At 39.8% G+C, this 144,179-nt stretch overlaps 1 protein-coding gene across 9 annotated transcripts; it reads left to right on the forward strand.

The window, feature by feature from the left end:
* Nucleotides 1-2,757: 2,757 nt before the first annotated feature.
* TSC22D1 (TSC22 domain family member 1) lies at nt 2,758-112,928 on the forward strand. 9 transcript variants are annotated; one of them, XR_006723445.2, is made up of 3 exons: nt 2,758-6,192; nt 29,523-29,692; nt 30,548-33,637. XR_006723445.2 is itself a non-coding variant. In XM_010951378.3 (3 exons), exons 1-3 carry the CDS (start codon nt 3,302-3,304, stop codon nt 111,790-111,792), a joined length of 3,201 nt encoding a protein of 1,066 aa, XP_010949680.2. In that variant the 5' UTR covers nt 2,758-3,301; the 3' UTR covers nt 111,793-112,928. The 9 variants fall into 9 exon arrangements, 7 of the variants coding, with proteins under 7 accessions (XP_010949680.2, XP_045369978.2, XP_045369977.2 ...); XR_006723444.2 differs by having other exon boundaries at nt 30,595-33,637; XM_010951378.3 differs by lacking the exons at nt 29,523-29,692; nt 30,548-33,637 and adding exons at nt 110,314-110,365; nt 111,535-112,928.
* The last annotated feature ends 31,251 nt before the right edge of the window (nt 112,929-144,179 follow it).

Genomic DNA, 144,179 nt, shown 5'->3' on the forward strand with positions numbered 1-144,179 from the left:
TTTTGCCCTTCTACATTCCATTGCAGTTTCAATTCGTTAGGACAGTTTCCATTTTCCATTCAAAAACTGTTGAAAAAGCATGCCAGAGTTGCATTTCAACAATGAATGGCGGCCATGAACCAGGCATTATCACTTGCAACAAAAGCCCTTGAGGTATTAAGAAATGATTATTTTTGTAAAATACACAAATGGCCATGGTTATGTTAAAAACCGATCATTCACATATTAATTCACGAATGTCATAAAACAAGTCTGATCTTTTCAAATGTATTTGATTTTTATTGCCATATCACTTTCAATATTTCTGAGCACCTACTCTGTACCTATCACAGAGCTCCATATTAAAAACAATGTCCTGCCTCTTAGCTTTAGTAAGGGAGACTACAGAAAAAACAATATATCATAGTTCTGATACAGGCTATACAGGGATGTTGAGGGTGCGTTTCTATTCAGTGATAGAATGGTGACATTCTCAACCTTTTGGAGGATGGAATGAGGGGAAAGTTTAGAGAAACCTAGAAGTAACATGTTGAATTGACAACTAGGTACCTATCAAAACATTGCTATTTATGTTTTAACAAGCTCCTGAAATACGATTGTAGATCTGTAATTCTGTGAGATTTACTGAATCAGAGGTCTAACTATAAACGTTTAGATCCTCAACAACTTAGTCTGAAAAAACAAACATTCCTCTCTAGGGTCTTCTATATTACTTTGCTTTTTAATTCCTGGCGAGAAGTACATTCTCACTTAATAGTAAAAAATGCTTGGAGCTAGAATGTTTTGACGTGTAATGCCAGGGAAGCTACTTCCAATAAACTGCCTTCAATCAAACCTAACATTGCTTCTGTAGAACTAAGCTCAGACCCCCCACCCCCACCTTTTTTTAAAAACTGTAATTGCAGATGGTTCTTTTCCTTTTCTAACCCTAACAGGTAGTCTTCGTTTATCAATGCACTCTGGTTGCCACCATGGCTGAGCCACTTTGTCTTTTGAGTCAAACTCATGGGGGCTACGGTCTGGACAAGTAAACCAAAAGATATCCCTGCTGGGGAAAAGTTCCACCTGTTGAGGTCGGTTATTTATTGGGCCAGGCTACAGCTTCCCTCCAGGTAAGAATGGATTGCAAGCGCTCCCACTCTAGAGGCGAGCTTAGGCAGTTAACTGCAAACAGCTGCAACATCTGCCCGGCTGGCTCGCCCCTGCCCGTGGAAGGGCGAGGGGACCGCATGGCAGCGGCAAGTGCACTGCGTAAAAGGGGGCGCCTATCATGAGGAGCCACCGGCCTTCCGCGGACCCCGCAGCTCCCGGCGATGGGGCATCCTCCGAGGGGGCGCGGGGTGCGCGGCTGCGCGGGCAGGGGGCGAGCCCAGGTGCGGCGAGGGGGAGGAGAGCTCCGCCACGCGCCGAAGAAGAAAGCCTGACTCATGTCGTGGCGGCGGCGACGGACTCCAGGGAACTGAAACTCGTGATGCTGTTGCTGCGGAGAAAAGCCTCATTACCCATTCCGCAGGCGGGTGGAACACCACCCAGGGCGCGTACACCCGAGACCCGGGGCTCCAGCGGCCTCCGCGGGTCCCTCCCCGCCGCGCCCCCTCCCCTGCCGCGTGACCCCGCGCGCGCTCACGCGCGCGCCCTAGCCGCGCGTGAGAAAAGAGCGGACACACCTAACCTGCGCGCGCCCCGCACCCTGCCCCACCCCCATCAGGCAGATTCTGGCCGACCCGGATTCGCTCCCCCGGCCGAAATTCCCCACCCCCACCCCCACCACGGCCGTCGGCGCCTCCAACAGCCTTCGGCAATTTCCGCCGGGAGACCCGGCGCTCGGCGAGGCCCGAACACCCGCCGCCTCCTTCTCCGCCCGAGCCGGCTTTATGTCTGCGGCGCCGGAGCGCATGCGCAGACGCCATCTTCCCTCCTTCTCCCCGGCCTGCCCCTCCCCCCGTCACCGCCGCCGCCACCGCCTCCTCTCGCCGGCGGTCGCCCCTCCTCCTCCTGCGCTCGGGCGCTGGTCCCTCCTCTCCCGATGCCGCGAGAGACCGGGGGATACGGTGGAGCCGGAGAAGAGCACTAGTAACAACCACCACAGCCCCCTCCCCGCCCGCCGTCCTCCCTCGGCACCCACCCACTCACCCGCCCCGTTTGCCGACACCGACCAACCCCACCTCTCGTTCCTTTGAACGGCGTCGGCTGCAGTCGCTGCACCAGCCCGTCTGGCCACCAACGCCGCCGAGAAAGAAGTCGCCGCCGCCGCCTGCGGGCCCCCTCCCGCCCGGGCCGCGGGAGCAGCGGGGTGAGGACTAGCGGGCTGCGGAGGAAGAGGACGAGAGCCGCTCTCACCGTCGGCGCTAGCGCACGTCCCGCCGCCCTCCGGGGAGGCTCGGGCGCCGGCCCCTTCCTCCCCGAGGACGTGTGCCGAGCCGAGGCGCCTGCCCGGAGGGAGGAAAATGCTCGGGCTCCATGGCTGCCAGTGATGGAGCGGTCCCTGGGCTCCCGCTGCCACCGCCGCCGCCGCGCCCCGGCCGTGTTCCGCGAGGACCCGGCGTCTCTGCGCGCCCGCCCGCGCCTCGTTGCTGGGCTCACCGTACCGGGCGCCCCGCCGCCGCCCCGCTCCAAGCCTCGCCGCGCCGGCCTCAGCCGCGGCCAGCGTTTCCTCACGGAGCAGACGCCGCGAGCCCAGGGGGTTTGAAAGGGTCCGCGGGGCGTGGGGGGAGGGCCGAGCGGGGCCGGCGGGGCCGGGAGGGGAGGTTTGAGCGACACTGAGCTCGGGGCTTGCCGGCGGCGGCGGGTGGCGAGGGGAAGGCGACACTCGCTCGGCGCTGCCTTCGTGCAGAGCGACCGGGAGGGTTTTGCAGCGGCGGCGGCCGCCGCCGCGGCGGGAAGAGGGGTGGAGGTGGCTTCGGAGTCGTCGGGAGAAGGTGGGCATTTCTCGGCTTTCCCACCCCCTCCTCTTGCCTCCCCCTCCCCTGCTGTCCTCCCTCCCTCCCTCCCGCCCCGCACCCCACGTGAAGCGGAATATAAAGGGGGGTGTGAAGCTAGAGGGGGAAAGTGAATGGCGAAGGACTGAAGGGGTCCCCCCTTCGGGTCCCCGGCTGCCCCGTTCACCCTCGTTCATCCTCCCTTCCTGAAGCTCGCCCTCGAAGGCAGGAGCGGCCAGCGCTTGCGGCTGAGGAGGAGGACAAGGAGGAATTGCGCCGGGCGGAGCGTCAGGTCCCGTTTTCCTCCTCGGCGTCTTGAATACAAAGATTACCGTGCAGAAGGAAATTGCACTTGCCTCCTCCGCCCCCCGGTACCCAACACAATGCACCAGCCGCCCGAGTCCACAGCCGCCGCGGCCGCGGCCGCTGCAGACATTAGTGCTAGGAAGATGGCGCACCCGGCAATGTTCCCTCGAAGGGGCAGTGGTAGTGGCAGCGCCTCTGCTCTCAGTGCAGCAGGTACCGGCGTTGCTAGTAGTGCCCCATCTTCCGAGGATTTTCCGCCGCCGCCGTCGCTCCTCCAGCCACCACCTCCCGCAGCATCTTCTCTGTCGGGACCACAGCCTCCGCCTCCACAAAGCCTGAACCTCCTTTCGCAGGCTCAGCTGCAGGCACAGCCTCTTGCGCCAGGCGGAACTCAGATGAAAAAGAAAAGTGGCTTCCAGATAACCAGCGTGACCCCCGCTCAGATCTCCGCCAGCATCAGCTCTAACAACAGCATCGCAGAGGACACCGAGAGCTATGATGATCTGGATGAATCTCACACGGAAGATCTGTCTTCTTCCGAGATCCTTGATGTGTCACTTTCCAGGGCGACTGACTTAGGGGAGCCCGAACGCAGCTCCTCAGAAGAGACTCTCAATAACTTCCAGGAAGCAGAGACACCTGGGGCAGTCTCTCCCAACCAGCCCCATCTTCCTCAGCCTCATCTGCCTCACCTTCCACAAGCGAATGTTGTGATCAATGGAAATGCTCATCCACACCACCTCCATCACCACCATCACATTCATCATGGGCACCACCTCCACCATGGGCACCACCATCCATCCCATGCCGCTGTGGCCAGTACATCCATTCCTGGAGGGCCACCTTCAAGCCCAGTATCCAGAAAACTCTCTACAACTGGAAGCTCTGACAGTGTTCAGCCAGCTGCACCAACTTCTGCTGTATCATCGGGTGGCACACCTGCATCTGTAATGACTAATATCCGTGCTCCGAGTACCGCCGGCAGTATAGGTATAAGTTCTGTCACTGGCACTAATACGATGAATAATGCTAACATTACTGCTGTGGGTAGTTTTAGTCCTAATGTGACAAGCAGCATGCTTGGTAGTGCTAATATAAGTGCAAGCAGTATCCCCAGTGCTGCTAGTGTGAGCGTTGGGCCTGGAGTGAGCAGCGGTGTTAATGTGAATGTCTTGAGTGGCATGGGCAATGGTACTATTTCTTCCACCGCTGTCGTTACCAGTGCACCCAGTGCAGCTGCAGGGATGACTGTGGGATCAGTTCCAAGTCAGCAGCCACAACCAACAGTTAACACGTCAAGGTTCAGAGTTGTGAAGTTAGATTCTAGTTCTGAGCCCTTTAAAAAAGGTAGATGGACTTGCACTGAGTTTTATGAAAAAGAAAATGCTGTACCTGCTGCTGAAGGTGTGGTGATAAATAAAGTGGTGGAAACTGTAAAACACAACCCGACAGAAGTGACTTCCGAGAGGGAGAGCACTAGTGGTAGTTCAGTGAGCAGTAGTGTCAGCACACTGAGTCACTACACGGAGAGTGTGGGAAGTGGAGAGATGGGAGCCCCTGCTGTGGTGGTGCAGCAGCAGCAGCCACCAGCTCTGCAAGGTGTGGCCCTTCCGCAGATGGACTTCAGTGGCCCTGGTCCACAGAGCATCTCAGCAGTCAGTGTACCACAGAGTATTTCTCAGTCGCAGATCTCGCAAGTACAGTTACAGTCTCAAGAACTGAGCTATAAGCAAAAGCAAGGTCTGCAACCAGTACCTCTGCAAGCTGCTGTCAATGCTGCAACTGGTATCCAGCCATCACCTGTCAGCGCGGTTGGTGTAACTTCAGCTTTAGGTCAGCCGCCTTCCATTTCCAGTTTGGCTCAGCCCCAGCTGCCGTATTCTCAGCCGGCCCCTCCAGTGCAGGCTCCCCTTCCAGGCACACCACCCCAACAGTTACAGTATGGACAACAGCAGCCGACCGTGTCGACACAGATGGCCCCAAGCCATGGTACATTGGTGACTCCGAAAGTGACCTCAGAGTATGTACAGCAGCCACCGATTCTTCAAACAGCCGTGTCCTCTGGACAGCCCCCTTCTGCCGGAGCGGGAGCAGGAGCAGCGGTGATTCCTATGGCCCAGCCACAGAGTATCCAGCTGCCGGTGCCGCCCGCAGCAGTCCAAGCACAGCCTGCAGGGCCGTCTGGCCAACCTGTTGGTCAGGCTCAGACCTCAGTATCTGCTGTACCTCCTGGCAGTCAAATTGCAAATATTAGTCAACAAACAAACATACCCACAGCAGTGCCGCAGCCCTCTCCCCAGGTCACACCTTCAGTTATTCCGCAAGGTGCTCCTCCATCTTCACAGATAGTTCCACCTGCTCAAACTGCGATTCTTCATCAGGGAGTTCAAACTAGTGCTTCAAGCCTTCCTCAGCAATTGGTCATTGCACCCCAAAGTACCCTGTTAACTGTGCCTCCCCAGCCGCAGGGAGCAGAGCCAGTTGCTCAAGGAGTTATTCCTCAGCAGTTGCCTGCAATTAGTCCTTTGCCCTCTGCTAGTAGTATTTCTGTTACAAATCAGGTTACTTCAGCTGGTCCTTCTGGAATGCCTTCTGCCCCAACAAACTTGGTTCCATCACAGAGTATAGCACAAGCCCCTGCCACTCAAAATGGTAATTTGGTTCAAAGTGTTAGTCAACCTCCTTTGATAGTATCTAATATAAATTTGCCTTTGGCACAGCAGATACCACTAAGTTCCACTCAGTTCTCTGCACAATCGTTAGCTCAGGCAATTGGAAGCCAAATTGAAGATGCCAGGCGCCCAGCGGAACCGTCCGTAGTTGGCTTACCTCAGACCGTCAGTGGTGACAGTGGGGGCATGTCAGCAGTTTCAGATGGGAGTAGCAGCAGCCTAGCAGCCTCTGCTTCTCTTTTCCCGTTGAAGGTGCTACCTCTGACGACACCCCTGGTGGATGGCGAGGATGAGAGGTAAGATCATGCCATGTTTCTGCAGACAGTAAACAGAGTTAATCTGTTCAGTAGCTATGTACATGCACAAGATTAGTCTAAAGCATTATATATATTTATGTACGTGAAAATGCATTTTTCTGGTAAGTTTTCTAGAGCAGGAGTGTTATGGAATGGTTTCAGACTGGATAGGAAGTGGTATAAATACGTAAACAGTATTGGACAGAAGAGTTTTTGAGCGCTAAGAATAGGTTTGGGAGCACCAAGTGGTCTTGTTACCATAAAATGGTTTTTAGAATTTATTACTTATGAACAGAAGCTTAATTTTTGCTAACCCATAGAGTAGTTAATCTATTCTCTTGAATTACTAAAATCAACAATCATCTCTTTGTTGGGGGGTAGATTGTGATTCCCACATTTGTTTCTCCTTCACTGGACTGGACAATCCTTTTCAGTTCCACTGTGTTTGAGCTTAGGCTGTGAAAGATAATGTTACCTGCTTTTCCTAGTCAGATATTATAGGAAAGATGACCTAAGCTGGGTTATACAGGTTGCCCTTAGACTGTAATTGACCAGTTTTTGTGTACGTATTTAATGGTCGTTTTATTTGAAAAGTAAAGGAATGGAATCTTAAAGAGTGTTTTGTTGGGGAGGAGGGCATACACTGTCAAAATAACCAGATTTATCTTTGATAGTATGCTGTACATTTTCCCTTTTGCATAGTAGATCAAGGTGGTAGCCATTTTAAAGAGTAAAGAAAAAGTCTTGGAGGGTTGGATTTATAGGACATGAAACTGACTTTGTTCTCCTGCTAATTTACTCCACCTGTTCCCTCTTCCCTTACTGAAAAAATGCATAAAGCCTAGAATACATTATTAAGCCAGTGTTTTCTTAGTTGGATTGGAAATGTGGTCATCACACTTACTGGATCAAATCACGTCTTTGAAGCTGGTTAGCTAGAAAAGTTGTGAAATCTCTCAAGATACTACATGGCTTTAAACTAAGTTGATTTTTAAAGGAATGTTTTTTTCACAAATTTGACAGTCTGTGACTAAACTTGGTCAAAATAATATGGGAGTTATGATAAAGGCTATTCATTTTCACTATGGAATTTTGAATAGTCTTGAAAGATATTTAATTAGTATTAGTTAGAGATTTTTGTGATTGAACTTTTATCACGCTAATTGGAACATTTACATTCTAAATATTTATCTGTGGTTTTCACTTTGGAAAAATTGAGCATATTTGAAAAGAATTGCAGTTTTAGAAAAACAAAGACCAAATGTTTCAGTGAGGTTTTCATGATTTTTTTTTTAATTTTTTAGTTACTTAAAAGATACAAAGTAAAAGCATGGTTAATTGAAATAATTTAAAATCTTGTCTTTAAGGATTTTTATTATTTTTCTAATAGTCAGTTAAAATCTTGTTACTAGCCAAATGTATTTTGCATCATGTGTCCAAAACTGTGTTAAAAGACCTTTTCTAGGAGGTGGTTTCCTTAATACTCCTATTATAATTATTAAGCCTTTAAATTTATGAGTTTATGCTAATACCTGTCATTTTAAACAATTATTTACCCCAAATATTAATGTTTTCTAAATCTAAAAGTTGTGATCTGAGTAAATCCTCTATAAAAACAGGTACATTATGTTGGTTGCCAAATTTAGAGAAATAAAAGATGGATCAGATACACAAATGAAAACCACATATTTTGAATTCAAACCGGCCATGGTTTTTGCTAATTACCATTTGTGGTCTCCTGGCATGACTCTCTCTCTCTTTTTTTTTTTTTTCCCTCCTGGTGGTAGGGCATGATAGAGCTTTCCACAACTTACTGTTCCAGACGATTAAAGTCAGATGTTGCTACTTACAACTAGGTTCTTAACTGTAGAGATAGTCCCAATTTAAAGTAATAGTATAAAATTAATTTTTCCATATAGTAACTGAGATGATTAATTAGGGGCAGATTACCTAGAAATGTTTGAAATTAAAGGGACAAAAAGAGATCTTGAGCTACTGAGAAATATGATTAAATATTGTTGTAAAGTAATTTGAGTTGACTTTACCTGTTTTGAATTAACTATGTATCTAAGCCTTTGTCAACATCAAAGTTAAGTCATTAGAACCAGGAAAAAGTTTTTTCAGAGGTATCCTTTAAATTCTGAAAAATCAAAATGATTCAAATTGTCTGTAAAGGTCAGATAGGATAAATTTGTGTATTTATTGTGTTTTACTGCAGATTATTTCTTGTATCACTGTAGTTAGAAAGAAATGTTCATTTAACTTTGTTCTTGGAAGGGAAATTTGAGAATATGAGAGAAAAAAGTGATAATGATTAAAAACTTTTTTTTAACTTTTCTTTCCCATGTTAGTTTCTGTGTCACTTACATCTTCTGGGCTTGGGCACCTGTTGGTCTCTTATGGGAGAAAGAACATTATAGTTTCAATATTATGACTTAGAAAACATGTTAATGGTAGAACTTTGGGTGGTAGGACACATGAAAATTGGTTATTCTTAATCATCTGGTGGAATAATATTCTCACACTTAAAATTTTAAAGCGTTTATTACACATGTGGAAAATGCTTTCAGATGAGATCAGACGCGTTCAGGGTGGTATGGCCGTAGACTGGAAAATGCTTTCAGTTGACTATAAAGATTAGGAACATGGATCAGGCATTAAGATTTATTTTTAAAAAGTCATTCTCATTGAAAAAGGTCTTGATGTCTTATTTTAGCCTTTAATGTGAACTTATTTTTACAACTCAAGGAAGATGTAGGTATTTCACACTGGATAATGCTTTCAATGTCTTGTGACTTTTAATATAGTCTCTTCTGTGAAATTGATCAAACTTCTATTCGTCCTTCAGATGTTCCCTCTGACACGTTCTCTTCACCAGGGAATGTTGTCTCCTTAGCGCTTTTTAGTGTTCCTCTATCCATGGCACTGCACACATTCAGTGATAATTATGTTTACCCGTTTTCCCCATAAGACTATGAGTTCCTCAAGGGCAAGAGCTACATATTTTTTAACAGATCTTTCTCTGCTTTTTCTATCATGATTTAAAATTTATATAGTCTCTCGCCTTAAGAACAGCAGTTCAAGATGCAGGATCACATCATTTAATGCAACACATTGAAAAGAAATGAATAAAAAGACTTACTTTTTGAACGTCTATTACCTTATCATTCCTTGAGGTAAATTGATATCAATCTTCTAAATACAGTGCCTGTTATAGTGGACCCTCAAATATTTATTAAAGAGGAATGAGAGTTTTCTTATCAAATAGGAGTAATACTCATTTTACCTACTTCTTAGAATGGTAGCATCAGATTGAATACTTCAATTGTAAAATACTAAATGATAAGTTGTAAGTTTTGTTTAGGTTGTACCTGTAAAGAGCCAAATCGTTTACATGGTTATCAGAACAAGCAAAATTTCCTGCCCTCTTCATTTTCATTTTCTTTTTCCCAGCAGCAATCACTTTCTCCTCTTTTAGATGATGATTGTAATATTTACCTCCTAGTCTTTAAATAACTTCTTGTATTGCTCCTGAATGTGCAGCATAGCCAGGTAGTTAACAGCATCGACTCTGGAATTAGACTACTTAGGTCTGATCCATCCTGTATTATTTACTAGTCTTTTTGGGTTGCTTAACCTCTCTGTGTCTCAGTTTGCTCATTTTAAAAAGTGAGGATAATGGTACCTACCTCATAGGGTTGTTAAAAGAATTAAGTGAATTTGGAAAACCCTGAGAACTATGTCTAACTCACATGCCCTATTTAAATATGTGTTAAATAAAACACTCCTTGCTTTTGTTTTTGGCTTTATTGACTTCCTGGATAGAAAATGAAGATTTACTTTGTCATCACCTACTCAGCTTGTTCCCCCATCCTCCTGATCCCACTTCCTCTTAATAGTTATGATTGCATCACCACTGATTATTCAGTGTTCTTGTAAAATACAATTACTTGTCCCTTCCTGTACAGTGTCCTGCACTCGCCGCCCTCCTCCCACCCCAGGTATCTAGTGTATATTGTATACTTGTATATATACTTCTGTATACTGTTTAGCATATAGAAATGTTAGTGGGTAACCCCCCCAAGTTTTCATCTGTTATCATAGTCTGTTTCCTCCAAGTTGCCTTTCTCCCCATTTTTGTATGTTTTGGGCTTTACCTTTTGTGATAGCGCCTTTCCTCAGGCTTCTGGCAATCCTTGGTCTTCTGCTTGTACCTAGCTGTAGGAGACTAAAGAGCTGATAAGAAGTTCTTAATGTGACTTATTGACTGTTAGCTTTACCATAGGATGATCTGGCTGGAATTCCTTGTCCCCCACCCCCTATGCCTTGTTTAGTTTTTTTCTGCAATAATCACTAATTCAACTTTATATCAGGTATCTCCTGAGATATTTGGACATAACAGGTATGGTTATCAATTTTATCTTCTTGAGGAAGTCTCTCATATTTCTCCGACCTCCATTCTGGACTGATTGTCCTCTAGACTTGGTATGCAGCTAGTAATGTTGTGGGATTCCTTGCACTGTCTCCTGTGGTTGGATCTCCATTTTCCAGTGACCTATGGCATGTTCATTCTTGGTTCACGCGATGTTTTAAAATGGCTTTAGCTTACTGTGACACTTGTTTGATTCTTTGGTTAGGTGTAGAATATTGGATTGGAAATTGTATCATTTTATAATTTTGTTCCATTGCTTTCTAGCTTCCATATTGTTTTTGAGAAGTCTGAAGCCATTCTGATTCCTTATGTATTACATGTGACCTATGTCTATGTGTTTTGCTTTTCATTTACCCTTATTTATTCTTCCTTTCCTTCCCATTTGTCATTCTTTAAATCTCTGAAAACTTTTAAGATTGTATTTTTAGTATTCTAAAATTTCACAATGATGGGTCCTTGTGTGGGTTTCTTTTCATCCAGGGTGCTGAGTACTTGGTGTGCCCCTTCAGTTTGGAAACATCTTTTAATTCTAGGGCTTTTCCTTGAATGAGGTTGTTGATTATTTCTTTCCAATTTCTTTTTTTTCTTTCTCAAACTCCTATATTGGGATAATGGACTTTCTTGACCAGTCTTCTAATTTTCCTCACATTTCCCCCCCTATTTTCCATCTCTTTTTCTTTTTGCTCTACTTCTGTTGAATTTTCATCAATTATCATATACTTAATTTCCAAGAGCTTTTGTTTTGTCTCTGGTCCTTTTAAATAGTAATAATATCCTTTTCTAATGATAACAGTACTTTCTCTTAGCTGTCTGAGTACATGTTCGATTTTTTTTTTAAGGTTTCTTCCCCCTGTGTGATCTGTGTCCTCCAGTTTTTGCTTTCTTAGTTTTTATTTGTTTGGTCTTTATCTTTCATGTTGCAGCCTTTCCCTAGATGGCAGTTATGCGAGAGAGTAGGGGAATAAATGCTGATTAGAACCTCTCATCGTTTTGTTAGCTTCAACTTTATGGTAACGTGGCTGGGCATCCTCATGTGTTCTTCCCTCAGTCGGCCTGTGTTCAGTATGTTCTGCGTAGTGCTGTGCCTCTTCCTCAGTCCTGGGATCTTGTGTTTTATATTCACCAGACAATATAGTTTCAGTTTTTTGTTGGGATTGGGGAGGGGCAGTTGGGATCCGTGGGGCTGGTTGCTTCTTAAACAGACTTTTAAACAATCTTCCTTATTTTAGCATTCTCTCTCCCCCACATCCCACTTCAGATATATGTGGTACTGCCAATTCCTGAGTCTTTTGGGGATTTTACAGTTTAAATTGGTTTTGTTCTTGGCTTTCCCCGCTGTTTGCTAAGGATTTGATTTCCTAGTGTTTGCTAAGTCATTTGTCACTCAACCATCTGCTTTCTAGCTTCCAAATTTTTGTTGCTATTGTCTTTTCAACTGTTCTCTCAATTTTTTGTGGGTTTATGTCTTTATATCTTAAAAACCTATTCTGTCATTTTAGTGGAGTTTTTAGGAAAGTGTAAAATAGATGTGTGTTTAACATTACAGACCTATTTCAGTTGTAGAATACTGTACTGTTAAATGTAAAGAATCATGCTAATTTTGACAATTCATGTCCAAGAGCTAATCTATAATTAGCAGATAAATTTTAAGAGTGGAATTACTTGGCTTATATCCAGCAGAAATAAGAATGGTGTATAACTCAGTATTTTAGTTCACAGAAGTGATTAAAAATGTTAGGATTAGATTCAGTTAATATTCATCAGCACATTTAACCACTCAACATCCTTGCGTATTAAGTTTTTTTTCTCATTTACTTGTGAATAAACTGAAACTTAGTTTATTAGGCCAAATGAGTTGTGTAAGGTTACATACATAATAGTAAAGCAGAGCTAGGATTAAAAGCCATTTTAACAACTAAAAATCTAGTGCCGTTTCTACTACTTAAAAAGCTAACAAGAGGTAAGACTGATGCCTATAAGTAATATTAATTAGAGTGGCTGAAAACTTGAAAAAAGGCAGGCTTCGTTGATTTGTATATTAGTACAAATGATAGAATTGTTATAGGACATACTGACATTTACCTCTGAGCCCCTGTTGAGAAAAAAGTGTGTGAAGTCATCACAGTGGTATATGTGGAATGCAGTAGACAGTCGAATTAATTTTAACATTTTTTTCAAATTGTATGAAAATGATCTTTTTGGGAAAACCACTTTAATTTTCGAATAATTTAAATTCAGGCTTTGTAACATTCACCTCAGAATTGCAAAACATTTTAGGTTTTATTTCTTTGTTTAGAAAGTTTTAATTTTAAAACATGAAACTGTCCAAAGCATGACCCGTTCTGGTGCGGCAGTGTCAAAACCCTGGTGGTAGGTTACTGTTGCATCACTGTGTTGTCAGGGTTGAATATGTCATGGTAGTAAGAATATGCTTTAATGGCTCATTAAAAGAAATTACATGAAGGAAAAAATGATAAAGGATGTTTACATTATTTTAAAAGAACTATTTATAATGAATTTTGGATTCCGAGTTGACTTTTCTTCTAGTCTCACATATGTTCAGACGTCCCCCTCTCTCCCACCCTCCATTTCTTCCTGACCAGGTAGCTTGACTTGAAAATCTTACTGGACCTTTCAGCCTCATTAGGCCTGGCTGACCTTTGTTTTCCTTCCTTGAAACACTCACTCTCTTGTGCTTTCAGTGATACCCTGTGTGGTTTCTTCCCACCTTTCTAGCCACTCCTTTTCAGTCTCCTTCAGATTCACCTCCTCTGTCAGACTCTTAGTGTTGGAGTTTCTTTGGATTTGAGTCCTCTTCCCAACTACTACCTTTTCCCTAGGTAGTCGGCTGTTCTTTGGCTTTAAATACACTCCGTGCTATCAACTCCTGAATACCTATCACTGGCCCACGCTTCTCTTCTTTAGACTGACCTGCCTTCATATTAGCTCTGCTTGCGTTCTCATAGGCCTCTCAGTCTCCACAAATCAGAGCTTAAACTCTTAATCTCTTAACCTCACATTTCTTTCTCCTTTAGTCATCCTCATTTTAATAAATGCCACTTCTTCTCTAGTTCTTCACTTTAGAAACCTGAGTCGTTCTCCATAGCTCCCTTTTCCTCACCCTCTACATCTGACCATTATATTCAAAGTATATCTTGAATTTATCTTTTCTTTCCTCCTCTCTGTTGCCACAATTCTAGTCTAAGATAACATATTCAACTCTTAAAGTACTGCAGTAGCTTCCTCTCCAACTTCTGCTGACATCCTTGCCTTTCTCTGATTTTGTATCTTGTAGTTGAATGATTTTCTTAAAATAGAAATCTGTTCAGGTCATTTACTTGCCCAAAACCCCTTAAAGCCTTCCTGTTTCTTTTTAAGGAACTTACGTTTTGCTTTTGCTTACTCCTGGTCTCATATGCTGCTTTCCCCCTCACTTTCTGTGTCCCTGCTGTCTTCTTTCAGTTCTTCACTTCCATCCTGTCTTACTCTCTCCTCCAGGCTGTGGCATGTGCTGTTCCTTTAAAAGCCTGAACATTTCCTGTGTCACCTTCCTTCCATTCCTCCTTCAAGCCTCTCTGTCACTTTTTAAGAGACCTTCGTTAATACTGTTTAGGATCACCTTGTTCTTTTATAGTGCTTATTACGGTTTGTAGTTAGTTGTGTGTGTGTGTGTGTGTGTGTGTGTGTGCACGCGCGCACACGTGAGAGATAATCTGTTTAATGATTTTAAGCTTCATGAACAAGAGATGTTTGGTATGCTACTGTATATTCAAAGTATATCTCAGTGCCTAACAGATAGTAGGTACTCAGTAAAAATCTGCTTAATGAATAAGTGAAGAAAAAATAATGGCATAAGGACAACTTTTTTTTAAAAAACACTATCATGACATATTTGAAAGGTAAAAAGTTCTTTATAGGTCATGGGCTATCACTATTTTCACCTTAATAGAGATTCTTGAGAATTAATTACTTTTTGCTATGTTTATGAGCAAAACGAATAAACAAGAAATCCGTTTATTTCTAAATTAGAATGTCAGTGTTCTTTACCTCCCTTTGACTGGTTCAGCTCTTTAGCATATAATGATTCTCAAATATCTAAGTATTACCTTGGAAGTCCTTTGGTGCAGTGTCAGCTGTTTAAAATATAAACATTTAATTTGTAAAATGACACTTGTTTGTATTAAGAGTTTTCTTTATTAGACAGTTTAGTAAACATTGAGTTAATTACTTGTTTAAAATCCCTAACTGATCTATTTTACTTATGGTATTGTAGTTACATGTTATTAAACTAGTAAGTTATGGATTATATAAAGGGAAAAGAACAATGAGAAAGGTTTGGCAGTGATTAGAATTAGTAATAAATTTAATTGAGTATATATGAGTATTAAATGGGAGTAAGAAAGTATTAAGAGGTGAGACCTTTACTTTTAAGGTTGAGGTGATTAAAAACAAGGGAAAACAGAATCTGATATGGTAGTTGATGATCATCAGAGGCTAGTTCTGAGAATCCTTAAAGGTTTTCATATCCTTTTTGTGGACATACCAGTGTTAAACCTGGCTGCCTGGCTTAAACCCATATTTGTGTTGACTGAGAAGATTTACTGTGGCTTGATTTTATTAAGGATAAACTTTAGACCATGGTGAATAGTACTGCCTTTTCTTATCCACAGAGCCATAAAGAGAACTCTGAGCTTCGGGTGGATAGGACAGATGAGGTAGCATCTTACTTTTCCAGGCATCCCAGATTATCTTTGTAGTATCAGTTCACTACTTAGGTCGGAACTTCTGATACCCTGTGCACATTCCTCAGTATTCTTTTTTTGAGTGAATTGTAGATGGATGGATTGATTATAAAGTTGCTCATTGTTGATGAGACTTCATTCTCTCCCAGCTCACCTAATTATCTAATTTCTATGGTTATTAGGCTTTCTTAGTGTATATTCACATGGTAACAAACAGCATATTGACTATTTAGGAACATATAAATGTTCAATAGGAATAAAACCTAATATTAAATTTTTGCTGTCATATAGCTATGATATATTTCTAGTGGTGATAGTAATAAAAACCTTATTCTTGTATGATTTTGGGGGGAGTTTTAACATAAGTTTGAAATAGATTATATCCTCTTGAGTCATAGCAGTCTTAAAGTTGATAGGATCCTTTAGTTCAGTTTTCACAGAGGAACAAACTGAGTCTTGGGTTCATTTATTCAGTCAGTAATTAAATATTGACTTCCTACCATTTGTTATATATTGTTTTTATCTTGTTCATGGACAGACTATACAATGTAGTAGCAATAGTAGTAGGAATAGTTGTAGTAGTAGTTGAAAACTGTAGTACTTGTTATATGCAAGACTGTTCTAAGCACTTTATATATATCAACTTATTTAATTCTCAGAACAACCTTATGAAGGGGGGATGGTATAGCTCAAGTGGTAGAGTGCATGCCTGGCATGCACAAGGTCCTGGGTTCAATCCCCAGTACCTCCTCCTAAATAAATAAATAAACAAACAAACAAACAAACCTAATTACCTGCCTCCCCCCACCAAAAAAACCAAAAAAACAAAAAAACAGCCTTATGAGATGTAACTACCATTATTACCTCCATTTTGCAGGTAGGGAAATTGAGGTATAGATTGATTAGATAATTTATTCAAGGTCAGATAGCTAGTAAGTGGGAGCTGGGATTTAAATCCAGGCAGTCTGGGTCTGGAGCCTGTGCCCTGAATGACTTCTGTGCTCTGCTGGCTCTGTCGCATAAGATCAGAACCAAGATGTTCTAAATGTTGTTTCCTCAGTTAGTTTAAGTACATTGGAAGGCACTGGGAACTGCAGGTGCTACTCCTCTTCTTGTCCAGCAGGATATAAGCTCCTTAAGAGCAAGGATGTTACCTATCTGTTTTACCTCTATGCCCGCTGCATGCCGTCAAACCTGACTGAGTGTGTACTGAAATATTTGTTCAGTAAGTGAATTCAGATTTAGGGCAGAAAAAACCTCCGCAAACATCCAAGATATGAATATAATTACTGCCAAGTACTTTGCCATCCTGTTACCATTATTGCATAGCTGTTTTGATAGACAAGAGTAAGGTTCAATTCTTTTCAGCTATGTTACTGTACCTATTACATTAAATTCTGTCTCTACCTCACTGGTCTATCAAATGGGTGTATTTATTGAGTAGACTGTAGGTATAAATCATTATATCTAGTAATGGTGTAGGCAAAGATGTAATCTAACATGGTTCTTGTTTTCAAGCAGTGTATGCGATCTATACACAGGGAAATTACAAGAGCTAGAAACCCATTTCAAACAACAAGAAATATGAAATCAAGGAATCAGAAATTTAGAGCTGGAAATCTTGGTAATGCTCAACGTTTGGCTTACAGATGGAGGAACAAGTTAAGAAAGGCTACATGAATTCCTGACATAGTCTGAAGATTGCTTTGGGGAGTGATTTTTGCCCTCAACGGTTGTTGACTAACTGATGTTCAAGGAAGATTAGTATAAAAGGAATCTGTAATTTGGATTGGAGTGGGGTGTACCTGGAAGCAGAAAGGTCAAGTTAGAAAGTTATGTTTTTCTGTTACTTGTTAATGAAGAAAATAAGTTAGGGGCAGAGTGATTTCCATTGTAAAATGATTCAGTACAGGAGTCCTTTGGTTAGCAGACTTCTCAATTTATAAAAATACTGTGTTCACTTTCTTCCTCCCTCAAAGCAACATTTCTCATTTTGAAAAAGAAAAAAAAACCAAAACCTAATTTCCCAGAAAAGCTATTATCTATAGCTGCAGTTTTAAAGGTCTGAAGGATAAGTGGTTATAACCTTCAGGTAGGATTTTTGGCAATAGAATGTTTTCATAGGGTTTATCTGTGTCTGTAATCCAAAGCAGATGTGTCCCAAATGTATTAGTGAAAAGAAATCCAAGTGAATGTGAACTAAATATTTAGGATTGGTTCTTCACATTAGTGATTGTGGCTGCTTTCTTTTCATACTAACCAGATTCCGTTGCCAGTCTCTTCCAGGCACTGGAAAGAGGTGGAATTATTTCTTGCTATCCCCTGAGCACTCCTAGGTCTCTACTAAAAGGGAAATGATACAGATTTATTTAAAATGTGAAAAGCATTAATGCTCCCATTGCCAATAAATGTGAGTAATTTGATTATTTTATTGACATTAAAAGTACCACAAAATATATTCTTTTATATATTAGCGACTTTTTTCATTTTGCTTGCCATTTAAAAAGTTTGAGACTATATACACATATATGGGTATTCATATAAAGGAATATAATCTTTTAGAAGACATTTTGAAATTGTCCTTAGATTACAAAGCCCCCGAGTATTTGAAAGGATGTAATTTATACAATATGTATATGCACAGCACTATCTATATCCTTAAAGAGAGCCTGCAGTTGAAATTTGTACATGTACATATATGTGTATGTATACATGGAAGAAAAAGATAACACATAACAGATCAAAAGTATATTACTCTTCTAGTTTTGGTCCTTTGCTTCAGTTTTTTTTTTTTTTACCTGTTTATAATTTACTTTATCTTGTAATATTTGTATCTATCATTGTAAGCTTTTTGAAACATTTTAGGGAATGACTTGGGATAGAAATCCAATAAATGGGAAAAGTACGACAAGGTTGGTTATGATGTGTCATGAGAGATACTGATAAAGCAGTATTGGGGGACGGAAGGTAAAGATCACATGCTTCTGAGGAGGTGGCATTTGAGAGAAGTTTGATAGCCATGGGATTAGTATGTCATTTTAGTAGAGAAAACATACCAGAAATGTTCAAGGTGCAGGGAGTATTTATAGAAAAGAACATAGGACATAGTTGGTAGGAGGTAGTGTCTATATACAGGACACAGAAGACAGGCTAACTTCGAAGAGCCTTTAAGGTGGGATTGAGAAGTTTGGACTTAATTGGACATAGAATGGAGGGCCCTTTTTGTTTTTGTGTAGTGGCCTGATCAGTGCTGTGTTTTAGGAAAGTGCTGACTTCATGCAATGTCTAGTTGCTTCCTTCCTTTAATGGGGTATGAGAAATTCAGTAACTCCTTTTCTGTCAGTGGTGGAAATGGAGGCACATTCTCTTTGTGGTTGCAATCTGAGATAATGGTTTGAATCAGTGACCTTGGCCTCTTTAGGAAAGCTAAGAAGGTAAGGAAGGACCCAGCCTACACATGGTAACATTCCACTTACCCAGTGTGGGTAACCTGATCCTTTGGAACACAGCTCTGGCTTCCAGAACTGCTTGAATTGCTATCACAAAATAAAGCCATGTGGGTTTTTTTTTTTTTTCCTTGACTATTTTTGTATAGCATTTCTGGCCCCTTTTTAGACTTTTTTTTTTTTTTTTAAAAGTCTTAACTTTTACAAGCTTTATCATCTTAAAGCAGATGAAGGGAGGGGAAAGAAAAAGGGATTCTGAGGCATGTAAGATGACATTGGGAAAGCAGCAGTTTATAGCCTGACAGCAAGGAAGGAGTTAGAAATTTTAAGAAAACCCTAAAGAAATGTGATATGATATTGAATGTTCACCAGTTGAAAGGTAGATTATGTTTTGTATATTATTTTAAGGAAACATGGACTTAAATAAATTCTAAATGGTGTTAATTACTGAGCTATGGATAAGTATAAAGAGACCATAGTTTTAGTTATATCTGCCTCCTTTGTATCATTTAACCATCGACAAATCACTATACTGCTCCATGTTGCTTTTTTTCTTGTTTTATTTTAAAATAAGGCAAGTGCTTCACATTTTCCTAGCTTTCAGGCTGGTAAGATTATTCTGTAAGAAATTCATAATGTGTTATAAATAAAAGACTTTTACAGATAGAAATTACAGAGAATATTTTCAGTAGTAAAACTAAAATTCCCTACTAGATGCTAAGATTTAAGTAATCATTATTAGTGACTTTTTTTTTGTGAAATAACTGATGAATAAGCTACCTACGTGGCATAAGGTATTTTGTAGATACCTACGTATTTGGATATTTTGCTGTAATAAAGATGATTCTCCGCTTAGTTTTTCTTTTAAATATTTTTATAAATTACCTTTTTCAACACAGTAAATCAAACAATTGTATCTAAGAAAGCAGCTTTCTCTCATTTCACATGTTTTTAATCCCTTTTTTTTTTAGAAATGGATAACCCAACCCACTTAACTTTCATTCATAAGGAAATTTTTGTTTACGCTTAATATTAATTTTGTTTTTTCTGTTGTGTCCTTTTAGACAGTTTTGTGGCATTTTCAACAATGATAAGAATTCTCTTTCTGTTGAGGGAAATAACTCATGTTTTAAAAATTACTTTTTAAAGATGGTATTCAGTGAAACATAGTAGCACATTGATTTTGGAAAAATGCTACTTTGTAGTTACCTTTTTTGCTTGATTTTTGTTTCATCAAATGCATTGTTTTAGGTGCAAGGCAGTGAGGTCAACTGGTAAACCCCTGCTTTTGGCTGTAGTGCTGTCCACTGATCAGGTGCTAATAAGCTGTCACATGTCTGGATCTTTCCTTTTCTTCCTATTTTAAAGCACTTTATCACTGTAGGATTTGTCTTACTTTCCCTTTTAGAGTCAAGCATGGAGCCACATCTTTGATGTTCCATGACACTGCAGAATCTTGGAATAAGGGATCTGACTGATTCCTAAGCTGTTCATCTTCATTGTGTAATTCTTGTCTTTGGGGATCTACCAAACACTATTTATCAGTTATTCTCTGAAATGACATCAGGATTTATATGTTTGTACAACTGGCTGTATTATTAGGAATTTTATCTGTTTTGAGGTTCCAGGGAGGAGGGCTGGATCCAGAATAAGGAGGATGGGCTAAGTCCAAACTAGGTATCTATCTTACTAATTTCCTGCCTCCATTTTTGAATCCTATAATAATAAGCCACAAAACTGCATCCCAATCCTTTTAGAAACAAGTCTCTTTAATGCTTATTGAAGGTGAATGATATTTGGATTAGCAACCTCTTTAACTCCTCTTTTTTGTAAATTTATGTAAGATTGATGTTAAATTCATGGGGGACCTGAAGATTGTGTGACAGATGAGTCTAAAATTTCTTTTGCTGTATTATTGGCTGATATATTACTGTAGGTAAAATATTATCAAGTACCTTGGTCACATGACGACTTAGTGATGGAGCTAGTGTTCCACAGATGATTTGATTCCAAAGCTTGTACCGTTCGGCCCTCCGTATCTGTGGATTCTGCATCCATGGATTCAACCATTCTCCACTTGGTTGAATCTGAGGATGTAGAACCTGCCAATGGGGAGGGCCAACAGCACTACTTTGGATTTGATATCCCCACGTGGACCTGGAACCAATTCCCCGCAGATACCAAGGGATTACTGTATTCTTAAGCACTTTGGAGAGTGCCGTGGCCCACTGGTAAGCAGCAAGAGGCGACAGCTGACAGCTATAGAAAGCAGTCCTTCGCCTACGAGTGTGAAGTCATTTGGCCCTGTACACTTCATTGGTTCCTCGTTATAGAGTGGTACAGTGACTGCTGTTCCTCATGATGATCCTTTCAATCTTCATTTACTTTTTCTTAATACATTTTGAAAGTATTTTCTACTCAAAATGATTACATTTTCCAAGTTTTTGCTAAAGAGTAAACTTTCAATTTGGAAAATTTGCTTAAGTGGAATCTAATTTCTGAATAATAAACTGATAGTTTTATGACACAAACATTTCAGTAGTCAGATTGGTGGCCTTCCATTGATCTCAGTGAGCTTTACATAAAAGCTGTCGATACTTAGGGTATTTTTGTTTCATATGATCAAACTGCATTACAGTACTTTTTAAAGTAGATAACTCACTTTAATCAATTGAATCATAATAGCACATTCTGACTCAGATCTTTAATTTTGAACAGCTTCTGTTCACATCGCATGCTTATTACTGGAACAAGAAAATGCTAATTTACATGAACATTTTTATATTAAGTTGGAAAGCAGGATTTACCTTGTCTTTTTTGCTCATGAACCTAGAAGGGGGAGTGTATTTTTTTTTATGTAAGACAATTGTATTAGTTATTCTTTTAATTCAGAGCTTTTGTATGAAACCTGCTTTCCTTCATTTTTATTATATTTTTCTTGATTCATTTATAAACATTAGAACTACAGGAAGAAGCAATTGGGATTTTTTTTGAATTGTAGTTAACAGTAAAGATTTATCTTAAAGAATATAGTAACTTAATTTATCAATTAATAGTAATGTAGTATAAATCTTATTCACATGTTCCATAATTTCACTTTCCACTGATATGAAATAGCCAAGAGCTCCCAAAAGCCAGTAATTTTCACATCTTGTACAGTTTTTGCATTTTTAGAAATTTTACTTACTGATACGCTTTCAACAACCAAAATTTGCCGTTCTCCCTAGTCCATGAGGCAATTACATTGAAGAGAGAATGTTTTAGAAGTGAAGTTAGGGTCTTTTGTGAAATGGACAGTCTAAAAGACCTACTTTGTTTTTTCTTTGTATAAAGGTTTAGTGATGTTTCCAGTTATTTTCAGATTCTTAACCAATTAGAATCTACCAGTAGCTTAAGTTAGTTTATTAAGAGATCGATCCCCGCCCCCCCCAAATCGATATAATATGCAAAAACAACAGCTTTTATGAAGTGGACCCATTGGCCTAACAAAAATCAAGTATTTGAGCTTATGAATATGTGACCTAAATGCCATTAATACCAATGTTCTGAGTTGAGAGGCTCAAAGCATGAACAGGGAGAAGAAACAGAGAAATAGAAAAGTAGTAGAAGACCATTAAAAGGAATGAAAGGGAAAAAGGAAGATCTGGTGATAACTGCTAATTTATTAAACAATTTTGTGACCTACATCTGTGAATCTAGTTATGTAAAGTATTTTAGAAAAATTAACTAGTTAAGCAGTTATCTGTTAGCCTAGAAGGCTTTTTACAGTATTTCTGTCCTTTCCTGTTATTGTGATGATTTATTTATTTGTTTAAGAAATATTTATTAAATGCTGGTTATGTTTATTAACACTGAGCGAAGTTACTAAGGATGCAAAGAAAAAAAGTCGTGGTTTTTGTCTTCAAGAGTTTTGTCTAGTACCCTGTGGAAATATCATGTAAGATCTTGATATATCTTCTGCACTATCCAAATTAAGTTATATTATGCTTAGTTATTCTGTGTGTGGTATGCATGACAGCCTTTTTATTCACATAAGTTGATTAATCTAGGCTGTAGATTAATGAGCATAGAGCGTAATGAGGTAGAGTTTAATGGGCATTAGTCTTGGCATCAGATCAGGTATCTAATCTTGTTTATGCTATCTCTTCATTGTATGACCTTTGTAAATGTATGTGTCAGTCCAATTTCCTTACCTGTTAAATGGGAGTAATAGCTACCCTTGCACTGTTGTTTGGAGGATTAAAGGAGATAAAATATATAGTGCACCCAGCTCAGTTCTTAATTTTATAAACGGTAGCTGCTCTTACTGTGCCAAATAAGAGTGATTCCTTTCTTAAGCACTGTAAATTAAAATTAAAAGCTTGCCTACGTATTCACAGACTTTCTCCATACTATAGCCTTCAAAACCTATGATTCTAAACTACGTTTTTGGTATAGCCTTTCTCACTTGGGGTTCCATAAGAGAATTAATCCTTATAGGAAGAGTGACTACTCTCTCAATTCTCCTAATAGTGTGTATCTAGTATCACCATTGTAGATGCAGTAAAGTAATTCATTACATATAATGGAAGCATCGGGGATGAATTCTTTTGCTGAATTTCAGGATGCTAGTATTATATCTGATTAGTTGAGAATGCTTCAAAATTCTGAATGTTACAGAAATAAAAGTTGTTACAAAGCACACTTTCCTCTTTCTTAATGGGGGCAGGGAACATGTAGAAGGAAGGTAGTGTCATGTGGCAGTCTGTTGATACTCCAAAATAGAATCATTACCCTAATCAAATGATTCTTAAACTTTTTTCGTGGTTAAGATTGCTTTAGACAGGCATAATGCCCTGAAGACCATCTGTTCCATGCTCAGTCCCATATGGGACTGAAGACTTATCGCCTTAGAATGAATGGAATTAATCAGTTTATTTTTAATGAGTCAGTACCTGGTTTTTAAGTTTCAAAGATCCATTGAACTGGATTTTGAAATCTAATCTAAAAGTTTCAAAACTAGTGTTTTGAAATACTAATTCTAGTGAAAAAAAAATAGTTCTTGAGCCCAGGAATTTGGGGGAGTGCTTTTTGTTATATACACCTTGGAGATTAACATTGCATTTTAGTTTATTGAAGACTGAGAAGTTCTGCAGAAGGGAGACAATTTGAGATAATTTGATTTACTGATTCCAACTCTTTTGATCATATAGCACCTATATTAGTCCTGTACTCTGGGTCGTATAGTCAAGTGATGGCAGGTTTCAACTGGAGCCACCTCTGCCTTTATTATTCTATCCTAACGGTTCTTTTTCTGCTATACCACCCTGTTTTCTGTAAGTATTTGATTTATATTAGAAATAAAAGCGTAATTGTTGTCATGTGAGAGTATATACCAACTGAACCATCTGGCAGAAGTTTAAGAACATATTTTAAGAAGTACAGCACTGATATATTTGCAGCCTCATTTAATTGGCCCTGTCATTGGAAATGGTTTGCAGACCTTAGGGATGGACTTCATATGAGTTAGTATACTCCTGGGGGAAAGCTGTAAACAGGATAGAAAGAACTTGTTAACTCCATAATCATTCAAAGATAGGGAAGCCAATCAGAATTTGGTGTATGCTTGGATTACCATTAATATAGAACATTTTACTAACTTTACTTTATTTTTCTTGTGTTTTAGAGTTAAAGCTTGACATTGCTAACAAAGTAAAGGAGCCAATTGAACATTCTCACCTCCCATTTGTCCATGTCCTGTATTAAACTTATTTGAGCAATGGAATAAGGAAGGCGTACAAAACGAGATGTCAGATTCTGAGGAGAAAAACTGAAGTCTTTTGGGAACTAAAAGATTTATCAAAGGGGTGAAAAGAATGGTTATTGGAGATGTTCCTGAAGGTATATTGGTAGATTAAGGTATTTTTGCTCTTTTGGGAATATCTTTGAAGATAGACCACCATAAAACTGCAGGAAGTCAGAATTTTTAAAGTATTAGCTGCATTTGGCAGTATCAGAGATTTGATTCAAGTTTTGAAGGAATAATGGGAAAAGGGTTTTTTTTCCCTACTTAGAAATAGTATAATCTGTTGTTCTGAATAAAATCTAAAGGAGTGACTTATTGACTGGCTCTGTTGCGCAATGGATAGTGCACTGGACTTCTAAAGGAGTGACTTATTAAAAACATCTGAAGGAATATACATGAGTTTCATTTCTTAATGGAAGTATATCCACATTTGTTGTTTTCTCACTTACTAAATTGAAAACTTGAGTTCAGGTAGTATCGGCACTTTCAAGGGCTTAATCCAAGATCTGTTGAGGCTTTTACAGTTTTATTGCTAGCCCGTACAGTGTTAACTAAACTTAGTGTATCTCTACATATATTATATCAAATCATATTTCTTAAATTGTTGATTTGATGATAGTGATGTTCTTTTCCCGTCGGACCTTTTCACCATTTTCTTTTTGACAATATTTTCCTTTTCAAAACCTGGATTGTGACTATAAAAATCTTACTTGCAAAAGGTTGGGAAAGTGAGATCAGCTGTGAAAGCAGTGAAAGGCCAGTAAAATACCAGGATTAAAGTTTTTTTCCAGGATTTAAATTTAGTATAGCATATCAGGTTGGGCATTTTTATTTTTCTGGTTTGTAGTCTCATTACTGTGTAGAAATTAACTGCCTGGTGAGTACTTGACAAATACAGGCAATATCTGGTGTGTTTTCTTGCTAATTTTAAGTCTGGAAAATAACATTAGAAAATCTAAAATGGGTGTTGTAATTTAGCTAAAGTTTGTATCATCTCAGTATAATGCCTTTGAAGTTTCTGCTGACCGTACTTAGAAATTAATCCTAGAAGCTGATAACCCCCCCAAAAGAAAATCCATGAAACTAACACTTTCAGTAGTTTTTATTTCCTTTAATATTAGCTACTTGACAAAATTCTCCTTTTCTGACTTTTTGTTTTTTGACCGGTAGACTTCATTCATTTGTAAAAACATTTACTGAATTTATTTAACTCAGTGTGTCAGGCATTCCTCCAGGGGCTGGAGATACAAAGACTCGCTGCTTCTCTTGAGAAGATTCTTTCATTTTCTTCTTAATGCCAGCTGGGACTGATCTGGACACTTGGAGGGATTTGTAAGAAATTCTTTTTCTTTTTAGAAGTGCCTTAGAACTAGCGAGAGCGAGTGATAAAAGAGGAATAGAAAAAGGTATTACTGTATCGTGCTTCCAATTTAGAGTAGAATGTCTTGTTTTATGAATAATCTGTAAATCTATAAATTAGTTTGACTTCAGGTCAGTCATCTATAACACAAGTGAATAGAAATCATAGTCTTTGTAAAAATACGTTACCTTCTATTTCATTGCTTGAAAATGATGAGGTGTAGCTTTCCCTCTTGTTGGTGTTAGAAATGCTTCAAACTAATAAATAGTATATGCTCACTTAATAGTTTAGTATTGAGAACAAATACTGCAAATAGTCTAGTTGATACATTTCAGGAGAATTTTTCAGTGGTATTTATATATAAAATACTTAAATTGTTTCTGATTTGAGTATAAGTAGATTTTCAGTAAGAATCTTCGAACATTTAAGTATTTATGGAAAATGTTAAAATGGTAGGTTAATAGACCTTCTTATACCTTGTTTGAGTTCCTTTGTGGCATTGCAGCATTGCTGATATTGTTAGCTTTGGTTTGGAATTTATTCTTTAGTGGTTGAAATGCAAGTCCTGAAGTGGAGTAGTTTCTTTTTCCCTTTTGAAACATCACATGGAAGAATGCTGTCTGTTAAAACAGAATTAAGTTAGGTCCTACTGTGTCATTCTTATGAGCCTCCATCAGTAGTATTCTTGCAAAAACTGTTCCTTTCCTGTTTGAATAATGATCTCAATTTGAAAACACCTTTACATTTTTCTATGTAAGTGATACGTTATCAAATCCACAGTCTTCATAAATTATTAACTCCTGAAGCAAGAGAGATACAGTTCTCCTCAATGATTCAAAATAATTTCTTTTTAGGGAAATCTGTTTGTTAATTCATTTTTGAGTATGAATATGTTGGATATACAAGTTTGGGAATACTTCAGGCAAAATAAAAAAATTATAACCTGAAAGTAATCTGACTTGGGAGAAATTTTTAAGTGGATCTGTTTCTCCAGGCAACTCTCATATTTAACTTATTCTATAACGTAACCTAAGGACATGTGTTCTTTTAATCTAAGTTTGTTGCATTTTAAATTTATATATTCTATCGGGTCTGGTAAATAAATCAAGGGTTTGGAGCTCTTACTGAAGGATAAATTGTACATTTAGACTTATTAATCTGAGCAAGCTACAATTCCTTGGGAGTTGTTTTTCATTTTCAAAGTGAAATGGGCTTATAAACTTAAATTACCAGGTATTTTCTGTTCCAAAATAGAATGCCCCCATTTTGCCTATGTTTTCAACCAGATATATTGTTACTACTGATTGGTATTTAATAAATGAAGGAAAAGTTGGAAAATCATATTTATAGTTTCTGAATATATTTTTAACTGTATCTTAAAGTAGTTTCTAAATATATATTTTAACTGTGTCTCAAAGTACTTAATCAAACCAAAGTAGGTAGTCAAAGTTTTATTTAGGTCTCATTAATTTGGAAATCCTTAATAATTTTCATGGTTTATACTGAAATATCATTAGACATGAAAAAGAATGATTTGTCAAGGAAATTGATTAGGAAAGGCTAGAGGATGATTGTTTTATAATTTTAGAAGTACTTTTGTAGCACCTGTTTCCACTGTATAGGTACAATGAAAACAAACAAAATAGCTCTGATGTATTAATTTTAAGCCTTTTTCATATGTTAAAGACCCACCCCTTAAGGACTCCAGCTGCGGATTACTTTGCTAATCTATTTGGGATTTTTGGACTCTTGAAAATACTTAGATTGCGTTTCTTGAGATATTCAGTACTCAGACTCTTTTTTTGTGCTCCTTTCTTCTTGTCATCCCTCATATACCTCCTCAATGTGATTATACTGGAGAATACTGTTTTAAGCTCAAAAAATATAGTTTCTTCAAAACTGAAACACTTTAGGACTTAAAGTCTGTTGGAAATGTATAATGAAAAAATAGCTTCCACAGAGGCTCTTTGAATACTTTTGTGGTTATTTGATACTTCTTGTTAGCTGGCAGTTTCACCCCCTTGACTTCCTTCAGATTTCTTTTTTCATTTTCTTTAAATTTGGGAAGTTACAGTTTTGGTGCTTAAATTTACAGGTTTTCTTTTCTTAGTCCAAACTGTTTTCATTTCTCACTTGTACAGAATTGAACATATTCCTAAAGTACAGAAGGATTATTAGCTTATTCTTTCATCTTCAGGCTTTAAAAAAATTTTGGTCTAACTGTTGCTAGGTAATGGAATAACCATTCCTTTTCAGCTGTTGGTATATTTCCAAACTGGCTGGCAGAGCCAGGGGGAAGCGAAAGCATTAAAACACTAACTTTGGTTGGTTGCTACCTTCTTAGTGCTGAGCCTATAACCTTTGTTGGTTGGTTGATAGAGAACAAGAGAGCACAGTCCTCGTTCCACTAACAGGTAAGGAGCCCTTGTGATAACCAGTTGGTGTGAGAGAAAGATTACTTGGCAGCAGTTTTTCCTTAATTTATCCCAATATATAACAAATCCCTGAAATAGGACACTGTCACTGCCTGTGTTCCATACAGCAGGAATATGCAGCACCTTTCTATTTAGAGTAAGATCTGAAATTTAGTGAGGATGTATCACTCTGTACAACAAAGTATAATTGACCTGTTTTCCCCTGTTAAAATTTATCCTGCAGTCCCTGTAACTTTAAATACATATCTGCCTATCTTATTCTCCTTTCAGCTTTTCCTTGATCAGGTGCTATGTGCTTTGAACTTCCTTCTCTTATTTACCTTATTTCTATAGTAAAGCATACTATTTTCCAGTATCTTTATCATCATCTGTTATTTGGGTATATCTTACTGCTTTAATTTCTGCATTGTAGCCATTAATGATTATTTCCTGGTCCTTCTTGACCCAAAACCAAATGATCATACATTTGAAAAAGATTTTTTAAGTCTGTATTGCCTATGTCCACTATTCTGCCCTCCCACTTTTAAATATGAGTGCTTGAAGAATAGATCTTTTTCAGTGACAGTAGTCATAGCTTGATAAAATTCAGGTTTAACTTTGTATTGCTACAATATGGGACTGTAGTCTGATTAATTCTTTAAATTATTGAAGACTTAAGAACCAAGAAAATATTCAGCTTCTTAGACAATTCCCAAAGTTCAGTAGTATTCCTGTTAATATGCTCGATTATTCTATTTCTACTTTTCAATCCGTCTTCCTCTCTTTGACAGAAGAATTAACTGGGACTCCTCCTTTGGTATATCTGAAGTCGAGTGCCTTTCCCTGTCCCATTAAGACAACTATGATCTTGTTTCTAGTCCTAATTTACCATTTTTCGATTTGGTCTTCCACTTGAAGTTGAGTGGTTTGTCACAGAATGTGTTATGGCTTAGACCAGGATAGGTCCCTTCTTAATAGTTACTGAGGAATTAGTCATTTGTGGTGACAGACTTCCACAATTCGAATTAAGAAGGCACTAAAGAAAGTGCCCAAAGGTAGCTCTTTTTTATCCTGAGGATAAGTCATTACAAGCTCAAATGACTGGAGAATGTAATTTCTTAATAAGAATTTTTTCTTAAATCTATATTCAGCTCTCTATTTCAGTGCTTCTCTCCTACCAGAGGTGCAAGGAGTGATCCTAGAACCACAGATACAGCCAAGACCACGGAGAGCTTTTGACGTCAGGGGTCCACTTTCTCCACTGAACCCTTGGAGGCAGAATATCCAGCTTCTGGAGAGAGTGGGAAAGGATAATAAACAAGTGGGTGCTTTCCATTATTTACTTGGGTTTATTTATAGATTGGAGTGTCCTTCCATTGCCCGTTTAATTCTCATGTTAAACTCCTTGGGTTCATATAAGAACCAAGTGGGGCTGCAATCTGTTTGTTTTTCTAAGACTAACTAGTGCCCATTCAGAAAAGAGACCTAAAATTTATTTAATTTTCTCTCCAGATAATTAAAGCAGTGGATGATTTGGGGGCACTCTTGATTTGGTGAATGCCTGTGTAGTCCACAGGAATTTTAAAAAGGGTGCATTTGCCCATTTTAGTCTTTACTGGTATTCATGGACTTCTGAGTGCTTTTTTAGAGTCCAGTATTTAAGAAGTTCCTTTATTTTGTCTTTGGGCAAGCTGGACATCTGAACTCTACTAATTTACACAGTCTGATGTCCAGATGTTATCCTGCCCTGTTAGTGAGAACTTTTGGGTCTTTTTCCTACCTCAAACTTTAGGACTTCATATTAAGTAGATCTCTAACAAGATGCAATGATAGTACCATTATGGTTTTACTGTCAAATCTAGGCTTCAATCTTTAATAAGGTAAATATGAATGAATTTAAGTTTCAGGATATAATATCCCTGAAAGCTATGTTAAATATACTCACAAGTAGTTTTCCAGTCCCTAGGAATAATGTTACTTGTGTTAAAAGAGCCTTGTCCTAGATTTTCCCCATGGCATTAAGATGGTTTTCTCTTAGTTTCTTTGATGCCAAGGGTAGGATTTGATTCCAGGAAGTTCTTATCATCTGCAGTGGATGGAACAGTGGGTAGAACGTGAACTTGGTGCCTTTGGCAAGTTTTCATTTTTCCTTGGTGGATTCCTTCTGTGACTCCAGGTATCTTGATAATGGGAGACCGGTTTATTTGTTCTCTAATTGCCCAGATTTCTTTCAACTGGTAAACATCATACTTCAGCAAAAGGAACTCTTCTAGCAGAGCCTTCATGGATGATATCTGTCACACATGCAGCACCTGCAGTTTGGAAGGCAGTGGTGAACGGAGCCATGCAATGTATCTAGAAGACACAAGGATGAGAGAGCCTCCTGATCTTGTCATTTATAAACTTTAAGATTTACTCTGGTGTACTCTTGGTCTGGAAATGGAAAGGCTCAAATAACGAAATAATTTTTTCAAATTGGAATTTTACATGGTCATGAAAATACTCCTTTCTATTCAGAAGACCGAAATAGAGGAAGCATGAGAGACTTCTTTCAAAAGCAGCTCTCTGTACCTTAAAAGATTTGTGGGATTGAAAAATCACCTTAATGAAGCAGGCAAACTTTTTATTTTTTAGTAGTACAGGAGATCCAAAAAGCTTAAACTATTGTTGCCTGACACTGAAAGGAACTAGTAAATAAGCGTGAACTGCTTAATTATTCCCAGATTATTTTTAATATTAGGATGTACTATTTTAGCTTAATCTTTTTCTAGTCTTGAGCCTTATTCTTATTTGTCAAATCAAGGATTCCAGGATAGTAGAGAGATAACTTTTGAGTTCAGTCTTCTAAAAATAGTAAATACCTGCTGAACTTAAGGTATTGTTCTGCATTGCAGGCATACTAAAGGTGAATGATACTGAAACAAAGAGGTATTTATAAAGGCAATTAGTAGTATTAGAATGTGCCTCTGTGTGTGAATAAGTGTTGCAAGATAGTCATCCATCCATACTGTCGATTAATTGATGAAAGTAGTGATCAGAATGTTTTCTCTTTTTGGTATCTATTTATTGACCGGGCAGTCAAAAGCTATTAAAGAAGATTTTAGAAGTTACCCTATACTGCCAGTTTGTTTTATTTGATATAAATTTAATAGAAATTCTCGAGTTAATAATATGGAAGCATCTAAATTTTTTTGGAGTCTTAAATAAGGGTTTTAAGATACCACGTTTGCTAAGTTATAACCTGGCCTTTAGTCTTTCTTGGCTATCTGTGAGACCCGTTTTCCCCTAATTAATTATAAATACATTTTTGTATGTATAGTACTTAGAAGTAAGTTTAAAAGATCAATTTGAACTAAAATTTCCCCAGAGAGCTCTGAATTCCCATAAACAATTAAAGCTTATTTCTGTTAAATGTTACTATGATAGTTGTTACAAACACATATAAATTAAGAAATAACTACTCACTCAACATTTTAGAAAGAACTCAGGGAATGGAAAGTGAAATTTGCTTGGAAATTAAGTTAGTTGAACTCTTTGAACTACAGGGCAACCTGTTTTATGGCCTGTGAGATTATTAGCCTTCTGTTTCAGCTTTGAAGGTGAAAAGTGATTTAATCTCTTAATTCCATTAATCTCATGCTTTGATTAAATTTTAGCTCTGTTCTTTAAAGTGCAAAAGAAATGTAAGTGCATTTCTATTCACCTCATGCCACCAAAAGCTATTTGAAAGTGAAACTTTATGTATATTAATGTGAACTGATTTGTTTATTTAAACTTTTATTTTGATACATTTTCCTTTCAGATTTTTAAGTATTTCGTGTCTCAATATGCAATCCTATATTTTTCACTGTTTATTTTATGAATATTAATATAAGCTGATTTTTTTCTAGAATGACTAATTGTGTAATATTTGTATTATGTGATCATTTGAAAAACTAATAAATATTTTCTCCATGAAAAAAATGCACTTACTGATAAATGGCTTATTTTTGTTTCAGGAGTAGAAAATGAAAACTACAACAGTATTTTTAAATGTATTTTAATTTTATGTGTCTTCCTCTAAGTATTTCTGAATATATATCCTATCCTTGTGTATGTTAACCTTTTCTTGAGAAAAAAATTATTTTAAACTGTTGAATGAAAATGATTCTTCATTGGGTCACCCAGTGCCAAATGTATGAAATAGGTGATCTATTTAGTCTATTTTTGCATTTTTCTGATTAGCTTCATCTTAGCTTTGTTTCCAGAATTGGATTTTTTTAGATGCCATTTTTGTATGTCAATTTTGCAAATCATTAAAACTCTTTGAATTAATATTGTAAATACCAGGAGCAATATGGTCAAATCTCTTAAAGTGAGATTTTGATAAACATAACACCTTAAAAAATAATATACAAAAGATAGTTCCTCTGTGCAGAAAAAAAACATTGAAAATAGTGGCCGATTGGAGAGCTTCCCAATTCATAGGTGCTGTTAATAGAAGAAGAAAATATTTCATATTTTATGTTCTGCTTGAACAAATAATTGGAGAGGGAGAAGTCTTGGCTTAAGAGTCTCTTGCTTTTAACCTTGTCAAAACAACATGGAAAAGGATAAAATTCAGTTTTAATGGCTCTTATCTTTATATCTACTTAAACTAATTAAAGCCACTGGAACAATTTACCTTTTTCTATGCAAAGACTGCTAGAAGCAAGAGGATTTCCCTTTTGATTTGAAGAAAACTCATAGAGAAGTGGACTCCTAAAATTAAAAATAAACTTTATGATGGGGTCCTAGGCAAGAAATAAAAGTTTAGTTAATGATAACTTGTGGATAAAAATGAAATAATTTGGCTCCCTAAAGAAATGATACTCTGGAAAAATGAGAATTATAAAAGGAAATTATGATTTAGAATAGCTACTGTATTTGGGAGGTGGGAAAGCTAAATTTCTTGGCTTTATTAGTCTGGTAAGTTTGGAAAAGATGAGTAAAGATTCTGTGGGTAAAATTCTGTTTTTAGAATTAAAGCTACTAAAAGGTTTACAGACATAATGTATTTCCATGGAAGGTGGAAGGGTATATTTTACTTGAATACAAATAAATATATCAGTCTTACCTATATGTTTATAGAGGGGTGGGGTGAAGGGTTAAATAAAAATCTTGCACCAGATATTTCAAACATAATGTAAAAATAATGGTGAAATGAGAGTTTTAAATTATTTTTATTACATGGATTGTTCCCTACACCGTCAGTAGCTTCAAAATAAAAACATTACAGAATGTTGAATGTGGCTTACCTTTATATCTTCGAGGTGTAAGAACATAGGCTTATTGTTTCACCATGATTCATGGGATTAGCTATAGTATTAAATTTTGTTTTGTTCTTTAGTAAGGAAACAGGTTTTTTTTTAAAAAATAGCTTCAGTTTAAAAAAAAAAGGGTAAATGTCACATAAGCAATGTGACTGCAAAGTACTGACCTTACTGTAAAAATGTGCACAGATCTTATTTTGCTGTATTGAAACAGTTGAGCAAAATGTCACTGCCTAGATGTCCTAAGCGATTTCTTGCTTTCTTTTTATTCAGGTATTTCCCATTAAAAAAAATTCATATTTATTTAGTCCTAAAATGTGAAAGATTCATATTTCCAAAAATAAGCACATAAGTGCTCTCTAAAGTTTTTTCCCACTAAATGTACGTCTAAGGTAATTAGATTATTGCAGTAAAAACGCTAGGGAACTTTGAAGTGTGCGTCGGAGTTTTCAGGAATTATGATCAAAGGGATCTCTACTCAAGAGGTAAGGTATGGCATAGGGAGAAAAATGTTCAAAATGTGTGCAATGTAATGTGTGATGGTAAAGTAAACTATAACAGATATCCTTGGATTTTCAGACAGGTGTAGAATTAGGAAAATATTTTTTCTTAAAAATCTCTCCCAGAGAAGAGAAATAGATAAGCCAAAAATTTATGACTTTGGAGTGCATTTAGAAACCTATATCCACAGACATCGTATTTTTGTACCTGGCCTGCTGTTTTCCCAGGCATCTCCTTCCCTTGCTCTCTTAATGTTTATGATCCATATTTAGTTTAGTATTTCTTAAGCCCTGAGCACTGTTAAAATACTGTACTTTGCATGGAACATTGAGTACATATTCCATGAGGTTATTGCTTGGTTTCATGTTTGCTGTGTGTACCTGTTTTTATTAAATGATACCTAGAATTTAGAAAACAGTAGCTGTACTGAGTAATTTTAACTTTGAGAAATTAATTTGCATTTTATAAACATTCACTTAGACTGTAACTTGGGAATCTGTTACGTTAAGGATTAAGAAATAATATTGTTTGCTAGCATATGAAGTCATTCAGACAAGAAAGTTGTATTGTTATTCTCTAAGGTATATTAAGTAGGTTCAAAGAATCAAGTATTAGCATAATATTTAGTATATGCAGAAACAGGAAAATGCAGTATTGAGTACAGATGAGCTAGACAAATGATTTAGGATTTTTTTTCTAGAATTAAATTACTAGTATAATTTACTCAATAGATGGAAACATAGGATGGAAAATAATTGTGTTTTCTCTCTTAAAGCTCGTGGACACTGGCTTTTTAAAAAATTACTTTGCTGTCTGTTCTACTTTCGCCTTTATGTAGAGCAGATTGTAATGTTGATAGGAACTTGTGATAGCACTCCCTGCTGCGGTGAGGTAGCGGACGCCGTATTCACGGTGCTCTCGTGGTGAGAAGTTGATCCAGAATATGCTTACATGTCATTTTTTTAATTTGAAAATTACTTAAGAAATTACCTAGGTTAGCACCCAGATTTTACATACAAGATAACTGATATCCAGGAATGTCACATACATTTCTAATATCCCACTGTTGATAAACAAAAGGTTTGTTGGGTTCAAGTCTCTTGACTTCAAGCCCAGAGATCTATACCTACGTGTACTTTACTGCCTCCTCATGCTAGTCCTAGTTCTGGGCACACAGAGCAACACACAGAGCAAGTCTAATTCCCTGCAAATATGATTAGCCTTCAGGTATTTAAAGATGGCTATTATACTCCATCAATTCCAAGCACAAGTTTTTTTTTTTTTCCTACAAGTTAAGCACACTTCCATTTTCTTGCTCTTACTCATGTAGTATGACTTTGAAATCCTTAAGGTTTTTGTAGATCTCTGAACATGTTTCAGTTTATTGTTTTTCTTAACGTGTGACATGGAGCCAACACAGTACAGGTGTGCTCAGCCTGTGTTTGGCCCTGTAATACTCACACCACTTTGTTTATCCTTACATGTTTATCCAGGCAGGTGCTTAGTTTTACGAGATTCTCTTGGATGAAAGTTACATAGTGATATGCAAAATATTTTATTTCTAAAAATCAGGCTAGTCTGTGTACAGACTAATGTGCACAGTCCAGTGGAAAAGAAAAAAACTGGCTCAAGGTAGTAGCTAAGACCTTGAGAAAGCAGTCAGAAAAGTACCATCTTCATTTCAATTTTTAATTCTGACTCACGTGACTGTAAGCTCCATATTAAGTGACTTGTGGGGTCTAAAGTGTTACTTTTCAGGCTGTCCTTAGTCATTTAAGGGTAGCCAGGCCCATTGGAACCAACTGTTGACACGGGACTGACATTGAGAAGGAACTGAATTTATGTTTAGTAACATAATTAAAACTAGAAATGAAAGGCAGCGCTTCAGTGGCAAAGTGTGAGATGTATCCCAAACAGCAGAAGACGTTGAGGCAGTAGCCCTGGCAGTCTGAGAACATGGCCTAAATTCTGATGTGAGCACAGTTGCCTTTTGAAATACAGTACAAATACTTCCTACAGCAACACTGTTTTGGTGTAACAGTGTTTTAAGTTACCAGTTAAGTAGCTCCCTTCCCTCCCAAATTTTAAACTGAGCTCCAGGAAGACGCAAGGTGTTTATTTAAAGGTTACATGTACCTTTTAGGGCACAAATACCTTTGAGAAACACTGGTTTGGGATAGAGTATGTTCTATCTACCTGATTTAGAACGAATCTTGAGGCAGATGAGGAAGAAGGGAAACAACCATGTACACGCCCACTCTGTGCAGCTCTTGCTGGGTGCTTCACATCTGTTTATCTAAATTAATCCAGGTGACCTGTGAGAAAGGTAGTTTTTTATTTTACACAAAAAGATGCTGAAACTCAGAGATTAAAACCTGCCCAGGGGCACATGATAAGCAATGAAAATGGCATCTAAAAGATTTGTCAAAATCTAAAGAATTCTGTCATACCATTGATGGTCAAACATCTTTGCCACAAAGAGTGCATATACTCAGGAAAATTTCATATAGAACCACAGTGTTTAAAGTAGCTAAAAGGAATATTTTACTTAATATGCATTTTTAAATGGACTCTTTAAAAGAATTGTTTTAGTTTTACAGAAAAATTGACCAGAAAGTAGAGTTCCTCTTCCCTCCCCATATATCTTGTTACCCTTCCCATAGTTTGCCCTATCATTGACATCTAGCATTACAATTAATGAATTAATAATACTGATACATTATTAGTTGAAGTCCATGGTTTACTGGTTTTGCCACGTACATAGTCATGTTCACAATTATAGTGTCATACGGAATAGTCTTACTGACCTACAAATGATGTTCCACCTGTATTCATCCTTCCCTCCGCTCCCCATCCCTGGCAACTACAGATCTTTTTCTGTATCTGTAGTTTTGCCTTTAGCTTTCTCAGACTGGCTTCTTTCACTTAGCAGTGTAGTGTCTTTTTATGACTCTAGAGTACATTCATTACTGAATGATGTTCCATCATATAGATTTACCACAGTTTGTTTATCCATTCATCTTTGAAGAACATCTTGATTGCATCCAATTTTTGGCACTTGAACAAAGCTGCTATAAACATTTATGTATGGGTTTTTTGAGGACAGAAGTTTTCAACTCATTTGGAAAAATACCTAATAGTGCAATTGCTGGATCTTAAATGGTAAGCCTATGCTTAGTTTTGTAAGAAACCACCAAACTGTCTTCCAAAGTGGCTGTACAATTTTTTTGCCTTCCCACCTGCAATGAACTAGAGTTCCTGTTGCTCTACATCCTTGCCAGCCTTTGTTGTTGTTAGTGTCTTAGATTGTAGTCACTCTGATAGGTGTGTAGTGGCATCTTACTGTTTTATTTTGCAGTTCCCTAGTAATACCATTTTCCATCTGTGTATTCTCTTCAGTGAGGTGTCTGTTTAGATCTTTTCCCATTTTAAAAATTAGTTTTCTTCTTGTTGAGTTGTAAGAGTTCTTTGTATATTTTGGATACCAGTCCTTTACCAGATAAATGTTTTCCAAGTATTTTTCACTCTCTCAACAGTGTCTCTCTTGGGCAGAAGTTTTAAATTTTAATGAAGTCTGCTTCATCAGTTTTTTCTTTAATGGATGGCGCTTTTGGTGTTATATCTAAAAAGTCATTGTCAAACCAATGGTCACCAGAAAGTTTTGCAGTTTTGAGTTTTATGTTTAGGCCTATTTTGTTTTTCTTGCTTTAGGGATTTTCAACACACATAGTCATGTCATCTGCAAACAAAGACAGTGTTATATTTTCCTTCTCAGTCTTTATACCTTTCATTTCTTTTGCTTGCTGCACTGGCTGGGACTTCCCAGTACAGTGTTGAATAGGAATGGAGAGAAGGGGACTTGCTTGTCATGATATTAGGTGGAAATCATCTAGTTTCTCACCAATAAGTATGATGTTAGCTGTAGGTTTTTCATAGATATTTATCACATTAAGGAAGTTCCCCTCGAGTTCTGGTTCATCAGAAGGGGTGTGTGTGTGTGTGGAGGGGGGTTAATCTTGAATTGATGTTGGCTTTTGTCAAATGCTTTTTCTGCATATATTGATATGATCATATGATTTTTCTTTAGCTGTTGATGTTTTTAATTGACTTTTGAATATTAAGTCAGCCTCATATATGTGGAATAAATGGAACTTGGCCATGCTGTATAATTCTTTTAATGTATTGTTGGATTCAATTTGTTAATATTTTGTCAAGGATTCTTAGATCAAGGTTAGTGAGAGATACTGGTCTGTAATTAAAAAAAATTTTTTTTGGAGGGGAGAAGTAATTAGATTTGTTGGTTTGCTTATTTATTTTATTTAATGGAGGTACTGAGGATTGAGCCTAGGACCTCGTACATGCTAAGCACGCACTCTACCACCGAGCTATACTCTCCTCCTGATCTGTAATTTTTTTTTTCTTGTAATGTCTTTGTCTGATTTTGATGTTAGACTTGCCTCATAGAATAAGTAAGGAATTGTTCTCTTTGTTTCTACTTTCTGAAAGGTATTGTAGAGAATTGGTGTCATTTTATTAAATATTTGGTAGAATTTACCAGTGAAACCATGTGGTGCTTTCTGTTGATTCAGTTCCTTTAGCAGATGTAAACCTTTTCAGTTTGTTTCTGTGTAAGTTTTGGTAGATTGTATCGTTTTAAGGAATTGGTTCATTTCATCTAAGTTATCAAATTTGTGGAGAGTTTTTCTTAATATTCCTTACTATCCTTTTACTGTCTGTGGGATCAGTAGTAATGGTTCCTCTTTCCTTTGTGATGTTGGTTGTGTTTTCTTTCATTTTATTTGTTAGCCTAGCTAGTTTATCACTTTTATTGATAAAATAACCAGATCTTGGTTTTGTTGATTTTCTTTGTTTTACTGTTTCAGTTTCATTGACCTCTAATTGTTATTTCTTTTACCTGCCTTAGGTTTATATTGCTCTTCTTTCTAAGCACTGTTTTTGCTGTATCCCAGCATTTTCATAAATTGTATTTTCATTTCCTTTTAGTCTTAAATATTTAAAAATTTCTCCTGAGACTTTTTTTTAGAAGTGTTGTTTAACGTCAAACCATTTTGGGGTTGTCCATCTATCTGTAAATATTTGGTATCTGTTACTAATTTCAGTTTAATTCCATTGTGATCTGAGAGCATACTTAGTGTGCTTTCTATTTTTTAAAATTTTGAGGTGTATTTATGGCCCTTAACCTTGGTGAATTTTCCGTGTGATCTTTAGAAGGTGTATTTTGTTGTTGTTGGATGAAGTAATCTTTAGATGTCAGATCCACTTGATTGATGGTGCTGTTCAGTTCAATTGTCTTTACTGATTTTCTGCCTGCTGGATATGTCAGTTACTGGTAGAGTGGTGTTGAAGTCTTTAAATATAATAGTGGATTCATCAGTTTCTCATTTCAGTTCTGTCAGTTTTTGGCTCACGTATATTGATGCTCTGTTGTTAGGCAAATACATATTAAGAATAGCTGTGTCTTCATGGAGAATTGACCTCTTTATCGTTATGTAATGCCCCCTCTTTATGCCTGATAACTTTTTCTTGTTCTAAAGTCTGATGTTTCTGAAATTATTGTGGTTATTCTTGCTTGCTTTTAATTAGTGTTATCATGTTATGTCTTCCTCATCCCTTTACTTTTAATATACCTATATCTTCATATTTAATGAGGGGTTTTTAATAGATAACATAGAGTTGGGTTCTTTTTAAAGTCCATTTGATAGCCTCTGGCTTTTAATTGATACAGTTCAACCATTTGCATTTAGAGCAATATCTCTATAGTTGGGTTTATATCTGTCTTGTTTGAAATTTTTCCATTCATTGCTCTTGTCCTTTTAAAACTTACTTGCCTTACATTCTATTTCTGTCTTCTCTGATATTAAGTATAATTCCATTTCCTCTCTTCTTAGCATGTCAGTTAATACTTCTAAAACTTTTCTTAGTTGTTGGTCTAGAGTGTGCAGTATACATTTACAACTAATTCACCTTCAAATAACATACCACTTCATGACTGGTGCAGGTGTCTTAGAACACAGTATTCCAACTTCCTCCCTCCCATCCCTTAAACACTGCTGTCCTTTTTGTCACTTTTCCATCAGCTAAGATCATCCAATATACTGTTGCTGTCATTCTGAGCGACCTGTATGTTAGCTCAATTTAGCATTTTTAGAGTAAAAGATTTTGTTTTACCTTGTATTTCTTCTCTGATGCTCTTCTAGAAGGAAATTGTGTAGATCCATAACCTATATAATTTTTCTTTTCTTATTTTTGCATTTATTTCAAGGCAGTGACAAATTCCCTCCAGTCTTGTTTGAGAAAGATTTTTTTTCCTTCTCTTTTGAAGGACAGTTTTGTTGGATACGAAATTCTGGATTAGTAGTTTTTTCTTTCTTTCACACTTTAAATATTCAACTCCACTCTCTTCTTACTCACATGTTTTTTTTTTTGAAGAAATGTCTGATGTAATACTTCCCTTTATTCCTCTATGGGTAAGGTTCCCCTCCCTTACTTCTTCCCTTGGCTTTGCTCAAGATTTTTTTCTTTGTCTTTGATTTGTGATATGTGAATGTGATATGCCTGAAGTGTAGATATTTTGGTATTTATTGTGCTTCATGATCTCTGAGCTTCCTGGATCTGTGGTTTGGTGTCTGTTAAAAATCCTGGAAAATTCTCAGCCATTATTTATTTAAACATTTCTTCTATTCCTTTCTCTCTTTCTTCTGGTATTCCCATTGTTTGTATGTTACATCTTTTTAAATTGTCTCAGCTTTTGGATATTCTGTTCCTTTTATTATTTTTTTCCCGCTTTACAGTTTAGGAAATTTCTTTTGACATAATCTTTTCACTCACTGATTCTTAGGTCATGTCTGATCTACTTATAAAACCATGAAATGCATTTTTCGTTTTTGTTACCGTTTTTGATTTCTGATATTTCCTTTTGATTCTTTCTTAGAGTTTTCATATATCTGTGTATATTATCCATCTGTTCTTGCATGCTACCTACTTTTTTCCCTTGGTACTTTTAGCATATTAGTAAGGTGTTTGAAATTGTTGGTCTAGTAATTCAAAAGTCTCTGCCATACCTGAATCTGGTTCTGATGCTTTCTTAGTATACTCAGATTGCATATTTTGCCTTTTAGAATGCCTTGTAATTTTTTGTTAAATACTAGACATGATGTATTGGGTAAAAAGGAGCTTAGACACAGATAGGCCTCTTGTGTGAGGTTTTATGTTGATCTGGCTAGGTGTTAGTCTGTTTACCCTTTGCTGTACCTGTATGTGTCAGAGGCTAAAATTTCCTCTACTGTCTTTTTTTGGGGGGTCTACTCTGTTACCTTTGGGATTCCTTAGAAATTCCTTTATAAGTAGAATCTGAGTCCTGCCATTCTTTCAGTTGTAATTCCCTTTTCATGTGGTCAGGTGCTGGGGAGGGATGTGCTTTGTGGTCCTTTGTGGTCTTAGTCTTTTTGTGGTTTGTGCTGGAGCTTTTGCCTTCAAAAATTGTCTCCCCCACCCACACGCACATGTACACTTAGATGGGACAGGAATGTCCTGATTTGGGTATTTCCTTTTCTCCATTTGGTTAGGCTTTGCTGTAATCCATGAGGTTTTGCTAAATGTATATTTCATGTATCCACCATTACGCTATCTTACAGAAAAGTTTCACTGCGTTTAAAAATCCTCTGTGCTCTCTACCTTTTCACCCCTCACCATCTCAGTCCCTGGCAACCACTGATCTTTTTACTGTCTCTCTAGTTTTGCCTTTCCCAGAAGGCCATACTGTTGGAATCATACAGTATTTATTCTTTTCTGCTGGTTTCTTTCATGTAGTAATATGCAGTTAAGGTTTGTCCTTGTCTTTTTGTGGCTTGATAGCACATTTCTTTTTATTACTGTATAGATCTACCACTCATCTATTAAAGGATATCTTGGTTGCTTCCATTTTTTGGCACTTATGAATAAAGAAAGCTACTATAAACATTCATGTGCAAGTGTTTTGAAGACATTACATTTTCAACTCTTTGGAAAAATACCACGTAGTGTGACTGACTACTGGATTTTAGACAGTAAGGCTGTGCTTAGATTTGTAAGAAACCACCAAACTGTACTCCAAAGTAGCTGCACCATTTTGCATTCCCACCAGCAGTAAATGAGAGTTCCTGTTGCTCCATAATCTTGCCAGCATTTGATGGTGTCAGTGTTTTGAATTGTAGCCACTTTGATAAATGTGTGGTGGTATCATTGTTTTAATATGCAATCCCCTAATGACATGATATTAAGCATCTTTTCATAAGCTTATTTTCCATTTGCAAATACACTCTTCAGTGTTTAGGTATGGCTAATGTGTTTAGATTGATAGTTTTTTTTTTTTCCCCAATGTGGATGTTTATTTGTTCTAACACCACTTTTGGAGACTGCCCTTTCACCTTTGACTTGCCTTCACTCCTTTTTCAAAGATCAGATTTACCTCCTAAATCTCTCTCAGACCTGTTCAGCTTTTCACCATTTCCATCTACCAACCTCTACTCCAGGCTACCATCATATCTTTCCTGAACTGTTGCAATAGCCCTTACTGGTCTCCTTGTTTTATCTCTTGCCTTCTGTGTTCTTCATAGAATAGGATTATCATTTTAAAGCATACATAAAATCATGTCTGTTTCCTGCTGGGTACTCTGTTGCTTTTCTTTGTAAAGACTGTAAAATCCAACTTCTTTATCATAACCTATGATCTCGCCTCCAGCTTTACCCTTACTTCTGCTTTCCAGCCAACCTTGGGTTTATTTCATTTCATTTCTAAATTGTTTATTTTCTACCTTAGGGGATTCCCAGTGACTGGAATGCCCCTTCCTTTGCCTTTAGGTCTCGGCTGAAATACTTCCTTTTCAGAGATGCCTTCCCTAGTCACTGTGCCTAAACACCCAGTTCTACATCTTGACCTTCATGCTCTGATATTGATTCTTTCCTAGTATTTTTGTCAATTTAAAAGCATGTATTATTAGTCTCTTTATTGACTGACTTCCTGAGACCAGGGGTCTCTTGTTTATATTGTTAGCACCTGGCAGAATAGTTGTCACACAGTAGGCACTGAAATATTTCAATGAGGAAGACATAGGTAGCCTTTGAGATGCCCAGATCTAGCGAGGGAGATCCACACATAAATAGGTGAATTGCAGTGCCACCTTAATGTTGTTGGATAGCTGTTGTAGTCCTGGAAAATAAGTGATAAAAGACTAAAAAAGAAATCTTTGGGATTCTTTTTCAGTAGTGTAAACTAGTGATTACGGAGGTCAGTTTATGAAGTCTTACTGTCCAGGCTTATTTATGAAGCATTATTGCCTAGCCCATAAATTAACATTTTCATTATTTGATAATGTGGAGTCAGCGTAGCTCTCCTAGCAGTACAAGACTTAGGATCTCAGGTGTTCCAGAAATCGTCCGTCTGTAGTGACAACATGGGACCGTCTCAAGCCCGCCGAGAGATCTTAACAGCAATACTGACTGAGCGCTGGCTGTAGAGTCGGTGCTTGGTTTTGAACACCCAGTGCTGCTATTCACCCTGGGCAAGTCATTTACCCTCTGTGTGTGTCAGCTCCCTCATCTGTGAAGGCCCTAATAAACATCCTTACTGCACAGGGTTGTTTTGAGGGTTAAATGGACTAATACATATAAAGCATTTTTCCGTGTGCTATGTATTGAAATAAACATAAAAGTATTTGTCATTCAACTAAAATCTTATTACATTGGAATACGCTTACACTGAGTAATATGCGGCTTTGTTAACAGATGCTGCCCTTCCTGCTTTGAAGAGAAAGACTTCGTTCTAGTGCCTAACATGTCTTACCTTTTCAGCACCCATCCTTTTCTCCTCTACTTGTGGTCTACATCATATCACTGCTGTTTTCTAATATGTCTTAAGATTTTCTTTATTCTTTTTCATATTTATTTCTTTGAACTAGGTCTTTCTCATAAGCATACAAATATGTTAAAGTCTCTCCAATTACAAAAAAAAAAGATAGATCTAACTGTAGACACTGTCCCACCTCTTCCTTTGTACCCAAACTTAACATTCTCTATAACATCCTCTCCATTTCTTTTGGTGCCACTCACTTCTCAGTCTCCTCCAAGCTTGTTTTCTACCTCTTAACTTCACTGAAATAATACTATTGAGGTGATCAGTGACCTTGCTACCAAACCATATGGACTTTTCATACCTTGTCATACGTGTGCTTTCAGCAGCATCAACACAATTGATGGCATTCTCCTCTTTTGACATTTTGGATTCTGTGAGTTTTCATTCTGATTTCCTCATATCTTTCTGGCTGGTTCCTAGTTTGGTTTGCACTGTCGAGGCTTTATTTTACATATTGGAGTTTCTAAGACTGGGTCCTCAATCATTAGCTCCCAGTTCTTTGCGTCTATCCATACTGTAAGGTTAATTACCTTTATGCTGGTTTATACTGACTCAAGTTCAATAATACTGGTCCAACTTTAGAGACCGAACGACCAACTTGGCGTCTCTTTTCCTTTCTTTGTGTCCAAGGGCACTTCAAACACGCTTTATGATTTTATGATCTTTACCCCCTCAAACCTGTGCTTCCTGTAACATTCTTCCTTCTAGTGAGGATCACCCCCATGCATCCATGTATGCATATCTGTGTATTCCTTACACCTCCTTCACCCCATCTGTCATCCAGTCCTGTTGATTTTCCTGTCTTGAAATATCTTAACAACCCATTTCTCTGCTGTCAGTCCCCTGGCTCAATCAATCGTTTCCTAACTTGGACTGTAACAGTTCTAACTGGTCTCCTCGTATACGTCCTTATGCTAATCACATTCATTCTCCACGGTGAGTGCAGCCCGAGTGATGTTTCTGAGGCTTCAGATTCAACGATATTACACCTTTCATTAAAACAGTCAGCTTCCTATTGCTCTTAGGCAGCATCCATGGGTAGGACAGAGACAAAAATCCTTAATATAATTTGTGAAGCCCCGAAAGACCAAGTTCCTGTTGACTTCTCCACCCTCACCTTTGGCCACTTCCTATTGTTTTTCTGTCTCTCCCTCTTCCTTTTTGCCTCAGTTTATTTCCTTACCCCAGGAACGCCTCTGATGTTCTTGAGTCGGTCAGATCACCACCCTGTTTGTTCTCCCGGTGCCACATGCATGCTGTTCCAATGCTCCCAGTTTTACATTCTCATGTGCCTTTTTTTCTCTCTAGCTCAAAGCCCCCAAGAGACCGTGGATCTTGTTTGCTTCTACTTAACCATTTGCCAGTGCTTAACACAGTACCTGGCTTATACGCTTCATTTCTTCAAAGCTTGAGATGCCACCTTTATTTTTCTTTTACTAAAGAAAAAAAAAAAAGGAAAGTAACCAATGAAAGATAAGCTCACAATAAATTATTGAAAGAATTTTCTATAAAAGCTGAATTAACTTAAACTGCTAATTTTCTCCCAGCCCTCTGTCTTTCCTTGATGATAAAAGAATGTTATTTAAGAAAAATACTCTAGAGTTTATTTCTAGACTCTGATACTTCATGAAAATAATTGGCACTTAATCCTGGTTCCATTATTCAAAAAAGATTAAGAAATTAGATTTGTTTCTAACTTTGGAAATGAAATGTTCACGCTAGTTTTGATTTGGCTTTAAGTGCAGGTTTGATGACTCTGAACTCCTGAGCGATGCTGATTTGTTATATCTCTGGTAAGGATATTTAGTGATAATTTGAGTTTAAGAACAAGAATTTTAAAATTTAGGGCAATGTGTAGTGGCTGTTTACTTGTTTGTCTAGCTCTTCATCTCATTAATTTATTGTTTCTTTCTCTCTCATATTTTTGTTTCCTGTAGGAAGATACCCATTGTCAGCACTTCTGTTTCCATTCCTAAGTTCATGAGGTTCTCTGCACCGTCCTTATAGGGGGTCCAAGAGGTCGTTTCCATAACATTTAATTTTTGTCTTGACTCAGTTTATGTTTTGTACTAGAGAAATTTAGAATGGAAAAACTCAGTTTGCCATTTAATATTGTGTTTCTCAAACCTTTAAAAATCTATTTTTTAACCCCCCCCCCTTTTTTTTGTAATTTCAAGGCCTGTTTTGCTAGGTTCTGAATAATAAACACTCCTGGTAGCCTGGCATTTGGTAGCTGGAATAAACTAATCACTTCAGCCTTTTGCAATCACTTAAAATACTCATCAACTCTGAGTCATTGTTTTGAAATAAGGTACATTATAGCTTTTTTGTTTTTCTTGCTTGAATTGCCCAACATTCTTTAGAACAGCTTTGTGGCAGTTGTGAGCTTAGCATACATTCTTATTCCGAAAATTGAGTGGTGCCAAAGCACATTGCTGGACAACAAACTATTCCCATGCAATCAAATTGGTAGTAAGATGTCCTTTTGTAGAGCAAAAAGTACACCCAAGTATAGAACTGTTTTTCTTCTTGCTGAGATTCTGATAAGTTTACTTTGAAAAAAATGTATAGGTTTGAATTAATAGAGAACTAATTACTTCCAGCATCTTAAAAACTTATAAACATGTTTCTTGGCTAAAGATGGAAGTGCATTTCTCTATTTTTGGAATTAAATTTATATAGTCCTTTGAAAGCAGAGAATAATCTTCATATTTATTTGAGTCACTATTATCACATTAATTAAAATATATATAAAATAGCTTATTAAATGCTTGCTAAAATTTCTAGTTTTAATTATAAGGACTCTAATTTTTTCACAAATAATTTTTAACATTTAAAAAATGTAGTCTACTGTTTTTAAGTTGGTGGCAGATACTATACATATTCTAATATAAGCTTTTTCTTCATGGAAATTGTGACTTAATAATGAACTCTTGTGTTTTTCAATACTGTCTTTTAGAAGTGATGAAAAACGATCTTGTAATGGCTATCAGGTTTTTAAAAACAATCAGCTTTGATTCCACTTTTCGTATGAACCAGAGCTTTGATATTTTAGTTGTACAATTCAGTGCATTAAAGACAAAAACAAACCAGTAACCACCCCCTAACAGTCACTTTCTTTGTTCTCTGAACTCTTTGTGTTGGTGGTGAATCAAGACACATTTTATGCATGTTTTCCTATTAAATAGTCTAAATTCTGAAACCTTTGTTTAAATATATTCATCTTCCTGTAATGCAGTTTCTTAATAGGGCTGTAGCATATCGGTATTGGCAGATTTAGATTTCCTTTCTCACTTAGTTTACTAAATATATCAGGTTACCTATAATGAAGAGGAGATGACCCTAAAGGATTTAACACCTTTTGTATATTCTTGGAAACATTTTCAATTGTTGTGACCTCCACCAGGAGTGAAGATATTTATGTGTAAATTCTGTCATGATCACTTTTTGGTGAGAAACTGGATATTATTTATTGGCTATGCTTTGGGCTTCATTTTATTTTCTATTTAAGTGTGACTTCTTGATAGGAAAAGGGGGATCAAATTTATGTAAGTTGGTTTTTTATTTTTCACCTCTGTAAATCAGAAGTTTTTGTAAAGCCCACCCCTAATATAAGGACGTGTTTTGAGTGTGCAGATGTGAGAGATTTTTTTAGATAATTCTCAACATTTCATTGCAAATCACAGAATGGCGAGGATGTTTCTAAACTTTCATCTGTAACATGCTTCATTATTTTTTAAGATCTTGGCTAAACTCTCTGACAACAATGTGAATCCGATTCCATGGCCATTTTATTTTGACATTTATTTTTTATGGCTATCAGAGGTGGTTCATAAAGATACATAGACTCAAATGGCCATGATACTAAGATTGTAATACCATCCAGCAGTTATGCAGAGGTTTTGGTGGTACTTGGCTAGTCCCTAGTAGTCTGTCCTTGCACCTGATGGAAGGATTTTTAATTTCCATCATTTTAAGAAATGGATTAGAAACCTGGTGTACTTCTTCTGGAAGATTTTGAAAACGGGTAAAAAGTTTTGTTTCTAAACTTTGGGTGTACACTTAAACGAGAGGTTTTAAGAAATTACTCCCTCAGCATTTTTAGTCCAAATCACAAAATGATATAGCTGTTTTGAAACACCCATCTTCAAAATTCCCGTAGAAATTACTCTAGAAAAGCAGCTGTTCTCTCGTAAACTGTGAGAACATTCCCTGTACATCGAAAGTACAGGTTCACCGTGTTTATTATTTTGAAGATTCTGCTTGGTGGCTTAACCTCTTGTCATCACAGAAAAGCTTAGCAAAATTTGAATGTTTTTCTTTCCATAAAAAAAAAATCCATAGCCCATCTTTTAAGTTCAACAATTCTTTTAAGTTCTTTACAATAGACAGTTAGCAAGGTGAATAAAGGAATTAGCCATTCCCTCTCATTAAAAATACCCTCATGATCTTTTTACTTTATGGTCTTTTTTTTTTTTTTTTAATAAAATTAACCACATTGATGATATCCTGGAGCATTTAGTTCACACATCTTATTTCAACTTATTTGCTGCAATAACTTGCCTGTGACTGAATGACTCATTGATTTTCACATGAGTTGCTGTCTCTGAATTATCTGAAAATCCTTTTTCTAGTTAAAGCAGCTGCTCCATCAAAAGTTACACATACAATTTATGAAAGAAGAAATTTGCTGTTGAGATTACATCTTCTCCGGTAAAACTTTAATTCTTTATGTACACAAACATACAATATTTTATTTTGAAAACAGAATTTAACACATACCATAGACTGAGACATGTAAGAAGTGTGTCTTCTTTTTTTATCATATACCCAACCTTTGGGACTACATAGTTAGCTCTAATACTTCTTTCTTCAAACATTATGCGATCTTCCCTGTAATTCTTCTGACGGTATTTACTGATTAAGGATTGCATTTTAGTTTTTCACTGTTTTTTTTTTAAATCATTTACCCAATTTTTGCCATACGAGGAAGAGCAAGTATTTTCCCCATATAACTTACACGGTAGTAATATTTATTGAGTGTTGAAAAGTGTTGAACGAACTGGATTGATCATTGCATGGCTTTAACATATCTTTAAAAAATATAGATGTTTGTCTTTATGTTCTGGATGTTTAATTTTTAGATGTCTTGCTAATAGGGATGGCTTCATATTCTCATTGATTATTATAGCACAGTGTATATTTAGGACTATGATTGTTTTTAGTAGTGAACATAAATTTATATTTCAGATGAATTCTTGATAGTTTTGCGGGGGTTCTTTTTTCGTAGATCTGATTAGTAGGTGTGTTTATCAACTGTTGTGGTTAATAGTTGGAACTACCACCAAGGGAACCTTAACTGGAACACAGCTTGAAGACTGTCTCTGACCACGGGATGCACTGAGGGTGCCAGTGTCAGTTTACATATTACATGTCAGCACAGCTCAGTGTCTTTCTTAACTTTTTAAGATGAAAAATTGTTTTAAATATATTTTCTTCCTACACCAAATAGATTGTCTTTTATACCCTGTTTTGGAGTTTACTGGTTTAAATTATGGTTTTAAAAATTGGCGTTTTCTCTCTCATAGTCCCTCAAAATGAGGATAATTTGCGTGTCCATTAAAATGAATTCCAGCCTCATTTAACAGTTCATGATTTTTTCCATAACCTTAATTCCCTCAGATGTTTTTCACTTCCGAGGTTATTGAACTCTTTCTGGATCAAACCATTGTGTAATTTTAGATACATATTAAAGCAAAGTTTGATGAAAGTAATAATACTATGTCCATGATACTTTGATAGCTAGATACTGTAATTAGGACTGTCCATGAATAAAATAAACAATATATATTTAACTTTGCTCTTTTTTAGGGGATGGGACCATTTGTTTAATTGGAAATACTCTTTGTGAATTAACATATAATTTATTTACCTCCACTTTGAAGCAGCATGTTTATTTTCTTACGGGATTTTTAACTTCCTTTTTTTTTTTTTTGTCAAAACTATTTTTGAATATGCTGACATTTTCTTGAGATTGATTTAATTTGTAGACATGTAAAGAAGATAACTACATTAGGCTCAGAAATACTTTAAAACACTCAGGTTTTGAGAGATCCTGCAAGTTTAAAATAGATTTAATGTTCCTGCACATTTTCAGTTTGAATTTTAATGCTTATTTTCTGTTATTGATGTGTCTTAGAACTTATAGGGGATAATAAATTCTTCTGGGGTATTTTCTAATTTATACTTTTTATTTTCTCCAATTTTTACTTAATATTTTAGTGAGTAGGAAAAAAAATTTTTTTTTTTTGCAGTAACAGTGATGTTACCATGGTTTCAGGTTTTTTGGAGGTAATGGTTATAGATAAGTGCACACTGTGTAAGAAAAATAAGTATAAGTTTGTGAAATGGACCGTAGCATGGGATGAATTAAGAAGTTTGAAAAATTAGCTTTCATTTTAGTCGTTACCTCTGATGACTAAAAGTGTGTGTGTATTTTACACACATACAGTCCGGATCTAATTATGTTTATACATATGCATATACGTGTATTGTGTAAGCAACAAACACATGCACACACACATGTATACATGTGCATAAACACTTTGTTGATCCCTGACTAGAAGGGAGCATCGCAGATCGAATGGCTGTCCTTCTGGGTTGCATTTGTAGATGGTGGGCTTGTTAAAGAGCTAAGCAGTCAGGAGGCCACAGGGGTGGTCACAGAGGGGTGACTAAACACAGGGTAGGCCTGGGGAGGAAACTGCTGTCTTTTTCTTCCTTCATCTTAGTGGTCATCCGCCTGCTCTTGCTGAAATGTTTTATTTGCTTCTTTGAGAAGCTTCTGTTAGTAGTATTGCTGTTTCCAGAAAGGAAGGGAATTACAAAGGCAAAGCTTGACTTTTAAAATTCTGTCTTGGAAGGGAGAAATTGCAAGTGCCTTGATCTCATCTGTTCTATCTAGTGGACTTTGAAAAAAAATTGGTTTAGGGCTGATTTATGGTATTTATTTCAGGTCTACAACATGGTGGTTCAGTATTTTTATAGATTATACTCCCTTTATAGTTACTATAAAATATTGGCTATATTCCCTGTACTGTACAGAATATCCTGGTAGCTTATTTGTTTTATACCTAGTAGTTTGTAACTCTTAATCCACTAGTCCTCTCTTGCCCCTCGATTTACTTAGTGGATTTTTGATGGAATGTTTTTAAAGAGTCCCTTTCTGCATTTTGCTACCTTTAACAAACAAATCAAGCAGTATTTCATTTGTAATATTATTATTTTTTCATTATAAGTAAGGGAGAATTTCTTTACTGGTGTAATATAGTCACTGGGTGTGTCTGGAAGATAGCCTGAGAGTGTCTGATGTGTTCGGATGTCCTGGGTTTCTTTTCTGTCATATGGCTACCGTATGGCTAGTTTCTGTTAGCCATTATACCCAGGTACTGTTTTAGAGCCTGAATCCCAAGTCTTCAGGAAATCTTATTTATTGAGATCTTTTCTTTTCTTTTTTTTTTTTTTTTAGAGCAGGGCCATCAGAATTGAGGGAGCTCCTCCATGGTAGAGGGGAAATGGGAAGAGGGGGTGCTTATCATTCAGCATCAATTTCTAGTGCCCCCAAAGATTCCCAAGCACACTAAGAAAACTTTTTTAAAAATAGGGTAGATGCTGAAGTTCACATTACTCTAGGGATAATAAGATCAAGTTACACATTTCTCTAGGGACAATACAGATCAGCTAAAACATTTCAGAAATAATTTTTGGGCATGGGATATGTCTTATTAAAATGAACTTCACTTCCTAGTTCAACCATCCATTTCAAGAAGTATTATAGATGGGCAACATGAAAAGAGTTTATCTACTCTCCAAAATAGCATACATTGAAGTGTGGATTTTGTTTATATGAATATCCTTATTTTTCTGTGAAGTTACTGCTTATTTGAACTGAGATTTCTTTTTAAAAAGTTTTTAATAGGTTTAAAAATGGTACATGTTGTAAAGTATTGCTCTCACCTCTGTTCTGAATTCATCCAGTACTACCTACCTCCTACCTCCCTAACCCTGGCCCTAGGTAGCCACTGTTAAGTTCTTTATTCTTCTTTCAGACATTCTATATGTATATTCAACCAATTCAGAATTAGTATTCTTATTTTTTCCCTTTTAAAAATTTTACCCAAAAGGTAGCACGCTATACACACTGTTCTGTCTCTTGCTTTTTTCCCATAAGGTAGCTAGACTACCTCCTCATTTTTTTTTTTAACGATTGTATAGTACCGCATTACAGACATAAACCGTATTTTACCTACCCAGTTTCTAATTCATGTATATTTAGGTTGTGTCTTATATTTTGCTAATACTGTAATGAGTAACCTTGTGTATATGTCATTTGGTAACTATGTAAGGGTATTCATAAGTTAAATTCCTAGAAGAAGTAGAATTTCAGGATCAAAGGGTATGATTTTGTAATTCTGAGGAATGTTGTCAAATTGCCACCCATAAGGGTTGTACGAATTTACGCTCCCACTAGTAATGGTTGAGAGTGCCTGTTTCCTTACTGCTTTGTCATTAAGAGTATACTATTGAATTTCCAGATTTCTGCCTATCTGTTAGGTGGAAATTGTATCTCAGAGTAGTTCTGATTTGCATATTTCTTTTGAGTGACAGTAAGCTTCTTTTCATATGTTTTTGTTTCCTCGTATTGCTGGCTTATATTTTTTGCCCATTTTCTATTGAGTTGGTTTTTCTTTTTTTGATTAGTCTTTTGTTGGTGATAAGAGGAGTAGCTAGTATTTTTCTTAGTTAGACATTTGTCTTTTGATTTCGCTCCTGGTGGACTGGAGTCGGGGGCAGGCAGAGGTTTTTTATTTTTATATAGTCAAAAAATTCCTCTTACAATTCCTCTTAGGACTAAAATTTTGAATCAGAAAGACCTTTACTCCAAGGGTATAGAGAAATTATGTTTTCTTTAACTGTTAGCTTCCTTGTTCTCTGTATAAATCTTCGCCTCCTTTGTAGTTTATTTTGGATAATCTCTAGGTCCATTTATGTTGCTGCAAATCCACCCCACTTTTAAATTGTGGTAAACTACGCATAACATAAAATTTACCATCTTAACCATTTTTAAGTGTCCAGTTCAGTAGCGTTAAGAACATTCATATTGTTGTGAGTCACTGTCATCCTCCCCTGTTGATCTTTTTGATCACTCCTGTAGCATAATGTTGGCTTTGAAATTCACTGGTGTTGCCTGTAGCATTCTTCTTGTTAGTGAACCATTCTTTTGATTACTATTTTTATAATAATTTTGTGGAGATCTGTTGGCTTGTCTGGTGTGGAAGCATACTGACGAGGTGCAGAAGCTATTTCGAGTTCATACTGGATCTTGGGCTGTTACTGGTAATTTGGAGTCCCTCATTCAATGCATATGGCTTGTTAGCATTAATTTCAGTTCTGCGTAAACTATTTTGTGCTGCCCAGACTGATGCTCATCTGCAAGTCATGCTTATCACTTGAGGCCTCATGACATGGTTCTATGGTTTGATGTTCTTTTTGACTAGACGCTTTGCTAGCCAGGGATCATTACCCATGAGGATGGGGCTGTGAGTTTGTCTCTTTCTCTGTGTCCTGGCAGAGGGCACAGGGTGTACAAAGGCTCTGCTGGGGAAGGAGCTTGATTTGCTCAAGGAACAGAGAGGGGGCCTGGGTGGCTGGGGATGAGGAGCAAGGGGGCGTTAATGTGAGATGAAACTGCACGGGTCAGGTACTGTGGGGGCTGTGTAGGCGTAAGGTTCTGCGCCGTGAATAGAACTCTTAAAAGATTTTAACCAAAGCTGGGAGTGGACGGAGTCTTATATGTGCTTTTTAAAAAGATCACAATGGCTGCTGGATGGAGAAAAACGGATTCTAGAAGAGTATTCGAAGCAGGGAAATATGCTGGGGTGGTTGGTGCACGTGTAATCCAGGCAGCAGTGCGATCCTGACTTATTTCCCCTCTCTCAATCCCTCTCTCAATCCCTCTCTCTCTTTGAAAAACTAAATCCACATTGTGACCATCTGCAGCACAACTGAAGATAACTTGCCAGGTTTACTCCGTGGAAAAGTGATACTTACCAGAATGTATAAACATCAGAACGATGGGTTCATTAATATCATACTTTAACCAAGCTAATTAACCCCAGGCTAAATATAGTTTGCATATGGAACTCAAAAGTTCATTGTCAACTATCTTTAGACATTCCGGTGAGGGTAAATGAACTTTAATTATATAGGATTTAGTGAATTCAGAAAGATATTTATATGCCTGTTTTATACGTGAAGAATAAGATGTGCAGTTGTTAATCATACCAAAATAAAAAGCAGAACGTTTGTCAGTTTCTCCTTACTATGAGCACTGTTTTGTCCACATCATCCTTTTAAAAAGTTTAATTCCTTCCAAATCCAATATAACTTCAGGGTATAGATGAAATCTGAGGGTTGTATGCACATTTTTGGCATGTTATTTTGGTGTCCCAGTTGAAAGGTCGTGTAATTCTTCCTTTGATTGCCTCTGATGCCCCAAGACTGGGAAAAGGCCCCTCTTATGTGCTCTTATAAAACCTTATACCTTCTCCTCTGTTAAGCACTGATCATGCTGAATTATAACACTCTTGGAGGACAAAGATGAAGATTGGGGAGAAAGAAGGCAAATGTAGGGGGGAATTTGGAGAAGCAAACTTGAAGGAACTTGAGGCAAGTGTGAAATTTCTGTGAAGTCTTAAGAATCTTCTGTTTCAGTGCATAAGAGAGTTTTGTTTTCACAGGGAATCGTATTTTAAATGACGAAACACTGAGTAAGATTGACATTACAAGGAGCTGTGCACTGTTTGCACTGCGGCTTCATCTATTTCAAGTGGGAGGAGTTACAGTTCTATAGTATTTTGGGAACTTGAAGGTTTCTATGTTGGCTTTAGGCAGTGGCATCTATACCTACATGATTAGACTGAATTTTAAAAAACAGTTTAATATATTTACTTTCTTTTTTTTTTGAGGTACAGTTGATGTACAATATTACATAAGTTTCAGGTGTACAACATAGTGATTCACAATTTTTTTAAGGTTACATTCCACTTATAAAATATTGGCTATATTCTGTGTGCTGTACAATATAGCCTTGTAGCTTATTTATTTTATACATAGTAGTTTGTACCTCTTAATTCCCTACCCCTATATAAGATATTTACTTTGAGTGTAAAATTTTGAAAGGACTTCAGATCCTTATTTCTTCAGTGTAACATTACCCTGACTCCTTGCCTTGTCAGACTCTCTAAGCTTGGTCTTTTCATCCCTTTTGGAGTCTTCCTTATTCTCACTACTCTGGTTTACTCTTTACTTCTGCTCTTTTTAGCTCATTTCTTGGCTATTTCCCCTTCCTCCCATGAGCTACGTATAAGTATGTAAAAGTTTCCTCCTCAGTTCTGACCCTTTCTGTCAACTTACTCTTGGAACATTTGCCAGTTCTTAAACTCTGAAGTTCTGGATGACTCCACAACCTTCCACCTTGGGCCTCTGTCCCCCGGCCCTGTGCTGTGTAGCTGCCTGACTGCCTCATGTTCTGTGTGGGCTCCTTCTCCTGAGCTTGGAGCTTCTTTTAACGTTTGCCCTGATGTTCCAGCCATGTCAGCCATGTCAGCCATCTCAGCCACATCAGCCATCTCAGCCACGTCAGCCACGTCAGCCATGTCAGCCATCTCTGAAGCTTAGACACTCTGACGCCACGTTCTCATGCCCCCTGGGTCCCACGTGCCTGGTTCATAGCAGACACTCTGGTTTATCCAGTTCTGTAATCTCTGATTCTATAACATGTCTTGCTTTTTTGTTCTCTTCTTTTCCACCCCGATGATCACCACTACAGTGCAGGCTGTTAAGACTTTTTTGGACTATTTGTGGGAGACACCTTCCTGATTACCCGGCCTCCAAGCCTACCTGTCTCCTTCCCAATTGTAGGATCAGTGTCACTAAAACATTCCCTCTCAGTACCCAGTTCAGGAATCTTTTTTGGCTTCCTGTTGTTTTCTTCTAGCTGACTACTTATTCATATGTTTAATGTATTACTTTAACATACCCCCTTGCTTTTTTCTTGTGCATCCCTCTTTACCTAGAATTCTCACTCCATTCTTCCCCTCAAACTTACTGCATTTCAAGTTCTTGATTGGATGTGATCTTTTGAAAATTCAATCCATATACAGTGCATATATATACAGTGTGTGTGTGTGTGTGTGTGTGTGTGTGTGTGTGTGTGTGTGTGTGTGTATAACTTTAAAAAAACTGCCACTCTTCCAACCCCTACCTTAATCATTTTTTCAAGTCATCCTATGCAGACTGGTTAAAAGAATGGACTCTGGAGCTGCATCGCCAGCATTCTCATCCCATTACCACCTCTTCCGAGTTCTGCACCTTGAGCTGATTGCTGACCCTCTCTGAGCCTCATTTTTCTCACCTGTAAATTGGGAGCAGTAGTAGGACCTAGCACACACACCACTTGTGAGGAATAAGCGAGTTAATATATGTTTAAAACACTGCCCAATACCATATAGGTGTTTGCTAATATTACCTGTTTTAAAAACATTTATCCTATTCAGTAAGCTCTTTAAGGGTAGGGAATATCTTATTCTCATTTGGAATGCCCCACAGAATCTTATCATGGTAACTTCTACTTAGTAGGCATTCAGTAATATTTATTGAATGAAATTAAAATTTATTGGAAAAATCCAGTTGATAACAGCTACTTTTGGTTTTGAAATAAGATTGTTTAACCTTGTACAGGGTAGTTCCGGCAGCCATAAAATGAGGTCACAGAGTTTTTCTGGGATAATTTAGTAGCGCAGTATACTGTTTCCTTGTTTAATTACATGCTTTGAAAAGAAAAAACAGCTATGTACTTTAAAAAATACATTTTAAACAAAATCGTATGAAGATGATGAAATAGTGAAACTTTGAACACTAAAACTTTTAAAGCATAAGCTTTTGTGTTTTAAAATTAAAAAGCAATAACTAAGAATCACACTGGACAACAATTTGCATGCAGTAGAGACAGTCTTCTAAGTGAAAGCAACCCAGAGCTGAACTAGCCAGTTATGTATCATTTTCTTTCAAGGACACTAGTTCTAGGCCCCACCCTGTGGTTTTTAACTCATGTATGCATTTGGCTTTTCTAACATACATTTAATAGAGTCTTTAAGTAACTCTTTGAATTGAATAACAGATGTCTAGGACTAACGTTTGCTGTTGATCTTGTATGTTAAACTTTAATACATTGTAAAATGTATTAAATGTGTTAATGACGTTTCAGGCTTAAATATTTAAAGGAATGGGAAACATTGTTAGGGGGATGGACATTTCATCTAAATTACTTGAGACCTTAATAGGAACTTGAAGTAGCTCTAAACTAGATCACAGATAAAATTTGTTTAGTTTTGATGGGAAAAAGGGAATAAATATCCATAAATATAGACTTAATTTTTCTGGCTCCAGGAGAAGAAAAATTGAATTTTCACTGGTAAACAGAAACCTGACTAAATTGCCCCCAGAAAGGAAAGTTTTTTTTCCTCACTTTAAAGTGTTTTATTCCGTTTGATAATATTAGGTAAAGTAGCTTTTTCTTCTGTATGTTTTACAGGGGCTTTGAAATACTGGCCAAAGAACCACTTGAATGTCAATTCACCCAGGAGCTCAAATTCCCATGAACTAATCATTATTTATAATAAAATCTAGGTATATTATCTTGCATATTTGACAGTAAAAAACCATGTTTCCATTTTTTAATGTTACTGTGCTGTAAGATTTATTCAACTAATGTCTCCTAATTTTGTCACGAGTTTATTTAAAATACTTTTTAATATGAAAGTGTTCTAAGTATTCCTAATCAAAATGAAAACATAGATATATTTAAGAATCTATAAAATTAGGCTTTGTAATGGATCAGCGTTTAAGTAAAGGGAGGAAAGGTATCAAGTAATTGTAATGAAATATTCACCAGCTGTAGAGTGACCTGCTCATCCATTTGCCAGGTCTTACCCTCTGTTTCTGTTTCATTTGTCTTTGAACCTTCGTGTTGAAACACTGGAGCTGCTTTAGAGTTGGAAATACTGAAAGATTTTGACATTCAAGATTACGTCTCCTCCCCCTAAAAGCTGATGAAAATTCTTGGGAAAGTAGTTGACTTACAAACTTAGTAGCAATGGCATATGAAAATCCAAAGGATTTTGTGTGGCATTCTGGGGTTTTGATGGATATCACTTATTTTCCTTTCTCTTCTGCCATGTTAGCTTTAGTCTAGATTAATATATTCCAAAATAAAGCCCCGGCCGATTTCCAGAGACTTTCATTTTTTACCATGTCACCTGACTGTCCTCTGTTTTTCCGATGTACTTTTAGAGTGTCTGTGTGGTACACTAGAACCTGTCAGAAGGAACTAGAAGTAAAATTGTTGAAACAGCAACCTTCCTGTTAGTAATTATATGATAACTTGAAATTTTTTCATTCATATGTCTATGTTGTGTGAATCTTTTGCATATTTTTATCTTCAAATTTCATTATGTTCAATATGCACATATGAGCATGTCTCTAATGACTGACAACTATATTTTGGCTCAAGCAAGGCTTAAAGTCAAGTAAGTTAGGTCGACTGCTTGAATTCCCTCTTTGTTTCTTGATTTCTTATGGCTATGCTTAGTTGCAGTGATCAATTAAATAGTCTGAATACTTTTTTGTGGGCCAAGGGTTGTGGGAATAAAAGGGAAATATGTTGTGGTCCTTATATTAAACAGATTTCAGTTCTGTTGTGAAAAAAATGTATGCGTGGGAAATAATTATAAAAATAGTAAATCATTAAAGATTAGGTCATAAAGTATAGCCTATGCGTGAAGGAAGAGCTAAGTGGCTTCAGAGGAACAGGGTTGAACTTATTGAATAAGGACTCTGAACTATTGAATAGGACTGTGCAGCATGAATGCCTGGATTTGAATCCTGGTTCCACCACTTACTTAATAGCAATGTGAGCCTAGTCAAGTAATGCAACTTCTGCCTCAGTTTCCTCATCTGTCAAATGGGGATAATAATATAACTACCTGCTGGGATTGTTAACTTGTGGCCTTTCTGAAAAGGACTTTCTTGAGAAAATTAAGCTGTAAATAACCTTAGGCATATGTTTCTGTAATGACTTAACTTCTCTCCTGCGTATCTGCAATGGCACTAGTTATGAACTATCCTTGGGAGATTTGAGAAAACCACTCAGATCACTTTCCCTGTGTAGTGGTTCCAGTAAGGAACCCTAGTTGAGGATAACGTGAGTAATAAATCATGTGGAACAGGGCTTGAAAGTGTTAGTTATCATTGTTGTTAGACTCTGAAAAAAAGAGGATTTAATTAGAGGTAAAGGGTTTTTCATGCTGAGAGAAGCTAAAGGTTATCTCAGAGTGTTTTCCATCTGAAACAGGGATCCAGTTACTTTGTGTCTCTGGAACCAAGATGGGACTTGGAAAATCAACACTTCGTCATCAGTCAGAAAAGCATGGAGCATTTGAAAGGAAGATTACGCATAGAAAAAAACGCTTCTTAATAAGCATGTTACCTATATCCAAGTCACATACATTTGTAAATATCATATTGAAATTATGAGAGAGAAAAAAGTTTTTAGTGAGCAGGAGAAGGCAAATGGAAATTAACCATGTACCAAAAAGGTGAATTGACACATCTTTTTTTTTTTTTTTGGTGGTTATATATATATATTTTTGGTTGCATATAAAGGCAAGTTAGACATTTGTTTCATTTGATCTACAGTGCCATGGGAGCACAACTTTAGGTAGGTTAAATACTAACAGTTGGCTGTTGAGTATAAAGATATTGGTGACATTGGGAGAGTCATTGCAATGGGGTTCACCCCACAGTGCACGTTAGTACGTGTGTGCGCGCTCTTCCTCTCTCTCTTTCTCTCTCTCTCTCTCACACACACACACACACACACACAGGTTCAGTAAATTTGTAAATTCATCTGGCTTTGACACAGTTAATATGCTTATTAAGAAGTCTGTGGTTTGTTGTTGTTGCTTACTGCAGTAGACCCCTAACTCGTCATCCCGCATTCAGAGTCCCTCCTCCCTGAATTTTACCCTGCATGTCACATCTGTGATCATTTTCTATCACTGTTCCACTTGACCTCCACTAGTGTGCTCACCCCTTCCTCATCCCAGCCTCTGGAACCAAGTCAGACTTTAGGGAAGATTTAGAGTTCCAGTTCAATACTGGCAGATTCAGCAGTCGCGATAGTTGATGCTGTATTGTTTAGTAGTATTTATAATTGGTGTACTGCTTTGTTCCAATGATCAGTTCCCCACCTTACACCCCAGTTTGGGTACCTGGGCTACTTTAATTTCTCTTTGCAGAGTCCTTTGATAACTCTAAGCCTATTCATGACACTCAGGGGCTGACTCTCTCTGATGTGTGACATTTGCAGTGCCCCATCTGTTGATTTATGCTGCAACTCCCTGAGATTAACCTCCTGATTAATTATTACCTGTTGCCTGTCAGGGTTTTATCTGTTTTCTACCTACTAAATTTTCCATCACTGCCTGCTGTTGGCTCATCACCTCCCAGTTTCTAGTTCCAAATCATCCTTTCCAGGTTCTCACTGCAGAGACCTCGGGCACTGCCTGAAAACTGACAGTGGCAGAGGGGGAAATGTTCTTTATAAAACAAAGGAAGAAGCCAGCTGAGGAGATGCTATTAAATGCATGAGGTAAAATAAGGCTATAGGAAAAAACTGAGAAAGTTTTAGCATTAAGAACCCAGATAAAAGCCTTTTCTTTCTTTTGTTTGAGACTATAATGTAGAAATTTTAAGCTGGAATGTGGGGAGGAGAGTGAGGGAATTTGATTGACTCTATCATCTCTAAAGTTTAGGTAGAGATGTTACTTGTTGATAAATAAATTGCAGTGGCTCCAAGAGAATAAAAAAAAAAAAAAAACCAGAATGGTTTAAACGGGGATGGATATAGTCAACCAAGAATGTATACAAGGATTGTTGAACAGCTGTGGAATAAGTCTGATTATGTTTGGCTCCTGTAGCTTTTGGGAGCCCTATTTATTAGCAGACTGGCTAATTAATTCGTCAAGTGTGTACATAAAGTTTTTCTAGGAGGATATTCCAGAAGGAGTTAAAGGAAGCTTACAAAAATATATCTAGCATGGCAAAATAAAATTAAGTATATATTAAAAATATGTATATTAAAAAAGGATAAGATGGAGCTCAGAATATTACTCAGACAATATATTAGGAAGTCTAGAAGTGGGTCATAAATTAGATGTGGGCTTCCTAGCAGCCAGGGTAAAGATGGAAATAGTAATTACTAATTCCAACCCTGTAAGATGTAAAACAAATGAGTTAACTAGGCAAAACACAAGACTTGTTGACACTGAGAAAATATTTGCTCAAGGTCTTTTCTGGGAACTTATGAACTAATGAAAATGGGGGACATGTGTTGGGTCAGCATAAATAGCTCTAGGAAAAATCAGTCTTGATCATAAGAAAGTAAGTTAGTTAATAGCAGTGTTTCATCTTTCAGGTGTTGGAATCTATAGATGTTGTTAAGTGGGCAGAATTAGATTGGATTAGAACAATTAGGGTAAAAATATTCCGGTTACCAGTGAAAACACATAACTATAGTTTGTCATTCAAGCACTGTTTTCTAGGAAGTATTTGTAAATTTTAGATATTTGAAAATATCAGTTTATTCCTAATCATCAAGGCAGTCTAGATGTATATATATCCCTGCTCATCTTGGGTTTACGTGGATACATTCAAATTCAGATTGTTGAAACATTCTTAGATATCAAGTGTTTCCAGCACAAATGAGTAAAAGAAAAAAGTAGAGAATACTTTCTTTTGAAACATATTTTGAAAGAATCTAGTCTAGCATAGTATCTAAAGCCAACTAAATTATTTGGTGAGGCTAAGAACATGGCAGTGTGCCCAGGGAACCGGTGCCTACAGGAGTGAGCAGGACCGGATGTCTAACTCTGCAGGCCAAAACTGAATTGTATTTCCAGTGAGGGAGAAACCGTTAGTTAAATTTTTATATTTAGGTTTTTCATCTCAAAACTAATTAAGGGATTTTACCTTGACTGTAGCCTTATTTAATAAGAAAAAGATTTACATTTCCTTAGATTGACTTAGAGCAGTTTTTTAATAAGAAGGATTAGAAAATATTCCTTCATGTATTAAATGCATTAATCAAGTCAGAAGCTCTTATTTTAATTAGCCTGAGGGTGGATTACTAAGCAGCAAGGTTGTACAAACAAGCTGCTAATTATTCTCTCAGATATTGGCCAGCCATGAAGACCTAATGATCAAGTAGCAGAGGGTGAACAGATCTATGAATTTTTTTATGTTTGACTGACTAAATGACTGAACGGATGAACATTTGCTGAGCGAGGTACCTGGGATAGAAATACGATAAAGTCATGGTCTCTGCCCTCAAAGTCTTCTAGGGGGTTATCTGGTCTATTTGGAATGTAAGCCAGTTATACTACAGTGTGGCAAGTTCTCTGATAAATGCTTGGTATGCTGTGAAAATAAGGAATGAGGGGCTGGGGGATAAACTTTTCTAGAGGATGAGACATTTAGTTGAATTTTTAAAAAAAATTTTATTGAAGTGTGGTTGATTTACAGTGTTAATTTCAGGTGTACAGCAAAGTGATTCAGTTATAAATATACATACATAGATATTTTTTCTTTTCAGATTGTTTTCCATTATGTTATTATAAAAAATTGAATGTAGTTCCCTGTGCTATACAGTAGGTCCTCGTTGTTTATCTATTTTATATGTAGTAACGTGTGTCTGTTAATCCCCAATCCCTAATTTATCCCTCCCTACCCTTTCCCTTTGGTAACCATAGTTTGGTTTCTATGTCCGTGAGTCTGTTTTTGGTTGTCATTTAGTTGAATTTTGAGGGAAGTTACTCACTTGGGAAAGGATTTCCCAGAGAAAGTACAGACCTCTCACTCTTAAGCAGTGTAGGTCTCTGAAGTAGGAAGGTTATCCCCTATGTATGCTGGGGAAAAGGCAAGGAAAGGCAGGAGATGAGGCCAGAGGGGTAAGGAAGGGGCTAGAATAGGAAGGACTTTTGTGCTAGGATAAGGATCTTCACTTTGTCCTAAAAACTATAGGGAAACAGAAGGATTTCTGAGCAGAAAAATTAGATGATTAGATTCACATTTTGGAAAGACGGATCTGGCTGCAATTTAGAGAAGGGATTAGCTGTGGAGAGCAGTGCTGTTGGCAGTGAGACTATGTAGGACACTGTTGTCATTAGTAGGTGAGAAGTGATCGTCCTGAATTAAGGCAGGGACAGCGGCAAGGAAAGGAGGGGGAGAGTGATAGCCTCAAGGGGACGCAGAATCTACTTTGAGTCACTGCCAGATGGGGTGTGAGGGATGATGGAAAAAAGGGATTGAAGATAATTTGTGGTTTTCTGATTCCAGCCACAGGTTTTTGTTTTGTTTTAAGTTGAGGTAAAATTCAATTTAATGTAAACAATATAAAATTAACCATTTTAAAGTGTACAAACCAGTGGTATTAAGTACATTCACAATATTGTGTAATTTGTCAAATTCCAAAACATTTTTATCACCCCAAAGGAAAACCCTGTACCCGTTAAGCAGTGATTCCCATTTTTCCCCTGCCCTCAGGCCCTGGCAACCACCTGCTCTCTGTTTCTGTGGATTTAACCTATTCTGAATATTTTATATGAATGGCATCATACAATATGTGATATCTTTTGTCTGGCTACTTTTACTGAGCATAAAGATTCCCAGCTTCATCCATATCATTCATTTTTTATGGCCGAATAACGTTCCTTGGGTGTATGCACCACATTTTGTTTATACATCTGTTAAGGGACATTTGAGTTGTTTCCACCTTTTGACTATTGTCGGTGCTGATAAGAACATTCATGTATAAGTATTTGTATCTGTTTTCAGTGTTTTTGGATATCCACCTAAGAGTGGAATTGCTGGGCCATAAGGTATTTCTTTAATTTTTTTGAGAAACCACCAAACCTTTTGCCACAGTTGCTATACTATTCTACATTCCCACCAGCAAGGTACAAGGGTTCTAATTTCTCCACATCCTCACCAACACTTATTTTCTGTATTTTTAATTACAGCCATCCTGGTGGGTGTGCAGTGGTATCCTAGTGCAGTTTTGATTTGCATTTCCCTAACGACTAAAGATGTTAAACATCTTTCATGTGCTTGTTAGCCGTTTGTATTACCTTCTTAATTCCGCTGCTACGTATATACCCCAAAGGTCTGTTCAGTATATACCAGACCCTTATCAGATATATGATTCACAAATACTTTCCCCCATTCTGTAAGTTATCTTCTCACTTTCTTTATTACTGTCCTTTGATCCACAAAAGTTTTAATTTTGATGAAATCCAACTCCTCTATTTTTGTTGTTGTTCATTGTGCTTTTGGTGATCTATCCACCTAAGAATCCAGTGTCAAATCCAAGGTCGTGAAATTTTTATTCTGTTTTGCTCTAAGAAGTTTTAAAATTTTTGCTCTTATGTTTTGATCATTGGTCTGTTTTGAGTTTGTATATGATGTGAGCAGGAGTCCAACTTTCTTTTTCTCATGTTGATGTCCAGTTGCCATCAGCACCATTTGTTCAAGAGACTGTTCTTTCCCTATCAAATGGTCTTGGCACCCATTTCTAAAATCAGTTGGCCATAGTTTATAGGTTTATTTCTGTATCTTTGTCGTGGGTGATCTCTGAAATGTCTGTTCCTTTAGCTTATGGTCAGCTAGTGTTTTGACAGATTGCCTTAATACCTGCAGTCCCCCCCGCCCCCCTCCCCCCCCAAGCTTTCCCAGTCTTGCAGACTGGCCCTGCTTTGGGACACTCCTTTAAAGCTGAGCTAAGCTCCTTACAGGTCTCCCTGAGCCTTCACTTCCTGATTGCACTGAACCCAGAGATCAGTAAGGGGTGACATTTTAGGGTCTCCTCACATCCTGCCCTGGACATGCATGTTGGCTTTCTAAATTCCCCAGTATATAAAGGAGCTTTCCAATGTACCAATTTTCCAAACTCTCTCTCCCCAAGCCTTCAGCAGATCTTCTGTGTACCTTACCTGTAATCTATGGCCCAAGTGACAGTGGGCTGGTCATTTGCCTTTCAGTGTTTTCTAGGAATGCCCTCTGCTTAGCCACTTTTCCACCCTGAGTGAGTCTAAGTTAGGTGAAGCAAAGGCAAGTGCCTGTCAGTCCTTCAGGTTGTCCCCAGATAGGTCAAACCAAACACGATTCTTTGGGAACAAGGTCTGCTCTGCTCCCTGTGCAGCCGGGGACCGGCATCCCACCCCGGGAATGTGGGCACCATCATCAAGACCATAGCAGAACCAGGGAGTTGGGTGGGGCTAGGGCATGGAAAAATGCTGCAGCGTTCACCTTACCGTTCTCATGTTTCCTCTTTTTTTGATTCACTATTTGCTTGGTTGCTCATAAACCTTTGACTATTTTCTAGAATTCAGACTAAGTTGATTCTGATAGTTTTGCTCATTTTTGGGGGTGTTTATGTAGAGGGATGGGCCCCTGGGGCTACCTACTTTGCCACTTTTGCTGCTATCACTCCCACGGGTGGCTTTTTGAGGCATACATTTGATGGGAGAAGTGAAGAATGTCTGAGCCAAAGAGAGAGAGAGTTATTGCAGGTAGAGAGCTACCCAGAGAGAGTGTATCTCTCGAGCATTTTTCAAGGGAAATATTAGAACTCAAATTTATATATTTTAAGGTTTTTTTGTCATTTGATGTGGGATTCATGTAAAAGAATTACATAGTATTTAAGTAAATTATGAACCAAAATAAACACCTGTGAGTCTACTACCCAACTTAACAAAACTAAAATATTAGAGCATCTTTGAAACTATTTTGTATTCCACCCTCACCTCCATCCTCCTCCACCTTCCCCCATCTTCTCAGGTCGCCACTATAGTGATTTGTTTGTTTTTTGCTTATATTCCTGTGTTTTAAAACAAAACAAATCCCACAGCAGCTTAACTAGGTAAGTACATATCCCTAAACAATGAGTTGTTGGTTTTGTCTGTTTATGAGCTTTATAAAAATGGAATCCTGAAGGGAGTCTTGTATGTGTTACATTTTTCACTCAGTACTGTTTTAAGAGCATCCACATTCTGTATAGCTGCAGATCCTTCATTTTCATGAATGCATAAAACTTAGATGTGTACATGCCCCAAGGTTTATCTAGTCTCCTCTTGATAGGCATTTAGAGTTGTTCCCAGTTGTTGTTGTTGTCTTTTACCAGCATGAACAGTGCTACTGTGGACATTTTTATGCATGTGCACAAGACGTGTATAGTGTTTGCACTGGAGTGAAATGGCCGAATCATAGAAGAGACACACGTTCCGCTTTCCAAGTTGACGTCACATGGCTTTCCACAAAGATTGTTCCAATCTGCCCTCCCATCAGCAGCACATAAAAAACCTCGCTGGTATTTTCACCATCATTTGATTTTGACAGACTGCTTCAGTTTTGCTAACACAACGCGTGTAAGTGTTAGTGCACTGTGATCTTAATTTGAAGCTGAGTACTTTTCTAATATGTTTAAAGCCACTCGGATCACCTCTTCTGTAAAATTCCTTTTCCCATTTTTCCATTGCATTTTTTGTATCGTACTTATTTGCGGAAGCTTTTTACGTACTCTGCAGACTGCTCTTTTGTTGGCTTTGTATGTTACCAGTATTATTGTCCAGTTAGTGGTATGCCTTTTCACTTTCTTTATGAAGTCCTTTGAGCAGAAGTTCTTAATTTTGATGTATTTAAATTTATGAATATACTTTCTGCAGTTGATGATTTGGGGTTTAAGGAATCTTATAACCTCAAAATCGTCAAGACAGTTTCCTATAATTTCTTTTAAAATATTAAAGTTTGTTTTGCACATTTATGTCTTTAATCACCCAGAATTAATTTTTTAAATGAAGTACAGCATACAGGAAGTGCAAATGTTGTATTACTTGATGAATTACCACAAAATAATGGATATGTCACCTCCACTCAGATTAAAAAAGACCTAGAACATTACTAGCATTCTAGAATCCCATTTCAAATCACCTCCTAAAGACTACCCTCGTTCTTCTCCCTAAAGATACCTAGTCTGTGGATTTCTAACAGTGTCAGTTACGTTTGTCCATTTTGAACTTTATAGAAATGAAATTGTATGCTGTATATGCTTGTATTTCCAGTTTTCCTTGCTCAGTGTTATATTTGTGAGATTCATCTATGTTGAGTTTAATGGGAGTTTGCGTGTTTTCATAGCTGTGTAGTATTTCATTGCATATGTTATACCACATTCTATTTTTCTATTGATAGACACTTAGGTTGTTTCCATTTGGAGATTCTTAGGAATATTCAGCTATGAACATTCTTACGGATATCCTTTTGGTGCGTATATGTTTGCGTTTCTGTTGGGGGTAGTCCTAGGAATAAGAGTTGCTAGTTGGTTTGTGTATGTTTATCTTTGGGAGATATTACCAGGTTTCCAAAGTGGCTGTACCTATTTTCATACCTTCCAGCTGTATATGGGTGTTCCGTTTGCCCCAAACCCCATCCATCACTTACATTTAAATCCACTTGTCAGTCTTTCTAATTTTAGCCATCTTGGTGAGTGTGTAGAGTTACCTCTTGTGGTTTTTAAATGGCATTTCCCTTATTAACAATGATATCGAGGACAGACAGATTGAAAGGGAGACAGACATGCTATTTGGATATACTGTTTTGTAAAATACCTGTTCAAGTCTCTTGCCTGTTTTTCTATTCAGTTGTTGCCTTTTTCTTATTGATTCTTAGAGTTCTTTAAATATACCTGAAATGAGCTCTTTGATGTATTACAAATACCTATCACAATGTGAGGTAGCTTTTCCTTCTTTTATTAGTATCTTTTAATGAACATAAATTGCCAGTTTTGATGTAGTTCAGTTTGTTCATTATTTTCCTTTATTGTTAATGCTTTTGTGTTCTGTTTAAGAAATCTTTGCCTATTCCCAAGATATTCTCCTGTGTTATTTTCTAGAAACTTTTACCTTTTACGTTTAGAGCTACAATCCATCTGATTTGATTTTCTTTTTCACAAGGTATGGCATAGAGATCAACAGTAATTTTTTCCATATAGGGGCAGCCGATTAGCTGAGCACTAATATTTGAAAAGACCATCCTTCTTCCTCTTTGCAATGCTGTCTTTGTCATAAATCTTTATGTATATATATAGGGTCCATTTCTGCATTCTGTTCTTTTTTGTCATGATTTTTACTAAAAAATTTTGTTGGGATATTATTGGCATTAGTTTCAGGTATATAACATAATGATTTGATATATGTGAAATGATCACAATTAGTCTAGTTAACATCCATCACCATATCTAGTTACAATTTTTCTTTTCTTGTGATGAGGACTTTTAAGAATGTCTCTTTTAGCAACTTTCACAAATACAGTATTATTATTTATAGTCACCATGCTGTACTTGACATCCCAATGACTCTTTTTTTTAAATTCTTTTTGAGGACGGAGGTAATTAGGTTTTTATGTTTTAACGGAGATACTGGGGATTGAACCCAGGACCTTGTGCATGCTAGGCACATGCTCTACCGCTGAGCTATGCCCTCCTTCCAATGACTTATTTTATAACTGGAAGTTTGCACCTTTTGACCTCCTTCACTCATTTTGTCCAACAGATTGACAACCACCAATCTGTTCTCTGTACCTATGATTTTTGTTTTAAGATTCCACATACATAAATGAGATCATACATCTGTCTGCATGACTTACTTCACTTAGTATATGCCCTCAAGGGCTTTCCATGTTGTCAAAGATGGCAAGATTTCCTTTTTTTTCAGGATGGAACAATATTCCATTGTGTATGTATACCACATTTTCTTCATCCATTCATCCATTGATAGATACTTAGGTTGTTTCCCTGTCTCAGCTAATGTAAAAATGATGCAAATAACGTGGGGATGCATGTATCTTTTTGAGTTCGTGTTTTTTGTTTCCTTCAGATAAATACCCAGAAGTAAATTGGCTGACTCATACGGTAGTTCTATCTTTAAGTTTTTGAGTAACCGCTATACTGTTTTTCACAGTGGCTGCACGAATTTCCATTCCCTCCAACAGTGCACAAGGGTCGCCAACACTTATTTCTTCTCTTTTTGATAATAGCCATTCTGACAGGTATGAAGTATATAGGTTTTGTAGTAGTCATATTAAAAAAACATAAAGAACGGGTGCAATTAATTTTAATGGTATGCTTTATTTAACCCAATATTGTCATTTTAGCATATAATCAATATAAAAATTACTAATGAGATAGTTTACTTCTATTTTGGTACTGTACCTTCCAAAGCTTTATGCATTTTACACTTACCAACACATCTCAGTTTGGACTAGCTATATTTTAAGTACTCACAGCCACATGTTGCTTGCTGGTGGCTACTGTATTGGACGATGGAAGACTAGATAATTTCTAGTAGAGTGCTAATACTGGGAGCGCTTAGCTTGTTCCTGATTTTAAAACAAATGCTTCTGACATTTCACCATGAGGAAGCATATGTTCTGTAGGTTTTAGTAGATATCTTTTACGTGGTTAAAGAAATTTTCTTCTATTTTTAGTTTTCTAAGTTTTCTAAGATAAATTATAAGATTAACATCGTAAGATAAATTAATAAGATACTTATATTGAATTTTGTCAGAATTTTTTTTATCTCTTGAGGTCATTTTTTCTTTTTCCTTTAATCGGTTAAAGTGATAAATAAAATTTAAAGATTTTTCCATGGATAAACCAGTCTCCTATTGCTGGGATAAACCCAGTTTGGTCATGATATCTTTTTCAGTCACTACTGGATTTGTTTTATTTTTGTTTGTTTGCTTTGAAGCAAAACACTATTCATAAAAGAGGATGGCCTATAATTTGCTTCTCAGTCGATGCTTTTCTGATTTTGGTTTCAGGAATTTACTAGCTTCTTAAAATAAGCTGGAGAGTAAAGAATTTCATATATATTGTAAAATCTGTAGAGAAGTTTTTATGAGTGTCATCTTCTGTTACTTAGATGTTTGACAGAAATTTACATGCAAAAACTCCGAGGTCTGATGTTTTTAGTGTTCCCTTAAACTTCATCATTCTCTATTCTAATTTTTGCTGTTTGTGTGATTATATCACCCTTTTATTCCTGGTACTGTTTATATTTGCATCCTGTTTTCTTCATTGATGTTTTTAGAGTTCTACCTATTTTATTAGTCTTTTCAAAGAGCCAAATGTAAAAATCTTACTTAAAAAGTTTATTAATTTTTGCTTTATATTCATTCTTCCTTCCCTCTGCATTTTAGGTTTATTCTAGTCCCTATTCTATCATATTAAGTTGAAATTTTAGCTCATTAATTTTCAAGTTTTCTTCTTTAACACTATATAACATTAAAAGCTATAAAATTTCTTCAAAATTATTACTTTGGCAGCATATCTTTCAAGTCTGTATTTTCTTCTCAGTTTAAGTGTTTAAAATGATTTTATTTTTGACCCCAAAATGATTTATAAGTGTGTTCTTGAAATCAGCCAATGTAGATGTTTTTACATTTTTATCATTTTGTTAGTGAATTATATATTAGTGAATTGCATAGTGATCTACAACTTGGTTGCATGATAGTGTTTCTTTAAAATGTGTTTGGTCTTGCCTGATGGTTTAGCACATGAACAGTTTATATACATGTTCCTTGGATGCTTGTAGAGGATGTATATTCTTTAATTGTGAAGTCGGGAATTCTCTTTGTATCCATTAAGTCAAATTTTTTTAATTGCTTTTTTTAGATTTTTAGTATTTTAACTGATTTTATCTGCTTGACCTAACAATAGTGGAGAAAAATGATATCACACTTTCTCCCTTATAATTCTATCAATTTTTGCTTAATATATTTGTGTGTATTCAGCATGTACAAGTTGAGAATTCTTATGTATTCCCAGTGCAGTAAATCTGTTATGTCTTGACTGTCTTTAACCGTAAGGATGCCTTTTGCCTAGATCTATTTTGTCTAATTTTAGAAAGGTTATTCCAGCTTCCTTTAGTTGATATTGCCAATAATATCATCTTTCCACTTTCTATCTTTTAGCACTTCCATGCCCTTATATTTTAGTGTGTGTCTCTTGTAAATACTATAGAGCAGGATTTTGGTGTGTGGGGGCAGACTTTTTGGTTTTTTCCCCTCTACTGTGATTTGAGAGCTATTTATTCTACTTAACGTTCTTTTAGTTTATACCTTTTGTATAATCAACTTAACAAAATCTAAGGTTAATCAATATCTTAAAACCCACTCCTACTAGAAAAAATACAGATCTTACCACATTTTAACACTAACGACTACCTTCCCCATCTCCCACAATTTACATGATATTGTTATCCATAATTTTAACCTCATTTTATAAAAGTTCCACAAATTTAACATTATTATTTTCCATAGACAATGTTTAGTTTTTCCCATGTGTTTGTGAGCTTCTTTGCTTATTATTCCCTCTTGTAACTCAGATCTTTTTAAGGGAACATTTTTCTTCTTCCTAAAAAATGTTTTTTGGGAGTTCCTTCCATGACTGTTAAATGGTGGTAAATTCTGATTTTATATTTACCTGAAATTGTCTTTATTTTACTCTAGCTCTTGAAAGATCTTGGGGACCCGATTCTCAGTTGAGAATTATCCTATTCAGCTGTTCTTTCTGCAATAGCAGGACATTTTTGAAATGTCTTTCTAATGAAAAATGTAATCAGAAGTCTAATATTTATTATGTGTGGGCTTAATAAAAAAGATCTTACTAAAAAGCCTCTTAATAACCTTGTACAAAGTTTGTGTTAGGTTATTGGCAGAATTGCTATACATTAAAAGACTGAAATATTCCATACATATATGTGTGGTGACCGTCCTTAGGTTTGTAACTAGGGTCACTATTTATACTATTATTGTTTATGGCCTTGAGTTTTTATTTACTTATACTAATTAAGCACCTGTTTTTCAGAAACTCGTACTTTATTAGTTCTTTGTGATTGGACGGCAAGCTGTCTGCATTTCAGTCTTTTAAAACCTTATTTTCTAACTATGGCCTTGATTAAATGGATTTTACTTTTCTTTCTATCTGCTCCTTACTACTTCTATAATACGATAAAAGGAAGATGTAGTCCCACATTCTCTGAATCTTTCTCCATCACTCATGCTACATGCTCTCCATATCTTTTATGTTTTAGTTTTCACTATAATCCTACCTTGCTTCTGTTTTGTAAATGAGGAAATTGAGTTTAAAAGGTATTTAAGTGACTTCCCAAGGTATCATTGTGTATAAGTGTTGGGACTAGGGGCTAGGAGTCAAAACACAACCACTCATGTATTTTCTACAATTCTGGTCTCATTTAGGTTAAGATATCCTATGGTAATCAGTTCTCTTTATGCAGATCAGTAGGTAGACAGGATAACCACCTGTGGAGCTTGATATATGCAAAAGCAAAACTCAACTAAAAATACTGCTGTACTGGTATTTTGTGTTGCGTCAAAGGCATATAATTAGATTTACTTCTAGAATTTGAGATCACTGTCTTATGCCACAAGTCATTAAATGTTTATCATGAGTATCATTTGTATTTATTATAATTTCTATCACTCCCTGCCTTCCCCTCCCCCAACTCCCATCCTAGACTAACGTGACAAGTCATAATAAATAACTATGTGTTTTTTTCCTCTTCCAGACCAATTAAAATAACTTTATTGCATACTTATAAGCCCAATATTCAGAGAGTATTTATCTCTGGGTTGGCATTATTATTTACAATATAAAAGTCTGGGAAGTGGGGGGAGGACTGTGTTCTCTTACCTGTCAGGGAAATTGGAATATTCTGTGTAGTCTTAAAGGATTTCATAGAAAGATAGGGAAATCCATTATTGTAAATACTAGAGGTTTTAGGGGGATGTTTGAACGTTCTTACAGTTGACTACAGAAATAATTTCAAACTTTCTGGCAACTCTAACCTCAAAATATTCAGGTACTATTTTTGAGTTTCTTTTATCTGTTCTTGTTTTTCCCCCAGTTTTTCAAATTTTATGACAGTATGTCTATTAAGTTTGTTAACATACTATAAATTTTAATTCTGTAGTTAAGCAATACGTTTTTTAAAGTGGCCCAGATTTGTGTATAAGATGCCTATGTGTTCAGCTTTAAAAGAAACTGGTTAGAAATTAAATTATATAGACTCTTATATAAACAAGATTATACTTAATTTAAGATAGCCCGGGTTGTGTATGTAAAAATGTCTCCTAGAACGGAATAGACAGCTTTTTTTTTTAAATAGCATGTGATGTGTTAGCGCCATCTACTGTTGAGTAAGAATAGTCACCTTGTGTATACTTGGGTTTTTCCCAGCCTCTATTAAGTTCTGCGTATTACTGTGGGTATTCTTACCTAGTTGACAACTCTGTAAAATCTGAGTGTTTGGGGATATTCAGATGATATCCTATCTATGTTCACAGTTGGCCAGTTTTTGGAGATTCTGTTTCATAATTCTTGTCAATAGCAGTGGCAGATTTCCTGTAGGATTTTAAAATCATCATCATCGTCGTCATCATCATCATCTGACTATGCTAGCTTTCCATATAGCATCCTTGTTTTAAAACTTGCTAATTGATTGGCCATTGCTATAAAAAGACTGGTGGATTAAAATTGGGATTTAAATTGAATGTCCCATTTGTAGTTGAAAGACTATCCATGGAAACCCATGTTTCAGTTTGTTGCTTGTTATTTAATTAATTGAATGTCCAAATCTCATAGCAGAGTGTTGAGTGTATTTGTAATTTAGAGGAAAACCTGTGTCTAAATAATATAGCAATTTTCTTGGAGTTTAAGTTGTTAATGGAAAGGACATTGCAAAAATAGGTTCATATAATGCTGTTCATTTTACCACTTGTGATCTTGAGACCAATGACCTTAACTTCTCGGAGCCTCAGTTTTCTCATCTGTAAATGAGAATAACAATTAATAGTACCTACTTCTTGAGATTATTGTAAAGCATACATAAAATAGTCTTTCTAAAAGCACTTAGCATAGCTTCTGGCACGTAATAATAAACACTCAATAAATGTTACCATTATCATCATTATTAATATTTAATCACTTTATATATTCAAAGTGAATAGAATGTTTCAATAAATATATTTTTATCTTAGTTACTAATACCTGTTTAAAAACCTATAATGTTTGAATAAAAGTTATAGCTTAAGTATATAAATGGTCAAAATGTTTCTGCACATCATTTAGAGGAGAGAATATACGGTAGGGTGGAAAGTACTAGCCTTCAGGATCTCTGGTCCTGGATCTGTCAGTTACTAGCAGTGTAACTTGCAGTGAATGATTTAATCTCTCTAAAGCTCAGTTTCCTCATCTGAAAAATGAGGATGTTTTGAACATTAAATGATGTATGTAGAGAGCCATTGGCATTTTGTAGACTAACAGAACATAAATGTTAATTCTCTCTTTCAGTAACAACATACTACAAGTTTACTAACATGCACATATTTCTATAATTTTGATTTATGTTACTCTTCCTAAAATAAAAAGATGTTTAGCATCTTTATGAAAGCATTGGAATTTGAAAGGATGCAAAGAAATTATAACATCTTCAAGGAGTATAATTAAGGAGATAGGATCTAAATACATGAAGGTTTTCTTTTTAATTTGAATAATGCAGTAATATTTGTACGTGACTGTTAGTAAATTATACAGAAAATGTTTTTTAGGAGTTCAAAGGAGAAATACTTTTTACACTGGACCAGCTTGCCTCCCCCCCACCAACATTATTATTATTTTTTAAAAATCATTATTATTATTTAAAAATTATTTTGGTAGTTGTGGCCCCTTGGATATTCTAGGGGGACATAAAGAAGATAAAATCCATTCATGGATTAATAGAAATATTTACCATTTACATGTTATCTACCAGCATCGTGGACCAAAGCTCAAGGTGGGGCAGGAGTTATGTGTGGCGGTAACTGATCAACACTGAGTATTGTTCTGAGCACAGTACGTGCTCAGAAATATACGAACAAACAAATGAAAGCCTCTGCATCCCAGTAGTAATACCAACTGAAACCAGTGTTCTCATCACACAATAAATTTCTCCGTATAATTATAAAGAGCTAATTCCCTCCTGTGTCCTCTGGGTCTTGGCTTTATCAGGATGCATCACTTCTAGTTATCTTTCATCTCCACTTAACTGGCCGTGTGTGTGGACCAGCAAGCCCCCAGCCTCACCCCAGACCTCGTCTTCCTCACTCCGCATTCATCTCTGCGGCTGTGGGGTGGCTGTTCCCACTTCCTCACCACCCTGCAACCCAAGCTTCTGAAATTGTTCTTTTGCAGATATGCCCAGTGACTTCCTAACTGTCCAGCGTCGAGTCCGAGGAGCACCGAGCTCTGCTAGTTCTCTTCCCTTGACCTTGTCCTTTTTAGTCTTATTATCACCCCTTCCCTTTTTTTTCCCCTCCCAGCCCTCTTAACTGCTGGTGTGTCCTTAGGTCCTATCATTGGCCCTCTCTTCTTTTTACTCTACAGGTTTTGTTTGCATGCCAGGGATCCTGCCCCTGTCTGATGATGGGGTGCCTCCACTTGAGTTTTACCTGTGGGATCCAGGTCAACCCCTTGTAGTGCAGGGGGTACAGGTGATGGGCTTTAGCCCCTCAGAACCTCCATCACCTGTCAACACACTAGAGCTTCCCTGAGTAAGCAGACAACCTATGTAAAACAACCGACCAGAAAACACAAACACATGCAGAAGTAATCTGCTTGATATGGAAACTCAGCCTCAGGAAGTGTCTCTAACCCTTTCTGCCTCTGAATTGCTCCTCTGTAGACTTTTCTGGAGCTGCCCTTGAGTGGCCTCAGTTTCCCTGTGAGCATATCTACTGCCCGTCCCATCCAAGCTGGGCTCCTCATTTATCACTCCTTGCAGACAGTCTTGTGCTCCTGTATTCTGCCACAGTTAACAGTCCCAAGATGTGCTCTGTAGCACAGCCAGACGCCCTGATCATCCTGAATTCTGCTACTTCTCTCTTATCTTAAGTACCCAGTCAGTCCTGGGATAACTACTGCCTTAATATCTTTCATCCACGATGGAATTTACTCCACTATGTTAGAATTATTTGATCAACGTCTTGTTCCTTTCACGTGGGATTTTATGTCCCACGTACCTATCATAATTTGTATAGAGTAGTAAATGCTCAATTAATATTTTTATATGCAGAAATAAATTTATTAACAATCCCTATATCCCAAAGAATTAATAGCATCACTCTATTGTCCTAAAAAAACCCCAGAGCACTATGGAACAATAGGTCTTCTAATCTTAATTTTTTTAAAATGTTATATTAATGAATGTTAATGTTATATTAAAGTGAAATACTTTAGATTTTCTTTTATAGTTTCTCAGTTTAAAAGAGAGTGTTTTATGTGCTATCAGTACATCTTGGAACTTGTACACTTCTAATTCCTTCAGTTTTTAAAAATGAAGTCCAAATTCCCTGTCAGTCTTTTTAATCCAGTTTTTCTTATTTAATAATATTTCTCACTATTATTTTTGTTCCTTGGATGTTCTCAAATGGTGGTTTGATAGTGACATTTTTGTTAAATGCATACTGTGCAATTCTCTTATTTGTTGTCATTTTTGAAATGAATTGTTCTCATTATACAGCAGTCCTCTCAGGGCCAGCCTCAGAGGGGTGGATTTTCTCCATTTCAGTCCTAAATAAATAGCCCAAGAGAGGGTGGCGTGTTCCAACTTCTAAATGGTTACAACTTATTTGTGTAGGCTTCCCAGTGTATTTGACATAAGAGAAGCATTCAGATAACTGAAGCAGACTTTCGGACCCCTAACCTCATTTCAACCTTCTAACCTTATTTTATTTACCCTTCTGAGGTGATGATGGTTTGATGACCACTCAGGTTCAGCTCCAGGGTGATGAGTTTTGTCTATAAGGAGTTGTCTACCACGTGGCTCTCAGCCTAACAAGACAGAAAAATGATCTCTTCTTCAGCCTCTGTGTGACTGGTAACAGTCTGCCCTTTTCGTTCCGTTGCTATTAATCTCCTGAGGCCCAGGAAGCCAGATAATCAGGTTTTAAGAATTACGTGATAAACGAGTCAGTAGTTCTGAAGCAAGATCTAAGCAACAGGGTATATGTCTTTGGTGCAGTGGCTTTATACAAGCTTCTTCAACGTTCAGAGTTAGTCTTTGATCTTTGAGTTTCTAGGCTGTGGACTGAAGGTTAGTTAGGGTTGCTGATTCTAGGTTCCTCAATACACTTCCCAGTCATCTGTGGTTCATCCAGTTCTGGTGTTTTCTGGAATCAGCCAGTCTCGTATAATTTATTTCACTGCATCTGCTCAGAGAGCCACTTGGGACAGAGCAAGAGGCCTTAATTTCTTTTCTTTCAGTAATATTCAGGGGGCTTTTATCTTCGGAGATGGAGGGCCTGAGTGATAGTCTCTGCCGCACACGGTACACGTGTGTGTTTGTGTGTATATACACACGTAGCACGCATTCCTGCCTTGTGCTGTTAGTTCACGGCCAGAGTCCCCACCTAGCGCTGTGTATAAAGAACATTAGCGCCATGTGTGCGTCCTGGGCTCTCTTGCTGGGTGGCTGGTGTGCACAGCAGGCAGCAGGAAAGACTTGACTAATAGAATGTGGGAAACTGTCTATGAGTTTTCCGTCAATAGTTTAATGCTGGCTTATGTTTTGGAATGTGATGTAAATTTATTGTCTTTGCCTTATTTTAATTATTATTTATTTAATTATTAGGGCCTGCATTTGCTACATATTAAAAATATGAAGAAATTTCAATATTCCATAATTTACTTCTTTCAAATTTTGAGCTGTCATATTTGTTCTTTGTAGAGGCAATAGAGCTGTACGTTCAGGCATCAGGCTGCCAGATTCTAAGCCTGACTCAAAAAATGATTCACTTATGCCCATGAACTTGGGTATATTTCTTAGTCTTTCTGTGCCTCAGTTCTCCTGCCTATAAAATGGTAAAATAAAGTTATTGTGGGGATTATGTGAGATACTATGTAAGTACTTAGACTAGTGCGTGGATACTAGTCCCTCAGTAGTGGTAATACTACCATCCCCTCTATTTTTCCTATGGCAAACATTTGAAATGTGATTTTTAATGTAAATTTAAATTTTAATATTTCTTTAAACTTAAGACTTCTGGAATCTTCTGGCATCTATGAGAGAATGTTGTGGTTTAACTATTTAAGCACCTTAAAAGTGGTTCAGATTTGAAGTTCTCTCCCAGCTTTCACAAAGCCTCTGGTGAAATTATTTTACCTTTTACATAAGGACTTTATTTAAAAATAGGAGTAGCACTTGCTGTGTTCTCCACGGTACCCCCTTTTCTCTCCTTCACACCCATCTGATCTCCAGATCGGTGTGTTTGGCGCCGGGGGTACAACCTACAGGGTCATCAGAATGTGCCACCTTCTACTATACAGGTGATCTGATTCTGCAAAGCAGTGATTTTCAGATCTCTGAGAGCATCTGACAGGGAGACATTGCCTGGTCTAAGAGTTCAGGAAAGACTCCCTTTGGGAAGGAACTTGAGATGAAGTCTAAAGAATCTTCAGTATCATTAACTAGAAACAGTCAACAGGGCAGGGCCTGTATTTCCGGCAGAGATGGATGTTTGAATGGCTGAGATGGGAGGGAGCCATTATATATGAGGAAATTGTATTTAAAAAAGTAATGAATTCTTATTTTTTGCAGTTACAATATTTTACTATCAAATATATTCTAGGAATGGCCACATAACACTCTTAAAATTTTTAAATTAATTAGTAACTGCAGTAGTCTAATCTTTTGATAAAATCTTTATGTTTAAGAAAATGTAAAAAGAAACTATTTTTAGTGTAAATTGTAATTACTAAATGTAGAAAATCATCATCACAAAATTTGATCCAATTAGCTATGCTTTTAAAATTAAAGATTGACTTCAAGTATAAGACATGATAGTTTAGGGGTCAGATCATGCAGTTAAGGAATCATTTTCATTACTTTTTAAAAAATAGAGCCTATTCTCCATGTTTTTCTATACTGGACTTTATATACTGGCACCACATGTTAGATGAGAACAAAAGGAGGAGAATCAGTTTATTAGTTATTTTAAGCTTTCTTCAAATTACAAATAATTTGTATTTTTTTGACTGATAGAACTAACCATTGTGTGTTATAATAATTCTGATGTATTTTTCTATACTTATATTCCTGGGAATAAATAACACAAGTTGTTCTGTAGTTTGTAGTTTATGTAACTGTTAAAGTAGAAAGTTGAATGGAGTTTGAGTATGATACCTAATTTACATATTTTGTCAGCAATCACATTTCAGCTCCTTTATAGAAACTCTGTATCCCTAACGACTTAAACATTTCTTGTTAGAATGTTAGTTTGCCATGACTGGATAATCTATGTTTCATCGGCTGATGACCCTCCTCCAAGTGTTTCTTGGAGTCAGAGTATCTCACAAGGGCTCATGTAGCTTATCTAGTGTTAACCACATGGCATTCGTTTCAATTTTTCTCCATCTCTTCAGACCACCCACCAAAGTTCTGCCCTGTTCAGTGGGCAGTGCCACTTTGGGTGGTTTTTTGCTGCTGATCCTCCTCTTGGCCATTGCAGGGACCACCTAGGCTGGGTCACTGAATGATTTCTAGGTCTTGCTGATGACGCTGTCTAGTCTGGGAGTTTTATTTGCAAAAATATTTTTCACTAACAAATTAATTTTCTTTAGTGGCATATACAGGACTGTTCCCATGCCATATCTCTTCATCAGTCTGTTTCAGAAAACTGTATTTTTCTATCAACTTGCCCACTTAATCTATATCTTTTAAATTATGGTTATATTCCTTTTTCATTCCTGATACTGCTTATTTCTGCCTTCTCTTCTTTCTTAATTAATCATACTGGGGGTTTAACAGTTTGTTTTACAGTCATTTTCGCAGAGCCCATTTTGGACTCTGTTGATGTAATATATATTTGTTTTTTATTTTAATGGCTTTTGCCATTGTCTTTATTATCTCCTTTTATTTTCTTCAGGTTTATTTTGTTGGGTTTCCCCCCAGTTTTCTTCATAAAGCCTTATTCCACTAATCTTTAGCCTTTATTTTAATATTCAAGAGTGTACATTTCTCCTAAATGTTACTTCAGTTGCATTCTCCAAGTTTTGATATGTACTATATTTGTTGTTATTCATTTTAATCTCATAGTTTAAAAGAAAATCTGTGATGTTGACTCCTTTGCATTATATTTTCCTATCATAAAATTTCCTTAATTTTCTAGACTTTAAGCTCTTTTTTAAAAGCTCCAACTTGGACATTTACTAGTTATTTTCTGTTTTATAATAGACACCACCCTGCTTTTGTAGATGTCAGTTCCTTCCCCTTTGGTTGATTTTATCCATCTTTTCCTACCTTCTGGAGTAGCACTGCAGACTGTGTAGGAGAAAAACAAATGAAGAACTATGTGTTTCTCTTTCTTTCCCACCCCATCCCCACCTCTGCTCCAGTAAGTGGTATATTTATAGGACTCGAGTGGAATATCTTGGGCTCAAACTGCAGGAAGTACTGTGGGGCCTCCTGGGGATGGAAAGGCTGTGGGCAGCTAGTTTCTCCATCTCTCTCTGAGCCCTCCTATCTGCTCGTTCCAGTTTGGCTTTGCTTGTCAGCTTGATTTTTCCTCCCTTCCCTCCTTTGCTCCTTCTCTTCTTGTCTGCCTCTCTCCCTGCCCCTCCCACCCACCTCTCTTCCCTCCCCCTCTCCTTTCCTGCCTTCATTCCTTCCTTCATCTTTTCTCTTCCTCAAGTCTTCCATTCTTGCATCCTCATTGTTCCACTCGCCACCCCAAACATGTTTCAATAGTTGGGAAACCCCCTACTACTCCTGGTTTTTAGATCAAGGACACCCCCAGAAGCCATAAGAGCACTGACTCAGTTACACCCTCAGAAAACCTGAAGAAACTCTCCTGCGCCCTTTAAAATCCTAAACATAGCAAGTCACTGTGTTCACATTTTTTTTGTGTGTCCCCTCGGAGGCCCAGTCATCATCAATAAATTGAGTCCCTGCCCCTTTAAACAGAAACTGCCTTGGGGGAGGGATGGAACCTGGGCTGCTTCCTGGAGCTCTGGGGCCACCAGGGGTGTCAGTTGGGCCTGGATGAAAAGAGCAGCCCAGGGAAGCCACGGTGGCTGGCGCGTGTGTCACGAGAATTTTTCTGTAGCCTAGTGATAGACCAGCTGTGAGTACTTACATGTAATTCATTAACTGGAGAGAATTGCCCCTCTGTGATCCTGAAGTGGTCCTGAACGGTGTTCCTTACCTTGAAAGGCAGTTGGCTTCCACATACCCATCTGGGAAGGTGAAAGAAGGTTCAGTTCAGCCATTTTTGTTTTTGTTTTTGTTTTTTCTAGTTGGGACATTTTAGAAGCTGTTTTTTAAAAACTACTTGGAGGATTATTTGGAGATTATGAAGGAAGGGATTTTTTTTCCTTTCCTTGTTAACTGAGATGAACTGTAGAAAGTCCTATTTTAGTTGAAGATCTTTAAAATTGTAGCTTCATAACAGCTTTTTAATTTGTTTGGTTCCCTGGGGGAAACCATTATGAAGTGACTTAAAACTGCAGATGCTTTAGAATTTTATGTTGAGCTTTTCTATCAGAACATAGTACCTTCATTTAGCCTTACTTGAAAATGATGTTAGTATGTTTATAGTATGTTTTCAAAACAGAGGCCTTTAGATTTATATGTAAGCATCAGGTGCATGGTTCTTTTGAAATGTTCAAAATTTTTGTGAATGCTTCTTAGAGCTGGTGAATTCTAGCTTAATTAAAAACATATATTTTATATACTGTATATATTTTATAACAGTATATATATGTATTGTTTCTGTAACTTAAGCTGACTTGAATGCTAGCAAAAGTACTCATGTGTAGTTCAACATAAATTTAAAATTCTTAAGAGTAGTTGATATTAACTCTTAGGGATTAATTTAGAATTATGATTTTAAAACGGTTTAAGTTTCAAAAACAGTTGTTCACTAGCTTAAAATTAAAGAAAATAATTATAGGAATTTTGCAGTTGGCTTACTATACAAAGACATAGATTTTAATTAGTTTTATTTAAAGAGAGATACACCAAAAAGATAATGGACAAATAAACTTTAAGTCTTTTATAGTTAAATCTGTAGAGTTCATCAGTATTAACAGTTTAAAGAAAAGATACATCATGCCTTAGAGCTGAAAGTACAAAAGGGAAGTTTTTCTGCTTAGCATAAATGAAAATTCTTGAATCTTAAAGGAGAAACAAGCTTTTTGCCTAAATTAACTCTTGCATATGATGGCAAAATTTTCTAATTATTTTTAGTGAAAAATTAATGAATCCATTTTTTAAAATTCTACTTTATTTTTCATTTATGGGCTCCAGAAGTGTTTGTAAACTTTATGATTTTAGGGTAGTGAGGGAACTAAGAGATCTGATTGCTAATGGTCAAATAATGTCTGTTTTCATAATGGTATAGATACAGATGCAAAGATTGATTGTTTTTTTTAAAAGTCACTGAAATAACTTAGATTTTAGTTATTGACAAATAGATGACCAGGAGTTGTGGTTTATGATGTAATTTTTTTAGAACTGGCTTGTGATGATTTAAAAAAAGACGTACTTTGTTAAACCAAATAGAACCTATGATTCACGAATATGCCACTGAGATTAATGGTTAATTGAGAATATTTTGGATATATAAGATAAATTTCATCTCAATTATAGTATTAAGTGATCTTATTTGCCCACCTATTTTGTAATGACCTGCATCTCTGATTACTGGCTTTAGAAGCAACTTAATACTTTATAAGTGCTTTTACATGTGTTGCTTCATCTGGATCCTTAGAATAACTTGTGAGGGAGGGAAGGCAAATAATTCATCCTTATTGCTACTTATGGAAGCATAGCTCGTCAGTCAGACTAAGTCCCAGTCTTTCAGCGCGTGTTTGTCCTTTTTATATATATGCAATACATATAAAGTACGTTTAATAAACATTTGTTGAGTGAATTAGCATAATTTTGATCATAAAGCAATATATACTATTAATGATTTAATTAGAAATTTCTTTAATAAATTAGAAGGGAAAATTCTTCAAATCCATCTACATTGTATTGGATGAAAGATAAAAAAATTATCTCACATATGTCATTTGTATGTGATTGTAATATGTAAAATGTAATTATATATCTGTATGTACATTAAAAATATATAATTATAGTGTATATTATGGTGTATATATACATATACATATGTATATGCACTTGTAAGTATATGTATTAACTAACATTTTATTGGCAATTTAAAATCTGATAGCAGAGCTGGTCTGATTGAAGAAGTGTAGAGAAATTTGTCTAATTTTAAGGACATTTAAGGAGAAAATTAAGAAAAGCAGTTTATCTAAAAAGCTAATGGAAATGGAGTACAGAAAGGGCTGTGATAGAGCTTTAAAAGCTGGTGCTTGGTTAAAACAATGGAATTTAAAGCTAACAAACTTGAAAAATCTTTGTTTCTTTAGTTTTCTTTAATCTTCTATTTTTCTGAGTTTACTTATGGAATTCATAGGTAATACTGATATCCTTGTTTCTCCTGTAGCCATTCAGTGGGTTATTTGGACATTTTAACTTGTCAACAGAAAAGCTAAAAAGATTGTGAAAACATTTACTTGCATAATCATTATCCCTGATAAAACTTTTTGTTTTGTATTTTTTTCTATTAACATAGTACAAGACTTTATGTGGTAAAAGTAAACACTTAGCACAGTTGTACAATTAAATGTGAAGCTTATTTGGAGAATGATTTTGAAGATGGAAGGGACAAAAATAGAGACCTCAAAACACAATTAGCTGCCATTCTTCCCAAATTCCATTACACTCTCTGCATGTGTGTCTTGAAATAATTATCCTTACACTGTCCCATTGTCTCTCCTACTAAAATTTTTCAAGGTAAAGACTCTGCCTTTTCATGTTTTTGTCCTCAGCCCCTGGTACAAATAGCAAGTTCTCAGAGATTTGCTGGCTGGATGGGTGGGTGAGAGGGGAGGGAGAAATCAGATATGCCCATAGTTATAAAGGTCTGAGGCACTGATGCCGGCATGCAAGTGAAAAACTGCTGGTATATATGAAAAAAGAGAAGGCAGAGTCCTGGCACTGTGAGATAAAAGAGATGACCAGTGTTTGTTGAACCAAAGATGTAAGTTCAGATGATGCTGTAGAACAGAAAAATCCAACAGTCTCCTTGGCCTTCTTTCCGGGAAGTTTTAATAGTGAGAAGGCAACATAAATGTAATTTAGAGCCTTCATTAAAAGAAAGACAAGAAACAAACAAAAATTTAGCCAGAAGTTCTAATTTATTACTTTTCAGAAACATTTTAAGCAGATACTCTACTTTTATCTATATGAATACCTATGCTATTGGAAATGGTGCTTGGAAACTGAAAGCAGACAGGCTGTCACTTAGGACAGGCTATTTGACCCCCAAGCCTCAATGACCTTGTTGGTAAGTTGGGGATATGAGTGGTTACCTCCTCCACAAGGTTAACATGAGGATTATTAAATGAGATAGATCAGCTCAATCACAGATTTAGAGGAAGCTCTCAATAAATATTAGGTCTTACAATGAACTATCTAATTATAGCTGAGCAATATTCAACAGTTTTTGACCTTTATAAATAGAATTCCATATGGTCCATCCTAGTATTACTGTCATCATATGTTTGTGTAATCGGTGTTCTTATTTTCACAGAATAAACTTCCACTCCCTTATCTGTCAAGAGACTTAGTCTTCATTGAATAGTTTTCTTAAAAGGAATTAATTGTTACAGATGGCGCTCTGAAAATGTCAATGGTCCTGTATTTTTATCCACTGTTTTAAAACTAGTTTTTTTTATGTCAACATGATATTAAGAAACTCCATAGTATTTTATTTGGGAGTCGGTACAATTTAAGCTATAAAATATATGTAGTCAAGGTGCTATAGAATTTTACCATACTTATCCTACTTCAGAATTTAAAGTTGATCAAGCAAGGCTATCTAGCGGGCAATAAAAAATTTGCAGGTCCATTTATTCACCATGAGGGTTATTTAATTACCAGAAAGGAGAGCGCCATCCATTACTGATGTGAAGAGTTTATTGAGAGTTCCAAGTGCTCACTATTGCATTTCTACATCTTACTTTTGAAGAGCCGGCTTAGTTCTGACCTTAGAAACAACTTCATTAAGCCAAACATTGACAATTTAATAGTTTTTTGTAAATTTCATGACCATTAGTATCAGCATTTAAGATTTTAAAGTACTTCTTATCAGCATTTAAGATTCTAAAGTAATTAAAGTGATTAATGTTTTTCTAAATAAGCACATTTTTAAAAATCAAAATTTGTTTTAAAATATGAGGTGGTGAAGTGCTTTTGAATAAGTACCACAAGGTGGCAGGATTGTATTTTTGTCGATTCTTTTTGCTTTGATGTACTGCAAACTCAGTTATCTAAAATCAAAGTTTTCCGTGTGGTTAACTGTTAAGCATTTCATAAACCAGAACTTTTAAATTTTAACTTTTCTGATGGAAAACTTTCTAAACTACATTCCATGCTTTCCTGAATTCGTAAGCAGAAGAATATAACTTAGCCTTTATCAATAAGCCATTTGAATCCCAGTCATTGGGTTGTGATTAAGATGAAGTGATCGATAAAGGCGGTACAAGGAATGAGGACTGGCCCCAGCAGAGACTCGAGAACTTGTGCTCTTAAGAGCTGTGCTTGGGTCAGCTTGCTTTCTGCTGATCCACATTTTTTCCTGTTGAAGTGAAGTGAATCATGTCAAGTGGAAGACTCTGGTGTAGTCAAACGTAATTGCTTTCTGCAAAATTAAATAGCAAATGAAGCAGACATTGCCTTCTCCTGGGGTGTGGGGGTGGGTGTGACAGGTGGTTTAGGGGAAGGAAAATAAACTATGAGGCTTTAGAAAGTCTTCATCAAAAGCCACTCTGGAAAAGGCAGTCCCAAACCATAAGGAATAGGATTCTATCAATATGAGGGACGTTAGAAACTAATGTAACCATAGTGGAGCAGCTTTAAGAAAAATTATTTCCTGTGATAATATTTTAGACTCCGAATCATACATAATCTGTGTGAAAGAGAGAATATTGATTATAAACGACATATTCAGGGATGGATGTCTTTCCTTGGTGACTCTGTCCTCCTGCTCTGGTCAAGGAAGAGCTGTTTCAAGGCAGTTTGTGCCTTTATTGGTGAGACACAAGCGTTGGGTAGAATCTTCTGTCTCTTGGATGCTGCCTTTTTGCCAGAGCCTGTCTTTCCCCTCCCGCGTGCTTCCAGGTCTACAGTTGCTCTGTGAATCTGTTACAAAAGACTGGACAAAAGACAGGTTTTCTTCTGGATATCGTTCCTTCATTCATTATTTGCATATTTTTCTCACTCTTTAAAAAAGATTGTATATAGAATTCATTGGGTCGAATTTCAGAACGAGTCCACATAAGACCTCCCATCAGCACGAAGAAAGCACTAGCTGAGCTCTGCTGATTCAGGGGAGAGAAGAGGACGAGGTTTCCAGCAGCTGCCCTGTGTTTCTCTGGCTCCCTGCTGTGGTCCTCGACCTGCCTGCCGCTTCCCTGCCCTCCCTAGTGAGCATCGACTCACGGAGGGTTTTGTTTTTTCCCTCATCTTTCATTCGGCTCTTCTGGGGTAATCGGAGAACTTCATCAGAACTCCAGAGAAGCCCCGAGAAGTGACTGCTAAATGAGCTCTGAAATAGATACAGAGCATAGACACTTGAGCCTTTCTTCTTGGTTCTCCTCGGTGGTACAACTTTTTTCTTTTTTTAAACTTATAGTAGACAAGGGAGTAGAAGTTTCATGACTAAAACATACGGATAAATTTCTCTGGCTTGTAATTTAAGGATGTATACATTTTCCTCCTGGCAAGGTATCATATGTTTTTAAGTAAAAGCTGTCTTATTCAAGATTTGAAAACTGGTTTTGTGGATTATATAAAAGATTCATGCTTTAAGAAACAACCTGAACCCTCTTTGTTGTCTTGGGGCAGTTTTTGTGTAACTGCACACGCTGAAACTAAATTCACTCTAGCTCTGAGATGACCTGAGAGATCAGATGTGATAGCTTAGCTGTGTTAAGAACACCCTCCTACACATTCTGCAGAAAACTTAAAAACTATTAGCATAAGCAGCTGGTTTGAATTGGAGCCAAGTTTGAATATTTAACTCCAAGATAGAATCACATTAAAAGTATCTAAAGAATTAGTCCGCAATTTAAGTGTTTTTCTCATTTTAAATGTAGTTTTAAGGTATATTTAATTCTTGTTTTGATGAAGGAATTTTGGATTGAAAATGCATTGTAGTTTAATTTTTTTAAAAAAGAAGTTAGAAATAGGTTACAGACTTTGATTGCCAAGCTAAAGATTGAGATTTTTATCCTATAGGTAGGGTGTAGTCATTAAAGGACTTGTAATTGAACAAGTGACAGATAAGAAATTAAGAAAAAAATTAAGAATATTAGCCTGGAAGCAGTATACAAGATGGATTTGCTTGGATCCAGCTGGATAGAGATTAGAGCCAGACGGACCAGTTGGGATTAAATGGCAATAATCCAGAAGTCTTCTGATATGGGTCTGGATTAGGGTGTTGGCAACAGAAATAAAAAAAGAATTAAAGGCAGAGATATTAGCAGAGAAGAATTGATAAGACAGCAGATTGCTAAGTGAGTAAAGAAAAAAGTATGTGATATAAAATTTCTATTTTTGTCCGAGACAGAAGTCTTAGACACAAGCCCATCTTCTAGAGGAAAACTATTTTGGTACATTTAGCATTTTGCAAATTCTTCATAATGTAGGAGATAATGCTGCTTGATTTAAAGCCCAGTAAAGGGAGACACAGTTGATACTGAGCCCGATTTCACAGGCTGATAAGGCTAAAAGTGACTTTGAAAGATCATAGTGCAGTGGTTCTCAAATACTAGCAGCCTCAAAATCACTTGGTTTATTGGGGATGGGGAGGGTGTTTTAGAAGATGCAGAATGTCATGGTTAAGAGCACAGACTCTATGGAGGTCTGCAGGTTGGAAGCTTGGATCCACCCTTTACTATGGGCCAAGCTACTCTGTTAACTGCTCTGTGTCCCGGTTAACTATTAGGGGAATTACAGGAACAGAATCAGATGATTCATACAAAATGCTTAGAAGATTGCCTGGCACGTTGTAAATGCCGAATAAATGGTAGCAGCTCTTATTGTTATCAATTTATCATTTCCTCCCTCTGGAGAGTAATTCATACCTTTGACATTGGACTCAGGAATCTGTATTTTAAAAATATCCCTTCCTACAGCTCTGATTACTAAATTTGCAAACTTTTGTTGCAACCTGCTTTTCTACCTCCATATGCTAGGACTGTGTTTCAATCTCCCAATCCATTTTCATTCTTTATTTTGACATTCCAAAGACAGCCATGTTTATAAATGGTGTGTGCTACAGTTTCAGTGTGCTCGGTCAGGAACTCCTTTTGAGTAGCTTATCTGAATCCCTCTGGAAATTCCTCTAAGCCTCTCCCCCACATTGCTCTCCCCTTCAAGTCTCCCAGTGGGACTGAGCATCCTGGCCCTTAGGTGCCAGGGCCACGTGCTGCCTCCCCCGAAGCCGAATTATTGCTCCCTGGTCTTGGTCCTCACCCTCCAGCCCTGCTTATTTCCAGCCCTACCTGCGCCCTCAGAAATATCTTTGTAAGTTGGGGGAAATGAATATACAGTCTTACTGACTAATTACAACTGAAACCTTTTTTTAAAATGCATAAATATGATCAGGTTTTGGGTTTTGTTGTTGTTTAAATTCTGCCTAAGACATATTCTCCAGTTCTCTGTTGCTGGTGTCTTGCTCTGGTTAACCCTGGCTTCACTTTGAAATCACCCTGGGGAACTTTTAAAACCTACCAGAGCTCAGGATGGGCCTCAGCACCTATGTTTGTGAAAAACTTCCCACTTGAGTCTAAGGTTCCACCAAGGTTGAGAAGCACTGAATTAGCTTCAGTCTCATCATTGTCCTTTTCTCCACCCACCGCTGCCCCGCTCCAGCCCACCGACACAGTGCTGTTAGACAAGGAATGCCTCAGCCATCTGAAGTGAGCATGGCTCTCCTAGTGCGGCAGAAGAGTTGAGGGGATAAAGAGAAAGCTTACTGAAGCCTGTGTTTTTCCTGGTGGGCGCCCTCTGTACTCCTGACTCTCTGCTTTAGACCTTCGCACATCTTATTCCCGTATGAGGTCAGAGTCTTCTAAAACTGTACAATTTTCCTTAATAGTGCAGGCATTTCTTCTATACCATGATAACGTTGTCTCTAAAAACCTTCTCATTTTCCAAAATTGTATGCAAAAAATAAGACAGTTTATGGAGAAAACAGCTGGGGCCAGCCACCCACACTTAAGTGGCTTTGTAACCAGAGCCCTGAGAAGATAAAAAATGGGTACCAGCTCCACATAGCTGGAAGCTCTTATGGTAGATATTAAAAATACATTCAGAAAAGTAGAGTGAAATGCCAGCAACATGTTAATTAAAGCAGAGGCGGCAGGTGCAAAGATAACGCAGAAGGAAATGAAGCTTGAAGCCAGCAGGGCGGTGAGGCTGGCGGGGGGACTCCTGGGGAAGCGTGTGCTTTTAAGTTTCGTTAAACACACATGAAAGGGTTTCTGCTGCTGCTAAACAGCAACAGAGCCTGGAACTCTTTCCTTTCTTGCTGAAGATTGTAATTCACTGGCTGTTCTGACAACTCTTGGGTAGGAAAACCCCCTGTGAAGCAACACCGCTTCTGTGTTAGACTGACATCATTTTTCCACTTACTAATCACTTACGAATTAATTTGCCTTCCAGAAACACACGTTATAGCAAAAAAGACTATATATCAAAAAAAAAAAAGACTGTATATCACAGTTTGTACTCCCAGACTAATTTGTGACATGAATCGATTAAGGCCTCTCTTGGCCACTAGAATGTGAGCTCCATGAGGTCAGGGACTGGGACTGTTTGGACTTCCCATCCTAGGAGGCATTTGTGGAATGAATGAATGACTTAGAACTTCTTTAAAGAAAGTGGTGGGAGTCCTTAAAGTTAGAGGCATTCAGCTGAACAGTAAAAATGATAGAACTTTACAGAGGGTTTAGGAAGTAGAAGAAATCATCCCTGATCTTCCTCTACTACAGTCATTCTTTATTCTTATTCTTATTCTTATTCTTATTCTTATTCTTATTCTTATTCTTATTCTTATTCTTATTCTTATTCCTATTCTTATTCTTATTCCATGACCTTTTGAAATATACATTTTATTAGTTCTCTGTTGCTGTAACAAATTACCTTAAAATTTAGTGGCTTAGAACAACAATAAACATTTGTTTTCTTACTCGGTTTCTGGGGGTTAGGAACTCGAGAGTGGCTTAGCTGGATGGTTCTGGCTCAGGGTCTCTCCTGAGGTTATGGTCAAGATGTCAGCCAGGAGGCAGTCATCTAAAGCCTTGACACTGGGCTGGGGGATCCACTTTCAAGAGAGCTCACTCACATGGTTGGCACGTTGTTGCTGCGTGTTGGCAGGGTGCCTTCCATTTCTTGCCACATAGGCTTCTCCGTAGGCTGCATGAGGGTCTTCATGCGTGACAGCTAGCCTCTCCCAGAGAGAGTGATCAAAGAAGTCACACCCCATCATTTGTGCAATATTTTTCACAGGTCAGCACTATTTGTTGTGGAAGGTGGAAGGGGATTACACAAGGATGTGCATACCTAGAGGGGAGGGTCACCGGAGGCCATCTTGGAGGCTGGGTACCACACGTATGCATTCATGGTTCTAGCTGTCATCATAGGATATGCACAGTCTGTATTGCTTTGTCCACTTAACATGTGAAGTGTTTTCATGTTGCTTAGTTTCTGTTATTTTTGGTGTCTGTAACTCCCTAGTTTCTTTTGTTTCTAAACATGAGATTATAACATGTAATAGTTAGACTTAATTTTCCCTAAAATTCAATTCAGCAGGCATCGAAGTCCCCTCTATGTACATAGCTAAGCATTTTAAATTTGCCACTATATCCCTGAATGTTACAAAAATGTAGGCTATGTACATACATGTAAAATAACTCAATTACGGATACAGTAAACAGTATGGAAAGTGACTGACTTTTTTCTTTTTTCTTTCATGATTCAATCTACTTCTGGCATTGTTCTTTAACAATTACTGTAATTGGATTGCAGGTAAGGAGCCTTAAATTTTTTCTCCTTCATCATATCTTAAGAGCAAATGAGTATAAATTGGCAAATAAAATTTTGTAGAAACCATTGAATCAGGTACCACACATTTAAGGATTCAGATACTTCTTTTAAAAGGCCATCTTCATAAACTTCCTTATGAAATTCAGTAGTTAATCTGAATTTATTCCCATTGAGTCATCTCTGAGGTCATGTGCACAGTGATTTACCCATGGGCAGGACAACTACCTTAATTTCTAGTTCAGAGTCAAGAGTACAACCAGTCACTGAGCTGCAGTTAAGCCAAAGCTACTGTTTCTGTTCTTCTGGGTAGACTGAAGACTAACACAGGTGTGTGAGAAGTTTGCGAGCATGTCTAATGAGTTGAATGTGATTTACAGACACAGGTCATTACTATACTTTTCCATTCCATAATTTTAACTGATATTCCGTAATTTTAGGAAATCACATACAGTTTTTATATCCATGTATACTTTCTCTCCTCATAAAGCTTATACACAGATGATGATGTCTGTTTTTGTTACTTTGTCAAGAAAAATTGATCCCTTTGATCAAACGCTTGAGAAACTTACATGCAAAATTTTTTATATGATCAATTTTAGGTCTTTTTTTTTTCAGAATTAGGATTAGTGGGAGTAAGGACTAAAATTATTAAGTGGATCTCGTTTATTGAAAAAAGGGACGTGATTTATTTTTCATATTTCTTAAGCTTTTAATAAGTGTAACATGCATCTAAAGTCTTATTTGTAATTATGTACGTTAACTTGATTTGTATACATTATATGTTTTAATGTAGGCTTTACTTTTCACAGATGGGTAAACAGTTTTTAAGACTCAGAAGGCTTACTAGAAATGTATCATTACTACTTTCTTTTGTTGTACAAAGTCTGCTCTTATTTTCCATAAAAGAGATTGAATGAGGCCACTGTGATGTAGCGTTTACAGAGCCATATTTACTGCTGCGTAGTAGCTTTCTAAAATGTTTGTGTGTGTAAAGTAGATGTTTGATGTTCCATAACCTGAGCAAAACAAGGTGAACTTCATAACTGTTCTTGAGATTTTGCTGAAATAACATTTGTGTGTATGTATTTTGACAATCTAGGAGTCACCAGTCTGGATTACTCTTATTGTATAATGGTTTCTGTCTAATATATATACTTATTTGTTACAGTGATAGGGCCATTTGAATTGATGATTATACTTTGATTACCTGGCTTCCTTTCAAATCATTCTTCCTCCCTCATTAAAGGGCTAAGCCCCTTAAACAGAACTTTTTTCTAGTCTTTGCTTTAGTCCTCCTTTCATGGAGCCTCCATGCTGTATCTGGAACGGTCGCGTCTGTTCTGAAGGAATGCGGTTTCTGAAGTCGAGGGCACTGCGCTGCAGTAATCCGTCCTCTCAGCGGCTGCTCCCGCTTCCTAGAGGCCGGGTTGATTTGGCTGGTGTGCACTAGTTAGGTTCAACTGGCTGTTTGCAGCCAGTCTCTATTCTGATTGGCTAGGCTCATGTGTTGTGGGGTAGATTTCAGATTCCTTAGCAGCATTTTCAAGATTCTTGGGAATTGGAAGGTCTCTGAATACTTCTGCCTTCATCTTTAGCTAGATACCTGTTTCTCATCAACCTGGCAATTTGGTTGGATATAGATAACCACCTTCTTCAATTAACTTGTGTATTATTGCTGGAAATTCTTCAGCAGTTTTCTCATCTGCAATCTCTGCTTCACCTGACAGCTGAAAGCTTTGAAATTATAGACATTTTTGAAACTACTAAACTGGTCATTAGTAGCACTAAAAGAAGCTACTTCTGCAGGACCTGGTGATTTCCACGTAAGGGCTTCGTATAGAGACAGTGCTTTCTCTTTGATTGTGAGAAAGGCTGTTCCTGGATTTTTGTTTGGGTTTGTTATGTTTTGCTATTTGTTCTTCAGTCCGTGTACTCAGCAATCTTTGCGTTTCCCCTCTTTTCTTTAGCGCTTGTTCTTACTGACTTCACAGCACTTGAAGTTCCTCTACTTGTGGGTGTTTCATTTTCATGTGTTATCTTTGGTGATCCAGGTGTGGGCTCCTTTATGCTTGCTGCTCTGGAGATATCCCATGTTCTCTTGTTTCTTTCCAAAGCGTCTCCCTTAATAGTTAAATGTTTTTCTTTTGCATGCACTGCTTGGTATTTTTGAACCAGAGTGGTTAGACTCTGTTTGGGATTTGAGTAAGTGCATTTTTTTACAGACAAAAGTTAACATTTGCAAAAGAAGAGCAAAACAACCTTGTAGGATAACAAACGTGAACCGAGTAGCTGGTATATGTTTGAGATGTGTGTGTGTATGTGTTTTCCCAGGCAGCTTGGTTCAGCTGGGTGCAGTTTCCTGTGTTTAGCTAGTATTTCTTTTTTCTCTCTCTCTTTTTTTTTTTTTAGCTACTATTTCTGAAGGCATAAGCATAAGCAAAATGTGAAATACGAATTTTGTCAAATTGTTCTCTAACGTATAGATTGTGTTGGAACAAATTTGCGTTTTCCGAACAAGTTTTATAGCAGAACAGATTGTGCTTGATAGGCTTTTTAAATTTAAAAAAGCGTGATCTGTAGTTCTAGGAAATTTTCTTGAATTATTTTATGATACTTTCCTCCATATTCTCTGTTCTGCTTCCAAAACTTCTGCCATTGAGATGTTAGTCTTTCTTTCTTTCTTTCTTTTCCTAATGGACGTCCTGGGGATTGAACCCAGGACCTGGTGCATGCTAAGCACACACTCTACCACTGAGCTATACACCCACCTCCAGATGTTAGCCCTTCTAAACTGCTGTTCTTTCCCTTCTTTCCTCTTTTTCCCTCTTTGGTATTTGTTCTAGTTCTGAGATATTTCTTCAACTTCACTTTGCATTTATTCTAGGGAATTTTCGCTTGTGGTCTCGTAATACCAGTTTTCAATTTTCCAAGAGCTTCCGGTGCTGGTTTGGTGTTGCCCACCCCCTCCCCATTATTTTATCCATGTCATCTTTTAGGATCTTTAAAGTTTCTTCATTTCCATACACTGCTTCTGTTTCCTCTAGGTTCCTCTTTTCTGAGTGTTGGTTCTATTAGAGGATGGTTAGCCCTTGCTCTAATATTCAGTTAGTAAGGGTAAGGAAGGGTCTGTGTTTCCTACAGACTCTCATTTTGCCTGAACCTTGTACTTTGAGAAGCCTGTGCTTTGGAAGTATTGGATTCTTCAACGCATATCAGCTATCTTCTGGATTCTCTTTACTGCTTGCTTAGGTTTCAGCTTGATGAATTACCATCTTTCTTCCCCCAGGCTGCTGAAACGGACATCTCTCCCATTTATTCCATTCTTCTATGTTTAGAACTTGATCCTCTGTTTCTTTGGTGGTTTGTAGAAAGCAACAGAGATAATATAAATGAGTGTATTCAATCTACCATATTCACTTAGAAGTAGCTTTAAACAGCTTTGTAGTAGAAGAAAGTAAAACCTGGTGTGAGATTCTCATGGCTTCATGAAACCCCCCAAACCAAGATTCAGAAAAGAGCTATCATTGCATTTCTAGCGCTTGAACGTTGTAGACAGATGATTCTACAAAAGGACGTCACTTGTTTATACTTCCAGACAGGAAAAGATTTTGAGTTTTTATTGGAATTGGAAAGTGAAAAGCACTGCAAAATAATCTCTGAAGAAACCCGTTTGGGAGAATACCAAGTGCTGTGTAATTCCAGGGCCACATTGCTGTAATACACACAGCAGTGCTTCTTAAGTGCACTGTGTAGCATGATGCTGATCTCAGTAAGTGCTCTTCTCCACCAAAGAGGAGAGGAGTCTTTTGGAAAACCAAGAAAGCCAGGGCCGTCTCTGGCATCATGTGTACTGCTCACTGCATGTTCTCGTGATGCTTCGTGATGGCTTGACTTTGCAGGGACTCTTGATTATCAGACAACCATTACTTCTTCTTGTTCTCCTCTTCTCTCTGAGAAGCTCTTTTGTGGCTGATTCCTTTATTTCCTTCAGGTTTTTAGTCCAAATTCACTTTCTCAGGGAGGCCTTCCTTGATGACTTGATCTGAAATTTTCTCCTCTCCGATCTTGCACATCCCTGCTTCCCTTTTCAGTGGTCTCCCCAGTACCGTCCGTATCTCACACACCTTGTATTTGGATGTTTGTCTTGTTTACTTTTTTAATCCCACTTGAATGTAGGTTCCACGAGGGCAGGGATTTTGTTCATGACTGAATCCCCAGTGCCTGGCACAGAACAGGTGCTCTATGTATAGGTGTTGGGTTCTCACCGCTTCCCCAACTATTTCAATGTTCCAGGCATAACCAGTCTTTCAAAGGACTATGTGAAGGCATGTGTTATGTTAAAACTGCAGAAATGTTTTTGGCTTTTCATAGCGGTGACAAGTATGGCCTTGATCATGTCACGTAACTCCTCTGTGCCTTGGTTTCCTCATCTGTATACATGAGGACAATAATGGTACTGAGATGAGCAGACTGTTGAGGTAGTTAAATGAGTAAATGTGTGTAATGAGCTTTATTCCGCTGCCCTCGGAATAAAGTCCAGTCTCTGGGCTGGTCTGGCAAGTAGTTAAGTGCAGTTAAGTGTTTGCCACTGTGACTATTCACTGTGACTATCATGACCGTCCATGTTCCTTCCTACAGCAGCACAATAGCGAGTGTTTACCATAGACCAGGCTCAGATCCAGGTGCTTGGGACACAGTGGTAAATAAACCAGTCAACACCCCCGACCCTAGCCCTTTTCTAGTGGAGGGAGGCAGACAGTAACCATAGAAACTCAATAAACAGGAATGACTTTGAACACTTTCAGGCCAGGGTAGCACACGGCCCTCCCTCGGTGCGAGATGAGGGAGTGGGGAGGAGCAGCCTGGGTTTCAGTGGTGAGGGTCACCTCCTTAGTTAGGTGGTGGGTTTGGGGGTGTCTGTTCTACTGTTATGTTTCCTAATTTACATATATGTTACATGTATTTTGTATGCTTTAAATACTTTGTTAAAACCCTTTTCTGTCTCGAGCACACTTCACTGTTGAAATAGGTTAATTGTTCATTTAACTTAATTATCCTAGTAGGTTAAGATACTTGATTTTTTAAAAATTCTCTCAATATAACCTAATCCCCCCCCCCCCGCATTTATTAAAGGTGGTCAAAGTTGTATTTCATTAGCTCGGTTTTTACTCACAATATGTATCTGAAGCATTCAGTTTTATGTGATTTGTGTAGAATTATCCTAATTTGGGGTAGCAGGTGATGGGATTCATGCTTTGTCACTGACACCATTTTAAGGACGTTAGCAAAACGTCTTGTTTTATTCAAAATATTACGATTGAATTTTAAAATATATGCAGTATTTAATTTGTGTAACGGAGCGAAGGATTTAACTTTTGTACATTGCATAAAAGTAATGAATCATTTTGTATTTTAACTTTACCTTCCAACCACCTACGAAACTTAAAATGAAAGCACATTCAATTAAGAATATCTCTTTATTAGAAATGCATGTCTAATCATGTAATAAATCAGTATATTTAAGGTATAATTTGTCCCAATGTGTCTAACCCTCATAGCTGTCGGTGCCTTTACAGTTTTAAGGACAGACTCCAGTTTTTCACTAAGTGCACTGAATTGGGCGTTTCTGAGGTGTCTGCAAACAGCCTGGCAGCTCTCAGTTCTGTGTGGTGGTTCCAGACGAGACTCGACTGGCTTGAGTTTGGATCTTGGCTCTGCTGTGTTTTTAAGGGTTATGTCACCTTGGGCGGTGTTTGGCTCAGTTTTCTTTACGTGAAGAAAATAATGGTACCTACTACCTTATAGTTGTTGTGAGGATTACATAAGAAAATGCGTGTAGAACCAGTTTATTGAGAAGTCTTAATTGTCAGGGGTATGAATGTGGAGCAGTGTTACTTTTCTAACAATGGCCATCAGATTTGCCCTTTGGAAACACCTCCTTTTTGTTACATAGCGGGGCTGCTTCAGTGTCTCCCTTGAGCTGTGTGACTTTTCAGTTACTTTTGATTACTCAAACCACCTCACTTTGGTTCTCCAGACTTAGTTCTCTTATTTAATAACTGTATCATTTGCTTCAGACCTCTCCTCTTCGGCCAACTCCCGGATATTTTTTGAATTCATCCCCCCTTTTCTCTATCTCGCTTCCCCTTGGTTCTGGCGCTCATTCTTTCCTTCCCTTCACCCCAGGTCTCATCTCCTCTAGTCTTGTACACTGTGGTCAGGGCGACCTTGCTAAGACACAGATCTAAGTGCATCACTTGCCTGTTTAAAACCCTTTTGTGTGAACCCCCGCTGCCCTCAGAATAAAGTCCATGGCCCACGAGGCCCCAGCCTGTGTGCAGCCTTTTTTCCTCCTACGGCTTCTCTTTGCACCCCCAGCACTGCCCCCGCCTTCCTGCTCCGTGGCCACACTCGACCACCGACAGAGCTGTGGGGATGCGGCGTGCTGCTTCCAGACCCAGGCTCTCCCTCTTCGTGGGGTGTCCTCATTCACTTAGTACTGGGTGTCCAACCAGGCAGCTCCGCTTACTTTTCAGAGGGAAGAGGCCCAGGGGCAGTCTTCTGCTTTCAGAAACATCTCCCGGCTTCTTTCTGCCAGCCATCATTCCCAGATGACCCGAAGCGTCAGGTGTCTTCCTCTCCCCATCCCACAACTGTCCCAGGGTCCCTGAAAGCAGGGACTATGTCTTCTTCACCTCCGTCATTTTAGAGCCAACCCTAAAGCTCCAGGCCTTTCGTGGGTGCTCTGTTGGATAAGTATAATAATGAACGAAGGAACACCCAAAGAGCTAATGGGTGGAAATGTGTTATTCTAGTTCGTATCCTTCTGGCTAAGATGTGTTGCAGTGGCCATGTCTTTTACAGCGGTCAGCAGCAAGTTTAAATCCTAAAAAGTGACCCTAATGCTCGTGGTAAGTGTGTGTCTCCCACTCCTTTGGCCTTGGGAGCCCACGCAGCACTTGACTGTTTTCATTATGTTGTTGACTTCTCACATGTACTTACCTGCGAGGAAAGGGGGACATAGCAATGTCAGGGTCACACTGTGGCCGAGACATAGGAAGGGGATCCTAGGTGATGCACGGAGAGTCAAGGCCTGCGGGGCTGTGTTGGGAAGCCAGAGGTTCTCAGGGGACGTGCTGATGAGCCGGGGACGCAGCCCACCTGCCTTCTCCACGAGTGCACGTTGTTGTCCCTGGTCCACTTGGGCTCCCTTTGATCCTTCTCACAGCTCCTGAGAGGTGTGACAGGCTCTCCAGGGAAGCACCATGGCTTATGAAAAGACATCTGAAAATCAACCAGGCATGTTCACAAAGCCACATGCCTGTCAGCAGGGTGTGTCTGTGTGTTGTGGGGGCCCCCTTGCTCCAGGACCTCCTCCCGGTGGTTGGAAAGCACCTCAGACCGTGGGACTCCTGGCACTGGGACTAGGCTGGGTGCCCATCAGCCTCTCCAGCATCATAATCTAATATGAAGCCGGGGGTCGGGGGGTGGCGTTCATCAAAAGCTCAATGTCTGTACTCAGGACAAGGCCTAGAAACCCTGCAGCCAGGCTGCCAGGCCCATACACCACCTGGGCTCTGGCTCTGGTCTCCACAAAGACTCCTGGCCAGTGTCTTCACCTGTGAAGTGGGCAGCTTTACGTGATGAATGAGGTTCCATTGAGCTTGGCAGGAGGGACCTCCACCTGACTCCTCCAGCACGAATATTCCTTAGTTTAGACCTTTACACGTGAATCTGGAATTCCTGGTCTGCATGTCCAGAGGACAGCGTATTGAATCAGAAGATGGCTCTCTGCCCCATCCTGCAATGAATTCCATAAATGCTGCACAAAACACACAATGTCTTTGAGCTTCAATTTCTAAACCTACAGAATAAGGAAATTAGGATGAGGTGATCTCTAAGGTCCATTTCACCTCTAAAAATTCTAAATAGACCATTTAAAGAAAGCGGGAGTCTAAAGAGAGAGGCCGTAACATGGAAACGTGTCCCTTGAACAAAGCAGAGGATATTTATTAAACACTCAGTGTCCCTCGCACACAGAGTTAACCTTTTCCAATTTAATGCTTACCTAAGGCTGTACCACATTAGAAATTCAGTAGCTGTGTCTTCTAGAATTTATCTTTGCCTTTGTCAATAAAACTGTTCAGTCAAGCTTCATCTTACTGTTTTAGGATCAACAAGGACGAGCTCTAATGGCTCTAAGTACTTCCGTGGGCAGAGAATGATGGTTAACCTGGTTCCTATTGGCTCTTCTTTCTCTAGTGCTGTCATCTTAGGGAATTTAACGTGAAAAATTAGCTTAAACTAACAAATCACTTTGAAAAAGTACAAGAGCTTGAAGCATCTATTTTCCATAGCTGTGCAAAAAGTAAAATAGAAATAGTATTCATATCTGATAGGAGACTTGCACGAGGTTCTTGAAACAACAAATCATAATCAGGACAACTTTTCACTTCAAGTGTTTTATATAGAACATCATTTGGTTTCTAAATCTGTGATGCCCTTTTTGCCCGTGGCTTCTGATTTTCATAATCTACCACAATTTAGCAAATGGTGATTTATGAAGAAACTTGGCTTTGAGGAGCTTATTTTCATGAAGGAAAAAAAGAAGAAAAGACAAAGTTAACCCTCTTGAGTCCTCTTGCTTAAAGGCATTTCAGAATATGGGCATTCTTTTGGAATTAGTAGTTATATTAAATAAAACAAAGAAAGAGAGCAGACAGGTATGGAAGAACCAGAGATAGTTTCTAGAATTACAGAATAATTTTAAAGTAATTGTAAATGTTTAGAGAGAAACTACACTGATACAGGAAAATTATATTCATAGAGCCTTATATGCTATACATGTGTGTGTATAAATAAATAGAAAGTTATATTTAAATTTGCTAGTATTTTGTTAGGATTTTTGAAATTCTAAGCAAGTAATTTAAGTCTTTAAATACTCATGTGGGATTTAGGGAACCTGTAGTATCAATATACCTGAGTTAGTTCTCCTGGAGATTAGTCACCAATAAATCTGACAGCTTTAAGACAAAGCAAAACTATACTTTAAAATTCAAACCCAATAATACATTTCATATGGTTATAGAACAGTTAATTAGTTGTAAAATAGACATTTTTAGGTCTTGTCAATGAAAGTATTCAACTCCTTGGATTATAACTTTTCAATCGCTTTTTTTCCTTGTTTTTACTTTAAAATATTTTTTTACCAAATTCCGTTGGATTGGATCCAATTGGGTTTTGTTTTGCTTTGTTCTTAATATGGCTGTCCAGCTGTTTCAGCACTACTGTTGAAAAGACTGTCTTTCTGCACTGAATCACTTTTCCATCTTTGTCAAGTCAATTTGCCATATTTGTGTGGGACTGTTTCTTACCTCTCTGTTCTCTCCCATTGCTCTACACTTGTCTTTTTATCAGTGCCACACTAGCATGATCAGAGTAGCTTTACAGAACGTCTTGAGTGGGAACCCATAAGCTTTATTCTAAATTTGTTTTGCTTATTCCAGTTCCTTTACCTTTACGTATAAATTTTAGAAACACTTTGTCATTTTTTTTGTGAAAAATCTTCATGGAATTTTGATTGGGATTACATTGAATCTATACATTGGTTGGGGGGGAGAGGCAACTGACGTATTAACAATATTGAGTCTTTTAATTAGTGAACACGGTGTATCTCACCACTTATTTGGTTCTCTTTAACGTCTTTCATCCGTGTTTTATAGTTTTCAGCATGCAGATTTTACACATATTTTGTTAGATTTATACCTAGTTCATGTATTTTTATGATATCATAAATGGAACTCTAAAATTTTTCAGCTTTTGTTTTTGCTAATATGTAGGAATACAGTTGATTTTTTCTATCCTGAGCTTTTATCCTCTGACCTTGACCTTGATAAACATGCTTATTGTTAGTTCCTGTAGCTTTTTGTACATTCTTTGGGATTTTCTGTATGGATAATCATTTTATCTGTGAATAGGATAATTTTATTTTTTTCTTTCTAGTCTGGATGTCCATTCGTTCGTTTGTTCGTCCTTCCATCCTTCTTTCCTTCCTTCCTTTCTTCTTCCCTCCCTCCCTTCCTTCCTCTTTATCTTTCATGTTATTGCCCGCCTGCCACTATTACCTCCAGTCTGATATTGAGTAGTATTGCTGAGAGTGGACATTCTTGCCTTTTTTTCCAGCCTTAGGGGGAAAGCATTCATTCTTTTACCATTAAGTGTGATGTCAGCTGAATGTTTTTTGTAGATGCCCTTTATCAAGTTGAAGAACTTCAATTCCTATTTTGCTGAAAGTTTTTATCATGAATGGATGTTGAATTTTGTGACACTGCTTTTTCTGCATCTATTGAGATGACTCTATCATTTTTCTACTTTAGTCTATTGATACAGCGAATCACATTGATATTCCAGTGCTTATACCTTGCATTCACAGGATAAATGCCATTTGGTCCTGATGTATTTATTATCCTTATTATATATAGTTGGATTCAAGTTGCTAAAATTTTTTTAAAGAACTTTTGCATGTGTGTTCATCAGGGCTGTTGGCCTGCAGTTTTCTTTTTCCTTTAAAATGTCTTTGCCTGGTTTTACTATTAGGGTCATGCTGGCCTTGTAGAATGAGTTGGAAAATGTTTTCTCCTTTTCAGTTTTCTGAAAGAGGGTTTGTGTGGAATTAGAATGATTCCTTCCTTAAATGTGCAGTAGAATTCACAAGTGAAACTATCTGGGCCTGAGATTCTTGGTGTTGGAAGACTGTAAACTACAAATTCATTTTAAAAATAGAAATAGAGCTATTTATCTTTTCTCCTCAAATGAGTTTTGGTGGCTCTGTCTTTCTAGGAATTGGTCCATTTCATCTAAATTGTTAAATTTATTAAGTAAATTGGATACACCATGTTTTATTTTTATTCAATTCAAAATACTTCCCAGTTTCCCTTTTATTTGACCCTCATGGATCATTTAGTTATGTGTTAAATATTTGGAGATTTTCCAGATAATTTTCTGTAACTGAATTCTAATTTAATTCCATTGTGCTCATAGGACATGCTTTGCGTAATTTGAATCTTTTAAAATTTATTGAGACTTGTGGCTCAGAATATGGTTGATCATGGTAAAAATTCCATGTGTGCTTGAAATTAATGTGTATTCTGCGGTTATGGGATGGAATGTTCCACAAAAACCAATTAGGTCACGTGGTTGACAGTGTTATTCAAGTGTTCTATACCCTTATTTATCTTCTGCTTCTTTAGTCTTTTTCTTATTGAGAGAGGATTGTTGAAAATTCTAACTTTAATTGTGGATTTTTCTATTTCTCCTTACAATTCTATCTATCCTATTTTGCTTCATAAGCTTTGAAGCTCTGTTATCAACATGTTAACATTTAGGATTTTTATGACCTCTTGGCACATTGACTCTTCCATTCATTATAAAATGATTTTAGCCCTGCACTCCACTTTGTCCAAATAATATAGCCACTTCAGACTTCTTCTGATTATTTTTAACATAGATGACCCTCTTGCAATCTCTTATTTTACCTATTTATGCCTTTATATTTAAAGTATTATTTTAAAGGCAGCAATAGTTTTGTCTTGCTCTTTTTTAATCCAATCTGACCACCTCTACCTTTTACTTAAGGTACTTAATTGAGGATATTTATATTTAATGTGATTATTGCTGCAGTTGGTTTAAATCTGCTATCTTGCTATTTGTTTTTTTATTTCATTCTTTATTCCTTTTCTCCTTTTCTACATCTTTTAGGTTATATTTTTCTCTAATGATTCCATTTTGTCTCCTTTATTAGCTTATTGGCTATAACTCTTTTGTTATTTCAGTTGTTCCTTTAGAGTTCGTAGTACGGTCTATTTGCAGATAATGTAAGGACCTTACAGCAGTGTATGTCCCTTCTCCTCTCCCGGCTTGTGTTCTGTTTCTGTCATACATTTCACTCCAACATATGCTACAGCCCCTCTTCACCCATACATTATTATTATTTTGGTTTTAAACAACCAATTATCTTTTAAAAAGAGATTTAAATAGTTAAGGGAAATATTTTTTGTATTTAACTACATAGTTAACCATCTCTGATGCTCTTCATTCTTTTGTGTACATCTTCAGTTTCCATCTGGTATCATTTTCCTCTTCCTGAAGGACTTACTTTAAAATTTCTTATAGCGCAGGTCGGCCAGTGACTGAATCCTTTCAGCTTCCGTGTGTGTGAAAAAGAATTTCATCTTCATTTTTGACAAGATATTTTCACTGGGCATAGACTTGTAGTTTGACAGGCTTTTCAATATTTCCTTTCAGCACTTTAGAGATATTGCCGCTTCGTCTTCTGTCACCTGGAAGTCTGTTCCCAACCTTTTCCTTGGTGCTCTGTGTGTAATTTAGTTCTTTCCCTGGTCTGCTTTTCAGATGATCTGTTTGTCACTGGTTTGCAGCCACTCGATTACGACGCACCTTGTTGCAGTTTCACTGTTCTCTTGCTTGAGCTTTGTTACGCTTCTTGCATCTGTGGATTTTTTTTTTTAAATAAAATTTGGGGAAAATTGCCATTATTTCTTCAAATACTTTTTTTTCTCTCCTTCCCTCGCCTCTTTTTTAGGGACTTCACTAAAGATTTATTTGGTTGTTTGAAATTGCTCACAGTTTAATGGTGTTTTCTTCTTTTTTTGTTCTTTTTTTCTGTTTGTTTTTTTTCCCCTGTGTGTGTGTGTGGTTTTTGTTTTGTTTTTGGTTTTTTTTGGACAATTTCTGTTGCTAATATATCACTAATATTTCTTCTGCCTTGTCTAATCTGCAGTTAATCCCATGCAGTGTATTTTTCTTCTGAAATTGTATTTTGTATCTTCATATCTAATTTGGGTTTTCTTTATACCTCACATGCCTCTACCTCATATGCTAATATTTACCTCTTCCTTCTTGAACATACGAAATGTGGTTATAATACTTCTTTTCATGTCCTGGTCTACAGAGTACATCATCTTTGTTACATCCGGGTCATCCTGATTGATTGATTTTCCTTCTCATTATGAATCAAATTTCCCTGCTTGTTTGTGCGCCTGGTACTTTTCATTGGGTTCCAGACACTGTGAATTATTGGTTGCTAACTGTATTTTATTTAATATCCTTGAGCCTTACTTGGGGAAAAATTAAGTTACTTGGAAACAGTTTGATCTTTTCAAGGCTTCCTTTTAAACTGTTTCACATAAGACGAAAATACCCTTCATAAAAACATGTCGATGTCATATATTTATACTGGGTTTTTTGCTTTTTCAATTGTAGATATGTTATCATCAGGCTGTAGGAGATTAGGATTTTGCACTTTTAAACCATTCTTACCCCACATTTTTTCTCCCCACCACACGTTTCTTCTTCCCATCACCTTCCCAATAAAGTTAACTTTTGAAAGTGAAACCAATAAAACATTTATTAATAGAATCATGTACATTTTATTTATGTATATATGTATTTATATAGCCTATATTTTTCTTTCTTACTTTTGTTTTCTGTCGGACTGTCTTTGAACTCACCTCCTTGCTCCATTAGATCTGGCCCATCCTCGCTGTCACTCCCCGCCCCCTGCGCGTGCTCAGATGTGTTAGATCATTTTTGTTTATTCCCACCGAAGCCTCCCTCCCACAGGCTCCGCTGCCTCCATGGTTACACGCTAGGTGCTGGTTAGGCTTGCTTAGCACCTGTCATCCCAAGACTTCCTCCCCCATCATCCTATTGACTCCCTTCCAGTCTCCAGCATTTGAGTCCCTGGTTCATGTTTCCCATGCCTTCCTTTTTTTTTTTTTCCTTTTGAAATATACAATATTTCTCATTAAAAAAAATTTTAATTTATGGTGGTAAGAACACTTAACCTGAGATCCATCCTCTTATTAAGCATACAACACAGTGTTGTTTGTACATACATACAACTGTACATACCACCCAGTGTTTGCACTTGCAGGGCTGTACATACAACCCAGTGCTGTTTGACCGTAGGTGCAGGGATGTACATACAACCCAGTGCTGTTTGATTGTAGGTGCAGGGCTGTACATACAACCCAGTGTTGTTTGGCTGTAGGTGCAGGGCTGTACATACAACCCAGTGCTGTTTGACCGTAGGTGCAGGGATGTACATACAACCCAGTGCTGTTTGATTGTAGGTGCAGGGCTGTACATACAACCCAGTGTTGTTTGGCTGTAGGTGCAGGGCTGTACATACAACCCAGTGTTGTTTGGCTGTAGGTGCACGGCTGTACATACAACCCAGTGCTGTTTGATTGTAGGTGCACGGCTGTACATACAACCCAGTGCTGTTTGACTGTAGGTGCAGGGCTGTACGGCAGATCTCTGGAACTCATTCTTCTTGTTTAACCCTGTTTCCTGATTTGCTCCTCCACTGTGGTGTCTAAAATGTCTGAACATGTTTTTATGCTACTTTACACTTCACTGATTTGGCCAAGCGAAAAACCTTTTTACTCTTAGAATTTTATAGATACTTCTCCCATTGTTTTTTGGCAGCCAGCAAAACCATTCTGATACGAGCACCGGTGTTTGTACCTTGTTTTTTCTGTTTGGAGGCTTTTAGGATTTTCTGTCCTACATGATCTTTAATTTCATGATGCTGTGCTCTGCTGTGGGGCTCTTGGCATTGACTGTGTTGGCCGTGTGTTCGTCTCGTTTAATCTGGAGATGTGTGCCCTTCCATTCTGGAAAAATTCTGAAATTATTTCTTTGATAATTTCCTTCCCTCTGTTCTCTGTTTTTGGAATTCGTTCTTTTTTTGGTGTTGGACCTCTTAGATTTATCCTTTTAGTCTCTTGTATCTCTCAATTCTATCTCTTTATTTCGTTCTAATTTGGGGAAGATTTTCTCAACTTTATCTTCCAACTTTTCTCTGGAAATTAAGAAAATTTAAAGTACGGTTGAATTTTCTTTTTCTTCTTCTTTTTTTAAAATATCTTTGGCATTGTTTCTTTTTCCAGCAGCGTATGAGACCCTAACACTAAAACATTATTCGTTGTTTACCTGCAATTCGGCTTTAACTGGGAGTCCTGTGGTTTCATTTGCGAAACCTGGGAACCCTACTCCCAGTGGCCAGTGAGAGTAAATGGGGAAGGGGAGGTGATGTGGTGTGCAGACCCTGGGCAACGATGTGATCAGGCACAAGGTGATGTGCTTTAGCCTCTTCCCTGGCAGTCACTTTAGATTTGCAAGGAGTTTGGACAGAGGGAGAAACAGGTTATCCTATTTCAGTGGTGAGTCCCCAGCAGCACCTATATTGGCCAAGTCAGATCAAGTTTGGAAGAAAAGCACATGTTACTGAACTAGAAACACACAGGCCCTGCCCCTCCTCCCCTTCTCCCATCCTAGCATACGTGCTCCCAGCATGCAAAAGTGACTGAACTGGCATCCAAGCAAAAAGGCTCTTAGGCAAAGCGGAACAGAAAAACAAAAGCAGCAGCAAAGAACCATCTCAATCTCAAGTGTCCAGGCTGTTTCCCAGGCTCCAGATTCCCCACCCAAGTGAGACCTCCTGATCTCTGCACAGTGCCTGGAGTTGCCTAGTAGCATCCGTGCCTCTAGGGGTCTCTCCTGGAGTCACGGGAGTGTTTATCCTGCCTATCAGCTGGTCTTGGTTGAGCTCTGACTGGACACTAGATTCATAGATGCTGTGTTTTGCAAATGGAAGAAACTTTTGTAAATGGCTATAAAGTAAATTTAGCCATCTGTTCAAGGGTGTATGTACAAGGGTATCTCTTGGAAAATTATCTAAAATAGCAAAGTATTGGAGGTGACCATAACATCCAATGGTAGAGATATATGGGTTAGGACAGACTATGGTTCGTATATTGACTTCTGTAGCTTAATACTTGTTTCTTTCCGACTGTTAAAGAACGTCATGAGTAAATAAGATTCTGTTAATTTAGTAATCTTAAACTTCAGTGGGAATTTAAGATTCATTTCCTTATATGACCTTAGAGTTTTGGTTTTTTATGCTCTTTTTACAGCTTAAGATGATGCTTTAATAACTTTTCCTGTGCAGTTGGCATTCCGTCCAAATATGTAAATGATTTAATCATACAGATAGTTTTAGTGATAACTGTAATTTTCAAAATATAGAAACTATCATGTAGTAAATAAGAATTGTATCTAGCACTGGTAGATTATCATAGAGACCACATGCTTGCTTGCTAAATTATGATGATTTTGAGCTTCCACTTGTTTCCTTTTACTAAAAATGGGTGTCTTCCTCAAATAAATTTGTATCATATGAGATAATGTATATTTAATTTTTGCAAACTGTAAGTATGCCAACACATATTTGAGTACTATTTGAATATTATGTTATTCAAAAGCAAAGCCTTAAAATTTATAGAACAATAGGAACCTTACAATAAAAAAAGAATGATACTGCCTTATGGTTAGTCACACTTTAGCTTTTTAACCCCAAAAGAGTAGTGCTCTTTCATCAGCTACCACATTCACCCAGATTTGGTTCCTAATCACTTTGGAGAATTTCTAAAACTAGATGCACTCTACCAGCATTGGGGCAACTTACAAGAATGTCTAAGAGGCCCCAGTGGCAACTAAAATAGGAAATTTTAGTTAAAGGATGCTGCTTGAGGGAGAATGCTTGTTTGAGAAAAAAGAATCCGTGAGTGTGTGTGTGTGTGTGTGTGTAAATCAAATATATACATATAAATGCTCTATGGTCAAATTTTATGTTGTAATTATTTGTGACGATACAACTTGGATTAAGGAAGTCTTCAGTATTTGTAGTTTTTTTTGTTTGTTTCTGTTTTTATAAGATTATGCCGTTAGAGGGCAGTATTGTAGAGGTTTAAATGTACCTTCTAAATGTATTGAATTGCAAACTTTAAATAATCGAGTGAATTTAAGACTTTAGGCTTATAGTATCCTAAATTGTAACCTCATGTGTTATATCCTTGCAAATATTTTTAATTAATAGAGGAAATTATGTAATAGGTTAAGCTATTTTACACCCAGCTCTCTTAATTTTGGTTTGGAGAAGAGAATTACTTGGTCAGTGTGGCTAGGGGGTGACACAAAATACTTTACAATAGTTCAACTCCTCTGATGTAAGAAGGCTCAGAGGATTCAGTCTTGTAAGAATTGCGCTTAACTTCCAAAAATTTGCCTTAGGGACTTACTGAAAATAGATCTATGTAGGTAGGCTTCAACCTGTGGATTTTTTTTTTTAATCTATAAATGGAAAGAGGAGATCCAGTTTTAAGGTTTATGGCTCTAAGGACATTTTAAGAAGATCTGATTTCATCTGGTGGATTCCTTTTGGCCTCTATTTATGTATGTCTAACAAAGAATATGTAGTGTTTTTTGTTTTGTTTCTACACGTAATTGATAAATTCACGAAAAGGTAGAATCTCTCAAAAGGGAAATGTGATTTTTTTTTTCCCTCTAAAATTCACTGGCTTAAAAGAAGTACTACAGTATGGTTGTTATCCTTATAAATAAAAACGCCTATAAAATCCTCCCGTTACTGTTGTCTGTAAGAACCAGATAATTGAAATCGAGACACTCAGGCTCCTGCAAGTCTTTAGTGGTGAGACTGGGCATGCCCAGTAGCACAGACGGTTCTGGTTGCAAATAAGCAGCTTTCGCCGTTCAGCAGCCACGGGGACAAGCAGCTCCGGGGACGGGGGTCTGATTCCCTTAAACGTAAGCACGTGTGGGGTCCCCATCGTATTTCTCAGGGCCCCTTGGCGTTTTTCCGCCGGAGCACTGCTCGGGCCTTCCGAGCCTCGCTGGGCCCTAGAAAGCCCCACGCTCCAGCCCCTCCGAGCGCGGCCTGGGCCAGCCCACCCGAGGAGCAGATAGGGAGGTTGGGGGCGGAGTGGGGGTGCGGAGGAAGGCGGGGAAGCGGGAGGAGGGCGGGGAAGGGAGAAGGGGGCGGCTCCAGTGGCGTGCTGGCCAATCGGCGCGGCTCTTCCCTGCATATATTTTGCACGGAGAGTGGGAGTTCTGGATTAGAGCCTAGTGGAGCCCGGCCGTCGACCTGAGAGGCTTCTCTGCACAGCAGTAGGATCTGCATCTTCCCGGAATCGCCAAGCCCCAGAAGCCGGATTTCTTTAAATCAGGGCTGCTATTTTCTATTTCTCCCTGAGCTGCATAAAGCTAGAAGATTTTTATCTAGCTCAAACAAGGCTGCTACTATTCCCTCTTTTTTTTTTCCGTGAGGGTGTTTTTGGCTGCAATTGCATGAAATCCCAATGGTGTAGACCAGTGGCGATGGATCTAGGAGTTTACCAACTGAGACATTTTTCAATTTCTTTCTTGTCATCCTTGCTTGGGACTGAAAACGCCTCTGTGAGACTTGACAATAGGTAAATGTCGGCTGGGACAGTTTCTTTAAATTTACTCGTGAGATACTTGTAATAATGCAGGTGAAAGATAGCCAGGCGAATTCCTTTGTCCATTGCTGAGAGACTACGGTGACATGGATGGTGCTTTTTGAAATAAGAAGAATAGCCTTTTTTTTTTTTTTACAGGTCTGGCCAGAGAACAGGCTTTTACCACATTATGTAATTTAGCCTTTGTGGCTCACTAAAATAGGGAAATGTCTGAGTATTCGTTAGTAAGAGAGTGGCTGGTGTTTTCTGGAGGGTGATATATTACATAGCATTAAAGAATATTCCAAAAAATGATGCTAGTAATATCACAGAATTGGGAAATCCTCTTTGTCTTGGATATTTAAGATAAATTCCATTTATCGATTTTTTCCCCTTTTCTTTTCCAGCTCTTCTGGTGCGAGTGTGGTAGCTATTGACAACAAAATCGAGCAAGCTATGGTATGTACTGATTAAATATCGTTTGTACCGAATGTGGGCACAGTACAAAAAGCGAGGTGTCTTGGGATGGAACCAGGGCATCCGTGGTTGAGATGATGACTGCTCTTCATACATTTAGAAATGCCAGCACTATCTCCATTTTGCCAGCATGAAGCCACATACCGCGGCTCTAAGGAGAGAGAATGGGGGCCCTGAGGGTATTCCGTGTCCCTTCCAGGACCGATCTCACACAGCCGTCGGGATTTTTGCGGAGGTGTCCCTTTTTGCTGGGGAATTGCTAGGGAGGCGCTGGCCCGGCGTGTCCTTTGGTCGTGGGCACATCTAGCGACATGGCTTTACTGGGAATCCTAAGGTTTACCGGGGAGCCGGGATGGGTGAGGGCCCCAGAAGAAGGGATCTGGGGAAGGGGCCTCCTAGACCAGGCGCAAACAGACCCCCGATGATGTAGGCTACTGCACGATTTAGACAACCGGAGAAAAGTTTCGTCTTCTCAACCTGCGCCTGGATTTCTCCTATTTTTTATTTCCGCCTTGGCTGTTCTTTGTTATTGGAGCAGCGCCTGTGGCTCTTCTCACGGGATTCTCTGCCCACTGTTGCTAGGCAAACTCCGAACCTTTAATTCGGAGCTATAAATAACTCGAGCTCCCATTGGCTGCGACGGCTGCCCAGGTTTCTGTGATGTCAGCTTAATCACGAAAAGGGAGGGGGTTGGGGGTGGAGGGAGGAAAATGCGGCAACACGCTCTGTAGGAACTGGCTGCAGCCGGTGCTGAGGGAGGCGGTCCGGCGGGCGGAGGGAGGGACTTGGGGGCGGGGAAGCGGCTACCGTTGCTCCGGGGCTGGACGGCCCTGGGCCGGGCTTCTGCCCCAGTGCATTTGGCCATCTCAAATAGGAAACCTGACCGTGGGCAGTCCTGGCTAACGGCTGCAGAGAAAGCAGACTTTTGAATAGCTTGATCACTTACACGTTAAACAAGTATTGTACAGTTGAGGTTATATTCCGTAGATTTCCCCAAAGCCAGCTAGATGAACTCTAATTAGGTAGGATATGGAAGTGGTTAGGGAGAGCCGTGCAAAATAATACTTTTGAAATTTTAAGAGTCCAGGAAACAGTAAATAGTAAGTTAATAGGAAGTTAACCTTTTTTTCTCCCCTCTCTCTCCCTTTCAGGATCTGGTGAAAAGCCATTTGATGTATGCGGTTAGAGAGGAGGTGGAGGTCCTCAAAGAGCAAATCAAAGAACTAATAGAGAAAAATTCCCAGCTGGAGCAGGAAAATAATCTGCTGAAGACACTGGCCAGTCCCGAGCAGCTTGCCCAGTTTCAGGCCCAGCTGCAGACTGGCTCCCCGCCTGCCACCACACAGCCACAGGGGACCACGCAGCCCCCTGCCCAACCAGCGTCCCAGGGCTCAGGACCCACCGCGTAGCCTCGTACGCCCCCGCAGAACTGGCTGCTGCTGTCTGAACTGAACAGACCAGAGAAGATGTGCTAGGGGGATCCGCCTCCACCGTCACCCATTTCATTGCTCGCTGCAAAAGAGACGTGAGACTGACATATGCCATTATCTCTTTTTTCCAGCATTAAACACTCACATGCTTTGGGCTTGAAGAAATTTCTTAGTTGGGTGAATTAAAGGTTAATCTGAGAATTAGCATGGAGATACTGGGACATCATGCAGCTTGGCAGATCCGTGAGAAATGGTTCCATTCATGCTGAGGAGCTGTGTGCCTTTCCATCCCTCCTTGCTCCCCATCCCCACTTCCAAGAGTTCTTCCTGCTTGCACACAGTGTGTACTCCATGGGGTTCCGAAGCAGTGGAGTGCCACTGGACTTTCCTCTCTCTCCTCCCCTATGAGGACCTTGAAAGGGAGGTGAAAGTCAAGACTGAAGCTTAGTCTCACCTAAAATGAGGGGAAACGTAGTTCATTGTACAAATTGACGACTGTCACCAAATCCATAAAAAAAAAAAAAAAGTACTGTGCCTCTTTCCGAAACAGTGGATGACACAAAACTATTAGAGTGATTAAACGGTGACAGGTAGCTGGGACCTAGGCTGTCTTTACCATGAAGGTTGTTTTGCTTATTGTATATTTGTGTATGTAGTGTAACTATTTTGTATAATAGAGGACTGTAACTACTATTTAGGTTGTACAGATTGAAATTTAGATGTTTCATTGGCCGTCTGAAGAGGTGTGGATTGTCTTTTATATAGAGATCTACAGAAAAAATTACTCCACGAAGAAAAACACACCTACCTAAAGAGATTTTAAGCATTTGGCACAGTTAGTCACTTGGTGTAATCTGCAACCTACTAGCTGCTGAATATCTTGAAGTAAATCCCTGTTCACTGAAGTCATTTCATTGAGTTGATTGAATACTTTGGCAAATGATCAGTTGTAGCTGATGAGATGGGTTTCCCAGTAGGGGTTTCTGCATATTACCTGTATAGTAGTTATATGCATACGTTTCTGTGCATGTTCTCCACACAGTTGTAAGGTGTCACTGTATTTCATTGTTGCACTTGTCAACTTTCAATAAAGCATATAAAATGTTGATAAACAAGTGTTTCCATGTCACAGTATTAACGTATATAATTGCAGTCATTTCCACAAATATTTCCGGATAATGTTAGAACGATTTGACTAGTAAACTCCTAAAGAGGGGTGAAAGAGTTGGGCAGAGTAGTGGTGCTAGTGGTTTGACCAGAGAAGTAAAAGGAATTAGCCGCTGCATCAGTTCAGCACATAAGGATAGAGAGACATAATGAAGGACACAGGAGCCTCGTTCTGCAGACTAATTGTGTGACCTGGGCAAGTGGCTTACCCCCTCGGGCTGAAGTTCTCCCCTGTGGCTTTAGAATTCTAGGAGTCGGTGAAAAATCTTAATCTTCCAGTGTTTACCAGCTGAGGGGAATGAACCTTATTCTGTGTATAATCCCAACTGGCAGCTCTAAGATCAGAAGATGGGAGTTAGAGAGAGGCTGATTTCCACTTCAAGAACTGTCCCCTTGGGATGGGACATCTTTCCTAGTGTGGGTCGAGTTCTCATTTCCTGGGAATGTCCAAACAAAAAATAGGATAATTCTAGGGGTTTCCTCTTCTGGGTTTGAGGAAGGACCAGATGAGCAAGGGAGTCCCTCCAAATTGATTCTTTAAGGTTGTAAAATAAGTGGAAATTTGAAACATGGAATCCTACAGCAAACCGGCATCTGAGAATTGAGCCTGCGGGGTCCCACTCTGCTGTAGGAGCCGTGTCCGGGGTGGGTTTTCAGCTCTGTAATCTGCTCCAGCATCTCAGCAACTGCCCCTCCACCCGGTGGGGGCATTCCCAGGCTCTAAGTCTTACTCAAGCCTTTGTAGGACAGGAGTTAACTCTGAATCCTTCACTTCTCTAATGTAGAGCTGGTGGCAGGCTGATGGGTGAATGGAGGGAACATCAGAGCTCCTTAAAAAGAAACGGACAGGATGTGTGTGTTATGAAGCTCAAAGCAACTGGTGTGGTGACACTGCCTCCTGCAGAAAGCAGTAGACTGCTGACTGCCGTGGGAGGTTTGGGGAATTTGGAGAGGACTTAAAACAGTCTTTGTCATGTTCCTTTGAAGGTTATGTAACTTTGAAATAAAGGGATACTTATGTAGTAATTACATTTCCTTGAAAAAGAAAACGATAGTGAATAGAAATCTTTAACCATTTCATCTTTTATGTTTTAATGAAGACCCTCAATCGCAAAGGTGGTAATTGTGGAAAATTTGAAATTTTTCGTGTCAATGAATCTTTAAGATAATGGGCAACAATCTTCATTATTTAGTGGGATTTGGGGCCTTTTTATTAAAAATGTGAGAGTCCTACATTTTTGGGAGCTGAATATTGTGTGTGACGTACAACTGAATTATTAACATCAAAAGATGTTTTTCCATACGTGTTCATTTTAGTAATTACTAAACATGTTTTAAGTGATTTGACATATTTTAGGATGTTTCAGGTAATTAAAAAAGGCATTTTACTCTCTGCTTACAGGCCTGATTAGACCTTTGTTGGCCTGTGGGTTGTCGTATCATTGATTATATTGTACTTCTGTTCTGTGGAGCGGGAATGAATTTGAAAGGGGACAGAATGTGATAGCAGCACCGGGTGCCTGTGGCACCAGCACTTACGGCAGGGGAGGCCACCATCCCAAGAAGGAGAAACAGAAGGCATTTTGCAGGATTTTAATGAATGAATGCTTTCTGTTTCAAATTAACGGTACTCGTAACTCAGTAATTCTGTGCTTTTATTTTTGTATACTTTAAAAGCAAAAATTTCTTTTTCATTATGTGATAAATACGCAATGCCAGAATTGATTTTAAATTTACCCAAGAAATGTATAAAAGTTGACCATAACTGAAATTAGAAATGAAAAATTAATTTCCACAGGCACGACTCTGCTGTTGCTTTATGTAAAGTTAAGTAGTCGAAGCTACCAGGACGACAGCTTTTAGTCAACTTCACATCCATTCGGACAGCGATAATGGTCTAAAGATGAGAAATGGAGGCAGAGCACGTGTTGTGTCCTCCCTTTTAGATAAAATCGCCTGAAAATGGAGAAATGTGCCCACCAACGGAACTTGAAGCAGGTTGTGCAGTGAGCTTCCGGCTTGGGTGTTGGGAGAGGAACCGGAGCAGAGGGTGAAGCCTGCAGTAACGAGCTCTTTGACCTTTGAATGCGGAATGGGACCTCTCAGACCTGCTTTCTTACCCGTAAAATAGGAGGTTGGATCAGATCTCGAAGATTCTGTCCTGCCATAAGATGCTACAGTTTTCCCCAATGACTTTCTTCTATTCTAACTTTTTTTTGGGGGGGGGGGGGGAAGGTGCCATTTTATTTGTTTATTAACATCTTGGACTAAAATTAATTTGGTTTTAATCCTAGCTTGCCCAGTTACTAGCTAAGTGACCTCGGGCAGGTTCCTTTACTTGCTGATCTGTTTCTTCATGCTCAAATGGGGACATGCTATCGCCAGGGGTTTTTTGTAAGGGTCATGCTGGAAAGCTGTAAACGCAGAGGTGGGTTCAGAGCAAGGGTTCAAGAAATGTTAGCCTTTCTGTTATTGTTGAGAGTCATTTGTTCTCTTGTTAATGTTTATGTATTTGATTTTGTATTTTTTGTAGGCATAAAGCGGCGGCAGGCTTATTTTCTCATAGCTTTTGATTTTGCATGAGATAATAGTGGTGGCTGTGAAAATTTTATTACAAAAACACATGTTTTAAAAAGCCATTTAGAATATGGACAGAAATGCATCATTTCTTCTGTACCTAAGAAATAATATTGAAGGCAGCTGTTTGATTTATGTGAGTCAGAGAAAGAATTTGTTCAGAATTGTTCATGTTTGAAAGTCACATTGGTAGTAGTAAATACACAATTACAGGTAGAATATCTATATCTTAAATTATTTATTTCCTTATGGGAAAAAGTTCTGGGTAAAACAGCGCTATGGAATGCCACGGGGACCAAGGCCACTGGGATTAGTAATCAGGTTTTATCAACAGCTATTCTGAAAGGTTCTCTGGCCACTTTTAAAGTGTATAAAAATTACTACACTATTACAGTATAAATCTGTGCTTTAATCCAGCTGTTTTAGACACAGATGTCTATAGGATAGGACAGAGAAGTTTCTTGAGACATAATGTTAGGCAGTAGGGAGTGGTCACGACCGTGGCCATTGGAGGGTAGGCTCCATCCACACACGAAGGGCGCCTGTGCTCCTCAGCTCCAGGCACTCATTGCTGTGCAGGAACTCAAGCCCTGTGTTGCCAGATCTTTGCGTTTTTCAAGATCCTGAAATCCAGGCTCTGTGAGAATATTCCTGATTTTTAGACACAGTGCAGACCAGACAAAAGCACAACTATTATGCTGCTCTGGCCCGAGTTTCCACTCTCTACTTTCTAGGTCTGAATCAAGAGCCAAACTCCTGGCAGAAACAGGCAGCTCATCCTTCAGCACGAAACAAAACAGAAAACCTCTTCCTTTTGATGAGAGAAAAGGGGCACAGGCTCTCTGGTGAGCTGTGTGTGAATTTACTCTGAGAATGTTTCCTGAGCATCTTCTACAAGCCAGAGACAGGACAGAGGACAAGGCACCGCCCCTGCCCTCATGCGCAGCCCAAGTATTGCCTGTAAGAGAAGTGTGGTGCTCTGTTTGGCGAAATTTGCCTTCTGTGACATGATACCTGAGTCACTCCTCCTCTGTTCCTTCTCAGATGAATCCTTTGGCAAAAGTATTTCTGGGAGTCCTTTTAGGAGCTGTTGTTAAATTGGTAGCAATTCCTCATGGTGTGATAACCCCCTCTGCTACATTTTATAACTGACTCACTTGAGGACAAAGACGTTGTTTGCTGATGTGTGTGCTACAGGGTCACGTCACACATGCCCCACATTTCCGGGAATAACATTTATTTCAATTAATCTGCCCTATCATGTCAAGTACATTCAGGCATGCCCCGAAAGTGGTTTGTAGTCTGTGCAGACTAGGAGACAAAGAAAAAGGAAGACAGTTTCTCTCCTAAGGAGCAGAGAGAGATGGAGACATTAGGGTGACCAACCGTACTGGTTTCCCCGGGATGGAGGGCATTCCCGGAATTGGGATTCTCAGTGCTAAGACCAGGAGAGTCCTGGGCAAACCGGGACCAGCTGGTCTCCCTAGATCCCATTTCCTCTTCTGCTTGGACACACAGCTGGATTACACCTCCCAGCCCCTTGAAGTTAGGTGTGACATGGGACTCAGTTTTAGTCAATGGATCAGTGGCTGAAGTGATGGAACATTTGGCCAGGAGAAGTCCCACCTGCTGTGCTCCTTCCTCTTCCGCTGACCCGATGGGGAGGGCCTGGTGCCCTTGAATGACTGGTGTGCCCTCCCCCACTAACCTGGAACCGGCCAGCAAGGCCTCCTGAGCTGGAGTGTGTCGGTCATCAGGCATCTTAGAATCCGACCCTAATTAACACGGAAAGGAGGACGCCGACCTGGGGTGCTGCCGTCCAAGCTGAAATGCGTGGCATTGGCTGTGGTTGGGTGATGAAACCACTGGCAGCGGGAGAGGTTGGGACCCTTACTGTTGGCGGTGATACCTTCAAAGCCGCCCAGGTGCCCAGCTGAGCCTGTGGCCCTGAGGAGCCACAAAGTTAGTGACCTGTGGCTCTTCACTGTGTTTGACCAAGGCTTTTCTGAAAAGAAAGTGAGCTCAGGAAAGAGTGAGACCAGTTTATACGCAGAGAGGAAAGGGAATAAAAGATACAGAAATCTGGGGCTGTCTGGTATGGAGAAACCTGTTGCTTCTCCATCCCAAAGAGCTGGAAATAAGACTAACGGGTCAGTAAAGGCCTGTTAAGACCTTTCAGTTAAGCAAGGTGCTCCACCCCTTCAGCAAATATGGAATAAAGGGTCTGGACTCTCCATAGATGCCTTTGGTTCTAGGTGGCTTCCAGGTGCTGACTGTAGGCAAGACCAAGTACTGACTCACAACAATCTTGTCCAGAAAAATATTTTTGGCCGTGTTATTGACACAATGAATCAATCAGATACAAATAGGAGGGAAGCCTACAAATCTTTTGAGGAACTTTCATTGCCAAGGAAAACACAAGCCCAGACTTCAGCAGTAACAACAAAACTTCGTTGAAACCTTCCAATAATCCCCTGGCCTTGGAACAAGCAGGAGCTGGAGGTGGGCGAAGTGAGCCACTAAAGCTGTCCGGCTCCCAAGGAGAGCATTCTCTAATGCCCAGTTCACACGGGGTGGATACCAGGTGCGAAAGCCTCCCAGAGGTGGGAACCTGGAGTCTGGAGAATAACAGGCCAAGGATTTCCTCCCAGAGAGCAAAACCAGGGTCTAATCAGCAATTTAGCCCATTCTCAATGCCTAACCAGCAAGGTCTCATAACTGCTGAGGATGGGGACCTACTGTGTGTCCCCCATGCTTCCAGTGGGAGCTTTTTCCCAGTCGTGGTGCCCCGGGCTCTACCACGTGCACTGTCAGTGGAGGGGGAGGTAAATTTCGTCTTAGTTCTAGAACTTTAAGAGCCATACCCAGACCGGTGCCTCAGCTGGAGATCTTGGACTTTGTGAACTGGATGCAGCGGCTGGATGGGACGCAGGGAGGGCAAGAAGATGAAAAGTACCTTTGGAACCAAAGGGAGTCCTGTGCCAGGGACTGGTAGGTGTTTCTGGAAACACCTTCCCGGGCACACAGACTGTGCTTCCCTGATTCCCTTGCAGCAGGGAGAGCCTGTGATTGAAGCCTAGCCGAAAGAATGTGGGCAGGAAAGCTGTTTGGTTGTTTCCACGCCTGGTTCACAAATACTGCCCACAGACCATGCAACATACTCGTTCCCCTACAGCCAACTGGTTGGGGACAGACAACGACAACTACTTTGTAAACCATGTGTTGGAGATGATACAGCCTTAGCAGCCTGGGCCCCTGCATGACTGAGTGGAGCAGAGGCCCTCTCCTGCCTCCCCATCCCCCAACCTGAAACTATTCAGGATGGTTATAAGATAGCAAGAAACAAATTTCTGTTATGTTTCAGATACACACTTTTTTAGTCTGTTACCTTAACTGGTACACGGACCTGTGGATAATCAGAAGCAACAGTACAAAGCAAAGGGCATAGAGAACCAGGGGGCAGTAAGTAGAGTGAGACGAGTTAGACCCCATCACAGAGGGTTCCAGAAAGAGGGGACTCTTGCAGGTTGACTTGGAAGGAGCTGGGAAATAACACATGAGAAAAAGAACTTTTGCATAGTTATCAAAAAACAACTGGCTTCCCATGTGATAGGAGTGAGTTATCTTCCCAAGTGTTTGGAAAAGCACTTCTCTGCAGTGAGAACTGGCCTGCTGAGCTTGTGAAGTGTGACTCATTTTGAGAAGGAGTCAGCTAAGATCAGAGGTTGCAATCTGGTGACCCTTGGGCTATATCAAGCCTACTGACCAGAGCTGGCTCTCAGATGTGTTTTTTTAATAGTATTTGGAGGGGGAAAAAGTGAATTAGTGACATCCCTTTTGAAACTTGGATATCATTCCAAGTTCTGGCAACCAACCTTGAGTCTGTCTGGTCCTGCACGACTGTCAGCAGCTGCTCCTGAGTTGAGCTGCTGTTCACTTTAAACAGGGCGTGGCCTCCAGCCTGCCAGAGCCCACGCACTGGGATAGCCTCACGGCCACTTGCTGTCATGCCTCGCTCATCTGGCTGCATCCCTGGCTCAGGTAGGCGTTTGAGGTTGTGTTCCAGACCCAGACTGTAACACCTCATTCATAAAATCTGATGGCTTAATTCATTAAAAAAATTTTTTTCTACTTTTTTTTTTTTAATGGAGGTACTGGGGATTGAACCCAGGAACTCATGCATGCTAAGCATGTGCTCTACCACTAAGCTCTACCCCTCCACGCTGGCTTAATTCATTTCAACCCTGTTTTTAAAGTTCACATGATCTGAACCCTTAAAGAAGAAAAGAACTAGAATTTGTTCTATTACCTATTGGGTTTTATTTTGCTCCATAGATTCAGCTCTTGAAAAGGAGTCAAGTTATGCTTTTTCTACCACGGATGTGAAATGATCGAACAGGGCGCCAGCATGAAGACCTGCAGCCTCCTTTTGGGAAAAGGAAAATGGAATCCGTTTGTACTATTATGACGTGTTATTGAGCACTTACTGTGTGCTGAGCACTTGAAATGCAGCATCTCATTTCTTCTCTGCACCAGCCCTGTGAAGAAAGTATTGCCCCGTATTATAAAGGCAGAAGTAAATTGCCAACTATAAAGAGCTGATCAGTGTGATGCAAACCAGGTATGTCTGACACCAAGGTTGGTGCTCTTAGCCACCATTTTGGTCCCTTCCAATGCCCGGCAGCCCTGTCCAGGAGAGCATGTCTGGGGCCCGTGGCTGCCCCAGTGTGGACATTCTGTCCGTCCCTCAGTGTGTACCCCCAAAAAGGAGTGCTTGTGGCTGTGCAGGTCAGTGCTGGCCTGTGAATCCTGTTTCTTCCAGAAAACAGTAATAGATAACACCCTGTCCCAAACTCTCCTTGGTCTGTTAAGCTGCTTGGTTAGCAGGGTCCTGTGGAATTCTGGGAATTTTGTAAGGGAATTTTACAGAGGGAGGAGTAGGTGCAGATGGAGTCCGAGAGGGTCCGTAGGTGAATGGAGAGCACAAAGGCAAGTAGACCTCCCGCTTCCTCCTGCCCAGCACGGCACCAGGTGGATCCACAGCACAGATGAGACAGCCACCTTTCCTGCGCCAGTATCGCTGCCACTTGACCCAGAAAAGCCATCACTGGAGGATGAAATGATCCCATGGAGGATGCTAATATTCATTCATTCATTCATAAAACCCACCACATATATTAAGCACCCACAATGTGCCAACCTTAGGGAGCCCCTCTATGCCATGCAGGTACTGTTGTACATTATTATAAAAACACTTCTGCTTTTGAGGCAAAGACAGATCATATTAAGAATTATTATAATGCAAGACTATCTCCCTCAGCGTTATTGGACATGGAAGTGTTGTGGAACAAACTGGCGGGAAGAATTAATTCTGTCTGGGAAGTGGGTAATTGAGGGAGGGAAGAGACAGTTCAGAGAGGGTATTTTTGGTCTCGTTCCATGCTTGTTTGGGTAAGAGGTGTTGGAATACTGTCTGCTGTTGGCTGCCCAACATTCATTCTTGATCCTTCCATTGGGAGACCCCAAGGTGGCTACAGGAACGGCCCTGCTTGACAACTGACCCTCCCCTGGTCACGGTGACCCAACCTGATCCAGTCATGGTGAACTTTAACCCTCAAAGGACTCAGGAGTCTTGCTCTGGCCTCTCTCTTCTGGGATTGGCCATTTGAAAATGAAATGCTTAAAAGTGCCAAAGCCATGAACTAAAAGTTTAGGGCACCTGTAGGACCCATTGTGTGGATCCAGAAGATAGAAGCAGCCTAAAGAAAGCTGGGCTGAGATGTGAATCTTTGTGACAACATTTGAACGCTGCATTCAACTGGATCTGAAGCCAGGTCTACCCCTGGGCACTGCTCTTTCCTCTGAAGCTGGTTTAAGTTAGGTTTCCTGTGGCTGGCAAACCAGAGGACCCCTCACTAATACAGATCCTTTCTGTTCCCTTGTCAACAGATTGGAAGTCTGGTTTTTTTTTTTCCATAAGAATAATTATGATTGCATACTTTGAATTTTGGAAGGAATAATTTTTGCTGTGTACTTTGAATTCCCAAAGCTCTATAGGATGGCTAAGTCTGTCATGAGATGAAAGAAGAAAAGAGAAAGAAAGAAAGAGAGAAAGAAAGAAAGAGAGAAAGAAAGAAAGAAGGAAAGAAAGAAAGAAGGAAAGAAAGAAAGAAAGAAAGAAAGAAAGAAAGAAAGAAAGAAAGAAAGAAAGAAAGGAAGGAAGGAAGGAAGGAAGGAAGGAAGGAAGGAAGGAAGGAAGAAAGAGAAAGAAAGAAAGAAAGAAAGAAAGAAAGAAAGAAAGAAAGAAAGAAAGAAAGAAAGAAAGAAAGAAAGAAAGAAAGAAAACATCTTTCCCATGGTTTCAAATTGAATCAGTTGGCATATGAAAATTTTACTAATACTATAGATGAAGGACACCATATTCAACTGGTCCACGTGGTTGAGACCATTCTGTAAATGACCAACTGTAATCTACATGGAGGTAGTACTCAACTCTGTCTAGGAAGGTCCTCGAAGGCTCCCCGAGAACATGATACCTGAGCTGTGCCTTCTAAGATAAATTGCCAAGAGGGAGGGGGAGGAATGTTGGTGGCGTCTTGTGAACATGCAGAGAGGAATGGAAACTTTGGGATAATTTCCTTTAACTAGAAAACAAGTTGGTGGGATATGAGGCAGGAGAGGGAGGGCTCAGGCCTGGAGGGCCCTGTAATCACACTAAGGAATTGTAGAGAAAGAAAACACTATAAAGTCCATTTTAGGAAGAATTTAGGAGGAGTGTGGGAGTTTCTGGCTTAGGTAACTGGGTGAGTGATAGTGGTCCCCAGGGCAGGAATACGAAGGCAGAGCCAACCTGGGAGACTAACCAAGGTCAGTTTTGAATGTGTAGAGTAGGGAGCCTGTAAGGTATCCTAGGGGAGATTTCCTCCAGCCAGCCCCACCTCCGGCTCCGGGACGGGGGAGGTCCGGACTAGCTGGCCGAGATGCTCGTGCGCATGATGCCTGTGCTTTTCTCTTCTTCCAGGGCACGCCCAGACCACCTTCCCAACCTCCTTGTGGTAATGTGTGCCATGCCTTGCCCATGGACGGTGAGCAGAAGGGAGGTGTGCCACCTGCGGGCATAGCCCCGAGGGACCTTCCCATGCTCTCAGCATCCATCCCCGGGCTGGTTGGGAGGGCTGTGAGCCCACGGGGAGGGCAGAGCTACAGTCTGAAGGAGCCAGGCATCCTGCATGACTGTGTGGCCCAGAGAACCTCCTCCCCACACCCCCTCCCAACTCAGAGGAGAGGGAAGAGTGACCTTGGCCTGTGCTGCGCCTCAGACATTTGGGGATGTTTATTACAGCAGTTCGCCTGCCTTGACTAACGCAGCTGAAGAAAGTGAGTTGAGAGTCATTTTCTTACCAAGTCCAAGCTCATCCTCCTCACCTCACAACAGGCCAATAATTTGACAGACGAGTTGTTGGGGCAAGAAACAGAGACTTTATTCAGAAAGCCAGCAGACCGAGAAGGTGGGAGACTGGTGTCCCAAAAAGATGGTGTCCCATCTTCCCTAAGTTAGAATTCAGGCTTCCTTTATACTAAAAGGGGAGGGGATGGGGTTGGTTGTTGCAAACTTCTTGGTGTCAGAATCCTTTGTTCTTGTAGCTGTCAGGTCACGATGTTCCTATAAACTTCCAAATGTTGTTCTCTGTTCTGCAGCTTTTTATCTCTATATTAACAGACAAGTGTTATGTACGCCTTCAAACGTCAGAGGCTTAAGTATGGGCTACCTTGTATATTTCAGGCAATAGGCAATGTTCTTTTACAAAAGGTGCAGAACCAGCACGACGAAGCCCAGGCAACAGAGCACAGAGGTTAGAGCTAAAGGAATACATTCAATATGGAGTCAGATTTGTTCTTGCCTGTTATAGGACCACAACACAGGTGGAGGAATCAGGTCTTCTCAGAGAACAGGCAGGAAAGTGAAGGTGGTGGCAAATACAGATGGATTTTCCCCCTGTGAATTAGGAAGTCGGGGTCTGTGCAGAAAAATTCAGATGGCAGAGGCTAGAAGTTTGAGAAAAGTGGTGAAGGTAGAATCACACAGATTTTTGGGAGGAAGCCATTGACATTAGGGACTTTTGGTTCCAAGAACAAATCCAGACCTCGTAGGATCCTAGTGGTCTCTGCAGAACCTCTGCCTCCAGGTCAGGTGGCCTGGGGACCAGGCTCCTGGACTGGTGGTCTGGGTCTGAGCAGAAGATGAACTCAGATGAGACAGGAGACACCGGGGCGGTGACCAAGACAATACACATGGGAAAAAATGGGGATCTGGATTTCAGTGGTGGTTTAAGGGAAAAGCAGGGGGCGTAAGGGGTTATTTAAAGACACGAAGGCTGTAGAAATGAGAGGACTGTGTGACTGACTAGATACAAGGGTTAGGACGTTGGTCCTGGAGGGGTGCCTGCAACAGAGAGCGGCCTTGGGAGGTTCTTCTATCCCAGCCGTACTGACACCTACAAAGTTACACAGCTGACTCACATTACACAGGAGTGAGGGGAGGGGCTCTCTAAACAGCCTCTGCTTCTATTCCCTCCCTCCTCTTACAGAGGGGACGCTGAGTGCCAGGGACATGACGTCACATATCCATGACACAGAGTTCGTGGCCAAGATAGCCCTGGAACCGAAAGTGAATAGAAGGGAAAGGGAAAAGTTGGTGACAGATGGGAGGAGACAAGAGGAGGGGACACTCATTCATTCATTCTTCCACTCACTTCTTCATCCACCAAGTGTGTATTGCCTTTTAGGCCAAATATGAATATGACCTGGTAACATCCTTTAAGGAGCTTCTCGGCAAAAAGTGGACACAGACAGCTGCTGGAAAAAGTGTGCAGGAGACAGTGGGTCAGGAAGCAGGAGTCATTTTTGCCGGTATTGTTGGAGTGGGTGGATGATGAGCATCAGAAAAGCTTCCAAAAGGGAAAAACTCAACTGAATCTTAGAAGATGAGGTGGGCCAAATGGGAAAGGATCTCTTAGCGGAGGAAGCAGACAGCAGGCAGAAAGCAAGCTGTGCTCTAAAGCAGCCCTTGGGTTGGAAAAGTGAGTGCTTCTCCTTGGAAATGACGTTGTGATTGGTGGGGAATTTGAAGGAGACTTCAGAGAGAGAGGTCTTGGGGTAGCACGTGTTACAGCTTTGCCCCTCGGAGGTCTGGCCAGTGCACATCAGCCAGTGGAGCGGGGAGTAAGTTGCACCTGTCAACTCAGCTAAGAACCGGAGGAGGCAGTGCTCAGAATCAACCTCTGGGCTCTGGGATCAGCTCCACTGACTGCACCACGAGCTGCCAGACACCACATGGAGGGCTGGGATCCTGCAGGCGAAGCAGACTCATAAATAACGCAAATAAAAAGTGACAGTGCTGAAGTCCCCGAGGGAGGGTTGGGGGGGTGATTCACTCTAGCTTGGGAGGGGCAGCAGAGGTAGGAGCTTGAGGAATGAGCAGGGTTTTGATAGAGTGGATGGGGAGTCATAGAGTGGTAAGAGCTATGCTGGGGAAAGCGTGAAATATTCTGATGGAATTTTTACCTTAGGGAGGAGCCTTCTTGGATTTCAAAGCAATGAATAGCTGGAATCTGCATTTTCTGTGAGCCCGGATTCTTTGGGTCTGCCCAGCCCTTGTCCTCTCACCTGCCAGGTTCAGCAATTCTCTTACCAAGTTTCATTTTTTTCCCAGTTCATCTGGTACTTTGTAGATGCTAAATAAATGTTGAATGAATGAATAAATGGAAAAGGGTGATGAAAAAAGATTTGGAAGGGTCTCTCTCCTTCCACTACTCGGGAAATCTTTTGTAATTCTGAGATTATAAAACAGAAGATTTGGTTTACTCAGAAGACCCAAATCTTAGCTTCCTCCTCCGGTGTTCTTAATCATTTTTTGTGCTTTGCAGCCCTTTGGTGTCTGTTGACCCCTTCTCAGAATAAGGGTTTTGTTGTTGTTTAATAGTCTTTGTCAGGGAACAGATTAGTTCCTTTTGTTTGTTTTGAAACAAGGTTTTAAATATTAAAATTAAATATACAAAATCAGAAAAACTTATATTAAAATTTAGTTATGGGGAGAGGATATAGCTCAGTGGTAGAGCACATGCTTAGCATGCAGGAGGTCCTGGGTTCAATCTCCAGTACCTCCATTAAAAATAAGTAAATAAATAAACATAATTACCAGCCCCCCCCAAAAAAACCCAAACAGTAAATTAATTAAATAAATAAATTTTAAAAAGACTTTAAAAAATAATATGAAAAAATACAGTTATAAGAATTTTTAAAAATAAATTAGTGTCATACTAATAGACAATGCTGATTTATTAATACATTCAGTAACTAGATCGAGTAGCAGGTCTCATAAATGACTGTAATTTCAAAGTAGCGATGAGCTTAATGGCATTTTGCAGTGTCCGCAACACTCCTAATAAAGCGGAAGATATCTATGTTTTCTATTGGTGATAAAGTCACAGGAAGTGCTAACACAACTACTGTCTGTTGCCTGTGTTGGTTACCAAAGGAAACACGTAAGGACAGTTAGAGGTTAGTGAAACAAAGATGCTTGATTTTCCCCCCAGCTAAGGTTGGGCAGCCACTGATTCTCTCCCTGGCTGTGAGCTTCTTCCCGCCACCCCTCAACATCTTCACCTGCTCTGCTACCAAGGCCGTGGGTGCTGGGGCAGGGGCATCCCCAGGACCGGGTGCCTGCTGCCAGAAACCACCACAGGGAGGTCAGTCAAGGAAGCCACCGAGTTGGTACTTTGGAGTAATTTTGGCCCTTTGGATGCAGGAGGAAATGGTTTGTCTCCAGGAAAATTACTGGACTCAAAAGCTGGAATAACAGACTAGAATAAAGCAGGCTGTTGGAATAAAGTGCGCAGGATACCGTGGGGCAAGAAGGAGGCTTCTAACTTGGGAAGTTTTAAGCAGCTCTAATCTCTAAATTTTCTTCTTTTCACCTCACTGGACAAAAACTCAAGGAGACCCCGGGAGCTGCATAAAGGCCTTTGAGTTGCCAGGAGTCAGCTGAAGGGGCTCATTTGTGTATTTATTTGTTTGTTCGTATACTTGTGTGTTTGTTTGATTTGTGTATCAAATTGGAAATGATGAAACAGTTGATGACGGTGTGTGGAAACAGACTTACTCTGGGTGAGGGTCAACATTTCTGCAACAGTACCTGAAACCTTAAATACATGCCTATGCTTTGGTCTGGCGACCTTGCTGTTGACATTTTTTCTTAAGAAAATAACTATATGGCTTCCTATGTGTATAAAATGTTTATTGGTGTTTTAAACAATAGCAAAATTAAAAATTGAGTCAAACAAAACAAAACCCCAAAACGCAGGAGAAGTCATTCACCATATACGCAAAGAGGGCAGAACCACATGCTGCTGGATCCAAAAGTGCATAACAGTTGGAAGAGCTGAGTCACACATTCACGGAAAACGTCAGAAGCCCTCAAAGGCTAACAGCGGTCGTCTTTGCTTGTGGGATTGCGCTGGCCCTGTTTTCTCGCCGTGCCCTCCTGGGGTTTCTCGAGGTCTTGCGGGGAGTATGGAGTTTGGAGCTCAGCTAGAGACACCCATTTCCCAGGACACGTGTGGTGAATTTGTGTCTGAAAGAAGGACCACTGCATTTCTTTCAAAAAGCATTTCTCCAAGAGCTCAACTCAGACTTGCCTAACTGTGTGAATTCAATGAGGATAACTTAAAAAAAAAAGAAAGAAAAAGAAAAAAGAAAAGAAAAGCTGGGATGGGGAAAGATGAGGAAATGCCTGAAGTGTTTGCCTGTTTCATTATCCAAAGCCAGAATCTCTGGTAGAGAGTTGGCATCACCACCCACCCCTTGAATCTCCCCCCACCACGGAGAGTAAACCTGGTGATCAGATGGGGTCCACGTGGGCCTTAGCTGCTTACAAGTGAGCATATAACTATCAAGCTGCCATGCAGGCTGGGAAACGGGCCTGGGAGGGGTGAGTGTCTCGTGGGCTTAGGGGCCACTGGGCTCAGTGGACTCCTCCTCACTCCTGACCCCTCACTGCCTCTTCTCACCTAGATGACACAGAGGTCCAGGTGACATTGAGCAAGGAACTTATATTCCTTTTATGAAATCCTTAGGCTTCTGAATTCGCTAAGTTTAAATGCCTGACCATCCTGATACTTTGCTTTGGCTTTGCAAACTTTTTCTTCCAGAGATTGATTGCATCTCCATTTCAACAAATATTTATAGCCCGTTCATGCCTTCGCTCCACAAATATTTACTGAGTGCTCACGTCAGCAAGAGCAAACTGTCGTGCTCCCTCCAGGACTGCGGGGCCCCTCCATCCACCATCCTGGCAGATTCCAGCCATTCTTCCCAGTTTGGTTAAGGGAGGCCCTTGGGGTGGGGACATGGAGCGCTGAGGGGAGGGACTCACATTCTGGGCAGGTGGGGGCCTCACTGGGGGGCTGCTGGGAGGCGGGAGGGCACCAGGGTGGACGAGGGCAGGACTGCTGAGGTTGTCGCCAGCTCAGCAACAAGGAGCGATGCTGGGCATGCGGGGGGCAGGCAAGGCTGCGGCCCCTCTGGAGTGAGCTGGTTTCTATGTGACACTAATCGGCAATCTTTATGCGGTTCACTCCTTCCTCCACCCATCCACCTACACCTGGAGAGATCTTTGCCTGTACCTCCCCTAGGTTTTGTGCAGCCCTGAGCGCCTAACACAGCCCCTGCTGCCTGGGAGAAGAGTCAGGAAAGTCAGTGGCGGGAATCTAGAAAAGGGCTGGGCGGGCATCAGTGGAAGGGGCAGCCTGGAGCAAAGGAGGAAGTGACCAGCTCCGCTGGAGGGGCGGGGACGAGGGAAGAGGGAATTCCAAGGAAGGAAGAGGGGGTGTTAACAGCAGAGATGTGTGAAGCAAGACTGCCTGGCCCCGAACCAGGTCTTGCCTTCACAGCCAGGCTGCTTGTCCCAGAGGCAGCAGGCTGCATGGCAGGGAGCATCGTGGTCACACCAGGGGCCACTGAGAGCCGAGGCCAGAGTCAATGTACTCAGATTCGCCTTTGGAAATCCTGAGCTGACATCTGGGGGGAGGGCAGGTTAGGGATGAAGGGCTGGGCTGGGATCGTGGCTGATGCTGGGGCACTGAGACCACTTGGGAACCTGCAACCACGGGCAGTGGCGGTGACCCAAGGAAGAGGTGACGGAGCTGAGAAATATCTAGGAATAAAATGGACAGGCAGCGTGTAGGGGGCAGTCAGGAAACCAAGGGAGGGAGGCCAGCAGTTACGAGTGCTGTGTGGGCCACTTGCCTGCTTGGCTGTAGAAAGCTGGGTCCAGTGTTGAGTTGGTTCTGGGACAGCCTGGTAGGGAGCCTGGATGCAGCTGTTTGCTGGAATTTGGAGTTGCGGAGAGAGGAGGACCTTGGGCCAGAGCTGAGCTTTACATAGCACTGTCCTGGTACATGGGACCTGCGACAGAGCCAGGCAGCTGAGGGGCCACCAGAGCTTCCACCTGCGACCTGGGGCCAGTCCTTTCCCCTCTCAGTCCTCGGTGTCCTGCTCTGTACCCTGGGTTGGGCGGTGGTGCGGATGTAATGACCGAACCTAAATAATGTGCTTAGAACAATGCCGCTATACAGATGTGCCCAAAGCGTGGTAGCTACTCTCCTCAGGACTGTTTGGGACCCCTCAGGGTGTACGTGGTGGCCGATTCTTATGAATGGATGAGATGGCTCAGGGAGACGGAGCTGTGGGAGGACGCGAGAGACAGAGGGCAGCTGTGACCCTCAGCACGTAAGGACGTTTTCTCGTTCCGCCCCGAGTCTCTGAGTCAGAATGGTGGCCAGAGCAGATGACGGGGCTGTGGTTTAAAATCTTTTCAAAACAAATTCTCATCAGACCTTCTAAATATATCAAGGGGTTTAGTTTTATGAGCAAGGCAAATTAAGCCTTTACTCTTTGTGTTTTGAAAAGAACAAAGTGGTACTGTAACCACCATATGGGATATTTTTAAGGTACATGGGAAAAACTTGGTGTTAACCAGCTGTGTGACATTCAGGAGTCACCCGCTCTCTCTGAGCCTGAGTTAATTCACCGTAAAATGAGTCACTTGGATCATAGTCATTGCTCGGGTTTCTTCCAGTCCTAAAAATCTAGTTCTGAAGGCAACCAACTGTCTGGCTGGTTTTAGTTACTTGATGTATTTGAAAGTCAAATGGCGGATTGTCTTTAAAAATATGTGTATGGGACGGGTAAGGGGAGGCTTTGTCCATAGCAGGCGGGATACCAAAGCAGGTGGGGAAAGGACGGTGTGAAGGAGGTCAAGGGGTCCCACAGCTCCACAGGGAGGTCAGTCAGTGGGTCAGCGGCCCGGCCTGGGCCCCTGTGTGTGCTAGAAGCAAACACCCTCCCACAACGATGGCAGACACCATCTCTGCCTCCACTGTATTTACAATCTGTTGGGAAAGTGAGAGAACGAACTCATTCCAACAATGAGTGAAACGATGCTAAGACCACAGGCAAGTCTCTGAATCTTTTCAAGCTTCTCTGTGGAATGGGGACACAGATGTTCCCCTCAAGTTATGAGAGTAACTGCCCTAACACGGTTTGTTTCTTTATATTTGATGGGACTTGCAGAGATGCATAGAGTACAACAGAAGTGAATAAGTGAGGACATGGAGATGAAGGGACAAAAAGATAAAGGAAAGGTAAATTAATCTCCAAATTGCGCATAGATGGCCTGTGAGAGTTGCTAGCAGTGGTCTGAAAATTCAGTTCTGAGCTTCTCAGCTATCAAAGAAAGAAGGAAATGTGATCAGTCTGATCATATCACTTCTGGTGACAGTTTTGCAGTGGCCCTACTGCCTTTAGATAAAAGCCAGGCATCTTCTTTGTCTCACAGCTTCCCTGGCTCCCACCAGCCGCCCACAGGCCATGGTGAAGAGCCACCAGCCTTCTCCCTTTCATGGACCGGCCACTTTGCCACTCTCTCATTCTTTCTTTCCAGGCTCAGCTCACCCATCTCTTCCTCTAGGAAGCTTTCCTGACCCCAGAGTGCTGCTCTCTGTTCCCCAAGAATCCTGTCTTTCTTGCCTGTAATTGCAGGTCTGTCTTCTCTCTGGTTACCCACCTCCTTCCCCAGGGCTCCATCCCTCTCAGGGCGCTGGACCACAGTAGGCGCTCCGTAATTATTGGCAGAATGACTGGAAAGTTGCGCAGCTTTTCCGGTCCCGAGATCTCTGGGTCAGGCTACCCCCCACAGATCTTCAGAATGAGGGTTCCCTGTGGAGTGGGGGACACACTGCAGGACCCCACAGCCTGGCTGGTCGGACTGAGTAAATGGTGAGCTAGCAGAAGTGGATAGAGGCTAATGGTGTCCTGGTGACAGCAGGACTTGCTACAGGAAGTAATCTCAGATGATGAGAACTGAGGTGGGAGTTTCCTGCAAGGGAGGGAAGGAGAAGGGGAAAGAGTGAATTTAAGGTAGTTTACAGAAAATCTGCAAAAGTCACATTAGGAACCCCGCTATCTATGACCACCCCTCACACAGTGGAGCTGTAGACGTTAGTGAGATTTTTGAAAATAAACAAAAGATCAACCCCAGAAAAGATAAGGCAGAGGATGATACAAACCCATACACCCAGGGGACATATTCTAGGGCGAAGGTCACAGAGGTGAAGGGCCAGCAACTAATCTGAAATATTCAGGCAATGAGAAATTCACATGGTGAAACCTTTCAGACTTGCTGAGCTGGGAAGATGCGGTGGTGAACTTCATGGAAAAGTCATAGTGAACAGTCCACACTGACATTGTGTGTAGACGTTGGCCCAAAGATCTTTAATCATTTTATATATAGATGCCTTATTTTATGTGTGTGTGTGTATAATTGGATTCTAAGTTACTTACTTAAAAAGAGCAAGAAAATGTCCTTTTCTTGCATTTTCCCACAGTATCTGTCCTAGAATCTTCACATCATATGCGCTTGTTGAGTTAAACTGGATTCAAAGGTTTGAAGAGATACAGTTTTCAGACATAGGGAAGTCTTGCTAAGTGTAATAGTATAGGCTTGTACTTCAGATAGGTTACAAAGGATCACTCACTTGTAAAAATATTCACTCTCCCATTAAAAAAAAAAATGACCCAGACCCTCTGTGCAAAAAGACTCAGGAGTTTTACACAATAAAATACTCCATGTGAGTCATCACTGTGAAATGACTTCCAAGGAGATTCTCAGGACTCCTGGGCTGCATTCATTTTTTAAGTGTGTGATGGTCCTCTCCTCTGCTGATCAAATCAGATCTGCATAAGATGTTCTGTTCTGGGCCCCATATCTCAGAGATGAGATGGGTAAACCCAGAATGCATTCGGGAAATGGTGACCAGGAAGGAGAGGACGCTCAGAGTTAAGAGATGCAGGAGACAACCAAAGGAAGAGGATTCCACTTACACTCTCATTCACCGTCTCACCCAAAACGGAACCTTGGTACCAATCCTAGACTCCTTCGCCTCCCTCAGTCCCTCTTGGACCCCCACATTGCTCCGCATTCCCCACTGTCCCCAGCCAAGTTCTGGTGCCCCTTGTGCCTCCCCCAAGATCTGCAGCCACCCTCTTCCCCCAGGCCTGCTCCCCTCCACCCGTCCTCCCATGATTCTCAAGCTGAGCTTTCTAAAATGCACATCAGTTTGTGCCCCTCCCTGCTGGAACTCCTTAATAAATACTCACACATTCAGCCTCCGACTCAAGCCCACTGTTAACAGCCTTATCCTGTTCCCTCCCCTTCACAAGCATCCTCAGCTCTGGCTGGCCGTAAATCCAGCAGGTCCTCCAATATGCCATGCATTTTCTCACCTCCCACTTTTGCGTATCAGGGTTTCATCTCCATGCTGAGCTGGAACAGAAACTCAACTTCAGGACTATGCTAGGACAGAAACAACTCCAGCTAACAAACGAAAAACGAAAGTATTATCACGAATGTAATATATGCCTGAATACAAGGTAACTTTGAATATAAAACATTTCCCAATAAGAAGGTTCTCTGCCTCGCCTCGATTTTCTTCCCCCTGTGTTGGATATTTACACTTATCGGGGAGGAGGGAGAGATGGCAGCCAGTAGCTGTAACTTTATAACCACCCAACATCCTGAATTAAACAGTTTTCCTCCCCAGCAGAAGATCCCCAGGGAACATTCTGAAGGGCCGAGCTTGGGACCTTTCCTGAGCCAATCACTGTGAGCAGGGCTAGAGGTTCACTCTGATTGGTCCTTATAGTAGAGAGGGGCAGGGCAGAGTCTGGGACCAGGGAGCCCTCTGCAAGGAAGGAAGCAGACAAAGTGGTTCCCGAAGGAAAGGATGCTAGGGAGATGGACCACAGTGTCTTCTCTCTTACAAGCCCTCCCTCACCTTCCCTGAAGAGTTAAGTGCTGCTTCCTAGGTGATTCCAGAAGTCCTCATTAACACCTCTCTCCCAGTGTGGGTTATTTCACCCTGGTTTTGGGGGGTTATATGCCTTCTCACCCATCAGATATAAATTCCTGGAGAGCAAGGATTTTGTTTGTACTGATCACCGTCTGTCTGCCCTCCGTGTTCCCTCCCCACCTTCTTCCCCCTGCTCGCCCATGGGGACTGCATCACTAGGACCCTGGGCCTGGCTTGGCAGGTGGGGCTCATCAGCAGGAGATGAGAGGGAGAGAGGTAATCGAGGCTGAGATATTTGTCTCTCTGGCTCCTTGCTCTGCTGTTCACAGCCCCGGGGTTCTGTGCTATCTCTTTACATTTCCTTGAACCCGTTCCACACCAGATAAATAGCTCCTTTATTAAACTCTCCTCGTATTACCCAATTAGAGCATGCCACCTGGTTCCTGCCAGACCCTGCCTAACACAGTGTTCTATTCATCTTTGTTTCCTCAGGACCCAGCACTGAGCCTTCCGCACCATGGGCACTTAATAAATTCAGGAGTTAAGGAATGAATGAGCGTCGGCTGGATCAAGGAGTGTTGAGCTCTATATGGAAAATGGTCTCAGGGAGTAGGTTTCGAATTTTTTTTGGTCAGAACACATAATAAGAAAGGCGGCTCCAACTGCAGTGCAGTGGACACATACATATTTATATGTAACTAAACAAGAAGTTTTGTGAAGCAATGGTTATTTACCTTTACTATTTGCAATGCATTGCGGTATTTTCTGTTTTATTCTCCTGTCCCAAGTTCAAATTTTGTTATGGTCTGTTAAATTGTTTTATGACCCCTCCCAAATTGTTGCAGCCATGGCTTAAGAAGCACCAGCCCAGTGACCATTAGCCTTCTTTCCATGCTGGAGAGTCTGTGATTCCAGAGGTAGAATTCTGGCACAACGAGTGAGAACATAATAGCGTCACAGTGACGATGCATGTAGTGGGAGTTGGCTTCATTACCTTGAAAAATCAAACAAAATTCCAGCTTCCATTTTTTTTTTAATAGAATTCTTTCTCAAAGTTTTTTTTTTTTTGAAATTTTGGAGGAGATGAGTGGATGAGAGCTCTCAAAACCCACTGGTGTACATGAGCAATTTTAAGTGTCGGGTTCATAAAAGCCAGTGTGGGGACCACAGGCCTGGGCACCCCAGAGAAAACGTGAAGAGGAGAGCTAATCTTGTGTGCCTGTCTATGTAAGAGGGAAGAGCAAATCTGACTCCATATTGGACCTGTTTCTTTTACTTGAACCTTTGATTGTATTGCTTTTGCTACAAGTTAAGAATGTTGCCTATGGCCGGAAATATACAGGACAGCCTATTCTCAAGGCTCTGACCTTTAAGGGCACCACACTTTTCCATTCATATAGAGATAAAAAGTTGCAGAACAGAGAATAACAGTTGTCTTGTCAGGAACATCATGACCTGACCTACAAGGACAGCTACAAGAACAAAGGATTTTGACACCAAGAGGTTTGCAGCGACCAGCGACATCCCCTTCCCTTTTAGTATAAGAGACCGGAATTCTTACTTGGGAAGATGGTTCGTTCGGACACTAGTCACCATCTTCTCAGTCTGCCAGCCTTCTGAATGGTCACTACTTCTTGCCCCAACAACTCGGCTCCTTCTCCTCAGCAAAAGCATGTGTTAGTGCCCTGGTTACATGTAAAGCCTGACCAAGAGGACAATGCCGGCCGGTCCCTGTCACCAGGGGCTGGTAGTCAGCAGGCCATGGCACCTACTTGCAACTGGGTATTGTCTCCCTCTTTAAACCTCAGCCCAAGTCTGTGGTCCTCTCCACCTCAAAAATTGTATGATTCTATTTTAAAAACTGAGTTCTATGTTCTCTGAAATTGACTCTCCCCTCCCAATTCACCATCTGTCATTCTCCTGGTATCTGAACTGTAAAGCCAACTTGGAAGATGGGAATAGTTATTATTTGGTTGTGATTCAGAATCAGATCCTCAAAACCCCATCTTCAACTGGACATCACCTCCCTGCGAGGTTCTTGAGAGTGATAAACACAAAGAAGACAAGCCCAGGTGGGTGGGCACATGACCAGATGGGGCCCCAAAGTGGAGGCTTGGCCCACCAGGCAGGCGAGCTGTCATTTACTTGTTTATTCCTCGTCATTCTTTCGAAAATTCATATCAGCGCCTACGATATGTCAGGCACTGGGGAGAGAACAGTGAACAGAGTCTTTGTCCTGGTGAAGCTTATCTGCTGGTGGGGGAATCAGGAAAGAAACAAGTAAACCAATATACAGATACCAACATATGAGATGGGGGCCAGTGCAGGTGGCAGGTGAACCCAGCTGAGGTGCATGCAGGCCGTGAGTGTGTGTGTGTGTGTGTGTGTGAGTGTATGTGGGTGTGTGATTGCACCGGAGAGCGGTACTTTAGTTAGTAATGTGAGTGAGGTCTCTTTGAGGAAGGGACGTTTGATGAGACAGTCAAGTGGATTCGAGGCAAGGAAATATTTAGAGGAAAAGCATCTGGAGCAAGGAAGAGCACACACAGAGGCCTTGAGGCCATGAAGAAGACTCTTTAACACCCAGTGGGAGAGGCGGGCCCGGGCTCAGTGTCCTCCTCTGTGCTTCTTTACCCTAGCCCATGCCAAACTTGGCCATCTTTTTAACACCTAGACTCAAAGAATTCTAAAGCTATTTTTAATTGTGATAAAATATACATAACATAAAATTTACCATCTTAACCAGTTTTAAGTGCACAGTTCAGCAGCATTAAGCATATTCACACTGCTGTTCAACCATCACCACTGTCCTTCTCTAGAACACTTTTCGTCTTGCAAAACTGAAACTCTATATCCATTAAACAACGGCCTATTTTCATCCACCCCCAGCCCCTGGGAGTCACCATTCCACATTCTGTCTCTAGGAATTTGACCATTCTAGGTACATCATTTAAGTGGAATCATACAATATTTGTCCTTTCATGACTGACTGACTTCACTTAGTACCATGTCCTCAAGGTTCATCTATGTCAGAGCATATAGCAGAATTCCCCTCCTTTTTCAAGGCTGAATAATATTCCATTTACTTGTATACCACATTTTACTTATCTGTTCATCAGTCGATGGACACTAGGTAGCTTCTACCACCTCTTGGCTATGGTAAATAATGCTGCCTTCAACATGGCTGAGCAGATGTCTCTTCCAGTCCCTGCTTTCAATTCTTTTGGGAATATTCCCAGAAGTGGATCAACAATTTTAGAGCATCTTCCCTTGAATTGACCTACTGATCTTTGCACGTGGCCCCTGTTAATTACACGCCTATCAAGTGGCCACATCTCTGTTCACATCCCTCTCCCCTCTGGACTGTAGGTTCCTGGTGAGCTGGTTTCTGTGGAAGGAACACAGTCTGCACTCCAGAAGGATTTACTAAATGTGCAAATCTGGACAGGGCTGCTGCTGAGAGGAGGGTAAAGGGTGGGCCTGCACCCCCACCATGTGTATTTTATATACTGGGCTTCTTGGATTTTGTTTGTAAGGAGGGCATTGCCCCGAAATAAAAGCTGATATTAATCAGTTGCCTGGGGGAGAAGTGGAAACTGACAGAGGGTAAGTCATCTGCCAGGCGTCCAGGTGCACATAGCTGCCCGGCCAGGATCCCAGTCCAGGCCCCTCTGTTCAGAGCTGCTGCCACCATAGCCTTAGCCAGGAAAGGTAATTGTCTGCTGTTCATTTCTCCTTTCCCTCTGCCTGACTCTGTCCCTCACCTCAAAGGTCAGAGCAGAGCCAAGGACAGAGGAGAGGGCAGACCCCTCACCAAATCCAGCCTTGGCCCTGGGCGCCTGCCGGGCTGGGCAGAGCAGCCCCACGTGGAGCGAGCAGGGCCCCCATCTGCAGGGACGTGTGCTTAACTTTCCCATGAGTTTCAGTCCAGGTCAGCGGGTCTGACAGAGAGAAGGAGAGTATGATGCAGAGAAACAGAAACTCCCTAATGGAGTTTAGGGGTTAAATGATCGGAAAAGCTCTTGGAACAGAACTCAGAAGACAGCAAGGGCTCTGTGGGTGATTTTTATTATCCCAGAAGCAGAGAGAAAGAGAGAAGGTGGGTGGGAGAAGGGAAGGTGGGAGGCAGGGATGAAGAACAGGTCCTTGAAATCGAACAAAAGGTAGAATCTGGGCAGCGCTCCCTTGCCTGGTGCTTCTCCGGTAAAGGTGACTATGCTCACCTTCCTCCCCCATTGTATTTCTAATTTTAAATAACAGCCTCCATTGTGTAAAGGAAAACAATATTCTGGATTCCCTGCAGTACCTCGGCACTCTGTGCAGTGAGTCTGCCTGCAACGCCCGTGGAGGTGGTGGGGACAGGGCTTCAGGGTCTAGTCTCCCCTCCCTGCTGGCCTCAGCCCTCGCTGTCTGCCCCCCAACCCCCATAAATCATCTGGGCTTCAACCCACCTTTGACATGAGGAAAATTCTTCCCAGTTGTGTAGGTGAATCCCAGAGCCTCCAGGACCTGGATTGAGATGGTTCCTGGCTCCCTCCAGGCCCCAAAAAGACTTCCCCAGTGTGGCCTCAGCTGAGACCATCCCCTACCTGTGACTTGAAGACACGCCCCCACCCTCACCCGCTTTGTGATGGCTCAGAAGGGACGAGACCTGTGCGGCCCCTACAATATCTATGTTGATTTACAATCCAGGCCATCACAGGGGGATTTTTTTGGTTCACACTTGAAGAATGCTGTCTTGTTTTTCCATGGAGACTGACAAGAGGCTTGCAGGAGGGCTCCCTTCCCAGCGGGGCTGGCTGGCTGGCGGGACTGTGTCCCTGGACCCGTCCTGGTACCTCGTGCTAGTGGTGGTGCACTAACTACACTTCTTCTCCACCTTTGCGCCAAGAAAAAGGCACATAGCCAGGCCCAATAATTGTTCCCTTTTCTCCATATCCTCTCGGGCTGTGGGAAGAGATCACTGAGCCACATCCAGTGGGAAGGAGAGGGGTTGGTTCTCTGGTGAGAGGATGCAAGGGCTGGCGGGGCGTGGGGAAGGAGGACCGTGTGCAGCCCCGTGCAGGACTAAGCGAGGGACGCTGCAGGCATAGCTAAAGAAGCATGAAGAGGCAATGCTATTACACACCCCAAGGCTAGTGCAGAGAATACGTCGTCTTTTCAGAAACAGAGTAGAAATCGCTGCTCCTTAGTGAGAGAGACAGACGGAGACCAAGGCATAAAGAGGCAGCCCCATATCCCCTAGGGATGTGCTGTCATGGGTAGCATCCTAGGGAAAACCTGAGCCCTCCCTGCGAGGACTCAAGGCTATTTTAAAGGCTGGTCCCCCGAGGCCCAGCATTGCTGCGCAGGGAAGCCGCCTTCCTCCAGTCTCTGTTGCCACTGGCAGCAAAAACCCAAGCTGGGTTATTACATCAGTGACTTTCCCCATCTTGGGCCCCTGGGGAGCCCAGCCAGGTTGGAAAGCAGCAGGAGCCTTTTCCAACACAAATAAATGATGATCTCAGATAGCAGCGCTGATATTAGAAAATGGAGAGAGATGTCTTAGGGGTTTCACTCAGATTCAAAGGGATCGAGCCAAGCCCAGTCCCTTTCAGGGTGACAAGCCAGTCTGGGTGACAGAGAGTGCAGAGATGGCCCTTGAAATACAGGGTCAGTGACTTCTGACAGTGAGTGGCCTTAATTCACGGGGGAGCATTCCTGCTCCTTTGCCGATTTGCAGTATTTGCTGTGAAACAGCAGTGATCTCCCAGCCGGCCAGGCTCTCCTGTCCTAAAGCGGGGAACAGAAGTCATGTGTCCCTACTGTGTGACGAGCCCACGTTTTCCCATGTGCAGACCACGGATCAACGTCATCAACCTTTCCTCTTCCTTTTATTTTCCCAAATAACCTTCCAGAACAAATGTCTGTTTTGTGGAAGTTAGTCTAATATACAGATACTTTTTGTGTCACTGTCACAGTGAGTGTCATTGTCTTCCTGCAGCCACCAAGTGCCCATGTGCAAGGAAGGGGTCTGAGGACGCCGAATGTTACTCAGCCCCCACAAGGTGACTTCATGCTCCTGAAGGCTTTAGGAGCCTGGGAGCCCAGGAAGGGGCTGGCAGCCCCCAGCCCACCCTGCTCTCTGCTCTTCCTGGGCTTCTGCGGGACCAAGGATGCTTCTCCTGTGTGTGTCTTGCTCCCTGACAATCCTGTCCTGCCTTGTCACCAGAAATGTACCTAGAGTCTACCTACAGGTGAAAACCTGTCCCTGGTCACCCCCAGCTTATCTAGTCTGAAGATGGTTTATCAAAATAACACTAGTCAGATGAAAAACGGGAAAGAAATAAGCCCTTTTCTCACATAGAAATAATGCAGGTCTTGGAACTGGATACATTTTTCTCATCCCTCCTGAAAACATTCCCTTGTGAGATGTGGTTGTGAGAGTGGAGACAGGGAGTGTGGGAGGTGTCACATGCCGGACCCTGTAACCTGGTCCCGGCACAACAGAGCTGGTGATTTTGAGTGGATGGTAGAGTGAATCACTAGAATGTCAAAGAATCCCTTTCTTCCCTCCATTTTCTCCTTCCTCCCTCCTTCCAACCCTCCTTCCCTCCCTCCCTCCCCCCATTTGTCTCTCCATCTCTCTCACCCCTCCCCCGACTCCCCATCTGTTTGGAATCTCCAGTGCTGTGTCAATTGCCTGCATATCCTGTCTCCATTCTAACATATTCAGAGGTTTGAAGATAATAAACATATAATCAGAATGAAACCAGCAGTAGGTCAGCCTCTTAACAGACACCAGTTGTCATCCAGAGCCCAGATTCATTTTGAAGCTCAGCCGAAAACTCCACCTTCAGGAATGACTATACGTAACAGTTATAATATAGGAAACCATGGCAGTAACATTAGCATATGTCTTTGAATTCTTTCTTCATCAGCCGCCATGGATTATGTTGGTCCACACTTTCCCTTCTGGGCATTCCTGCTGCTGACAGCGTGTTTTTCTAAGATAGAGCCCGGGCAGAAGTAGGATTTTGAACATGTAGCAATGTTCTTCTCTGTGTAGTCTCCACCTGCCCTGAGAAGCAATGATTATTACATTATACTATGATTGCCAACAATGATTATGTATATAACTGTATACATAGATATAATTATATATACAATGTGCATAGCATTCTACAATTTTTTCAGAGCAATGCTGCATACATCAGATCATTTGCTTCCCACAACAACCCTGTGGTGTGGGAGGGCAGTGTATCTTCAAATGTACGAATGAGGAAATCAAACCAGAGGACAAGTGATGGGCAGGAACCTAGGGGCCTGACTTCTGGTCCTGGGCTGTTTCTATGATTCTATCTTTCCTTCCACCCCTCCAGCCTCCATCCTCACCAAGAGGCTATTGTTCACTGACTTATTTATTCCCTCATTTCATCAAAGTGTATAGAGCTTGTAGGTCTTGGACATATAGCAGTAAAAATTAAAAAAAAAAATCAAAACAAAATCAGCCCTTTCTGTGAGTAGGGTCAGGAGCTGGTTAAGGTGAGTGCAGTGGTCAAAAGCACAGATGAGGGGCCAGCCTGCACGGGGCTGCATCCCAGCACATCTGTTTACCTGTGGCCTGAACTCTGGCAAGTGTTTCAAACCTCCTGGTCTGTTTCTTCACTGGTAAGACAGGGATAATTATAGCCCCGTCAGAGGGGCATTTCGTGTGGCTGTAATGAGTTGCTACTCACAGGTACTGTAATAGGATCTGGCCCACAGTAAACTGGCCATGAGAGAGACTTGAGAGTCTACGCAACCTTTTGGGGAGACTGAAAAAAAAAATGTGTGCACAAGATTATAAAATACTTAAGAATGCTTTGCAGCAAATTTTGGGTGATGACTCCATACTCCATGCTTATTTCTTTCTGGCCTTTTCTTTTCCTCAGTAACGCATCTTCTCTCACCCACATCCTGCCTCCATCTTTCCCCCACCAAGAAGTAACAGACTAGTTACAAACATCTCAGGGCCAATGTTTAAAATACTCATTTGGACTTCTCTTCTAGGACCCTAGGCAGCTCTGCTCAGGTCTCTTTGTGTTCCTAATGCAATATTTAAAGTTTGTATCTGTCCCAGTAAGATAAAATAGAAGTCTCTGCATACAGGTTTGTGTATTAGGGACCCTCAAGATGTCACGACAGAATCTGTGCCTCTGTTTTGAACATTCATGGCTGAGACTCTCCAGTTACTTCTCAGAAACATCTTGACTCCCCGCCCAGTCCCCCACCTTAAACTTTGCTTTGCCCTCATGGTCCTGCTCCCACCCCCGCACTCATACCAAGGTACTCATGGAATTAATATCCTTTGTATTCATCTCCAAAGATTTCCTCACAGCTCTGCTAAGGCAGATCAATTACCTGTATGACTTTCACTATTTAAATTCTAAATTCCTTCTTAGGAGAGTCTGTCTCATGTCATGAACATGGTGCCAGGGGGCGTGCAAAACCTTCCAGCTTAATCCAGCATTTCTTGAGATGAGGGCTTGTGCACCATAATTTGAGAACTGCCCCTCAAGAGCAGGGGTTGGCAGTTGGCAGGACCCACTGGTTTGTTAAATAAAGTTTTATTGGTACAGAGCCCGTCCATTCGTGTACATATTATCCATGGCTGCTTCCAAGCTGCAGCAGCATAGCTGAGTAGTCTCGAGACCATATGGCTCACAAAGCCTAAAATATTTACTCTCTGGCCTCTATGGAGGAAATCTGCTGACCCCCAGGCAGGAAGTGAGACCCCCGGCAGGCGGATGGAAGCCTCAGGACTTGATTTTTCAAAGGAAGTGGCCCGTGGCTGAGAGCTATTGATGTGAGTTCACAATTTGCAGCTGAAGCCTGTTAATGACTCATGTAGGATAAAAGATATCATTCAAATGATACTTTGCCTTCAAAGCTTTGGGGCCCAAAGGTGGAATATCCGCAGGAATGCTATGTCAGAACATTCTCATATCTGGATGGGAAGAGAACTGTCTTACGGCAAAGTGCAACCTGCATGCCTGTGTGTGTTTGCTTCCCTTCTGAAGCTGCAAGGACATTCCCCCGGTACCTGCCTTCCCAGAAGCAGTGTTTGGTTTGTAGTTATGCCCTGGGGGCTGAGGACCTGGAAAGAGCCCTCCGCCTTTCCACCGCACAGATGACTTCCCTCTTCCAGAGCTTTTGAGGGTCAAGTATTAAGCACCCTGTGCCTGATCTGCGCTCTTCCTTGGACAAGAAAGACATGCAGGACCCGGAGCAAAACAAGATGCAGTGTGTGATGGTCGCTGAGCTCTGCGGAGCGCCCCAGATGCTTGAAATGTCAGAGGAAGGGCAAACTCGGGTGCATCAGAATTGCTGCAGTGTCAGGTTTGGGGGTATTATCTCTGGATCTCTGCTTTGATTTAATTAAACTAAGTTTGCTGGTGAATTGGTTCCCAAATGCTAATTAGTGGATGGGCAGCATCAGAATTATCTGGGTATTTTCTAAAAATATGCATGAACATCTTCCCCAGGGAGTTTGATTTTCAGCAGGCCCAGGGTGGATTCCTGTTTTTTTTTTTTTTTTTAAACCCATCCCCCAAGGGATTGTGACGCACAGCAAATGAATGCTGACAAATGGAATCTGCTGTTTATTTCACGTTGTTTCAATGGATTCAGGGGATGCTGGCACTTTCTCTGCAGGATCTGCCAACGCACCTTAAATCCCCAAAGAAGCTGCTTATGTGCCTCCGCAGGTGCTGATTGGCTGTGATTGAGAAGTGACATCGGGTTCTCATCAGGATTCAAAGTGGGATTCAGACTTTTTTTTTTTTAACCTCAGGAGCCCTTCTTATCTGTCTTTTACGAAGGGCTTGATCTTCTCCTGAAGAGCAGTGTTTTTCACACTGTGGGGTTGCAATCTACCCAGGGTTATAAAATCCTTTGAGGAGGGTGCAACAGCATTTTTTGAAAAGAGATTAGGAAAAAAAATCATGGTGCATCACATGCATGAAGGATCAATGTTGTCCTGTGAAAGCTGTGTTAGTGGCTATGTTGTGCATGGGGTGGCTGTGTATTTCTTACTACGTAAAAAAAATGTAAGTCTCAGCTGTACAGCATAAATCAGCCATGACTCTAATTTTCTTAAGGACGCTCCCGTCTGTCTCCGCTTGCGGAGAGCTGATGGAAGAAGTCATCAGGGAACAGACTGTAATATAGAAGCACTTCCAGGGAGGCTACCTGGAAACTAACAGAAAACCAATTTGTGGAGGATCGCATAGCCTGGGGAGATAAATCAATGACAGGAAGTTTTATGGGCAGCAGCCGACTCGGCCCGCCCACCACACCTGTCACCTGGGGACAGCTGGGTTTATCTGGAGCTCAGCCTGGCCAAAATTCAGGTTCCCTTTCCTTGAAATGGGAATAATCACCCTACTGATTATTACTGTCGTGGGAAAGGGCACGTTGGGTCGGGGGAGGGGACTCTATCCAATATAGGATGAACCTCAAAGCTCAAGCCCAGCAATGACTTTCCATGATGGTCTGGTGAGTGTGCTTTTTTTTTTTTTTTTTGGCATTAGGGGAGGAAGAGGAAGGCCATTCTTAGATAAAGTCCAGGCCACCTGGGAGTCAGAGAGGGTGTATATGGAAGCACAGACCAGGGGAACCTTATGTTAAGGGGGCTTCCTTCTGTTGGCTTCTTGGCAGGCAGCCTTGGGGGTCTGATCTTAGTCACCAAGAAGAGGATGGCCAGACGGAGCCGAGACAATGAGCTCGCAGAGAATCTGCTGTTTGCAGCCCTCAGTGGCGGGGAATGTCTTCCGCAGGCTCGGGAGGGGTTTGGGGTGGGAAAGGGGAGCACATGGTGGTAGACCATCCCTGGGGTGGCTAATTTTGGAACAGCCCTGCCATCCTCTTCTCAGTGGGAAAGAGGAAGGAGGGGAAATCAGAGGATGGGAGAAAAGAAAGCTTTCAAGAACATCACTAAAAGGTCTGGGGTGAAACACTCTTGTGGACAAAAAGCCCCCACCCTCTATGCTGAAGGGCCATTTACAACAAAGACCTTAAATGTCCGAAAGAGGTCTTGGCCACTTCTGTCACTGCTGTTTTTAAAGCTCTCACAATATTAAGGGATGAAAAAAATTGGCAAGAACGCAAAGACGGAATTAAGAAAACACCAAAACCAGCAAAGGCCTGTTTGAAGTTGCCTGGTGAGCATCTTTAATCCTGCTGGTGATCTGG

This window comes from Camelus bactrianus, chromosome 14 (assembly GCF_048773025.1).
Source record: "Camelus bactrianus isolate YW-2024 breed Bactrian camel chromosome 14, ASM4877302v1, whole genome shotgun sequence".
NCBI classification, from domain to species: domain Eukaryota; kingdom Metazoa; phylum Chordata; class Mammalia; order Artiodactyla; family Camelidae; genus Camelus; species Camelus bactrianus.

What these genes read in the sequence shown, in the direction of transcription:
- TSC22D1 (XM_010951378.3), top strand. Translation starts at nt 3,302, where the DNA reads ATGCACCAGCCGCCCGAGTCCACAGCCGCCGCGGCCGCGGCCGCTGCA. An exon ending in GTGGATGGCGAGGATGAGAG is followed by an intron (nt 6,193 to 110,313) that starts GTAAGATCATGC and finishes TTTCTTTTCCAG; the next exon opens with CTCTTCTGGTGCGAGTGTGG. An exon ending in ACAAAATCGAGCAAGCTATG is followed by an intron (nt 110,366 to 111,534) that starts GTATGTACTGAT and finishes TCTCCCTTTCAG; the next exon opens with GATCTGGTGAAAAGCCATTT.